Consider the following 121,896-nt stretch of genomic DNA (forward strand, 5'->3'; position numbering starts at 1 on the left):
CCCCATTTCCTTTGTCTAACACCTTTGGGTTTGTTGGACGACGGCGTTTTGGTCACTGACAAAATCGTTTTCTTTCTCTTAGAAGAGGGGTTTTGGCTTTTGACTTCGTTGTTGTTGTTGTTGCTACTGTCAAAAGAACTCTCAGCCTCTACAGTTCTCAGTTGAGGAGGCGTCAAAAGAGGACCAAGAGGGATATTAATCTCACGGACGAAACGACGTCGCGTGTCATTTCTCTCTGATTCATCCTCACTTGAAGATGAATCAGTGGCATAAGGGTCATTACAGATTACACGGACTTTCCTGGTCATTTTGGACGGTTTTCGAGACTCCGGCATCTTTGCAAAATTCGTAAAAAAAATTACCAAAACCCCCTCAAAATTACTGTACTAAACTAATTTGCCTAATTAGAAAAATGAAGGAACCAACCAAAAGAACAAAACTTGGGAGAAGATCTGGGATTCTGAGAAAGCAGTATCAAGTGAAATCCCCTCTCAAGAACAAGAAAAGATAAAAGAACCTCTGTTTTATATGAAACCCACCGAAACACTTCACTCCACAACAAGTCCTGCAAAAATCCCCCACAAAACCCAGACTCAGTTTCCAGGGTTTAACAAAAATCTAAAAATAAAAATACTAAAAATAAAATACAAAAAAAACCCGTGGAAAGAAAAATACCTTTTTGACCTCAAACGCATCGAAACAGACTGTGAACCCAGATTCAGACTCTGCTCGAAAAAGCAGAGAAGCATACAAGAGAGGACAGAAATCACTAACAAAACTGAATACGAAGAAGAAGAAATCCAGAGCTTCAACGGAGCCCCAATCAAAGCCAAATCAAACTCAGCCGACATAAATCCACTCACTCAACCTCTCTTCTCGGTCGCTCACACTCAATAAACCTCAGACACCAAACAAACAGTGCTTGTTTCTTCACTTCTTGCTCTGCTTCAAAGAACAAAAAGCGAAAAAGATGATGAGATACTTGTAGATATAAGAGATAACAGTAGCAACAAAGAACAAACCCAGCAGCCAAGAGATTACAAATCTATGGCTACGGTTTTATTGTCCCTGTTTCTTAGACCGTGACAAGAATCGGTTAATAGTTATTATCGGTTTTGAAACAGAGAGTAAAAGACCGATACTAGGAAGGGTGCTCATTCATATAAACAGCACAAATCCGTATGAGGAAAAAAAAAAACAAATGAAAAAAATTATAATTAATATTATTTATTGGGAATTACAAAAAAAAAAGCATATTTTTAAACAATTATCTACCTTCTGCTCTCACTCTTATTCTATTCTTCACGTCTCTATCTCTCTCCCTCTGCACACTCTGATTTTTTTCTCAGTTTCTCACTCTAGGTCAGGCCATTCACTTTTCTCCAAGCGGTCAAATAAGCTATTAAAGGCTAAAAATTTATATAATATTAGGTGAAGTTATTATTATGGGAAGTTTATTTATTTATTTATTTATTAGCTGTCATGGACAGAAGAGCAATGGTTCATGCATGACCTACTACATACATGTCATGCATGTCATTCTCTCTTTTTCATATTGTCAGCAATGTGATATCTCAAGGTCACTCCCCACCCAGTCGCGTGTTTCACACCCACCAATCCGATGCCCGCAACTACTAAACTATTGCGTGGAGATATCATTGCACGCGCGATCTGGGTGCGTGCAGCATGGTGTCTCAGATTGCAGCTTTTATTTGGCAATCGCCGCGCAGCGCAAACGTATTTTCAAGGAGTTTCTGTCAACGTAAACTGCAGATTTGTCGGGGAAATAAGATCCGAAGTTGAGCCAAATTACAGTACTGCCACTCCATGACTTTCTTCCTTCCTTCCCAATGTTTAACCCCTTTAAAGGGAAATTTTCTCTTTTTGACGTTAAATTTACTTATTGGTATTGCATTATTTTCAGTTGTGACAAAATCACTTTCCTTTTTCTCCATTCGTTTACTTTGTAAACAAATACAAATAATAATAATAATGGAAAATCACGTTTTGAAAATTTGAGAATTATGGAACATCATTGATTATTGGTGCCTAATTTTGTATCATTTTTGACTTTAAATATCAACTTTTTTGAAATTAGAAACAGAGATTTTTGTCTCATATAATTCGTAAACTTAAAAAATCAAAGTTGCCCGCATAAAAATATTGCCACTAGTTTCCTCCCAGAAATCAAACACTTAATAAACATTTATTTTTCAATTTTAAATAAACAATTGTATTTAAAATGTCATTTAATTTAAGACGCTCTAAAACATTTAAAGAAGCATTTTAAATGAAAGTGAAAGCACAGTAAAATTGAAAATGAAACGGTTTTGGTTTTCTTAACATCGGCGGCAAACGTGAGTTGTTACCATCAGACAGCTGTCGCTGATGCACACCAAATACCAAATGCGTTGAGTAGGTTAAAAAAATAAATTTCACCGTTGCGCGTGAACTAAAACTGTAATTCTTGTAGAATAAATACCCACGTTTTCAGGTGAATGTTGCAATAGAACCGTTAAAGTTTCATGCGTCAAAAGCGAACACGTGGCTACAGATAAAAGGGCCTTTTTTATTTTTATTTTTTCCTTGAAAAGGGGCATTTTCTCGTTCAACATGGGCCGGGCCACAATCCGCAAGTTAGCCCTTGATCCTGTCGATTTAACTTATATGTCAGTTAGTTGGAACTTCGAAGGATTTAACTTATAGGCCTAATCCTTTTTCTTTTTTTTTTTATTTATAATGATATAAATGTCAAACAATCATATTTAAGATGATTTTTTAAATATAAAAACAAACAAGATGTCATTTAAGATGATTTTTTAAATATAAAAACAAACAATATGTCATTTATATTAATATATTAAAATAATAAAAACAAGCACATCAGTCAGTCATTTATTTTTAGACCTATTCAGTTCTGATTTTAGAAAAATTCTGACTCATTCATATTTTTTTTAAAAAGTCATCTAACTCATTAAGTTATTAAGTTTTTTTTCACTTAATTTAAAAAACCTGAATGATATCATTAAAAGATATTCTCCAAAACATCTCTAATTAATTAATTAATTGTCATCTTTATCTGAATAAAATTTACTAATTAGCATTATCATCTATCTTTATAACCTATAATAATATAATGGCAGATTACTATTATTTTTATCTTTTTTATTTTCTTCAAATTAATATAATTTATTTTTCTGATTTTTTATAAATATTTTTTGTATAAAGACATCGTAAACTAAAGTAGAATTGATTAACACCTACTAATTTAGAATATTGAAAGTTGTATTTAATTCAACACGATTTATGTTATGATAATATATTATCTTATTTGTGTTCTTTAAAATGTTTATGATTTGTTTAACATTTATAATTTATAAGGACATAAATATAAATATACTAGTTTTCAGATTTTTTAAGTTTAAAAAAATAACTTAATACTTATTTTTAGCGATTCAGACATCAAGGAAAAAAAAATGTCATTCCATTGTAGACATTCAATTCTACTTCTGATTCAAATAGATTTATATCTATTATGATTTGAGACGAAAAAACAAATATTACTTTATTATATATCTTAGTTTGGTTTTAAGATGTCTTAATTGAATTAATTTTTCTCAATCGATTTCATTTTACAGTTTTATTATGATGATATTTGTAAACAACAAATAATATTTATTCATATCTCTATTTGAATCTTCCTTAATTTTCTTTTCCTTTTATTAATACTATAATTTATATGAGAATTAACGTAATACAAATCTTTGAGTAAATTCATTCAATAATTTGATAAATCCTTCAAGTGATTTAAAAAGTCTGTGATTTGAACTCCACTAACAAAAATAGAAATTTGATTGCCATTATATATCTTTTAAAACTTCATTATCACGTGTGTGGATCTATTATCTAATGTTGCGCGCGTGTGTGTGTGAGAGAGAGAGAGAGAGAGAGTGTGCCTTTTTTTTTTAATTTTTTGGAGATTTTATTTTATTTTCATGAGGATTTGTGTACTTAGGAAACGAACAAATAATTCAAAGTCATTTTGATTCGGATGAGTTTTATCTATAGTAAATTTTATCTATAAACCTCTTTAAATTTAAATTGAATTGATCATAGGAGATGAATAAAATTTAAATCTCTTTATATCAGATCCCCCAAAATGAGTTTTTGCTTAACGTATAGACTCACTTTTGATCCCTGAGGTGTTTTTTATGACAACAACTTTTAATAAAAATTAAAAAATTTTCTTATTAGGTCAGGACTCTATTAAAATAGTCCAAATGAAAAAGCCTACTGACCGACGGTCGGTGGTTCTCCGAGATCGTGTCTCATCTTTAAATTAAAAAAACAATTTTAAAATAATATTTCTTACTGATTTAAAAAAAGAAAAAAATTATCGGGAGCTAGATAGAGACCAGAGAGTATAGGAGGACACGTTCATTAAATTAGGATATTTAGTGGAGAGTCGTAGTAGTTCTGTAGTTTTAATGAGGAGCACGTATGGCACGTGACGATGTTTGCATCGGAAGAAGCGACTACAAAAATCCAACGGCCCATGCTCCACCGGCCGCCCATGAACAACTGAGGTCTTGTCCCTTCCCTCTCATTTCACTCGTTACTTTATTATCTCAACAGACCGTACCCCGATACTAAAGTCGGCTTTACCAACCTCCACTTTCATTCAATAGCATGATAATTTTTTTACCCTCCTCCATTTCTCATCACGAACTCACGTGACCTTCCTTCAAGTAAATGTTGCACCATCGTCATTATGTTGGATGACCATTTACATGCATGATGATGATACACATGCGTACACATGTTGACTAATAATAGGAGTGGAGGGAGGAGGGCATGTGCGTTACGCAAGTGAAGACGAGTGGGCCACAGTAGACCGCAGAGTGGGGGGATGGCTTCGGTTTCCCGCCATAGGTGCTGACGTGGAACCCACCGCCTGACCTTTCCCGCCAATGCACCCAACTCCTTGGTCTTACTCCGAAACGGAGCCCGACACGTGTCCCAAAAGTTGACAACTGTTCGCCAACTGTTGGGGTATTGATGATAATTTTGGGGCCCCGCTGATGATCTGTGTCAGTCGTTGCGCGGAAACCGCCAGCATTGTAGTAGCTTCCTTTTTCCTTTTCTTTCCTTTTCTTCCTTTCTTTCTTTCTTCTATTTTTAGAATTTTCCCAATTTTCTTTCTTCTATCTTTTAAGTCAGGGTTTATCTTTTAAGTAGGGGTGGCATTATTTAGTTTGACTTGGAGCTGCTCACAGGCGTACAGAATTTTTTTTTTTTGAAATATTAATATAGGGATATTATTATTTTCCTATAAAAAATATTATGACACATCATATCAGTACCACGATTTAGTAAAACCATTAGATTACCACCAAACGTTTAAAATATTAATATTTTCTCACAATTCTATTAAACTCAGTTAATATGTAACGAAAAATTCATAAAATGTCAATTTTACTCTTGGAGCGTAAAGGATGATTTTGCCCTTTAAGAAGGAAGAACATCAAATGATGATTTAATTATAAAATTCATAAAAAATTAATTACATGGTCTTTTAAAAGGTCAATTTTACAAAATTCATAAAGGGTAATTTTTACCATTTAAAAAGGAAGAACAACAAATGATGATTTAATTACAAAATTCATAAAAGATTAATTACATGGTCTTTTACGCTTCAGGGGTAAAATTAACCTTTTATGAATTTTCCGTTACATATTAACTGAGTTTTAACGGAATGATGTGAAAATGCTAACAGTTTAAATGTTTGGTGATAAACTGATGGTTTTACCAAACCGTGGTACTGACATGATGTGTCAGAATATCTTTGGTGAGAAAATGATAATATCCCATTAATATATTATAATCAAAACTCTTTTGACATTTACAACTAGATAGCAATCGAGTTTTTTTTTATAATAATTTTAGTATGACACAATCTGAACAACGACCCTCACTTAATATTAGAGGAAAATCTACTCTACTCCCAAAATAAGGAGCCAAATAAACTTCTATTAAAAGGGGTATTGGGCGCATGGTTGCCAATGGGTTAAACCAACTAGTTTATGATTGTATAAACTAAACATGAATCAAACACCATAATGGAATTGATTGAACCAAATTAATTCGATTTAGTTTTATAGTTTAGTTTAGTTTAGTTCAAATAATTTTACCATGTATATTTTACAAAAACTAACAACATAATAATACACTATTACTGCAACAATAATCTTGATTTTATTAATCCACAAATGATAAATATATATATATAATAAAGTCCAACAATAGTTAAGAAATCTACTACAAATTCTAATAGAAACTTTACTTCAAAGTTCTATTGCCATTGAGCACTATCCTAATCACCACATTTTGATCCTTCAACTCTCATAACCACAATTTCTTCGTTATCTTTTAAAGTGAGCAATTATCCAAATCCAACAATTAAACATAAAATAAAAGTGTATAACATTAATAATCAAATATATTAACTAACAAATAAAAGTATCAATTTCATTACCTAAATATTTTTTATATTAAATAACACGAACAAAAGTTAAACAAATTAAATTTTAAATTTCACAAAATATATCTTTTGAAAGTTGATTGGTAAACTCATTTTATTGAATTAATTAATTAAGGTTGGTTATCATATCCATGAAAAGAGCATTAATAAATCAAGTATTAGAAAGCAGAGTGTGAGTTTTTCGTACTACCACTATTATTTATTTAATTTTCACCCTTTTTTTTTTCCTCGCAGGTTTCATTTATTTTATTGTACTACTACTACTATTATTATTATAGCAATTCCTATTTTACATACATGTAAGATACATTCCACTCACATGAACAATATATATATGGATCTATATATTATTCATGTGAGAAAAATATATCTTACATGCATGTACGATAGAGGAATCTTATTATTATTATTATTTAGTTTTAGATACTTTGCATAAAGAAGATCCAGAAAATCGTTGAATCGCTGCATCTTGATTTCGTGCAGAAAGTGATTGGAAATAATTGGGACGTAAATGCAGTGTCGAGTAATTAAGGACTTTTGCTGTTGTTGGGTGCGTCTTGGAATCTGGGCAGTGATTGGTTATAATTGGGACGTAAATGCAGTTAGTGCAGTACGTCATACGATGATAAGGTTTGCTAACAGAGTTTTGGAGCAAAATTGAATTCGCGTCGGTACACTGCTTGACTGACTTGTTTATGCTTCATTCATTATTCAAAAACTAATTTGTACTTACTTCGTCCTTTGCTGCTGTCACTCAATCGAACTCTTAACAATTTGCTATTTCAACAGCCGTTCAGCAACAAACGGGCCCTGAAACTTGGACCAAGCCCAAAAGTTCGGCCTGCATGCTTAAATCCAAAATACAAGGTCCTTCAGATCAGAAGGCAGCGAGGAGCTTTTAGTAGTAGATATTTACCATGCGTATCTTCTTCAATTAATCTTATGTTTACAAAGATGGCACTTAATGTGTCATTTTTATTTTTTTTACATTTTTGTTATGAAATTATCTCGTTAATGACGGTTTAAAAAGCCTGTTATTATCAACTGCATAAGAAACATTAATTGGTGACATAGATTTGCGAAACAAATTTTATAAGCGGAGTTGTATTTTTCAATGATCGAGGATGTGCGCGTGTAAAAATCTTAATGAAGAGAACAATACCCTAAACTCTTTTGCACGATTGTTCTAAATTTACCCTTCATGTCTTTTCTTTTATTAAAGGCTTATCGATGTTGTACCCAGTAGTAGCAGCAGACCCATCAAATTAGTGAGAAAAGAAAAAAGAGAGAATAAAAAGTAGAACAAGATATATAGCATGAACGAACGGTAACACAAAGGAAACATAAAAACAGATCCCACAAATTGAGAAGCTTGAGAAGCTACATTTTATAAGTCTTGAAATCTCTGGAGAACAGCATTTTAAGCTACAATATGGTTGAAAGGCACTGGAATCTAAATCTCAAATTGGCCGTTAAACATGAGAAAGGATGAGCATCATTCGAACTCATCTCCTCTCCATCGACAAACCTAATAAGAAACATTAAAAATCATAATGACCAAAAGAAGGCTTAAAAAAGGAATCACAATAAATTTACCTGAAAACAAAAGATGCCTCAACCACTTATCCCCATTTTCCAGGACATGACAAAATTTTTGCCCACCGGAAAACTGAGACCCTTGATCCCTACCATCACACTCTTTTGCTCATCCTCCACCGAATTCAAGTGCTTCTGTTCTGATGCATTGAATTCTATTTTCGAGTTAGCATTTGTGGGGCTTCCATTAATCTCAAGTGTAGATGCCTTGCCACTTCCACCTAATCCCAGCACAGTTACACTATCAATGATCCAACCCTTACTTAAAGCAAACTTGCCCTCCTGAACTTCTGACCAAATCTTCACAGTTCCGTTACCAGTGGTAGCAAAAAAATCAACATATGTCGAGTACCCATTCCCAAGTTTCATCTCTGGAAGCTCATCCTCGTCAAGGTAAAGTTTTCCTTTGGCTTGTACCCCACTTGCTCCTGCAGGGAAGGTCACTACGAGGCTAAAAGGCGTCATTCTAGCTTCCTTGGAAATTAGTCCACCTTGCTGCATTGGAAGGATGGTATTCTGGTACAAGTGCACGTTAACCACATGTAAAGGTGCATCAAGCGTAACAAATTTCCCATCTTTCGATGAAATGGCTTGTGTCATATCAAACACATTGTACCAACTACCTGGAGGAAAGAGTGCTTTAACCTGTGACTTCCCCTGCTCAAGCACTGGAGAAACCATCAGGCTGCTCCCCAGCAAGAACTGGGTGCTCACATTGTAACACTCGACATAATTTGGGAATGAGAAGAAAAGTGGCCTGGCTATTGGAGCTCCACTTAAATGGGCTTCATAGTTCAACGTGTACAGGAAAGGAAGTAGTTTATACCTCATACCCAGAGCATTTCGGGCGGACTCTGCTACTGACTCCCACTGATAAAGCTCCTGTCTTGGGGAGTAGTAGTTTGCATGATCCCTTGAGAACGGATAGAATGCACCTACTTCTATCCATCGGTTACAAAGCTCTTCTGTTGGGGCAGGATAGAACCCACATATATCGGAACCAACCATTGGAACCCCAAATATGCCGAAGTTCAGCATGGTTGAAATAGAATACTTTAGATCTTCCCATGTTCCCTTATTATCACCCGTCCAGTGTGCAGCATAATGACCAGAACCAACAAAAGTAGAGCGTGATAATATGAATGGCCTCTTGCCTTCAAGCCCTAGAAGAGCCTTGTGAGTTGCAATGGATTGAGAGAATCCATAAATACTGTGAGCATCATATTCCAGAACACCATTGTAGTGATATGCACTAGTGGCTATGGTTTTGAACCCTATTGGCACCTGCAATCCTGAAGCATTTATCTTGTAAGGAGGATCGTCCCATCTTGTTTTGGTTATATTCTTGCAGTCCAAGCAACAGACCCAACCGGGTCCAGTCCCAGTTGGACATTGCTTGCCCTTAGGTATTTTGCAAAGTCCAGAACAGAAATTTGAAGCTTCATTCATGTCAATCCACAAGCCATCTACAGGGACAAGTTCATGAAAGCGGCGAATTTCATCACCCCACCATGAAACGGTTTTTGGATTGAGGAAGTCAGGAAAATTGACAGCCCCAGGCCAAACTTGAGCCAAGTAAGGTTCACCCTCATACTTGATGAAAACATCATTCGCTATGCCTCTTTGATACACACCATAGCTAGAATTTACTCCAATTCCAGGGTCAATAATGACAATGTATTTCATACCTATTTTATGTATTTTTTCAAGGAATGCCAAAAGCTTCGGACGAGGATAGTTGGTAGGATTGAGAGTGAAATCCTTGTGTCCGTCCATGTGATCATCATCATTCCAGATCACATCGAGTGGAATTTTAGCCTTCTTGTAGTTCTCAACAACATCTTCGACCACAGACAGGTTATGGTAACCCCATCTGCACTGGTGGAATCCTGTAACAACAAATTTGGAGGAATTAAAATTCATATTAAATATTTTGCCATTTCTCACTATAACCAATTTTAAGTAAATATTTATACAAAATTTCCTGTGCTAACTTATTTACTATCATATCAATCAAATTGAAATCTCCACTCCAGCATACACAGTTCTGAAGAAAAATGCTCACGTCAAGAAAAAAACAAGCAATTGAACAGAATAATGAGCTGCTAAATTTCAAAGCAATACAAAAATAATCCATACTCAAATTATCTGCCAGTATACGACTCAGTTTGGATTACTTGTCTACAATATTAGAAATAAAAATAGTCACATAATGCAAGGAGACAACATTGACACAGACTGCAGTTTACATACATTCCCACAACCCAAGGACAGTCTCACGTTCACCCAATTGGCCCTGGCCGATGCAAAGTTTTAGCCCATATAAACAAATGCCAACGTGACTTTCTGTCTATTATTAGAATCATGTGGGAGTAGGACCCAAACTAAGAAATTACAGCAAGACTGTCTTAAATTATGATTCAATTTCCAGTTCATGTGGGAAGATGATCTCTTACAATGACTTTTTGTTTATTTTTGGGGACCACTGGTTGCTTCAAATTTTTGGCTTTCCAAAAGCTGAAAACTTCTACTTGGAGATATTGAACTTAAACCAAAAAATCTTATCTTCTATGAGGACCTAAAGCACTGAAGGTCATCTTTGATCACTTGAGAAATAAAAAAGGTTATGTTCTATGAGGACCTAAATCACTGAAGGTCATCTTTGATCACTTGAGAAATAAAAAAGGTTATGTTCTATGAGGACCTAAAGCACTGGAGGTCATCTTTGATCACTTGAGAAATAAAAAAGGTTATCTTCTATGAGGACCTAAAGCACTGAAGGTCATCTTTGATCACTTGAGAAATAAAAAAGGTTATGTTCTACGAGGACCTAAAGCACTGAAGGTCATCTTTGATCACTTGAGAAATAAAAAAAGGTTATGTTCTACGAGGACCTAAAGCACTGAAGGTCATCTTTGATCACTTGAGAAATAAAAAAGGTTATGTTCTACGAGGACCTAAAGCACTGAAGGTCATCTTTAATCACTTGAGAAATAAAAAAGGTTTTTTAGACATAAAGGTTGTACCGAAAAAGGCCTAAAGAAAGGGAGAAATTTAATAAATATGGTTGTTCATGGACTCTAGAGATAACATTTCCCTTCTTTTGATATTGAAATTATTGCAGATCACACTGGTAGACGAGATCTTTAAAACATGACAACAAAGTAAAAAAGAACGGGGACCAACCTACCAATACAAACTAAAAAGGGAACAAATTATCACTATATCGGTACCCTACAGCTTCCCTCGAAACACAAAGGTGTCTTCACCATATGATCAAAATCACAAGCATCAATCAATAATCATTTTACCACATACATTAACAATCGGGTGGTCCTCATTGCTTATCATGATTCCACATAAAAAGGAATATTACATTACTGGAATTAAACTAGTGCCATCATCATATATAAAACACAGTGTGTGTTGTATGTAATTAAAAATTTACCCTTTGAATAAACATATTACCTTTTTGAAACGTTCAACGGTCAAACCCAATCACTCTCCTAAAAATTTCCTTTAATTGCCAAATCTAGATAAACATATATAATGACTACAAAACAAAGACCGATCGAAACATAAAGCAGTAACTTTTATTATAGCAGTGGGTGTTTTTCCCCTCAAAAGCCAATCTTTTTTGTTTCTGAATATCTAAAAGTCGAAGACCATTAATAATAGCAAAAAAGAAATTAAATTAAATACGTAGAAGTGAAAACAGTGAAGCAAAAAGAGAATGATATCTGTTCTTCATACCTAGAGACCAGTAAGGCATAGGAGCAGGCCTCCCAATAAATGCTGTATACTGATCAACAACAGCAAGCGGTGAAGGCCCAGCGAAGAAGTAAAAGTCGAAAACACCCCCAATAATTTTGTACGTCAAAGATGTTCCTGTATAGAAAACATCCATGCCATTGCTGCTAAGCAGCAGCACTCCATGGGCTGCACCCTCACCATTCACATTCCTAAGATCCATGTACACCGGGTGAGACCCGTAAAGATCAGTGTTAAGATTAATGGCTGAAACATCAGTCGTGTACAGAGTGTAAGGATCGTTTGGGTAAAGTTTGATTCCATGTGGCTGTGTGTTTTCACCTAGACCGTACAGTGAGGCATCTTTTGGTAATTTTGTGGAAATCTCGAGGTACTGGTCTTTAAAGACCATTGGACCAAACGGGTCGGACTCATCGGAGCTCGTATTGAAAAGGGTCTCCCCGTTTGATTTCCTTTTCACGGCGAAGCTAAACGGGTCAGCTGAGTAGCTAAAAATAAGGCCATTGCTTGAATAATCAGAGACTGCTATTGGGTTCTTTCGCGTTCTTCCAATGGTTTGTTTTAGCTTCGGTGGCTGCTCTCTCGGTAAAAGATTGTACGGTACTTCCCATCTTTGCTTCTGTGCATCTGTTATGTGAACTCTCAATCGATCTTCAGTTTCATGCCTGTAAAATCATTGAACAAATTTCATTAAAAAAAAAGATCTTTTTTTTTCAAGTTTTTTTTTCCAAAATCACCGTGAGCTATAAGCACAGTATGTAATAATCACTTACTTGACAAAGAGCTGCAAGAGAGGGATATCTGGGCCATAGATATTGTTTTTCTCTTTGACTTGGAGATGGCCCAGAATGCCTCCATCAACCTCCTCAATGGAGATCAGACGGTAGCCTTTGCCTATCTTGGTAGGTGGAGTGGAGGAAGAGTTTGCACTCAAGATACATAATAGCAAAGCCAGAAGAAAAGAAAAGAAGCACAAAGAGGATTTCATTTGCTTCGCTTGCTTACTGAAGCTACTGAGACTGTGTGCGCGGTGAAAGATTTAATATATATATACACACATTGACACAAGTGATGTGAGAAATGCGACGTTCATTAGAATTTAGATACATGTGAGGCGGATGAACCCCTTTCTCGGGCACGCACGTGATAATGATGGGCATGTGGGTCTGACCGTCTGAGACGGTCCCATTGCAATCACTGGCTATGATTGAGGTAACTTTTATTAAAATATCTTTAGGTATATACGTTATGCTCTGTTAGCCGTTAGATTAATGAGTACGTGGAAGTGGAGTACTGTAATAGGGTAGTATCGGTGCAGGGAATGATAAAATGGGATAAAGTATATTTTTGATTCCAGCACGATGTGACGAAGTCCATAACCATGATTACCGGGGGTTTCCTTTCCAATAAATTCACGATTTAGAAACAAAACTTTGTTATTCTAATCCGACGGCTATGGTTTTTCTGGAAGATATATTACCTCATTTGTAATATGAGCTTACGTGGCGCAAATTTCTATCCATATCTTTATTTGGGAAAATTATGTACCTCCCTAATTATACATGGTAATATCGAATTATCCATGGTTCTTCCTGAGTTATATAATTTAACTTATAATGAATCAAAATGTAGTTATCTATGACATTTCACTTGTTTTACGTACTATTATTTTCTTCTTTTCGATAATTATTTTTGGGTTGTTAGAAGTTACATTATATGTAATTTAGTAGCTGTCATCATTATCCATATAAATCATTGGTGAAAATCAAAAGATGTATGAGTTGTAATTTTTTTTTTTTCTCCTAATGTTAGCAGTTTACAAATGGCAAAATTAATGTTGGTAATAAATCTTTTCCGCCGAATCACCTTTATGATAAATATGAGAAATTTAAGTCATATAAATAAAGAGATGTATTTATTGATTTAATTAAAAAAGAAAAAAGAAAAAGAAGAGAGAGAAGGGAGAGATAACGATGATTGGATTGATGATAAAATAGAATTCTAAATTCTGTTAAGTCTGATTACTGATAAGAATATAATTAATGACTTAAATGAAATAAATAAATAAAATAAAATAACTGGGTTTTGTTATATTACAAGAGATATTTACTTGTTGTGTACAACTATGACCATGAACAAGATTGTGCAAGATCTGAGGAAGATATGGGATTGTATCGAACAAATGAACATCAGGGCAACGGTTTAATAATAATAATAATAACAACAACAATAATAATAATAAAGAAAAAGAACAAAACCGTAAAGATATATCCTTTTTATTTTTTTTCCAAGGCTATTTATCATTTTTCAATATACGTGTATGTGTGTGTATTTGTGTAATATAGATTGTAGAGGAATTCTAGGTCTGTGAATTGTTGAGTGTTGTGTTATTGAAGTATTGGTTAGATGATAGTCTCAAAGATTTGCTGTGATTTTTTTTCTTTTTAATACTAATATATAGGACTATAACTAATATTATATCAAATTACAACTAATGTTATATTAAATTATAACTAATATTTACAATCAGACTAAATTTATGGGACTTATATAGGGTAATTTATTAAAATACTACTCATATTTTAAAACATTCGCTAATATTTAAGAGTTGTTTATTTTACTCACATTTTATAATACTTCACTCACATTTCGTAAAGAAGAAAATTATCTCTAATCAATTATATAATAATTAAAGAAGAACTGAAATTAATTGTACAATATTTTTATACGGGCTCGAACACAAGTGCTCTCTCATTCAACCAAATGTTGATTGGTTTGTTATGATTTATTTTAATTACATTAATTTTATATTCTTTTTTTAAGGGTATTTTCACCTAATTTCTACATAGTAGTTTATTTTTTTATTAAAAAAAAATTGTGTTGCTCACATAATGCCAATGTGATAAGATACTCTCATTTTTATGTCACGTTGTTAGCCTTGCTTCAAGTGGGTCGACGAACGTAGAAAACTTGAAGGGATTCTTCACTTTTGAGTGTTTTATTCGCCAAAAAAAGGGAAAAAGGCTAAAGAGTGTGCTTTTTACAACATTAACTTTCCATTGAAAATAACTGACATCTTTCTATTATCTATTCAAAATAAAATTTAGTTTCAAAATAATCTATGGATTAGGTCGAAAAAAACAGTCTTGCCCACAAATTAATGGGAGAAAAATCTAACTTTTACCCATAATTTAGTGGAAGAAAAATCAAGTTCCATCCAATTGTATCCATCGAATTGAAAGAAGAAATGAGAGATTTAAATTTAAATTCATATTCTCAAATTAAAATTAAATTTTTTTTGGTTTAATTAATTTAAAACACCAAAATAATACATATTTAGCCTACCTTCTTATTTAATTATTTATTTATTTTATAAGTCGGTGCCTCGTGGGAGATCCTTCTTCCTTTGGTTAGTTAGTTAGTTATCTAACGCTGCAGAATCATCGGACATGCAGTTTTACGAAATAAAAAAATCGAGTCAAACTACCGTCGTGGTGGCCCCCAAAAAAAAATATATATGTTTATTATTTTTACGTAATGAAATAATTGAAAATTTGAAATAATAAATAAACAAACAAACAAATAAGCAGAAAAAGATTGGAAGAGACAGACAGACGGGTTGAGAAATTTTGCTGGATAAAACCAAAATCCAAAGGGTGATATTTCTTTTCATTCATAGGGTCTCCTGAAGCTGTTCATAAATTAAGAACAAGATTGTCAATTTCTTCCCGTTAAGCTTACGTTTTTATACAACAACAACATGTGAAAGTATTTTGTCTCTTACAATATCTTCCATTTAAGATAAACCAACAAAATAAATAAATAAATAAATAAATAAAACTTTGGATGCTTGCTTTGGGATCCCCCGCTCCCTGTTTTCGGCATCTCGCGTGTGATTTTCACACACGCAAATGGCAATTTAATAAATAAAATAAAAACAACCCTTAACAATCAATTAACTCCAATTTAATTATCAATTTCTGGTTTTAATTGTTTGCTTTTGTCGGTAGAAGTGCGGTTGCTAGTGCACGGTCCATATCAATGCACAATTACAATGTGCATTTCGATAAATTAATGTTCTTACTTATACTCTATGCATAAGAACAGTAAATTGAAGATTACGTGTACGAAACGGATGACAATAATAATGTATTGAAATAAATTTTTATATATTTTTTGGAAAATTTACAAAAATAACCCAAAAACTTTTGTTATTTTTACAAATAACCCTTCAAACTTTTTCCTATCAACATTAGCTAAAACTCCCCACTTGTGCCGAAAATACCCCTCTCATAACTCCTCCCTCTCCTTCCTCTCCTCCCCCCCCCCCCCTCTCTCTCTCTCTCTCTCTCTCTTTCTCTCACCGCCGAATTCCCTCCCAACGTGTTCACTCGTCAGACTGTCAAAAAAAATTATTATTCATTTCACCGCACCATTATTTTGAGATATTCTCCCAAGACTAATTTATGACTTTTTATCTTTCATTGTCAAAAAATTGTGGCTTAAAGATTTTGACCTAATTGATGAGTACGCTTTTAATTGTACACCCAAGTTCATAGGTACACTTTTAATTATATCCCCAAGTCATTGTATAAGGACAACCATTGTATGGTTTGGAAGACTTGGATGTATTTGTAAGTATGACAAAAAATTTACATAATCGTCAAAAGACTTTAGCTCATGAGAGAATGCATTGTAAAATGGCCTAATGAACCAATTAACTCAGAGAACCTAAGATATAAGGAGCTTTATAGCGGTCTGAGAGTTTACGTGCAAAGATTTGGCAACCGATAAAGACGACAAGTTGCAGTCACACAGTAGAGCAGTGAGTGTAGTCAGTGACACGCTATCAAGCAGTGGCATAATCAATGTCCACTGAAAATCTAAATACATATATTTATAATACTGCTGCTTAAAGGTTTATTATTGAGCATACTTCATTTGAAATATGGGTGAAGTTGTTGGTGTGGTGCATGGGTGAAGAAGTTGCCATAGGTTTAGAGGAGGACACTTGAAAGTTGTTCAGTGCATGATCTGCGATCAGGTGCGCCTGTCGCACATGCGACGCGCGCCTGTCGTACGTGATCGCAGCGACAGACCCTCGCGCGCGCGACAGGTGCGACAGGCAGCCTGTCGCACCAAGTTTCGTGCGACAGGTGCCTGTCGCACTAATGCAATTGCACTGAAACCCTTTCGCAAGTTGAGAAAATAACTCTTACCACACTCAGTGATGCAGATTGGTGTTAATCCGGATGGATTATGCTGTATTTAATCGGAGTTCACTTTTACCGTTCGCCGTCGGCGTTTGCCATCGCCGGTGATGATTCAAGAGTGGAAAACTACGTTTGGTTTGATAAAAGGGGAGAAGGAAATATGCTTTGATTTGTAAACAATGGTAATTTGGGGAGAAATGCTTGTGTTTGGCTAATGTTGATAGGAAAAAATTTGAAGGGCTATTTGTGAAAATAGCAAAAGTTTTTAATTTTGTAAATTTTCCATATTTTTTAACATATGATGAGGACCATCCATTTATATTTTGCAACAAGGATGACAAGGTCATTGAAGTTCTACGGGAAGTTTACACAATTAATCTTAAAACTTTTCAATTTTTCAATTTTAACCCTAATCATTTTCATATTATAACTAGCCGAATAAATTCTTTTTACCCTAAATTACCCTCCTCATTTCAAGACCAACTTCTTTGGTCTAATATTCTTGTTGGTATGTTAACTGGACACCGTACTCTTACTGCATATCGGCTCTAATGTCATTTGAAGTGTATATATGTTTTTCCTGTATAAATTTATCTGCGATAATATAACAAACAACTCAACTCTTTACTTGACAAGCACCACTAAACAACACCTCATTAGAACAAGTGTGTATACACTGTCAACTCTTTTCACTACCAAAGAAAAATTCTGCTCATTCAAATATCTTGTTGCTCGAATACACCATTTACATAATTTCAAATAACAATAGGCCTCAAAGTGTGTCGTTGTGGACCGTGCAATCTTTAAATCAAATTTATCCCTTAAGGCAACTTTGCACAACTCCAGTATTAACTCATTCTTCTCAGAGAACAACTTACCCACACAAATATCATTAGAATTACAACTTATAACTAAGTCTAGAGACCCCAAGTTTGAAGGTAAAACTAGAGCAAGACTTACGAGGGGGTCAATTGCTATCCTCCTCCTCGAATGGGCCATTGGAGAAATAGGTCGACTTTCTCTGTTATTAATAGGAATATCAAAATGATCGACGCCTTTATCATTAAGTGGACTATTGGAGTAAGTGTCACTCAAACTAGTTCCACACAAACACTATCAGCATTTGTGTTGTTGATGTCATCAACAGGTCATCATTATTGTAAAATCATTATTTTGGAACGGAGAGTAATGTTGCTCCAACGATGTCGTAAGTGGTAACACATTTTCTTTAATATCCGCTAAAGTAATATCGTTATCATCAATGGTTTCATTATTTTGGTGGAGTGGAGAGTAATGTTGCCGCAACGACGTTGTCTATGGTACCTCTTCTACAATATTAGGGATAGAGTCATTTGCTCTAAAGAAGTTTCAGTTTCTACAAATGACTCAATATCTTAGTCCTGAACTCGAGAAGATACGATAACAAATATAGTGATACATCCATAGTTGACCGCATTATAGGTCAACTACATATAGGCCATATGTAACACAACCTTGATCATTTCATTATTATATATGTTCATAGGTAGAGAACATGCACGATAGATTGTGTTACTAGGCTTCAAAGTTGTTTTCATCGTAATACTATATTCATTAGGATTTATCTGTAAAACTTTATACCTTTTTGCCAGAAATTAATCAAACATACTATCTTTCCGAACAAAAAAAAAATTGTATTATTGGTATTCACGTACTCCATACAACCATTTGCTAACATTTCTCACCAACCGTCGTAACACAATTGAAGCACAACTAAATCTATTAAGCTTGAAAATAATTAAAAAAGACAAAAGAAATAAGATTACACACTACAAAATATGATAAAATGAATATGTGCCACATTTATATGGATGTTGCACATACTATGATTATGCACGATAGTTCAATAAGTGCCTATCGCACTTTAAGTTAGGCAAATTTTTTGATCGACCATGTGATAGAACAGAGTACACGGTTTTAAATTTAATTCATCTCGTCGCAAGTTTCAAAACAATATATTACATACTCAAAATAGACAAATGTAGCATAAGTTATTATTTTTGAAAAATATCTGAAATTTAGTGAGACAGGCTGTGAGACAGGTGCCTGTCTCATATCACTAAATTAGCCTATCTCACTAAATCATGGTTTCTTTTTTACTTCAAATTTATGACGTTTTCAATGACTTTTTTTTTTTTTATTTCTCTACTCAAACTTTTTTTTAATTTCTCTACTCAAACTAAGTACTTTAACAAATTACATCATTTTATAAATGAAAAATAACAACATTTACAAAAAAAAAACCATATCAATTTCGAATCCAAATATACACTAACCTCAAGAAACTTCTCAATTGTCGATTGATGATTATATTTCCAGTTATATAATATTTGTTTGATGAGATTTGATGATTTGTTGAGAGTATTGAGAGTGTTGAGAGTGTGAGCGAATTTTCAAGAATGACATTTGTTTGTAAATTTTTTAAAGTGACGAGAACTATTTAGTCCAAAAAATTAGTATTTAGCTAATTATGATAAGAAAAAAATTTAGGGAACTAAAATTAAAAAATTGAAAACTTTTAAGGTTATTTATATAAATTTCTCAAGTTCTACGAATTATTGAACACCCAATGCAGTAATCTGAAGCGCAAACTCTATAACCACTCGGCTCAGCCCGAGTGGCCAGGGCTGCTGCCCTCCAACTTGGAGGGCAGCAGTTCGAACCCCCACAAAAGCATTGTGGGGGTAACTTTTTCCTTAATTAATTGAGTGAAGACAGTCTTCTCCCTTACCCATGAGTGAGGAGTAGACATCTCTCAAATATTTGTGAGGGTTAAAATTTGGGCAAAGCTCCATTAGCATTGATGTAAGTTGGTCCCAGTAATAGCCTAATTTGTAAATATCAGTTATAGTCTCATGTAATATGAGTTGTAATCTGAGCAATAGTCTCATGTAATAAAAAAAAGCGCAAACTCTATGAATTTGTCGGTGACCGTACAAAGCTATAATTGATCCGTATTGAGTATTAATTAATTAATTGAAATTAAACAAGTTGACCACAACTCAAACTTTAGAGTTTTTTTTTCTTTTTTTTTTCCTACCTTAGGCAAAACTTTAGAGTTAAAAGAACAGTAATTAATAATTCTTTTGTGGTAAAAATTCATAGCTAGCCTTAGCCTTTGGTGCTAGATTACCGCGCGTGTGCGCTCGCATATATATATATATATACACACACACACACACACAAACGACACATGCATGGAAAATATATTCTATTATTATTTTAATAAATAAAAGATGGAGTATTAAGAAATTACAGGTACTTAACATCCGAGCAGGAATCAAGGTTAATTAAAAAGTAAGATTATTTAAAGTGCACGTGGAGACAAAAATCATCTTTGGATTATCCGATGTCCATCGTATGAATCGATTCTCTTTCTTTTTTTTATAAACGCAGAAGCTTCATTTATTCAATCAAGAGTCAATTTTGTATTATATAGACAAAACATTAATTGTTATATATAAAGGCATGATAAAAATTATCTGATATGAACTCTCATGAGTTTTTAATAATTTTATATTATGTGTATTTAAGTGATAGTGTATGAGTATGATTTGATTTCTTCATTTTTTTATTTATTAACTACCAATCACCTATGTGTATTTTTACTCAAGAGAAAATCAGATCATGAGAGTATCTTAATTCATAAAGACATGCGTGGGTTGAATTCTACAGTGTTTATTGGCTTACAACAGTCTCACAAGTCACAGAACAAGGTTCATCAAACACATAAAAACTATGGAAGGAAGGAAAGGCACATACTTATTTGCTTCTATTTTATTTTTTTGAAAATCCATAATGCTTTTACAGTCTCGTTAGATAAAAAAAAAAGTAATGTTAGTTATCTCATTTTTTTTAAAAATAATGTATCATTAATTAAGTGATTTAAATTATTTTTTTTATAAAATAAATGAATTAATTATATTATTTACCGACTAACTAATGAATACTAAATCATTTACAATAATTTTTAAAAACAAAAAATTTAGGATATATAATACTATTCACAAACTACCCAATCCCTCGTGTTCTCATCTTATTCGTGAAATAATGCAATAACTGACTAATAAAATAGCTCAGCTCAGACGTCAATAGCTAGCCTTAAATAAAGTTGGCTACATATGTTTGGCCCAGAGAGAAATCCCCGTACACGACAGTAGGCCTAATTGTGGACGCCACCAATAAAAAAGATTGCCTGGACCTTACCTCCATCACAAAAAGTCACGCCGACAGCTACTCGGCACGCAAATGAAATTGGTCCCTTCTCAAGATTATGGTCCCGAATTTGCTTATCTGTGCTTTGGATATTTGCTACCATTTTAACAAAACTTGAAATTGTTTTACCTCTTCTTTTTACAGCGTTACAAAATATTATTGCACTTCTCAAACAGTACATTTTGTACAAATGTGTGGAGCGATAGGAATTATTATTAGATACAACGGATAAAGAATTTATACGTTATCATTATTATTATTATTATTATTTGAATGGGAACTGTGTGTTATTATTAAAGTTGTAGTTACTATGGTTGTCTCACAAAATTATTAAATGATTGGATTCAATAATAGCATTGCTTGCAAGGTTTCTCTGTGGTTGAAATGTCAAAAGTAATTTATTTTATAAATTTTGACGAAAAAAAATGTTTGCTAATTTTAGATACATACATAGGAATATAATATATATATATATATATATATAAACAACAACTAATATAAGACCAGATAATATCTTTTGAGTTTTGAGTCCAGTAAAAGAGCGAAGATTTAATTGGGACTGTCGAACAAATTCCATGATGGGTCCAACAAATATCTCAAACGTTTTTCGTTAAGCACTTTCATGGGAGTCTAGAGGATTTTGATGGGTGAAACAGTCCATTGGGAGACTCTCAAGGCCCAAAAATGCATGGGCCTAATTCTAGTTACCTTTTACTAGAGCAATGCTTTCCACACCTCGGGAATATGCTTATAACACCTTTCTTTTTTCAGTTTGCTGTCATAATTCTATTGTTACTGGCAATTACGTAAAAGACAAATATTAATGTAATTAAACAAAAATATCTCTGCAAATCATGACAAAATAAAAATAATTTTAAAACAATGAAGGAACAAATTACCTAGTAACTATTTTTATTATGAAAAATAGTTTTATTTACAAGATTAATTAATTTATTTCAAATAATGGTAGAATTTCATAAAAATTCTATTGTAATTACTCATAATTCAAGATAAAAGTTCATAAATAATTGATAACCATATGAATATATTTTTACATCGACTTTTAATAAAATTCAAAATCTTTTATATATATATATATCAAACTGAAAAAGAAAAAAAAAAGAGTTACAACTTAAAAAATTCACATTTTTTTTTCTTTTTCTAGCTTTTGCCGTCTACCACTTTTTTTTTAATTAAAAAAATATAACTTTACTATTATATGGCAGCACGAACATTGATTATTGACCATTCAAACGTTGCTCTTTATATTAATATCCGCCTTCGACTTTTGCAAAAGAAATTACGGCCGGCGGTCCAACATGACGATCGCTCCGTTCATACATCTCCAAATCCAAACTCGTTAATGTGACGTCATCGTGTAAACAGTTGTTAAATACCTAACAACTCACGCGGCTTCAAGTCATTAATCAATTACAACAGCATGTGAAGGACACGTCATCAATTTGCCCAACTTTGAAAAGACGATTTGGGCACCACGTTGTCACCGTACAGCGAATCAGAGATCGCCAAGACTGTGAGCGGTGATTGTGACTTTCGATGTTTACAGAAGCAAACAGAGCACGAGTGTAAAAGCCAATCGACTCCGCCCCAACAGATAATATATCAAACAGTGAGCAGATGTCGGACGGTCAAGGAACGGAGCCGGAGAAGAGAAAAGCGGGGCCAAGCGACGTCGCCGGAGGGTCTCAAAAGAGGCCGCGAGATGGTAGCAGAGAGGAGACGGCCGTGACGGAGGAGGAGGTCGAGGAGTTCTTTGCAATCCTCAGAAGAATACACGTGGCTGTTAATTACTTCAAGTCTAGTAACGGCGGAAACCGTCACTTAACGGAGGGACGGTCATTGGCTTTACAATTAGAAATCAACGACACCGTTAAAGCAGCCGAGGACGTCAAAGTAAATACGGGTTTCGATTTAAATGCTGATCCGGATACCGATCCCGATCCGGGACTGGTTTAGATGGGTTTGCCGCTTTGTTCGTTCCAATCTCGTAGTTTGTACTTTCTCGAGTTTGGGGTTAAATGATCAGCCGAATCTTTTTGTTTTCTGTTCTTATTTTTATTTTCTTTGAGTGTGTCATTCATGCAATTCGAAAACAGAAATTAGGTTGTAACGATACTGATTTTTTAATTTAAGACTTCAATTTCTAAGCTGCATTATTTCTATTCTTATGTTCTTTTTGTATCATCATCGGACAGGTGTAATTTTTATGACTATTTGTTGTTATTATTAAGAGATTGGGATCATTTTATTTTATATTTACATAATAAAATTAATAATATGTTTATTATTTTTATTAAAATTAGCATCTCAATATCGAATATAGCTTAATTCTATTTATTTAAAATTTCAATGCTTATTATCTTTTATTTGTAAGTTAGATTTGATCGATTTTAAATTAAAGATGTGGATTGTTTTACGATAGAATTATGGAGAAAAAAAATATTTAATAAATTTCTAATTGCAAATACGACCAATTGCAATTTAACATTCAATTTTCATTGAAAATTTAAATTCGCTTTCTACTATCGTAGTCCATGGTTCTGTGATTTACGATCCTCGGGATAGGAGTCAAAAAAGCTAAAATTTTCACAATATTATTTAAATTCATCATCGTTGACGGTCCAGAAGAAGAACAACGTGAATCATAATCGTTGGTTAGGGATGGCAAAATTCGGGTCTAGATCCGGGTTTGACCTCCCCAGTTTCGAATGCTAAAATTTTATATCAGATTCAGATTTAAATTCGATTTTTGTGACACCGGGTCTGTTATGGGTTAAATCTGGAATAATATGACTTTACGGATTGTGGGTTTTCACCCCAAATCACATACAAATAAAAAAATAAAAAAAAAATGTGAACAAATGATGATAATATGAACAGTGGTGGCTGATAATATGATGATGATGATGAACACATCATAGCTGCGAGCGCGATTCACAAAAGGTAGATGAATGGTAGTCAAAATCGAGATCGCGATGGACAATCGACGGCAAAACGAAGGCTGGTGATGATGATAAATGTGAACACAACAAAGCGAAGCGTTGGATGAGTGACAACGATGATTTGATGAAGAGAAGAACTGAAGAGAGACGAGAAGGATGATTTGATGAAGAGAAAAGAAAGAGGTGAAGAGAGGCGGTTGTGAAAGTGTAAAATGGATTTAGGGCATCAACATTTTTTACCCTTTTTATATTCCGCATATGCATGTTTATGTAAACCTGGAACCAAATCCGGAAACATCCGAGTCAATAAAATTATATTCGGATACCATATTTGTTTTAATCTGATACGGGTTAAACCCGATCCGAATTATCTAAGTTAGATCGGGTCCGAATTAAATTGCTATCCCTATCGTTGGTGACAAGAAGAAAAACGTGAATCTTGATTTGTACACGTGAATTGCAAAACCATTGTCTCTGTCACATTGTTTTTATCTATCATTTTTTCCCCTAGGAAATAAGGAGCCTTCTAGCAAGAGGGTCTTCTTGGACTCTAAGGAGTCTACTCAAATATCATTCAATATTATAAAATTAATATAGATTTTTTTAATAATTAACTTACACACCCTATTGAAGACTCAAGACTTGAGCCTCAAAAGATTGCTCCTTGCTACACTTGACTTTAGACGTTATAAAACCTACGTCACACAACATGTGCTTGAATTAAGCTAACTATGTTTGAATTGAACCTAATGTTATATTACAACACTGAGTTTTCAAACTTCTCAATCCTTTTTTAATTTATATTATGTATTTTTGTTATTTATAAATTAATCATGTTATTTGAATGGCTTTAATCTAATTAATGAGATTATAAATGCACCATACATAATGGGGAAAATGACTCGCAGAGCTGTAGGTTACAGGACTTTTGAAATTACAGGTCATCATTAATTTGTACCAATAAAGGAGTTGAAAGCGTTTAAACCATAAACGATGTCTGGTCCGTGGAATAAGATGGTGGCCGCTAAAAGATATTCAAATTGTAGATTACTATTGCTTAATATTCCCCCTTTTTTATCGACAGTGCATATATTTATATATTTTGTTGGCCACTAACCAGAATCTTGGGACTTTACATATCTTATCAATGCGGCAACCCATTATAAACTGCATAAACTACCGACACTATGAAAGTGAAGTGATTTAGGTGAAGATTGCACCTAAAACATTTGTAACTTTGCGAAGCCAGTAATACGAGGTAGTTTAGATGACAGTTACCATCATCCACTCGTCGAAAATTAATTTCTTTTTTCTTTCTTTTTTTTAATATAGTAAAAGAGAGCGTAAGAAATAAACTTGAAAATAAAATTAATTAATTAGCATATGGGTATAAATGATTTAAAATTTTATTATTATTAATATGCAATTATATATAGCCTCTACAGGAGTTACAATTTGATTAGGCTCGAGATTGACTCCGTAGCTGCAATTGATCTTGTAGATTTTAATCACTATTCACTAGACAAAACATAAATTTATTAATTAATTGTCACCTATTACACAGTCTCAAATGAAATTCCAACAATAAATTCAAGCAACACACCAACTACAAAATTTCCAAATAAAATTCTGAAAAGAGTAATATTCAAAAACAAAATCAATATTATCAGCTCAAAATTCTGCGTAATAAAGCAATCCGCCATTAATTAATGAAATTCCAGGCAAAATAAAAAAAAAAAAAAAGTAAAACTGAAAAAATCTACCTTCTTGCAAATTAGAGAGTGATCAAGCAAAGAGTAGTGGAAACCGCACTGTTGGAGTAAATAGAGAAATTGATACCGCCGTCACGAAGTAGCACCAAACAATGTCGAATAGCTTAATGGTGGAAATCGTCATCGGCTTGGAGGTGACGTGACAGCAAGGAAGGGGAAGATTCTGTGGAACTTGGGGTGGCAATGGGATGATAGTGTTTTGAGAGAGGCTGTGAATTTTAGATCTAGGGCTTTTTTTTAATAATAATAATAATAATAATAATAATAATAATAATAATAATTATTATTATTATTATTATTATTATTATGTTGAGTATTTTTTAATTTTTTAATTAAATTAAAATATATTTTAATTTAAAAAAATTCGAGTTTGGACTTTGATTCAAGAGTCTGATAAAATCCCTGAACCCAAATCTAAAACATACTTGAGGCATGTGTTTATCCCCAATATAGATCTATTTTTAATTTTAAAGTTTTTGGAAGACCCATACTCGACCTAAATTGACGTGTGTTTGAGACAGCTGCCCATGCCATATCATAGGGGAATAATCCCTAGAATATAAGGTGAAGAGCGCAGCGCAGCTGTCCCAAACACATCCTTAATCGGGGCCATGTGGGTATGGCCCGTACGGGAAATATTATCATTTCTAGATAAAATAATCATAAAAGTATATGATGTAGAAGTATTAAATAAAAAAGTTAGGATTCTTTTCTCAAATAATAATATAACTATATCTATTTTATAATTATTTTTATTATCATCTCCAAAAGTCTCTATAATTTTTATTTTTTAAATACTTATTTGCTTACCTATGTGGCAAATAGAATGGTGAAAAAATATGATATTATCAAAAAAAACTCTTCAAATAGAAATAAGTTAATATTATTTTAATTAAATAATTATTTTTTAAAGGAAAAGTCAATAATAATTAAAGCATTTCTCTCTCTTTTTTTAATGAAAAGTAATAAAATATAAATTGAAGAGTGAAAAATTAACTCTCTAAATTTAAAGAGAGAGAATTAATTCTTATTTGAATATTCTTAATTAAAGTATCTTTTAGAGTTTTAAATATTGATGTAGCTTTTTAAATAAGTAATAAAATCTTATTTGAGAAGTATTTTGGTGATGCTCGTAGGATAATTTATCATTTGGAATAAAATTGTGGTAGTTTATCAGCTGGAAAAAAATTGTGGTAGTTGGCCATTTTGACCAAAAGCAAACGTCCACCTTTTTCTATTTATATTCTACCACTTGCGATTTGGAATCTCGTGGCTGCTCCACGTTTCATACGTCATCGTACCGTTACATGCATTACGTAATGCTCTAGCATCACTGCCGTCGATTTCGCTGATGAAATCCAACGCAGACTCTCGCATTCGCATTTATTTAAGCATGGGTCAGAAACCCATTCACCTACGACAGATATATTATAACTACAAAGTAGAGGAGGGAGACATAATACGACGACGTTTTCTTTGTGGCGGAAGGGAAAATGGAGGGAGAGAAAAGGAGACGGGAGCATAACGGAGAGCTGGAAGGGAAGAGAACGAAGGGAGAAGACGTTAATGAAGTAGCAGGGCAGACGCAGACGGTGACGGAGGACGAGGTGGAGGAGTTTTATGCGATACTGAGGAGGATACACGTGGCGGTTAAGTACTTCGAGAAGGTTGACAACGAGGCACGGCATAAGTTGACGGATACAGGATGGCGGCCACGCTTCGAACCCGAAGATTTCGACGAACATGACGGCGTTAATGATGCTGGTGTTAACAACAACCGAGGCCAAAAGGAGGAAGGCGTAGAGGAGGGGGAGGAGGATTCTGGTTTGGATCTGAACTCTGATCCTACATCATTCACCTCCAAAAAATATCGTTGAGCACTTCATAGAGGAATAATATTATTGTTCATAATACATGTATCTGTATTTTAACCTTCTTCTCTTTTTTTTTTTCAAAAAATTAGGAGGTGAGAATATTTAAACCTAGTCAAATATTTATGATCACTTATTTAATAAACATTTAATGAATATTTAAAATTTTAAAACGTATTTAATCAACTCATTTTAATACCCAAAATATCCTTAATCTAAATTATCAATTTAAGCCCCTTCTTCATGGATCAAAATTCTCTCCTAATCTGATTCTGAGCAAATAATTCAATTGCTAATTAGTTGTTAATAAATAAAAAAATAAAAGAAGTTAAATCTTGCCCATACACTACCACTTAAAGATATATGACAAAATATTTTTAAAAACTCAATAAAACTCAAATCATGAAAGAGTTATATTTCCTTTCTTCATCTCCTCTTTCCTCAAGCTCTTATCTTTTATTGGTCATTATTTTATATCTAAATTCTCCTTTTTTGTTTTGCTGAAGTTTTTCCCCCCTTGAATTTGAAACATAATTTCAACAAATTATTACCAATTAATTCAAAATGTATAAAAGATCAAAGAAACCATAACTGATACATTTACTATTACACTTAATAATAACATCCAAGTACTTCAGAGTTTGTTCATTCCCATATGGACTTTTATTTTCATCTGTAGAACCCTTAATAGAGGATAGAGCAATTTATTGTTGAATAAAAAAAAAATTGCAGGAATAAACTATTACTTGAACTTAAGAGGAACTCTACCAACTGTAAACTTTAGGCCAGATTCAATTACTAAACAAATACGATGAATCTTCTTTCTAATAACAGAAGTATAAATGAGGAAGACAAGTTCAATAAATGGGTAAAAAAAATTGAAGAAAGATAAGTACTGTAAATTTGGGGGGGGGGGGGGGGGGGGGGGGAGCCAAATTTGGTTTGAAGATGGGAAATTATTTATTTAATTATTTGCTTGTCTATAGTAGTAATTCACGTATAGGAACATTTCAGTGATAAAAAATTTATTAGAACGTGGTATAATGAGTATTTTGATGGGTTTAATATACCCTCACCCAAATTAGAAACATGAAAAATATAAAATAAATCATAATTATATCGAAAGAAAGTGATATGATTTATTTTACTTTACCACCTAATATTTTCTAACATATCACGTTACTGTCAAAATACTTTTTTACATAATATTTTAGTTTTTATCATTTTACCACCAAACCGTTAAAGTTAACAGAATCTTTAACAGAAATTATAATAAAAGTTTATATTACCCCCAAACTATGTAAATGTAATTTAACTCCCTAAATTTTTTTTTAAAAATACACAATTAATTATAGACAACGAAATAATATTTTTATCAATTGATTATTTCATATAACAGAAATACTTATTTGATAAAATTATAAATATTATACATTGCAAAATTTTTAAAATACTAAATATACTAAAATTCTTGAGATACTCCTGTGATATTAGTAATTTAGTAATGAAAGTGGTAAAATAATAAAAATTAAGAAATTAAACAGTAAAAAAGGCAACTGTCATAAAAATTTTGGTATTAAATGTTGGTAAAATGATAATATCCTCAAAACCTAAAGAAATGACAACAAAAGAATAATAAATAATTTTTTTTTTAAAAGATTCTACACTAATTACACGAAAAGCAAATAATTTGGATTTGTGAGTTAATTTCTTTGTTTCTGTTAATTCTATACGCAAGTAAAAGAGATATGATCACATTCTTTCTTCCCGAAAATGAACGCATGATGATGATGGGGGGATTAATTGGGTGGAGTTCATTTTCAAGAAGAATGGGGCCATTGAATTAATTGTAAGGGATAAAAATGATAGTCCCTGCGTTTTCAGAAAATTCAATAATGACGAACCTGCTGGAAATTCAAGCAAAGGCCGATAAGACAGAATAAAAAAATTAGCACGTTGGACAGCAATGCAGCAAAGACGACTTTGTTTATTGTTTTGTTGTCGGAAGAGACGGACGTTGGGTTCAACGGGTTTGGTTCCAGTTAGTTCGACTCTTAATTTTCTTTGTTAATTAAACAATGGCATTTTGATTTTAACTTTTAAGCGTATACGTCCCGTTTAGATCATAATCATCAATCAGTAAAAGATTGACAGAAACTATAAAAGAAAAGAGACATCGTTGATTCGTTTCATAGACGGAGCTATAATAACAGATGACTATTGCCACGAACGCGATTCTCATGAAGTTAAAGTCTGGTCATATCAACCAATAAAGTGTTGGCTCCACTGGAAATGAAGTCCCCTTAAGTGGTTTGACTGGATTTGTTCCCCAATTCGAGTCGCAGGGAAGTCGTATTTGCTGGGAGAACATGTGCCTCTCGGTTCGAGCGGGGACTTCTAGTCTGAATTGTGGTACGGGCTTAAAGGTGTCTCCCACAGTTGGGGCCCTCTCCAGAATACCTCATGGTCAAAATAAAAAAAAAAAAAATCTGATCATATCAATGACGCTAGTAATTTTAACGTTGAAAATTTTCAATTTACCGCGTGAATTTCATAATTATCACAATTACTATTATACCATTTAAAGTTAATATACGAATATCACGTTAGTTAAGCATAAATTGGGACCCCTATATTATTCTGAGTCATATATTAAACAAAGACTCTACACACACACACACGCTCCTCCTATTTACATATTCTTTGTTTGCATTTTTGTCATATGCTATAAATGTATTTTACATAATTCGACCAATGACGTAAGTGGATGGACCTCCAAGCCTAAGGACATTCATCCAAGAACAAGTCTTGATTTAAATAGTATAAAACGCCCAAGTACTATTCCTTACTAAATTCAAATTGTATAAAATAGGAGATAAGTTTTTTTTTTTTAAACTTAATTATACTTTTAATTATTTCTCTTACATAAAGAAACCATTGCTCAAAGGTAAAACAAAAGAGGTAAGAGATATAATGGAGGAGGAGGTACAATATTCTCTAAGCATTTTTTTCTTACTCTCTCTTTTATTATTGTTTGTTATTGTGCCACTCACAATCTCTAATCTAAGCATCAGAGGGTCTTTACAAGTAGAGGTGGCAAAAATACCCGTCCGGTCCGGACCCGGACCGTACCCGGGTGTTGCGGGCCGGGTAATACCCGGCCCGGGTATGAAGCCGGGTCAGTCTTGGGCATCACTTGATAAACCCGGAACCCGGATTTTATTAAAAAAAATTATAAAATATATATTATTTTAAATATTTTATATTTATTTGACTTATTTATTATACATATATAAAGTTTTAAACACTTAAAGTTTATATTTTCATGTCAAATTTTATTGAAATAAATTTAAAACTTACAAAATTATCAAAAAATAAAAAATATATACACATAAAATATTAAAAAATATAAAATCCGGGTACCCGGATTAAAACCCGGCCCGGACCCGGACCCGGACCGATTGCATCCGGGCAGGATCCGGTCATGGCAATACCCGGACCGGCCCGGGGTTTTGCCATCTCTATTTACAAGTAACACCACCAGAAAATCCTGATTGGGTTATTGTCTTACTACAGAGCTTTATAGCTCTTCAATGGTAGCAAACTCAAGGACATTAAACTCTCTCACAGCTTATTCCCCAAGTATCGACAATTTTATTCAACTCTTATTATATGGGCAATTACTGTCGTTGATATATTATGTACTTGTTCTTCTTTTAAGATATAAAGTCGACTTATGGTGCCTTTAAAAAAAAAAAGAAAAAAAAAAGCATATGATGAATGTGATGTGTAAAGTTAATATAGGAAGATTTATCCAGAATTACGGGCCACTGAATTGTGAAGCCCATTTGAATAAATTAAGCCCAGACGAACCGCTGCTTGCAAGTTCTAAACCCAGAATAACTGACCCAAAAGACTAGTGCCCAAAGTCGAAAAGGGAACAATTCCTAGCGAACTTTTTTTTTTTTCTTTTTAAAGCTATTTTTGGCAAATAATTCAGAGCAAAGCTTTACGGAAAGGCCTATCTAAAATGACCATCAAGGCTTTATGAAAAGATAAAGAAGATGGTCGAAATTGATCTGCCAACAACCATAAACGTTATTGGATGGCTGCATCTTTTATGCGCTTTGGCTTTTATATTTCACTTCGAAAAGAAAAAAGGAATTTTGTTAGCCAAAGAAGTTTAAATCGTGGTATGATTTTCGTACAGCCTTTAGTGAAAATGGTTTCTGTGGCTTCATCTTTTAATCCTAATTTAGCTTACCTTTCTTTTGGAAACATGATCTGAATATGAATAATAATAAGTTTCTTTTACAATTTTGTTTAAAAAATAATAAAATTTAAAACAACTAAAAATAACGAGGCCTTAATTACACATTAAAATTTTAAAATATCTATGAGTTCACTTTTTTTTTTTAAAGATCGATTTTTTGAAAATAAATATATTTTTAATGTATTAAATCTGCAATAAATAGTTACTTAAAAAAATGCGTCTAACCTTTTTTTTTTTTTGTTAATGTTTATTGATTTTGATGCATATAACACTCCAGAGGCGTATTGGATTTAATTTTTAGTAACACAAGAATTAATCTATTAATTTAATGCATGCTTGTAGTTTTAGGTTTCAGGATACGTCATGATTAAAGCAAAAACAGATACACAAAGTAATTCGATGTATGTATTTAATTCAAAGTATTTGTTAAATATCATTTTCCCAAAAGTTATTTTGTGCTTCAATGAAACAGATATGATGAAAATAATAATAATAATTTTCAAAGTATCTGCATCTCGCCCCACTTGTCATGACAGACGTCCACTTCGAACTTTTTAAACATTATTTAACTGATCATTTTTTTTATTTAAAAAAAAAAATGGTTATTTTATTCCTCTCGTAATTTAAACTAACAAAATTTTAGTTGATCAAAACAACACACCTCACACAAACTTCTTTTCGATGGAAAGCTACAAATTTCGGGTCCGGAAGTTTTGAGTCGTAGAAGATGGGATTGTTAATTTTGTTGCAGTTGGAATTCATTATGTGCGCGATATCTTTATCAAATGAATTTATAATTATAACTATTATTCTATTATAATCATAAAAAAATGTTATAATCAAATCATTTTGGCCCCCCCTGTTTTTTCGTTTCCAAACAAACATCAACTTGAGAAATCCGAGCAATTAAAAAGACGAAGAAGAAGAAGAAAAAAAAAAACTCAATTAGTAGTCAGACCCAGCTGTAAAAATCATCTATCTTCACGTACATCTCCACATCTTTTGTTTTCTTCAGTAATTAGGTAAAACTAAGAATACTGCCGCTAGAGGGAGGCTCAAAATCCCTCTCAAATTTTAATTTTTTTTTAACCGTGATCATAATTTTAATCGTGACCTTTGTACAATAATTTTGTTTTTAAGCATCGAAACTGAACCCCCCCAATAGAAATGTCAAAATCATTTTTTTTAATAATATTATGCACGCGCTCGCACACACGTCGTATAAAGAAAAAAAGAAAATTTATAATTTTGATTCACCTCTAACTCATTTAATAGCGTGGTACTTTTTAAAAGAATGATATATGCATGTCGAGCGTGTGTCTGTTCACTTGGTTCTTTCCTCCGTAATTACGCACAAGTAAAAGTTAATAATTCACCCAACTATTTCAGAATCGATAGTCTGTAAATTGGTTTAAACAATTTTTTTTTTATTATATGCTTAATTGCATAATTTTCTACACAGGTCGATATAACCGACAAATTAATAAAGTGTTATCACATACTAGTCACAAAAAAGAATCAAGTTTATTATTATTATTATTATTATTTAAGTAAGATTTGTCGTGAAGGTCGTGTTAATTTGACAATAATCACAGTATTTCCAAAAGGAAAAGGCCAAAACGAAGCATTATGAGCGAGAAAATAAGCATGCCGACAGAAATGAATAGAAGGCAGGCACATCTAATTTGAATTTTCATGTAAAATAGTTACTTAGTACTGCTAAGCTAATTAAACCTAACAAGACACTGCACGAGCCGTCTAACTTTTTGGCATGTGATCTAGATTGCAGCATGTGGACGCTCATGAGTCATGCCATACGCCTCATCTTCTTCTTTTTCTTTCTTCTCTCTCTCTCTCTCCAAAATAGAGAAGAAGATAGTCTCATAGTGGATGCTGTACGTCTGTCTTTCATAATATTATTATTATTGTTATTATCCATCGATTGCGTTAGGCCATCTGCTTTTGTAGGTTTCATATTTATTTTCCAATCGGCTTGATTGCGACTTCGACCCACCTTTACACGTTTCTATGAATATTTCAAAAATAAAATGTAATGGCAAAGTAAGAGGATTCTATGATTAATTGCATAGCATGCCCCAGTCCCCACCGGCGGTGCTCGCAAATTTTTTCATCACTATAACGCCGGGCTTCCATTTTAAAAAATAAAATATTGTATGCGTATTTTAATATTAGTCTTCAATTAATAATATGTATTGAATATTTTAATCTAGTCCCAGTTAAAATAATTTTATAAGGCCCGAGGGCATAATTAAATAATTTTCAAATAAATTTATTTCACTGAACATTTGATCAATTCGAATTTTAAAAGAGATAGAAGGAAAAATTGGCTGCCCGTCCTTCTACTTTTCTAAGGAAAAAAAAAAAAAAAGAGTTTATATCTTGACCCCTACTTGTGATCTAAACAATTTAATAGTTAAATTAATATGGATATTAGTAAATAATATAAAAAATGGTATAAATTAAATTAAATTATAACAGTACTCTATCTGTAAAATACACTTGACACGCACACGTAATATTTGTAGTAATATTTGTTGCGGCACTTGCACAACATATGTATTTACATGTCATTTGCGGTGAGTATTTTGGAGGGAAAAAAATTTATGTTTATAATATAAAAATTTATTCACTAATAGCGGCTGGATCAAAATCTTTATTCACTAATCACGAAATATGGGTAAAATTACGGTAAACAAGAATTTAGAGGCTGAAATGCTAATATATAAATATTAATAATGCGAACTAGGGACCAAAACGAAAATAAGTATAGTTTTTAGTCAAATTTAGTACAGAATTAATTTTTTTTTCCCTTATCACTTAAAAAGAAGATTTTAGGGTGCTAGAAGATGGAATTCATCATTTCAATTTTGAGGGCCTATTTGTAGTAGTTGCAACCCTCATCCAAACCAAACTCATTAAAAGGTCAAGAGATTGAATTCACATCCAACCTTCTCAGATGGTGTTCCAAAAAAAATATAAAAATAATATAGTTTTCAAGTCTCAACCATGTTTTCTAGAGAGTTGAATTGGAAATTAAAATATGAAAGTAAATGTTGATATTTTTCACATAGGTACAATATCGGACCATACTATGATATCTTCGAGGTACTATATTTCACAATCTAGATATCTTTAGATAATTAGATTTTGTTAAATTTTAATTGACTTTTGAACCATTTAATGATTTTGAGATAACGGAGCCATAATTAGATCCATAATTTCAAGTAAACTTTTGTATTATTTTTTATGCAATTAAAGGATTACCACTATATGTTTTTTTTTTTAAATGGACGAAAGGTTTGACCTATATGGGAACCAATTAACACGTTAAAAATATGGTGGGGCTAGAAAAGTATTTGAATTTTAAATAATTTGCTTTGCGTCAGTTTAAGTATTGTTGTAATTTTTAAAATAATTAAAATTAGTTGTGTTGTATAAATAATTAGTTATGGAGAGAATCACTTAAGTGTTTGGTAAAATTTATTTTTAAATTTGCTATTAGTTTTAAAAGCTCTCGTATGTATTTGGTCGAATTTATTCACACATTTATAAACATATATATATATATATAATATTTTTTTATAGTGTGTATTAATAATTGATAACTAAAATTACTTTTTTTATTTTATTAATTATATTTTTTATTTTGCTATCTCAATATAATTGGTAATAATAATAATCTCTCTAAACTTTAATAATTTTGTTTCTTAATTGGATAAGAATGATTTTAAAACTTTATAATATATATGATTATATGCATATGGAATTGTATTAATTATAAAACTGTTTCTCAAAATTAAATTTTGAAAAACTACTCTTGAATAGCTTTTCAAAATCTCTTGTAAAATGAGGTGATTTTTTTTTAAAAAAATTTACTAAACATTAAAACTAACTTTTAACTATTCAAAATTACTTTTGAGTATACTCAAAAGTAATCCCAAACAAGCATTTACGTCATGTTTAGTATTAAGATGTTATAGCTTTTAGGTTGAAATAAAAAAAATGTAACTATTAAATAAAAATTAATAGTGTGCAGTAAATATGACTTTTAAATAATAACATTAATAAAAATAAAAAATATATTATAGATCTTTGTTTTACAAGTGGTGGATCAATTAACCTAATTTTTAAATAACAAATAATTAATATTTATTAAATACTTTAACATCGTAACTTTCGAGTTGTAATTGCTCAATTTCGATAATAAACGGGACCGCAGTAGTCTTAAAATTAGTCATTAAATTAAGATGAATGGAGGTTGCCTTAGAGTAGAACCGACAGGTTAGGAATTGCTTTCAGTGAAATTTCTAGATGGAAAATTCAGTGAAACAAAATGGGGCAGGCAGCCGGTCATGGTCCACCACTCAAACCCTATCTTGGGCCAAAACCAGATGTGATTGCCGTTTTCTGTTTTCTTCAAAGCCAAGGAAATAGGCATAGAAATTAAATAAAAAAGCTAGATTGGACCATTGGGTTTGGTTTGGACTAGACTAGCCGTTTGGGAATCACATTTGTAGGGAACTTCAACGTCAATGAGTCATCATCGTGTGGAGAATAATTTCTAATGCAAGTGAGGACAACCCAAAAAACATTGTCTCCCTAAAACAAGGAATTGGAAAATTTGAAAGCAAATTTAGTTTCAAGTTTCCTGACGTGGACTTACCCATTGCCTCTTGCCTCTTTTATTGTGTGTTCAACGTGTTAACGAAGTAAAGTTAGCCACCAATAATGGACCGATGTGCCCACTCCTCAAGTCTAGAAATTAAAAGTTGTCACATTTTTATATACACATCTTCTCTCTTTTTAGAATGATTTGATGCCCCTATACTAATTTCAAATCGTGTTAGCCAGATTTATGTCAATAAAATATATAGTTGATAAGACTTCATCGTCCGCCAACTGTATATAGTGGAGTTTGTGAGAAACCCACGACGACAATTTCAACCTTATGTGTCATTCTCACCAGTGAAAAACCACCACAACAAAAAAAAAAAAAAAAAAAAAACCATTTGGAAAATTTTAACAAATTTGAAGAAAATAACATTTCAAGATAAAGTATTCAAATTACAATATTTTTTTTTTTTGGGTATTATCGTTGGGCTAGCAAATTTAAATCACCATTTTTATGAAGTTATCCGACATTTGACAATTTTGTGAATGACACAATACAGGTGGTGGATATTGGATCACTTTCAGATTGATTATTAGTTTATCATCTTATACTTTGAATGCGTCCAGATGAAGTTCGGTGCAGCCGAAAGATATACGCCCACTTGGATGTAATTAGTTCTTGTACTATTTTCGAACGCATTAGAAATGGTTTATGATCTATCTCGACCTATTAAATTTGGATTTAATCCAACTCAAATTTTAATATTATAATACTAATTTCAGATGGATTAAAAGTCCATAACCACTTGTCTTGATGACTCATTATTGAAATTAGCAATTTTTAGAAGGAAGATTTTAAAAACATACTAGAAAGAGTGAAATAGTCTACTCTACAACACATGAAAATATTCGAATCCTTAACTTCGTGAATAATAAGATCAAAAGGTATTTATAACTAAATTAACGAGTGGATGGAGGATATTTGATTGCTTAAAATAGCTTATGCCACCTTCAATATGATTTTTTAAATGTCAAAATTTTATTTATTTATTTTCTAAAGGCTTTATCTAGTATTGAGGTGTTGTAACTTTTAAATTACAACTGTTGTGAAAAAAAAATTATACTATAAAATAAAAATTAATAGTATGTAATAAAAAAACCTTGACAAAATTAATGAAGGTGTAATATATTTTTTTATCATATAAATATAAAATTAGTATTTACGAAACACTTAAATTTTACATATATGCTAGCGGATGAGCTTTATTACGAAAGCATATAACATGAAGTTTTTGAGTGCTTTGAAATTGTTGTGGCGTGATTTGTTTTTTTCGTCACAACTACTGTGGAATCAAAATTATAATTGTCCAACAATATAAACGTGAGTAAATTTACTATGTTACTACTTTTAACTAAACACTTGGGGAAAGTCCAAAAGATTGAAACACAAACAAGGCCTTGTTGATTAACTTTTGTAGAAGGAGGCATTGAATATATCATACTCTAGACTCTAGGCAAAGGTCTAGCAACCCGGCTGCTACATTCTTTTCAAGGCTCTCTAGTTCTGACTTTCTGCTACGACATTTAATAGCTGGCTGTTGATCTTTTTTGATTGAATTTTGATTTTTGTCACGCCAAACTTTCGGTACATCCAATAAAATGCCGCACTTAAATGTTGTCTTTGTCATTTTTTAGCAAGTGGAATGCCTGATGTAAAAGGTTTACGGCGTTACAGGCTTACAGCTGCTAACAAGAATCACTTCTTTTCAGGTAAATAAAGAGAAAAACGATGTCGCATATCACATGAAGTGTCGACACATCAGCCTGATCTTTTTGTCTACTTGTGGATAGATTCTCCTTCATCCGCATTGCCGGTTCTCCCTTTTCCTATTGTCTGCGACTCCGCTTCGAGAGAAGGATTTGTGCGCGGGGCTACCCACCATTTCTTGAGATGATGAGATAATTCATAAGATATGTGGTAAAATTAATTAAATTTAGCATTAATATATATATATATGATAAATTCTCTTAAAGAATCCGTTATTTTGTCGCATAATCGAACATTTTACGGCTCTATTTAATATAAACGTATTGTAATTTTTACAATTATTATTGTTGTAGAAAAAAATTGTAATAATGAAGAGGTGTAATTTAAAAGCTATCATTATTATAAAAAAAAATTAACAATATACAGTGAATATAATTTTTTAAATAATAATTTTAATAAAATTAATTTAAAATAATAAATTTAAACTTTTAAATTATATTAAGTACTTAATATATTAGTGTTATAATTTAAAAAAATATAATTATCTAACTTCAATTTCATGCAAAGTTTTTTGTTCCCTTCTACAGGAGTCGTGGCGGGTCAACCGCTGCCGCGCTCTCCGTCATCCGAGATTACGATTAAAAAACACATAAAATGTTGTTAAAAAAAAGGGTGACAAATAAATTAGGATTTTTTAAAACAATTAATTAATAATTGAGATAAAAACAGAAATGACTGACGAATTCCGCAATTGAGTGAATAACGTCATAGCGTGCTTCTTGACTTGGGCAAAAGTTGTGGTCCCCATAATACTGATGATGTTATTGGATAAATCTCCACCGTTGAATCGGTCCCCAAGTTACCCCTCCCGTTTCCACCGTCCAATTTGTCATCTCTCTTAATCGTTCTCCTCGTGATTCGGACTCAGGCGTCTTACCGAAGTGCGTCCGATTCACGGATCCGCAACACCAAAGAAGTTCAACATGTTACCAACCACACACTCCATGCTCAGATCAGGATATCTTTGTTCATCCGTCGGATATTCATAATTTGATATCACTTCATTATTAACGTTAGGTACGGTGAGGGTGAGACACATGTGATTATTTTCCTAACAGTATGATCAGCAGTGCAGCAGAGACCTCGTGAAAAGTAAAAAAGGAAGAGCGACACGGATGTGATGACACACACCAAACAATCAGCTGTATCATGTGATTGCTTTTAACATGGGCACTTAAACACGTGGGCCCACTTTGGAAAACGTATCAGTCTTTCTAGATACCAATACCAAACTGGGGAAAGGGAAATCAGTAAATACCCAAAATCGGCACGACATAATTGATTGAAATACAAAGGCGCCAAGCCACGTGGAGACGTTCAAAGAAGGGCAAGTTGACATGTTTGATTTTCGAGGAGCGGCTAAGAGCTGACGCGGCGCCCAATTTGTAGACCGTTTAATTGGCAACGATGGGTAACGTTGGATAACTTGGACGGGGCGGGTCCTGACACATTATAATACTCATATGACCCATGAATGTGTAAATTAATTGCTAAGGGTTATTTTAGTTTTTTATTTTAGTCGTTGGTTATCCAATGAGTCGGCTCGGCTGCGTTTGGCTCTTTTAAGCTGATATAAGCCAGCTTTCTTTATAACGCCCTTTATGGCCTCATCGGCAAGCACCGGTGCTATCAAGATTTTAATTTGAAAAAAGAAAAACAAAACACATAAATTGAAGGAGATTGTAATATTATATCACTGAAATCGATGAGGCCAATAGCAGGACTATAATTGAGAAATTATAAACATAGTATGCTAGAAAAAAAAATATGTGATACTAATTCTACCCATGCCAACGAGATATATATAAATTTATCGAGTATAAGAGGTTTTATATATTCTCTGAATTATGTTATAATATTCTAAAGTTATATAAGGCCTATTAAAGATTATAAATTCATACAATTATAGTATACACTATAATAGAAGATCATAAAAAAAATTTAAAAATTTGAGATTATTCATATTCATTCTTTTTTTTTTTAAAAAAAAAGAAACTATTTCTTTATATTCATTCTTACAGGGTCACTTGTAATTAATCAAATATTAATTAATTTTGCTAATTGACTATTTTTTTTTAAGAACATCTACTTTGTAAAAATTTAAAAACAGCAGTTAAATTTAAAGGAAATCACCTAAATTTTTCTAGAAAGTTCAAAAATTTTGTTGCATGATTTTTAAGAAAAAAAGAAATAAAATATACGAACTTGATACGTTTTGGGCTTAGATACATAAGATAAATTGTAATCGTACAGCACAACAAAACTTTTAACTAGACTTTGACAATTATTTTTGTTACAATAACATGCTGAGTTATGTTTTATATTGATTAGTGAAGGAGAATTATTTAAATTTATAAGTAAAATAATAAAAAAAATCTATTAAATAAGATAGCATTTTTAGTTGGATACTTGAAAACTCCATATTAATCACTTCCACCATAACAATGGATTGTAAATAATTTTTTAAAGAATTTTTTTATTAAAAAAAAAATTAGATAAAGAAATCACACAAATAATTAAAAGATATCCCACAGGGAATGATGGCTCGTGTGAGATTGTCGACGGCTCGTGTGGAAATGGAGGAAATGGTGGGTGCATAGGGTGGGGCCAAGTGGAGGGTATCGATGGGAAACCCGAGGGAAAGAGGACCCAAGATGTGGAAGATGGGCGATGAGAGGTTTTGAAGATACGGCTGTCGTCCACTTTGGCTGATTAGATATTTTTATCAAAAGCGCAAATGGGGCTCGATGCCACAAGTGCCACAATCAAACAATTGAATGGGTGGTTGCAGTGGAGAAGGGCAATTGGCAAGTGGGATGGGGGGATCCATCATCCTTGTGTTTTTATTTTAATGTATGGTTTTGGTGCGTGCCGTACCTTGTTGCCCTTTACCAGTCACATGCTAGTAGTGCTCGTACCGTTCATGTCACCAGCGACGATCCATCCATATGTTATGAAATAACATCAAAAGCTTTTAATTTTTAGACACAATTTTGAGGGAGCTCCATTTTACGTAACGAAAAAGTGTTTTGAGTGATTCGAAATTGAAAACTTAATTAAATAATAAGGGGACCCACGATTACACTTTAATCAAACATGGCTTTGAATTTTTATTCCGAACAATTCAATAAGAAAGTAGCCATGGCACCTGGGCTTTTTAAAATGTTTTTTTTTTTCAATAATTCAAACAAGTTAAGGGATTCTTACAGGCCAATTAAGTTACATTAATGGAGTTTGTTTAAGTACTTGAAAGTCTTATTCGAACAATTCAATAAAAAGGTTGCTTTGGCTACTATCCCATTTTGACAATCAATTTTTTTTCCCCCTTACTTTATTTTAAAGGAATGGGGGAGACATAGAACAAGGGAATGGCGTTACTCACCCCGTCTTTTGCTTTGTCAAGCATATTGCCATATTCTTGATTCTTCACCATTATCTCATGAAATTAAAAAAATAATAATAAAGAATTATCTATACAATAAGAACATAAAAAGAATATTTTAAAGTATTCAAAGTTTGATTGTCATTTATATTTTCCAAGGAACTACTCTTGGATGGTGATGTGTTGATTCTGTTGAACGCAATCCATTCATAATAAGGCGAGTTGTACTTTATACATAGAAATTCTGCAATCGGGCTTTTTTTCTTTTTTTAATTTTAATATAATTTTTGGGAAAAAGAAAAGAAAAGAAAAGAAAGAAAGAAAAGCTAATAACGTGTAACATGATTCTAGTTCATATTGACACGACCAATATTATTTTATTCCATGTAGTGCACATCATCATCATCGTAACCCAATGGAGGTTCCAAGAAAATGCGCCATCAATTACCTACAACTTTCATTAAGAAAAGTCCTCCTCCCCCACCCCGTCAAATCTAAAGCTTAATCAAAATCTAATTTCCAACCTAATCTAATCATTTTAAAAGTCTACAAGGCACCCCGTCAACTTGACCAAAGTATCCTTCCACTCACCCCTCCTTTTGAAGTTATCAACCGCTAAAATAAGAATTTAATATTTTTGTTTTTCACGTTTTAACTCAAAGTAAAAAAGTTCCGAATATTTTCTAAATATATATTATCAACAATAATGGTAAGCTTACTGAGTTTGTATACAAATTTTGTATTGTAAGTGTCGAGTAATATGGCTATAATAACCATTATATGTCACAAATGATAGATGATTTTTTACTTTCCATCCAATCATTAATATGATGGGTATGTGCCATCAATTTATGAACGTCATTTTATTTTAAATAAAAATTATGTATTTTAATTTTATGTGACTATTTTTTACATTAATTTTAATTTTTTTAAAAAATAAAATAATATAAATGTCATAATTAAAAATGAATAAAATAAATAATTGCAGTTAACCATTTCAGAAGTTTAAACGCTTCTAAAGTCTAAAGCAATATCGAAAAAAATTCTTTGACAACGAAAATTACCATAGTCAAATCCAAGATTTTGATTTGGAAGTTGCCCAAATGTATATAACAAAATTACTATAAAAATAAAATAAATTCTATTAAAAATTATAATAATGAAAATACAAAAAATGATATATTACACCATCTAATGCAATCATAATAAAAAAAAATCATGCCTGAAAATTAATATATAGAATTAATAAATTAATAATGCACAAATCTTAATACTAAAGTAACAGACATAATTTATAAATTAACACATAATAGATTATGCCTAAAAATATTGGAAAAAAGGACATTTATACTCCTAGACTTTGGAGAAATAATCACAAAAATCTCTAAGTTTTCAAAAAAAGCACACCGAGACCTCTTTTTTACCATAATACCCTTTGAATATAATAATTAGAAAATTGACTTTAAAATTTTTTAATTAATACAAATTTAATATAAATAATATAATTTATCTAGTAAACTAATATTATTACATTAATTTTAACATAAAATAATATTAAATTTTTAAACAATTATGTTTATTTCAACAATATATTTGTATTCATTATAAAGATTTTAAATAAATCTTTGGCTAAACATATTTTACAATTAACAAAATATCTTCCTATTAATATATTAACTTTTTTTACATAATATTGAAAATAATTTTAAGAATTTATTTATTTTAATATTATGTTCTATTTATTATTAAAAATTACTTTAATATAATAAAATAGGTCTAATATATGGTAAAATATTAAAATATCTTTTAAATATTAAAATTATTACCTTTATTTTGATGCTACATTTATATTTGTTATAAAATTTTGGGGTGAATTTTTTATTTATAAAGTCAAAGGGTATTATAATAAAAAGTAGATTTTGGTGCCCCTTATTGAAAATTCAGAGGTCTTTGTGACCGTTTCTTGAAACTTGGGCTGTAGGCGTCCTTTCTCAAAAATTTAATTTAAAGTTCATGATGGAAGATTCATTATTAAATAATAAGAATTTATGGAAATAAGTACAAATAATATAAACTAACTGAAAAAATAAAAAAAAGATGAGCAAAGCAAAAATTGAATCTTGGTGAGGAAAGAAAACTTTAGATTGTTAGCCCTTGTAGGAGAGAATCGGAAGAACTTAAGAAGGAAGTTGAATGGTTCATTTAGTTATAACTAGTTATGTTAGATGAAATAAACTTGAAAAAAAGAAAAAGAAAAAGAAATAGAAGATGAAGACACCAATTTTGAGTTTTATAGACTTGAGATTGTAGCTCTTTAATGTAAGAGAAAAAATTTGGGTAATAAAGACCGTAGAGTAGAAGGTGTATTAAAATATTTGGTGCTGTTAAGTGACCGCTGCTGAAACTTACAACTTCTTCAAAATAATGTAAAAAATTATAATAGGTGATAGAACCTGTATGATTTTTGAAATAACTGTAAGTTATAATATTTATAACATAGTAAAACTTAATATATTTTAAAATTAAGATTAGTAATTGTTGGTTATTAATATTTTTTAACTTTTATTTTTTAATTAATATTTTAAAATTTTCACACTATTAAAAAATTTCCAAAATTTAGGGGTTGAACGTTCGGCCATGCGAGTACTCTCACCCCTCATCGGATATTTCTTATAATGTTAAATGTTACTTTTTTGGGGAGGAAAAACTAGTTTTTTTTAAAAAAATTAAATCTCAATAGTTTACTGCAAGAACAATTTGGAAATGGCTTTAAAAATTATGAGGATGAATAAAATTATAGTTGAAAAACGCCTACTAAAACATGCTTTCTATCATACTTTCAAAAGCCTAAACCACACGCCGTCGTCGACTACTTTACCCACGGAACACACACGTACGAACCAACTCTCGAAGATTCGAATTCTATTCAAATCCAGCCGAGCCAAGCCAACGACAATTGCCAAATCTTTGAACAAAGATATTAAACCAAAGGCCGTGATTGACTAGGCAAGTGGGGCCCAACCGACCGGACTTGAAAACGGATTTCAACACCAATTTATAAATTCAATAAAAATGGTAACCCGACATCAAATCTAAAAAAAAAAGTCTTTTATTTGGAAACAACAAATAATGGCAAGTCCTCCGTGATGGCCTGTGTGTTTGTTTGATCCCACGCGCCTTGAGTCACATCATTGCATACACTTCTCTCTCTCTCGTTCTCTCGCCTCCTCGGTCTCCTTATATAAACTTGTGTTCCCCTCTTGCCACTCCTCGTCAGAACAACCGCACAATCTTTATTCTCTTTTCTCTCGCAACAAAGCAAGCCCTAACCCTAGTTCTTTTTTATTAATATCATTGTTAATTTTATTCTAATGGAAGAGTTGAGTAGCCATAACAAGAAGAGAGTCAGGGATGACCCGGCCGAGCCGGAGTTGGAGTTGCCGGAGGTGAAGAGGTTGAAGGATGATTTGTTGTCTGGATTTCTGGACGACTCCGATCCCGATGCGGCGGTTCTCGATCTTGACTCGGTAATGAAGAGCTTCGAGGTGGAGATAACACCCACTTCTTCGCCTCCGGTTGAGGTGGTGGATCTGACGTCGACGGATTCCGGCGAGGCCCAGCCGGACCTTGGATACCTTCTAGAAGCATCCGATGACGAGCTTGGTCTGCCACCTTCCACTACTGTTTCGAGTGAGGAGGTTAAAAGTGATGAGGTGACTGAGTTGGTCCGAGTCTCATCTGGATCGTCTGGAATCGGCGATTTGTGGGGGTTTGAGGATAACGTTAACATCTCGAGTTATGACTCGTTCGAGTTGGGAGTCGGTGGCGTGAATAATTTAGTAAACGATTACGTGGCGTTTGATGATGGGTTGTTCGAATATTCCAACGTGTACTTCGACCCGGCCGAGATTTCTGACTTCTCGTGGAGATACGAGACCTAGCCTGTAGAATGAAAATTTAAAATTTTAAAAGGAAAAAAGAAGTTTCCGGTTCTAGAAAATACGGATACGACTTCGATGAATGTAAATTTGTTTTTTAATTTTTTTATTAAAAAGGAAATGAAAGAAATATGTAGGACTAGAAATTATATGAAAGAATGGCGTAACTTTTTGGAGATGGTTCGAATATTTTTCAGGAATCTGGTTTTATGGAAGTTACAAGGAAACAAGAAATTTGATTACGAATTTCTTCCATTTGCGGATTCGTACTCTTTTTAACAAGCAAAAGGGGTGTTCCTAAATCTATCTACCAATTAAAAATAAATGTTAATGACAATTCTTTAGTTGGGCCAATTTTAGTTGAGGTGATCCGTGATCTCCTTTTTTCTTTTCTTCCCGCCCTTGTTATCCAATCAAGAGTTTGTGCCATCGTCCGGTGAATTATTTAATATTTTGTGAAAAATTATTAACTGAAATTGTGAACTACATGAATAGTGGATCTTATTTAAGTAATGGCTAAACCAGGTGGTGCATTACATGGTATATAGGCATGTGTTGAATAGCTAAACCTAGTGATATGTTTAAACGTATCTATCAAATGAGGAGACTACATCTGAGGTATTATAATTGATTAATATATGTATGACCTGTAATTTAAATTTAATATAATTATTATTTACATGGTGTTTTTTTTTTTAAAAAATAAATAAATGTACATATGTTATATTATTATTTATTTTTAATTTACATGTGACATAATATATTTGATGTATTTTAAAATTTTTCTTATTGAATTAAATTTGTCGGTGCATTTTGTTGGGGTACTTTTTATGGTGTGAATTGATTTTAGGTGTACGAGATTGTAGTTGTTGATTTAATAGGCTGATTTTATTTTACAGATGCAATAGGCTGCTGAAAGAAGTAGCTTGATGTTGAGTTAATTATATTGTTAAGATTGTTGTGAGTTTAAAAAATATTCTATATGTGTTTAGTAAATTTTATTATAAATCTGTTATATTATATAATAATTAAAATAGATATAAGTTAAAATTTCCTTTTATTTTTTTGAAGTATATTTAATAATATTTAAACGTATTTTTTTCTTTTTAAAACACATAAAATTAAATAAAGTGAAAAAAATTATTAATACATAATCCAAATAAAAAAAATAAAATGTAATACATTCACATTAAACTTGTTGTAATAAACACTATAAAATAAAATAAGCAACTTATTGAATTTCAACTTCAATATCAAACGGGACTTTAGAGTGTTTGCTTATTATTGTATCACTATCCAATTGCGACCAAGTAAAATGAAATATGTATTTCTTTGGTTTTGTTTTATTTTTATATTTTTCAAGAAGAAAAAGAACGTTATTGATTTCAATCATACTCATAAAACTGCCACAATCATAAACGTATTTTTAACGCGGATGATTGCGTACAACTGCCAATATGAACATGCCAAAAAAGCAATTATCCAATCCTGAGGAGAAAATTGAGACAGAATTTGAAGGGGTGTCTTTCGAGGAAGTTGCCTGGAAATTGCAAGGATGCTTTCAAAAATCAAAATTGTGAAAAAACCTGTCGTGAAAGTTGTTTCCCTTGTAAACGAAGGATACAAAAGTCCAGATCCCTTTTACTTTTGCAACCCCAACCCCCCCCCCTCAAAAGTCGTTTTCCCCACTGCCTGGTAATTTCTTGGGGGATTGGTTCTGCCTAAGTACTTTTCTTTATTGCCTCCACTTTTGATTTACACGTTATAATTATAATTTACTTACCAAGTCGTTAACGTAAGTAGTTGACTTCCACGTCAATTTGTAGGTCAAGTCTTAGTCAATCCCTCCGTTGGGCTCTGCTTTTTTGGGCCTGGGTGGTGAAGGCCCACAAATGGCTTTTGCAAATGAGTTGCCCTTTAAAATATTCTTATCAAACCGCACGTATTTACATTTACAATTTTATCCTCAATGAGAATAATAATCTTTGAAAATTTTGCTTCATGGTTTAAAGCTTTAAAGTTTCAATAGATGTTGGATGCTGAATTTACGCCTATGCTGGCTGACTTGGGACTGTGTAGCTTCGTAAATGCCAGAATTGTCTACTGCTGAAAACAATATTCTTTGACATGCAATCGTGCCAAATTAAATTAATCCCCTTTTGGAGACTATGGAATTCTTTCTTTTCACCACTCTACATTTTAAGACTATGAAATATGAAAGTAAGGCAAAATTTGAAGATCAGTTTATGAAAGAAACTCAAATGGGTTTGAGTTGTGGGAAGATAGATCGGAAAAATCAAACACAGATGTGGAAATGCAAGTTTGTTTTCAGGAAGTCTTCTTCTTCTTCTTCTTCTTCTTCTTCTTCTTCTTCTTCTCCTCCTTTAAACACTAGAAGTCTTCTTAAACAGATGTTCAATCTCAAATCAATATTAAAACTGACTAAATACTAAATATTTGTCATTAAATTAAAAATACTAAATAGTTGAATAAATCTTAACTCAGAAAAAGCAAATGGGTAGTTTCAATTAAGGAACTTCAAAGGTTTTTCAATGCCACAGCAGGGACGCAAATAACTCTATTTTATGGATGACAATCTAACCCCTTTTTTTTTTTAAAAAAAAAAATAACTTTGGATGACAAATTAATGTAAAATTAGAATGTTACTGGAAGACCTCTGTGAAGGGAGAAAAGAGTCGTTTTATTGTTTCTACTTTGTATTGTGTGAGTGTGCGTGTGTCTGTGTATAGCGTTGTTTTTAAAAATTAAAATGAGTGTAGCTAATAGTCCTCTGATTAATCAGTGGAGTTTGTAAGGATTTTTCTTGGGTGGCACAAGTACTTCTCAGGAGCCCAACGAATTTATCTGGCCTCTTCGGGCCATTTTTGGGCTCGGCTGCATTGGGCCTGCGTTTTCATTGTCAGAAACATCCATAGGGAAGACAATCCCGTTGCTGTTCATTTGGTAGAGATTGGAGGTTTCAGCTTTCAACACCCCTCTAAAATCCTTATAATTGAACGTTATTTCTTAAAATATCTCCATTTTAATCTACAAAATACAAATACATTTATTACAATTTACAATTAACTATCTTCCTTAAAATCTTTTATCCTAAAAAATGTATATTTTCAAAATATTTATTTATAAATTACTTATAAATCCTAAAATATTAAATTATTTTTTTGTCATATAATTTTTAATTCATAACTTTAAGCTCCTATTATTTTCTCAAGAAAAAAAACTCTACTCTACAATCATAATTTATATTTATGTTTTAGTTTTAATAAAACATAAAACATAAATTATCTTCCGTAAAATCTTTGTGGAGGGAGAAAAGAGTCATTTTATGGTTTGTATTGATGTTGTTGTTTTTTTTTTTTTTAGTCCACTGATTGTAGAGTGGAGTTTTATAAGGATTTTTCTGAGGTGGCAGAAGCACTTCTCATGAGCCCAAGGTATTTATTCGGCCTTTTCAGGACATTTTTGGGCTCCATTTCAGTGGGCCTACGTTTTCATTGTCAGAAACATCTGTTGGGAAGACAATTCCGTTGCTGTTCATTTGGTTAGGATTGGAGCTATTAGCACCCCTCTAAAATCCTTATAATTGAATGTTATTTCTTAAAATATCTCCATTTTAATTTACAAAATACAAATACATATATTACAATTAACCATCTTCCCATAAAACTAAAAAATTGTATATTTTTAAAGTTTTTAATTATAAATTACTTACAAATCCTAAAATATTAAATTATTTTTTTCTTGTCATATAGTTTTTAATTCATAAATTTAAGCTCCTATCATTTTCTCAAAATATTTTTTATTAAAATAAAAATAAAAATATAAATTATGAAATATGGTGGTCTAAAATATTTGATTGAATTCCCATTTTAAAAATAAGAAACGAATTTTATTTTATTTGGTTATTTAGGTAATTTTAGTTACAAAGGTGGTTTTAAAGGTGTCAAAAATCCACTCTCTGATTAAAATTTGTAATTATCTTATAACTCATTTGTTTGGCCCGGATGTGGCTATATGAGTATATTTTGCAGCCTTTAGGTTTATTTGTATTCATTTTTCCTTTAAATATGTTGTTCCTTCGGACAAAAGAAACCATCCCCATTCAAATCACCCAAAACAAAAAATATTAGTATGTGTATATAATTGAAACCATAAATACATAATATACAATTTTCAATAAACACTCTGTGATCATATTAAAGTCAATAATGAGTTATGAGTTAAAAGATAAATTATCTCTAGTACAATATAATTTATCATATTGTGTATTGAAATTTATATATACAAAATCCTTGATTGATTTTTGGTGGAAAAAAAAAAAGAACCATCCTGTCACGCATATTTATGGGGGACCCATAAATTTTATCTAGGCGAGGCTTAGTGCAATACAATGAAAAAAAATGTTGAACCAAAAATGATAAGTGCCAAATTGTTAAACTTCATTTAATTAATAATTTTCAACATTTACGATTGTCGTCAACTTAATCAACAATTTGAAATTTGAACAATAAATCCGTCCTTGTTATTTTCAATCAATGACTTAAACTGGTATAACTATTTGAGGCAAACATAAAAGGTTACCACAAATAGTAAAAAATTTAGTTGATCAAATAACTCCAACTCAACTGGACCTATTTAAATCGTATAAGAAAACTTTAATATTTTATTCGCTTTTAATTAAAATGCGAGAAAGAGACCATACAGATTTATTTTTGAAAGAGTGCTGAACTCGATAGACTCAATAAGAAGTTAAAAATCAATGTTTTTTTGCTTGATATTTTTTAAAATTTAAAATTATGAGATGGACAACATGTCAAGCAATTAAATCTTAACTTGGACACCACTTTCAAATCCAAAACATATATAATAAACTAAGAATTAGACCAAACATACAACATATTTAAAAAGAAATTTTGAAAGTTTAAAAGGGATTCTATATTTTTAAATAGACCAAATATAAAATTTTCAATACATTTTAAAGTTTAGAAAGGGTTGAAGTCCCTCTTAAACCCCATGGTAGGTCCGCCCGTGGCATCTTTTACTATAATAATATAATAATAATGTGTTAAAAATTAAAATTCTTGAACTCAACCTAATAAAAAAATAAATGGATGAAAATCGGAAACTTAATCACAATTCAATCGTGGCCCTTGTTTATGTAAATTTACTTGTAATACCTCTCTCCAAAAGTATGGTAACTGTTACTGTACCCACCGCCAGCTCCCCTTCCCGACCGTCGCGTCCAACACCAAAAGACCCTCGTTTGGTTATGTGGACCCTTCAATTGTTTTCTCGATGATATACAAAACCAGGTCCAATTCATAGCTCGAATGATTAGGGGCGCTTCGCAAGAAATTTCTGCCACCTTAACATGTATGTGTGATTAAATTTTCTTCCAATTCATAGCCCGATATTTTAAAAGGTCTTCCAATTCATAGCCCGATATTTTAAAAGGAATTTGAACAGGCAAACTCTATCTTACGTGCATGTAAGATACATGCCTCTCACATGAATAGTGTATATGTGGGACCCACACACTATTTATGTGAGAGACATGTATCTTACATGCATGTAAGATAGAGGATCCCATTTGAACAAGGCTCTAATAAGTTGAAAGTAAAACAACTTGGAAGAATTTGGAAGGCCAAACAACCACCCACTCTTTAACAAACTCCTTTCTCCCGAGTAGAAACCACGCTTCGAGTGAACAGACAACCACATAACTTAATCCAAACCACGCCACGTAGACAAACGTAGCTATCTCTTAATCCACCTGGCAAATCGTTAGCCGCAAGATCAGCTTCGAGCCACGTGGCGTCATCAGATCCCGTTCCTTTGGAAACCGTAAAGGCAGAAACTGACTTGCGCTATGCTACATATTTAAATATATTTTATTGTCAGTAGATATTCATGAAGGGAAGTTCTTCTATATGCTTCTTAACTTGTGCTTCGGTTTTCTCTCTCCGACTGTATCAATTATAGATAGACATTGAAAAGACCTTGCGGATCGGAAAACCAAATAAAATAGTTGAATTCGAGAGACCCAACGGAACGTAGAAAAAGAAGAAGATGATGAAGATTTTCGTTAAAACTCTCAAAGGAACTTCTTTCGACGTCGAAGTGAAACCTGAAGACACGGTTTGTTTTTGTTTTTCCCCCCCTTTTTTTGTTTATTTTTAATTTCATATTATGTTCAGTTCTGTTGCAATCGATATTCTCTGTTCCCGAAATTGAGTGATATTTAGGGTTCATCTATTTGGAATCACGAATTTTAAGTGTTGATTCGTAATTGTTCAAATTTGGTTTCATTTTTTGTTTTAATTTTGTAAATTTGTTTATATATATGGTTCAAATAATTTTTTTCTTCAATATTGCGGCAAATTTGAGTTAGTGAATTGATTGTGGTGGATGGATAGGTAGTTGTGTAGTGTATATTAGGACGGTGATTGATTTCATTCTAATTGTGTTGTGTAGAAGAGTCTAGTTTGGTGTCGGTACAGCCTTAGGAAATGTGTTTTATTCGCTGCCATTCAACCTTTGAACCCACGTGGTAAGAATATGTTTTTGTGAACACTGTACTGATGAGAGTGCAATGACATTATGAGAATAAATGATTGGATGAACGGATGGTCAATCACATTGACACCTTAACTTGATTTTAGAAACCAAAGGGGTAAAGCATCAAGTTGCACAAGCAAACTTTAAAAGATCTCAACAAGTATATCAATGCAGTGAATCTTGAAGACATTGTGTTATAGCTTGTTCGAATATTTTGGGGTTTTCTCGTGGTCATTTGGACTGGGGACTGTTAGATTGGAGTAAGTTTGTATTTGAATGTGGTGAATTCAGGTAGGAAGTTGTTTTGCTTATGGATTCGCCCATAAAAAATCGGTTTGGAGTGTTGCCTTTGAAAGTTTTCATGTAAAATGTTTGTTGTGGGGAGGATGTGGAGGCTGTACACAGTGAAGGATTTTTGACATGATTGTGCCTAAATGTGAATTCTATGGAGAGCTAAATCCAAGCAAAGTCTTGATGCAACAAGAGAAGAAGGCATTTGACAATGAAAGTAGGATGCCGCTGTTGTTTTCAGAACATTCTGGTGTACAACTGACCCAACAGCCAGCAGAATTTCATGTCTATTTCATTTAACTAGATAGAGTAAAATTAACTGTAGAAGAATGTTTATTCAGAAGGTTAATGGGATTTGGATTTCAAGTCAATTTTATTAGACAGTGGGAGTAGGATTTCTCCCTCTTGTTTTAATATTTATTTTATTTTATTTTTTCCAATTAACTAATACCTTAGCACTCTTCAGTATCTAACACTAACCGGAGATTGGATGTTTTCTGTATTACTTCTATCTTTAAAGACAACTATAAGAACTTATGATCTTTCTTTTTAGGTCTTTGATGTGAAAATGAAGATAGAAACTGTTCAAGGATCGGATGTTTATCCTGCTGCACAACAGATGCTGATTTATCAGGGGAAAGTCCTCAAAGATGATACTACACTGGAAGAGAACAAAGTAGCTGAAAATAGTTTTGTTGTTATTATGTTAACAAAGGTGACGTTTTTCTTTTTGTCTGTATTTTTGCAGAACTGCTTTTGTTTGAATTCAATGATTTTTACATGTACTTTTCTGTGAAAACATTATTCAACTTGATTTTTTAGGCTTTTCTGCTGATCGTAGTATCCCGCAATGCTGTTTTAAATTTGCCATGAATTCTTTTATAGACAAAATTTTACTGTGACGTGAGCATCACATTTTTCATTTGGATTTTAGATTGGCAAGTAAAAAGAAATAAGAGTATAGCATTTATGATTTACCAGCCTGTTTGAAGTGAAAGTTGACTTGATGCCTATTTGAAGAACAATTAAGGATTTATTCAGCATGAGCTAGGATTGTGATATTTATGATTTTCTACTGCTTGAATAATACAAAGTTGATTTATTGCCATACCTTAGACAATACCTCAATGCATATCTGAAAAACTGTTGGGAATTTGGAGCTTTGTAATGAATGAAAAATCTGTTCCATGCTCATGGGTTTAATTTGAAGAACTGAGGGGCATATTCAAGCAGAAAACTATTGGCTTGATTGAAGTTCCTTGGAACGTGAATTTTGCATGATGTTTATTTAGTGTCAGTTGACATGAGAAAAAGATTCTCAATACTCTCGGAGTTACTGACAATTAAGTTTTTCTCTTGAAATTTTATAGTGAGAAATTAGTAATTGTAATTTCATGACGAGAAATTAGGAATTTTAATTTCATTACTCCATCATTTCTTTGCATGCACCTCTCCTTTCCACTATTCATTTCCTTTTTCTGGTGAATTTCCTCCTGAATATTGACAATGCTATGTGACACTTCTCTTTGGTCATCTCATTTTGTTTTTTCTTCTCCCCTTTGTAATGTTGCTAGAATAAGAGACCAACTGGTGAAGGTTCAACTACGTCAACTGCGCCTACAAAGGTAAGAATAGATTTGGTTTTAATTCCCTGGCATTTGAAATAAACATTTTACTAGCTATTTTATTCATGGAATGCCTGTTGCAAAGAATTTTACTTTCAATGTTCTGAAAGAACATGTTGCTATGAGAAGCACACATAGCAAAGTAAGAAATGTGTCTGTGCACATATTTGAGCGATGTTCTTTTAGCCCTCTTACTAGTAGGGCAGTGGAGGAAATCAAAGTTTTCACAGTACTGATGCATCTGTACCTCTGAATAATTAGCCAAATTATTGAAGAGTTTTGTATTGTGTATATATGAAAAACATTTGTGTCTTTTTGCTCCCAATTGGATTTTAATTGTGGTTTGGTGGATTATTTATTTATTTGAATATGGTGCTTAATTAATAATGGTAGTGAACTATTTGTAAGGTTTTCTAAGCTTATATCCTCTGAGCGTCTGCTTAGATCCATGTTAGGCATTGTTTTACGTTTAAGTTCTTTTTATGAAAGACCTATCTTTACTAATGCTCTTATCCGTGTTACGATGTGGAATCCTTGGTGCACTGGCCTATGGTTTCTTTGGGATATTTATTTCTTAATTACGATCATCTAGTGCATTTTTCTCATTTAAAGAAAAATTGGTTTCAATTTTCTCTCTTTCTGGATTGATTCATATGACGAATGCCTCCACTTTAAGCTCCCTAGTCAAGTTTACTTTTATATTATGATAAACAAGTGCATTTTTCTTGTATAGAGAGAAATCATTTTCAATTCCTTTTTTTCTCTCTCTCCGGATTGATCATATGCTGAATGCCTCTATTGTAGGCTCCCCAGTCAAGTGCCCCAACCCCTGCAGTGACCCCAGCAACAGCTCCTCAGACTGCCGTGCCAATCTCTACAGAGTGAGTCGATGATTTTCATGTGTTCGCCTGCACACACTTAAAGATTCTATGAGTGGTATAGAATGCATTTTGGTTAAATGTATTTTTATAGTTACATAATTTTATGCTTTTCACAGGCCTACACCTGCTCCTACTCCTGCTCCTGCTTCTGCTTCTGTGTCATCAGTTTCTGCTACGTGAGTATTTTCACCCTTACATTGTAGCTTGATGTTTCTCTCTGTAACGTCGATGTAATCATTTCAAATCCTTGAGGTCTTGGTGTGTATGAATATATGTAGGCATAGGTTATATCCTTTCTTTTTCTGGATCATTGTTTTCTCTTTATAGTCACTCTTCGGTGGGACAGGTCAGAGTCTGGTGTGTATGGGCATGCTGCATCTAATCTGGTTGCTGGGAACAACTTGGAGGGAGCAATCCAGCAGATTCTTGATATGGGTGGAGGGACTTGGGATAGAGATACTGTTGTTCGTGCTCTTCGAGCTGCTTATAATAATCCTGAGAGGGCTGTTGAATATTTATATTCTGTGAGTATTGCTATATTTCATCATTCTTTCACACATTTGTAACTCATTTAGGATGGAGCTTTTGAAGTGAAGTCTTTTGAGTGCATTATGTCATCAGATTGTTCTCTCATAATTTGCTCTTAATGTGTGAGTGTGTCTAAGAAAAAAAGAAAAAAGAAAAAAAAATCGTTATGCTACATCTTTCCTGACTGAATAAAGACATGCAGCAAACTAGTGGTTGATGTCTTTTTTCGACTCTTTAACTAGGGTGGTTTGGATGACTTCTTGTATTGATAACAGTTTCGGAGAATGGGTGAGCTCTTCCTAGAGGAAAGGATCAGTATTTTTGTCCAATTTTGTGATTCTTGCCTATGATTGAAATTGCCATTTTTAACTACTGCCATTTTTGCTAGTTCTAGGTTAATGATGTATTTATTAGATGCTTAATCATCTACTGTGTTTTCTTAGCTATTTTATAGCTTTAATGTTTTTAGGCAGTTGATAAGAAGTGTATTCTAGGAAAGGCTCAGTATAGTCAGATAAGAAGTGTTTTCTTGCGTCTGTTTAAGTGAAAGAATATTTATTTCTCCTTTTTTATTGGCAAGTGTTAGTAATTCTTCTTTAGTTCCTGGCTTCGTATGAATGTTAATTTTTATAAGGGAAATTATCCACCAACCATCTGTTTTTTCGGGTTTTTTCAAAAATACACAATTCTTTTTTTTTTGGGCTTAATTCCACCTGAAGTTACATTATTTTGCACCTATCCACTTCCGTCTTCAAATTGTGAAGAGAACTAACGGAATATTATATAAATGACTTTTTTACCCTCAAATGTAAATAAATTATCCGCTGACCACTTTTTTTTTCACATTTTTTATAAAATACACAATTTTTAATTTGTTTTTTTGGCTGAACTCCACTTGAAGTTATATTGTATTGCACATGTTCACTTCTGTGTTGTCGTGAAATGACAATTTTACCCTTATGATGTCAGCAAAGTTCTAATAGTGTTATAATGGGAGTGGACCAATGAAAAAAATGTTAACTTCAGATAAAGCACTGCAAAAAAAAAAAATTGTGTATTTTTGAAAAAGGTAGAAAAAACAGGTGGTCGGTGGATAATTAATTTTTTTATAAATTCATTCTTGGGTTTATTCTTATACCATTCCCATCCAAGGAGGCACTGCCTATTGTCGATTTAGTTTCATACGATTCCATTTGATCTCAGTATATACACAGTTGTTTTTTATTTTTCCCCCCCCTCCAAATTTTCTATTTAAACTATCAGGGTATACCTGAGCAAGCTGAAGTTCAACCTGTGGCCCGCGCCCCTGGTAATGGACAAGCTGCTAACTCTCCAACTCAGATGCCACAGCCAACCCAACCGGCACCCGTTACTTCTAGTGGGCCAAATGCAAATCCTTTGGACCTCTTTCCTCAGGTATTTTCAATGTGATTATTTTTTAGCTATTATTTTTGAGTTTTTTTTGGTTGAGTTACTCAAGTTATATTGAAACAGGGCCTTCCTGACGTGGGTTCAGGTGCAGCTGGCGCTGGCAGTCTTGACTTTTTACGTAATAGTCCACAGGTCTCTCTCTCTCTCTCTAACCCCGTGTGTGTTCCCACTTCTGTGCAAGCATACTTGCATCTTTCTGTGTATGTGCAAATGACTGATTCATATTTAAGTAAACTTGTCTGAACTGTTGTTTTTTCTAATTCCATTGCAGTTTCAAGTTTTGCGAGCTATGGTGCAGGCAAATCCTCAATTATTGCAGGTTCATTCTCCTCCATCTGATATATGTTCCTTCAACGGAACATTCTTTTAACGATCATCATTTTGCAGCCCATGCTTCAAGAGTTGGGGAAACAAAATCCTCAGCTAGTGAGGCTTATTCAGGAACATCAGGCTGACTTCCTTCGGCTTATCAATGAACCTGTTCAAGGTGGTGAGGGGTAAGACTTTTCATATTGCATTTTTTTTTTTGGTTGGTTGGGGGTTTGGGTTGGGGGGGGGGTGGATTTGGTGAGAATTACCCTCTCACCAAAGGCAGCATTGCAAGGTAAGATGTGACACCTTAAAAATATCCACCACATTCTTCTGAACTGTGTGCCTTTTTGCACTGAATAGCCTGCCCTTTCAATTACCACTCCTGAACTTGTCTGTGTTAATTTTGATACTATTAATTGATTTGTTATAGGAATTTGGGGGACCAGCTTGCTGGGTTAATGCCACAGTCAATACAAGTCACGCCCGAAGAACGTGAAGCCATAGAACGTGTAAGTTCACTAATAAGTGCGTTGACTTTGGTTGTGTGTGCATTGTTACTTTTTGTTGTGGTAGTGGATATTTAGTTATGGTTGCGTGAGGATATTCTGATGTAGCAGGTTTCTGGATTTACTTATTTATTTTGATTTTTGTGGGGTGACGAATGGCTACAGTTCAGTCTTTGAAGATTGATTGTTATGATAAGACTGTTTTCCCCTATCTATTAAATGCCAAGATATGCTTAGCGGACATGAAATCCTGTTATCTATATTGGTTATTGTGATGACAGTTCTTTGGCTTGTGATGCAGCTTGAGGCAATGGGCTTTGATCGAGCAATTGTATTGGAGGTGTTCTTTGCCTGCAACAAGAATGAGGAACTTGCTGCCAACTACCTTTTAGACCATATGCATGAGTTTGAGGATTGATTGAAAGGGGAATAGAAAAGATTCAAGATGAAAATGATGGTTACTACCTTTGGACGGCATTTATTAAAAAATACCTCTAATTAGTTTCTTTCCCTTCTCATTTCTCCTCGACTTCATTTGTTAAACAAAGTTCAGATATTCATGCTTTGGTATGTGTGGAGAGTGAACAAGTAATGCAAGATGTAACATTCTTCAACTTCTCATTTAGGAACCTAATGTTCATGGCAATTAGTTTTCGTTTTACATCATTACATGTACAATTATCTCGTAAGGATCTTTGACAAGCTTATCAACTTCGGCTGCCTGAGCAAATAACGCAGTACATAGGAGAGCGTTTAAACCTTAAAAAATAATTTGACACGAGTAATTTTTTTATGTTGTCTTTTTAGGCTAATGTGGAATCTGACTTAAAATTTTGACTTAAACTTCTTATATAAATTTTAAATCATTGATTTTATATAACTTAGTTGTGGATATTAAAAGTTTTTTTTTTTTGATGACATGAGACTATTGTTCAAATTACAATTTATATTACATGAGAGTATAACTGATATGTACAATCATATATATATATATATATACCGAGATTTGTTGATATTAATGTTGATATAGCATCGCTAAGATTTTTTAACCCTCTCAAATATTCGAGGGACGTCAACTCCCAGCTTGGGAGAAATACTGTCTTGTGAATCAAACTCTAGGACTCCAAGGAAGGACATTTAAATTAAATCCTTACAATACGTATGTGGAGGTTCGAACCATTTCCCTCACAAATGTGAGGGAGTGGCTCTAGCCACTTGAGCTGAACCCAAGTGGTTTGTGGATATTAAAAGTTAAAGTAACATTTAATGGTTTTTTTTTGTTGTTATTCTAAATTAATGAACATCATCATTTGATTCTTCATACGATCCTAGGAATTTTTTATTTCACAGACATTCTTTTGGGTGGGTGGGTCAATCTTGGTGGCTGACAGTCGGTTGGAATCCTAAACTTGTCATCTGTGTTCGAGTTCGACAAAACCATGATCATATTTCACAAACAGTTACAGGCACGACACGATAACTTTGATATCTTTTCAGTTGAATACGCTGTGGTGATAACTAGCCGCAGATCAAGAATCTTACAAAATCAAAACAAATAATTGATTCTGGTATTGCGTCCTTGAGTAATCTCTCACGTCATCATTTCCCAAATCCATAACTTTTAGAGTGTTTTGGAATCAGTGTGAAGCTTCACGACTCGACTCGTCCTTTGACGGAAAAATGTGAAAGCCTGATTCATCATAGCTACCCACCTGCACCAATCGATGTGCGTTTGATGAATTCGCCGAATGCCTGTTTCTCGCAATATTATAGTTTCAATAACAAAACCATGCCCGGACTCATTCATCATGAAAACAAAACTTGTGCCAAATATTGCTTTTGCTCCCCCTCCATTTCCAAAAGATTGCACTTTTTTACGCTTTTTTTAAAATGCACATGGACTGTCGTCCTAATGCTCTCTGTTATACTCATTTTGCTTCTACCATTACGTGTTCTAGAGAAAAAAGAGAATCATTCTTTCTGTTTTGTACTTTTAGAAAATATGTTCGAAACTCCTAGAAATTACATTTCATTCTCCAAATTTTAATGCTTGAGACTCCGATGGGTCCGAACTTCTTTCCAGAATTTACAATGCTATAATGAATTAAGATTTCTGGTGTGTTTATTATGAATTCGGTGAAAGTATTGATTTGACCCTACTCGCTACTTATATTCAACAATTGAGTGTTCCAGTCGAGCTTTAGTGCAAAGACCACAAATACATACATACATACATACATACATACATACATATATGTTTGTATGCATATTTATATGAATATACAATACTGAAAAAGCACAAAATTTAGTGCAAAGACCACAAATATACACTACTATTTGTGGACATATCATTGTTGATCTTGTTGATATGAAATTAGTGGAGCATGCTTCTTAATACCAAATATTTAATATTTTTCCTCTGCATCATTTTTTCTTGTGTAAAAAGATCCTTTAAAACTCAAATAAGTTCAAATTATGAAATGATTCATTGCCCTTTTTAATATCCTACAATCCGAAATGAATAATGATACACACACAGAGAGTGAAAAAAACACAAAAAATTTAGTACAAAAATTTAGGCATATATCATTGTTGATGTTGTCGACATAAAATTAGTGGTGCATGCTTTCCAATACCAAATATTTTATAACATATGTAAAACATGAATTGTATATCAAAAAGCCAGCTTGGCGGCCTGTTAAATTAAATATAAAAAAAATCGTATTAATTATTTAAATCAAGACACATAACATGCATAGCCCTAATTACATACATAACAAGTTGGTGGATCTCCATCTCCCACTTTAAAACTCTTTTTTTTTTTTTTTTTGGGATAAATGAATTATTTGTAAAGGATTTTTCACCTTGAACGAATCAAACTTTAGTTGGGCAAAATGTCTGGCTAGATTGCCACAGTATCAACATCAAATCAGAGAAGTTCCGCACTCAAACAACTGAAACGCCAATCCTCAAAAGATGGAAAGCTGAAGGACTACGTGCCATTTAAAGGGGACAGCTCGTTATAATCTCACCGCCCACGTTCTCAAAGGTTCACGCACTCAATAATTATAGGGGTCCCCTTGCTTTAAGTGCTAACAATAGTAAGTAGTCCAATTGAAAGCATCCAAATAATATTATAAAAACAATTTTGCCACGTACTAAATGGGTCTCCTCTGATTCCATTCAATTGAAAAAATAAAATAAAATAAAATTCACATGTTTATTACGTAAATCACTTTTATATGTTAAACAAATAATAGAAGATAGAATCTCTTTTACAGGTTCGGTCTAATGTCGTTATCTCGTTACGGCAAAGGACCACTTGGTGCTTTTAGTCTCCTAAATGACCCCACGGAGCCCACTCAGCCCACCCCACCCCACCCCACTTGCTCTTTACTTTAACTTCATCTTTGTATCAAATTAAAATACGAGACGGGCAGTAGTACTGCTGCTGTTGTTGGCGTTGCCGGAAGACTAGGAAAGCGTGGAACACGTGGATGGTTCATCAACCGTTCATTACCCACCGACGTACCAGTCAAATTTAGAACTACTTTCAGTGGAAGATGATAACGATACTTATGAAGTTCTGATCAATGATCAATCAGACCGAAGTTCGTGATCTGTAAAAGGGAATGGACATCTTTTTGATGATCAGATTTTATCAATTTTTTTTTTTAATTTTCACCGCCAATTTGTTTGTGCTGTCATGATTTCTCACGTCAAAGTCAAACAAAGTTGTGGGCGGTACAGCTTGCTAGCTGCAGACATATTCTTCGATCATTGGTTAATTTAATTTATTGTCGATTAAATCCTCTCTTATGGGCCATGGTTATCTTGAGCCTTGTTCAATGATAAGCTAATCATGCTTGTGGCTCCGGAAACAAATTTATAATAATAAGGTCTTTATGAATAAGTAACCCGTAATAATATGCTTAAGTTGATCTAACCCCAATAATTAATTATTGAAGCATTACGCGCATTCTAATGAGCCCCACCACGATAATATGGAGCCGAAATTTATGCTCAATCTGGAACTTTATATTTGTCATTTGTGACATCAAACATAAAAATAAAATTAAGAAAATGACTATTGCCCCCCTTAATGTTTCAATAAATTAATATTTTCCATCACGTTTCAAAACTCCCATGTCATAAAAAAAAAATGTTAACGTACCTTTTTTTTTTTTTAATGTCTTTTATTATAACAGTTAGAGCAATGTTAGATATATCCCAACGTCTAAATCCTAATTTGAGTCCTAAATAATATAGTATTCATCCATTAGATGGTGTTAAAGTAATTTTACAAGGGCTAAATACTCGTTTAGTCCCTATATTTTAAAAAGTATCTCAAAATACCGTTACAGTCAAATATATTACATTTTTACTATTATTTTCTTTGTTTTTACAACAATATCCTTATAATAATACACTTGATATTAATTAATTTATCTTTAAAAAAGTTAATTTTAGCATATCAACAAACAAATATTAGTATGAAAGAATTGGTTTTTCTTTTGGGTACTCGTTTAGCAATCTTGCTGATAATTATTTACAAATAAATTAATATCATCCAACTTAATGCAGTGTTTAATATCCTTGCAATAATCTTGCTAATAATTATTTTATAAAAAAATTAATTTACCAAATAATCATAAAAGCAAATAATAATATAAAAATTTCAATAAATTTTATGTTACTTTTAAAGCTAATTTGATAAATTTATCTTTTTTTTCCTCTTCATTAACATCCCGGAGAATATTATTGTAAGGGCATTATTAAAAAAAAAAAATACATTAGGAGTGTAACATATTTAATAACAATGGTGTTTTAAAGTATTTTTTTTTAATGCAAGGGCTAAACGGATACTTAATACATAGGAACTAAACAATTATTTATCCTGTTACAAGTTATGAAATCCATCATCTAGTAAATGAGTAACACATAGTATTAATGACTAAGTATATTATTAACGATTAAGTTTGAACTCAAATATTAAAATTGGTAATATTATTGTTTCCAAATATCCATAATGTGAGAAAACTCACTGTTGGTAATAATTAGTTTTGATGAACAATTGGGGGGTCTTAATCAGTTTCTTCATAAAATTTGTAACAGTACTTATTATTACAATTCAAATTCAAAACCTCCACATTAATTACAAGTGTAGATTATTACAAAATAAACAATGTTCTACACATCTTGACACGACATCGTCTAAGTTCGAAAAGTGCCTCATATATTTTATTGCTATTCCAGTTGTTATCAAATATGAGACGCTTTTAGACAAGATACCGTTGCATTACAATCAAAGGACCTAACTAAGATTGATTGTTGGGATATTTATTTCATTAATACTATTTGTACCGTGAGAATCTGAATGAATATACAGGCTCTTGCAGATCATTTGTGCAATATTTGGTCAATTGGGTTTGCTTTTTTGCTTCGATGAAATTGAAGATTGTGAATATCTTCCCGCTCGGATCAGTTCAAAAGTATTATAGTTCCTTTTCAACTGGAACACAATAATTGAATTTGGTATTCGTGTAACGAAGGCTCATTGGAGAATTCCATTTTACTCAACTAAAAGTCTAAAACCTACAATGAAAAAATTAAAAAGAAGTGTGGACAAATTGACAATATATTCCTTCTTAATATGAATTCTACGTCTATTAAAAAATATACATAAATTCCACGTACCGCATTTATGTTGATGCTATAAAAAAAATTATATATGGTCCATATGGATAATGATATATACGAATAAAGAGATTTCACTTTAATAATTAATGTTCCAGATTTGTGTCTTCCATACTTCATAGTCTTTACAGCCATCCAATAAGAGCAAGGGTTTACAGTCAGTCACGTGGAAGGGGGGGGGGGAGGGAAATTAAAGGGGCATATCGTATTGTTTTTCATTTTTCAAATTAAAGAAAAAATTGATCTTCGAAGTGTGCAGAATATGGTACCTCTTCTCTACGGAATTCAAATTTTGTGGTGATATAAGAAGAACATTTTGAAACAGATAAAAAAAAAATAGACACTCTCTCTAGTTCTCTCTCTTTGTTTAACTTTGTGGTTACTTTTCATATATGTTTTGGATTAATAAAATAATACAACTTCGTAGTGTTACATACAATAATATCAACAGCATCGTCCACAAAAATATTAATAAGCACCACGTACATACAAACTAGTGGTGCAAACTTATTATTTATATACACAAGTTATAAGATGATAATTGATTCAATTGAAAAAAAAATTATTAAGGTAATGCAAGAGATTCAAAGTTTGGAATAACACTAAACTAGCTCGCATCAATGTTAAGAAGGGTTTAGGCTTACATTTATATAATATATAAAAGGGTAAATACTTATTTAGTCTCTCTATTTTGTATTAAGTGCTGATTTAGTCTTTATATTTAAAAAAAAAATACCTCAAGGCATCCTTATTGGTAATTGTAATACAATCGTGTTTTTAATTTTTCTTTACCTTTACAATAATATCATTACAACAATATTCTCGGAGATATTAATAAAAAAAATGTGAATTTAATACATTAGCCTCAAAAGTAAACTGAAAATTATTATTATCATGTTACTTTTGGTATTAATTTTGTACAAAAAATTACTACTAAGGTTGTTGCAAGTGTATTAAACATTGCTTAAAATTGACTTGTATTAATTTAGTTATAGATAATAACTAGCAAGATTGTTGCAAGGGTATGAAAAATCATCAATGGTTTCAAAACTAAAATTTTATTTCTTAACTTGCTAATAAGTAATTATTGGTTAATTTGCTAATTAATTTTTATAAATTAAAAAACTAATGTAAAAAGTATTGTTGTAAGGGTATTATATAAAAGCAAAGAAATAGTAAGAGTGAGATTGTAAAATATTTAATAGAAGTAGTATCTTGAGATATTTTTTAAAATATAAGAATTAAATGGACACTGAAGTTAAAATATATTGACTAAAAGTACCTTTACCCTATATAGAATATAATGTTATGCAATAAATTTTATTATTTTCACTCATCCAACTATATATTCACAATTATTTGCATTCTATCATATTAAATATATGATATTTATCAATGGGTTGAGTTTAACTTAAATTTTTTACGCTTGAGTCACCGATCAAATACAATCTAGTGATCTCTCAAATATGTATAAGACTTACATATGAGCCAACACCTAGAGTTTAAATTCTGTCGTCGGCATTTGTAAGCACTCGCACTCCCCAATAGTATGTGCAATTTTGTAGTGATTAATTAATGCTGATGCATGCTTTACTTTATTTTAAGGAAAGGCTTTTAAATCAGTTTTGGTTATGCCTTCCTCAAGTCATCACTCATCAATCCGGTCCAGTTCACACCACTAGCATTCACCAACAATTCAAACTGGACAAATGGGGATAACAACAAAACTTGCCTGCAGGACCTGTCACGTATGTCCCCTTCCATTTTAAATGCCTATCAAGTCTTTTATATATAACCGCATGCGCATGCACAGTTCTTAAATATTTGTGGCTGTAGTGAAATTTATTAGATAAATTTGCAGGCGTTATTTTACTGTGATAAAAACTTTCATATTGTCCTATAAATAGCCTCTAGGGCTCGCCATTTTTAGCAATCTATCCACACACAGAAAATGATAGAAAATATGGAGGAAAAAGGAAGCAACAGCCATGTCAAAAGACAAAAGGGTGGCATGATCACCATGCCCTTCATTTTTTGTAAGCTTTTAAAATATGTGTGGTTTATACAAAGCTTCTTGTTCTTCTTGATTCAAATTTCTTTTTATTCATTACTTACATTTACGAGGGTTTTATGACTTTTGTTTGCGTAGCAAATGAGGTCTGCGAGAAGTTAGCTGTGGTGGGGTTTAACACTAATATGATTAGCTACTTAACAACACAACTGCACATGCCATTAACCAAAGCTGCCAACACTCTCACCAACTTTGGAGGAACCGGCAGCTTGACTCCGTTGATCGGAGCCTTCGTCGCCGATGCTTACGCCGGTCGCTTTTGGACTATAACTATAGCTTCCATCATTTATCAAATTGTAATTAATAAACTACTCTCTCTCTCTCTCTCTCTCTCTCTCTCTTCCCCATCAAAAGAAAAAAATTTCGTCAATTATATTTCCAAGTTAATTAATGTAAAATATATGCACATGTTTCTCTAAAAAATAATTGTTTCTCTAACATATATGTACATGTTTCTGAAAATGAGTTTATGATTTTTTCTATTTTTTGTAACGTTCTACTTTATTAATGTAATCAGGGAATGATTTGCTTGACAATCTCAGCAATTCTACCAAAACTAAGGCCACCGCCATGTGAAGGTGAACAAGTTTGCCAAGAAGCTAATAAAGGACAGGTAGCAATCTTATATGTCTCCCTTCTCCTCGCTGCTATCGGGTCGGGTGGAATCCGACCCTGTGTGGTGGCATTTGGCGCGGACCAATTTGACGAGACGGACCCCAAACAAGCAACAAAGACATGGAAATATTTTAATTGGTATTATTTTGTCATGGGGGCAGCAATACTAGTGGCTGTGACAGTTCTTGTTTATATTCAAGATAATATTGGATGGGGATGGGGCCTCGGTATTCCAACTTTTGCCATGTTTCTTTCAATCATTGCGTTCTTGATCGGGTACCCACTTTACCGGAACTTGGATCCGGCTGGGAGTCCGTTTACCCGGTTGTTACAAGTGTGTGTGGCAGCGTTTCGGAAAAGAAAGCTGACGATGGTCACTGATCCAAAATTATTATATGAGAATGAAGAGCTCGATGCCGCCATTTCTTTGGGTGGAAAGCTTCTTCACACTAAGCATATGAAGTAAGTCTCCCTATTTCCATATCTCTATGATAAACACAAACACAAGTTGCATCGAGCTATAATATATATTTAACAGAAATTTTTAATGGGACTAAATTTATTGGACATCAATTAATGGATTTAGTCAATAATTGATAATGATGGATGATAGAATCGTGTCATGATGTGTTTAAAAGGTTATTGAGTGCTTCTAGAGTAATGCATTTCTTTTATATTTTTTTTTTCATATGCTTCAACTAAAATATATACTTATCCTATGTACACGTGGTAAATTATAAATTAATGAGTCATGTTCCAAGAACACCAAAGACTTTCTTGGAATTATATATCTAATGATACATGAATTAATTAAAAAAAAGCCTAACAAATATGGTTTTTGTTGTTATACTAGTATAATTATGACTCTCAAGAAATTATTTTCATTGAATGTAGAATAGGTGTGAATCTTTCTAATTTGAGTATTAATATATATTTATAGTTAGAGATACATAATTTATATAGTAAGAATTATTAGTGTAGTATAAAAATTAATAAAGTAAATTAAACTAAGATGTAAATTTAAAGAAGTAATAATTTTATAAGCATATAAAACTATGTATGCACGCATTAATTACTCATTTTATTTTGATTTTTAATATTGTTATTAAGTTTATGAAACATTTTGGAAGGGATATATACCACCGATTTAATCGTCACAACATTATCACCATCAGCTTTATCGTGCCGTATCATTAGTCGGAAGCAAACGAATGGTCACTCGATCAATTTGTATAAAGTGGGAATGGACCGCAATCATAGATATTGTCAATTAATCGTCATAAGCACTACATATTTGATCTCAGGCTACCTAGCTATTATAGTAAACAACAAAAGCTAGTACGTGTGCATCGCTTTGTGTCGCTTGACTTGTCACAATCACCCCATTTGTGATCCTTGAGCGCAGTGATGACACGTTTCTAAGTTGCCATCTTCTTTTTGTTCACATTGCTGTTGAGATGTATGTTACAATTATTGTACAAAATTTGTTCACATTTCTAAATCACAGTGCAAAATTTGTTCACATTTGCCTTCAATTAATCGTCATAATAAAATTTAAAGAACTCCAATGAAATAATCAATTTGTATATAAATAAATTTCATGGGTGCACTGCAGATTTCTTGACAAGGCAGCGATTGTGACTGAAGGCGACGACCTCAAGTCACCAAATCTATGGAGACTGAACACTGTGCACCGCGTGGAGGAGCTCAAATCTGTGATCAGAATGGGACCCATTTGGGCATCAGGCATCCTCCTAATCACAGCCTATGCACAGCAAAGCACATTCTCCTTACAACAGGCCAAATCAATGGACAGGCATGTCACTAAGTCCTTCCAAATCCCAGCTGGCTCAATGTCTGTCTTCACAATCGTCTCCATGCTCTCCACAATCGCTTTATACGACCGCTTATTGATCCCCTTCACCCGCAAATTCACCGGCCTCGACCGCGGCATCACGTTCCTGCACCGCATGGGAATAGGCTTCGTCATATCAGTGTTCGCCACTCTCGTTGCTGGCTTGGTTGAAGTGAAGAGAAAACAAGCAGCTGCGGCTCATGGCCTCGTGGACAAGCCTCATACGATTATCCCCATTTCAGTGTTTTGGCTTGTGCCACAGTACAGTCTCCACGGGATAGCTGAAGCATTTATGTCAATTGGTCACCTGGAGTTTTTCTATGATCAGGCGCCGGAGAGCATGAGAAGCACGGCTACCGCATTGTTTTGGACTGCAATTTCAGTTGGAAATTATTTCAGCACATTTTTGGTTACGTTGGTGCACAAGTTCAGTGCTGGACCTAATGGATCAAATTGGCTGCCGGATAATAATTTGAACAAGGGAAAGTTGGAGTATTTCTACTGGTTGATCACGTTGTTGCAAGTGGCTAATCTTATTTACTATATATTTTGCGCTAAGATGTATACTTTTAAGCCCATTCAGGTTCATAATAAAGGCAGTGACTCGTCAGAAGAAGAAGGAGTAGAGCTTGGGAACAAAGTTTAGTTGCAGTTTCAAGGCACTGTTGGAAGCGAAACAATTTAGTCCTAGCCTCTTTTTTTTTTTTTCCCCTTCTCTCTTCTCTCCAAGGTACCGTCTGTATCATAGGGAAATTATATATAGGTGCTTATTCTGAATAATATGCATGCAAAATAATGATAGAGAGGAAGAATTCCATTAGAGCACATCAGCTTCAATTTTATACATTAAAACTAAAATCTTGCTATTGTTCTCTACTCCCTGCAGTTCTAAATGGGTATTTTTGAGGTAATATTGATGCGCATAAATTGTTAACTAAGAAATTGAGTCCATATTTATTGTTATGATGAAAATATAAAATAGTTCTTGGTACAAAATTATTTTGTACAAACTAATGTGACATAAACATATTAGTTGGGTGTAATAAAAATTACTTTATGTTGGAGTGATAATAGTACTACAAACTCATGTACAAACTAATGTGGCATAATTATATTAATTGGATGAAAATATAATATAATATAAATTAATTATATTTTTCGAGAATTATTATATCCGGCCAATATATTTATATCACATTAGTTTATATAAAATAATTTTATATCCATTTCACTTTCACTTTAAGATATTACTAATTGCATGTATTCGGGCAAAAGAGTTGCGAAAGTTCCATCAAATTAATATTTCATTTACTTTATATATGGCCCTTTTCCCTATATGTAATTTTCAGTGGCAAGTCTATACCCGTGCAAAATCATCATGAAAGCAACTTTAGGGAGGGGGGGGGGGGTGCAATTTTTGATACTTGCTTTAAGTTAATTATCAAAATATTTTTTGGCATAAGTTAGAACCAAATTAATGCTTCCGTAGATATCATCCCTCAAAATTACATATTTTATAGCTTTAAAAATGAGCGCTGCATATGCTTCATTCTCTGCTTTATTCATTTTGCTTCTAGCATTACGAGTTTGAGTTTTATGTTGAGTTGTGTCACATGTTAGTAAAAACGAGTTATTTGAACTTATAAGTAGGAAAATTCGTCAATATCATGTTCCACTTTTGATATTCACACAACATTAAGCATTGAATGGTGCATTTTGAGCACAATATAAAATGTCACTGTTGAATGCAAGACAGACAATACACGCACATTCTCCCTCTGACTCCCACCAAATACAATTTTGGATGCAAGTTTGGATACTTGCTTTAAGTTAAGGAAAATTATCAGCCATATACCCTTAAATGACACGAGTATCAAACGTGCTACAACATTTTTCAAGTGTATCACTTGTATACCCTAAGTTGACAAAACACTTCTGCCGTCCATCGATCCGTTAACTACCGTTTGCGAGCGCTGACATTATAAGGGTAGTTTAGTCTTTTTTTTAAAAAACGACATGTCATCCTATTTACCTAGTAAAAAACGACATGCCATGTGATATATTTTTATAAAAATGACATGTCCTCCATTTATCGGATAATTGTTAATAATTGCTAAAAAAAAACTACTTTACAACTGAATCTACTCCTCCAAATTTAACCTAAATTATTAAAGATCTACTCCTCCAAGCTCCAACTTGAATTTTTTATGGTATAATATATATAATTATAAATAATATGTTGTTAATAATGTTTTATGGAATAAGATAGATGTTTTTTATGGATAATTGTTAATAATATGTACCATTAATAATTCATATTTTTTAATAAAAAAATGTATTGTTAATAACAAAATAAAAAAAATTGTGTATTGAAAATTTACATTAATTTTCAAGGTAAATTTATTTTTTTACCTCATTTTGAATTTAAAGGGTAAAATAGTCATTTTGCTCAAATTATGTTAAGTTCTTAACTGTAGTAAACGGAAAGGTGGACGCCAGAACTCTTTTGTCAACTTAGGATATACGAGTGATATAAGTGAAAAGTGTTGTAATACGTTTGATACCGGCGACATTTAAGGGTATACCGGTGATAATTTCCCTTAAGTTAATTATCAAATATTTTTTGGGATAAGTTAGAACCAAATTAATGCTTCCGTAGCTATCATCCCTCAAAATTACATATTTTATAGCTTTAAAAATGAGCGCTACATATGCTTCGTTCTCTGCTTTATTCATTTTGCTTCTAGCATTACGAGTTTGAGTTTTATGTTGAGTTGTGTCATATGTTAGTAAAAACGAGTTATTTGGACTTATAAGTAGGAAAATTCCTCAATATCCTGTTCCACTTTTGATATTCACAAAACATTAAGCATTGAATGGTGCATTTTGAGCATAATATAAAATGTCACTGTTGAATGCAAGACAGACAACACACGCACATTCTCCCTCTGACTCCCACCAAATACAATTTTGGATGCAAGTTTGGATACTTGCTTTAAGTAAATTATCAAATATTTTTTGGCATAAGTCAGAACCAAATTAATGCTTCCATAGCTATCATCCCTCAAAATTACATATTTTATAGCTTTAAAAATGAGCGTTGCATATGCTTCATTCTCTGCTTTATTCATTTTGCTTCTAGCATTACGAGTTTGAGTTTTATGTTGAGTTGTGTCCATATGTTAGTAAAAACGAGTTATTTGGACTTATAAGTAGGAAAATTCCTCAATATCCTGTTCCACTTTTGATATTCACACAACATTAAGCATTGAATGGTGCATTTTGAGCACAATATAAAATGTCACTGCTGAATGCAAGGCAGACAACACACGCACATTCTCCCTCTGACTCCCACCAAATACACACCTCACTCAAGCCACAAATCTTACTAGCAAACTCTCCCACACCACAACAGTGCCTTTAATCGTCGACTCTCCCTCACAGTGTTTCATTCTCTCGGCTACGTGGGAAAATTCACTTGCAACTTTACTCTCTCGGCTTCACTCGTCGTTGGCTGCCGTAATCAATCTGTGGAGGTAATTTGCTTCATTTATTCGAAATTCGATTGTGCTGGTTATGAATTTGTGATGATATAGCTTGTATTGTGCTAATTTCTATTAACAGTATATGTTAAAACTTGTAGTTGAAAATTGTAAAATGTTGTTTTGTGGGACCTTTATATATATACACTTCATGAATTGTTGATATTACGATAATTATGCAAGAAAATATGAGTTGCGACAGACATATAAGTGTAGAGGATTCGAACTTAGCTTCTTTTACTGTGAGTTTGTTTTGTTTTGTGAGTTAGATTCAACTAGTATTGTGTTAATTTTTGCTGAGAGTATTGGCAAGTGTGGTAGTTTAGTCTTTTGTAATTAGAAGTGGGACCTAGAAGAATGATCGCAAAATCTGGTTTAACATTTACCGTAATAAACAAATATCAGAAAATTTATAAATATCATAAAAGAGTGGAACTGTTAGCACCCCTACATTATTCTTATAAAACCCTACTTTAAATAAAATTATAATGAAGGACATTTGAAAATTAAACACATATATATTTTTTTCCCAGCAAATTACTTAATTCATAATCAGTTCTTTTTAATAAAAAAAAATTCTATGTGTTACTTCCTATCTAACTAAAATAAAATTGTACAAATTTAGAATAATCTATTATTCTTTTTTGATTTCTTATTGTTTAAATATTTTTATACTTAAGATTGCTTTGAACTTATAATTTGAAATATGTGTTATTTCAGCCAATGATTAACACTAAAAAACTTATCACCCCATATAACTTTTTGACTTGTGTGTAGGATAATAATAAAATTGAAAATAATTAAAAAAATAGCACAATAAATACTTAGAGTTTTAACAATAAAACAAATCAAATGAAAATTGAGAACTTAGAAAAGTGTATCTAAAAAAATGGGCATTTTCAAAAATAAAATGAATATAACTAAAAAGGGGAGTTTTGTGAGTAGATTAGAGGGATGCCAATAGTCCAACTCATCAGAAAATTCATTAATGCCAACAAATGACTGAAATATTTTATCTCTTTGCCGTCATTAATCAATCCAAATGCAAATAATTTATGTTTATTTTCTTACATTAATAGGATAAAGCAGTAAGGTGAATCGTTGGACAGTCACTGGAGACTCGTCGGAGTTTCACTGGAGACACGCTTTACCATCAAAACTAGTACTAATAGAATCCTCATGTACTCTATGGAGTTAGAAATACTAATATACGTTGTTATCTACCTCGAGTCTTTTTTAAATGCTTGGGAAAATTTTAACTCTCATATTTCCAACTATATAGTGTATTTTCTACAAAATTTAATATTTCCAATGAGTAAATGATTCATTTCTGATCATTATTATGTATTTAACGTGATGAAAAATGATGGTCAACGGCAGTCAACATGATGGTTATCCATGACCTAATGTTGTAATTTAAAAACAATTCTCTATTTAACAATGTAATTGCCAGATTAAATTAATTCATACTTTAATTATTATTTTTATTTACTAACAATATTAACATTAAAGATAGTGGGTATATTTGTCCAAATAAAAAATATGTAATTTCTTTTCATTTTAAATTTAATGTGAAACCAAATAATAGTAGTTAATTTTTGCACTCTTCTCCTCTCATCATCTTTCCACTCTTCTCTTTTTTTTCTCCTCTCCTTCCCTCCACTTTCTTAAAACCAAACACCAACTAAGGACAAAAGGCTGCATTATACTCTCACCGCCCATATTCTCAGAAGATGCCCTTACTAATAACAAGTCCAAATGAAAACAACCAATATTCAAAGATCTTCTGATGATAATGTGTAGTGACATTATTGAAATTACTAGATTCAAATAAAACACAAAACTCATAGTAATAAATTGACGTTTTACATTATAATTAATATTAGATTATAAATTTGTCTTTTGTATTATTGATGTAAGGTGATGTGTGTCACGAGCAGTGTACCTTTTAGAGACCATAACTTAGGTTACAAGTGTCTGTTTTTGGAGTATAATATACCGTTTTGAAGCCTACGACGAGGAGAATAAAACCCAAAAACGCTAAGTCGTTTTGCCCCAGGTTCAAGCCAGATATTCCGCTTATTTTCTGGACATTTTCTAGTTTTAATATTTTTCCTCATTCTTCTAGGATTTTTATCTTTTTTTTTTCTAGAATCGGATTTGAGTACCGTTTGTTTTTATTTTCTTATTTTGATTAGGAGAATTTAATTATTATGTTATATTTCAGATTTGCCTATTTTGGTAAATTCGTGATATTTAAGCTTGTTATAAAAAGGCCACAAAACTATAGTTTTATTCATTCAAACTTTCATTAAGATTTTTCATTATTCAAAAACCTAATTTCTTCTATCAAGCAAACTTAATAACGTTTCCATTTCAGCAATTATGCCATTAATCTCTCATCCAATAACACTAATAATTCCATCCTAAAATTGCATCATAAATGATGTGTCATTGATCATTCATTGAGATTTGAGATAATGTAATTAATGAAATTTATAAAAAACCATCAACCACTTAATGAATAACACGTTACAAGTTATATCATTTGAAATGAAATGAAATTCATGATAAAATTTTAGAATGTCTTATCATTACTTTAATTTCCAATTAAAACAATAAATACATTTTTTATTTTTTTATTGAGAGGCTTAAGAGAATAATTCACGCTAAAAATTCTCACAATTTATTTTCATTCATGCACTCGTTCCCAAGGTGTGGCAATTTAAACTTGCCTATGCCTTACTTTTTAAAAGGGGGAACAAAATCATATGCTCCGATCAAAAAAAGACAAATAAGTAAATCTCTCTGAGGTCGGCCTCATGTCATAATCTCAACTACAAAGGACCACTTGGTCACATCAGTCTTCTAAACAGGCCCACATTCCCACCCAGCCCACCCGCCTCTTTCCTTATGTGTCAGACTAGGACTGGAATAGAGAAACAGCGATGCTGCGGTCCAAGGGTCGCAACGAAAACGAAAAATGATTGAGCGACACGTGGATGATTCATCGACCGTTGAACACGTAAAACTTTGTGATCGATTCTGAATAGGCTAAATTGGTTATTCATCCCAACTTTGCTTCTGCTTGCATCATTTCTCACGTCAAAGACTATAAAGTTTGTGGGCATTACAGCTTTAAGACTGAGCCGCATGCAACTCCTTGTTCTGTCCATGATATGCTTATTGAACTTTCTAAAATTCTCTCTTTCGGTCGCTGTTATCTTCTTGTTCAATGATAGTGCTGGCTAGGCCACATTTTCGCAATACAAGTCTGTCAAGACTCTAAAATCACATCATGCTTGCAGTACGGGAGCAACTTTATTTTATCTGTCGGCTTCTAAAATTCAAGGGCATAATCAATTCATTTGAAAACGTATCTACTGGCATGCTTAAATTGATCTGTCGACCTATTATTGTTGAAGCATCAACTATGTAAATTATTGGATCAGATTGTTCCAGAAGAAGATCGAGCCGAAATGAATCGATGACCCTACAAATTCATGGGTGGAACCTAACCAACCTCAAAATAGACTTGTCGGATAAGAGATGGTAACAATTCATCACAACAACTGTTCTCAACGGCAGCCAGCTAGGTAACATCGCGAATTTGCCCTCCCCAAGTCGCCCCATCCCTAACAATGGTCACAAACTTGCACCTATATATATATATATATATGTATATGCCAATCTCATATTAGACATGGTGACTGCTCTTATTAATACTAATAGTCACAAATTCGGTAGAACTCATCATCTAAAATCTGTCTTGTAAGAGAAAGGTGCCTATGAACACACACACATATGTATACACCCCTTTGGAACAAAACTCAAGGGTAACATTGTAACTAATGTGTGTGTGAGCTATAAAATAATAACAAATGACCATGTCATGTGAGAACTTGTAATGGTAACATATTCGGAATTTGTGACATCAAACGTGTGATATAAGCATTTGTATCAAAACTCAAGGGCTTTGTAAAATTATTCAGACTCTTCTATATTTACAAATTTTATAATTCATGCAAACAAGACAAGATCAGTGCTTTGCCATCTTAAAACCTAGGGGGGAAAAGTGCCTTCAAAAATCATAGCCACTCCCTTGATTTATAACATATTTGAAGGTAAATTTTACGTATTAAGACGAAATATGACCGTTGGTATTGGATATATTGATTTCATAAACACTGTAATGTCGTTATATTATGTATAAAAACTGAAATACTGGCTTTTCCAGAGTTCTCGTGACTTGGTGCGTAATTGGTTTTATTTGCCTTTTTGCCTTAATGGAATTGAAGATTATGCTTGTCTTCCAACTTGAAGCAATCCAAGAACATATTGTTGTTCCGCTCTGGAAATGGATGAAGTATTGATGTGTAGCAAAAGATATCGAATAACTATAGTGAAATCAACAATGATAAAATAAAGGGAAAAAGAATGGTGGGCATTTGCAACTCCCAAATTTATAATGTAAAGATGGCAGTTCTCGTCTGTTATCATAAACCTAATAATGCTCCAGTCTGTATCTTCATATTCTTCATAGCTTAATCTTAATTAAGAGCATAAATACAGTCCAATTAGTTTCGTATTTAAAGTAAGAGAAGGGATTTAATTTTAATTAACATTAATACGAGTGTCTCCCACTATATCTCCTATCAATCCCATTCTCCACATCAAAAACTCATACATTTTTTGTTATAATTAATTCATATTACTTTTAAGGTTTATACATAGGCAGAAACTTGTCTAGGCAAGATTGCCCGAATTCTACCCGGACTGGCAAAATTTCAAAACAACCAAAATGCAATGTTTATAAATAAAGCAGACTGGGAAAAACAGAAAATATCAAAACTTGAGTGGTGCTTGAGTGCGGACGTCTGGGTGATTTTAAAATATGACAGAAATAAAAGATCAAAAAATTATTTTTAATATATTTATTTTATCTTTTAGTATATTGGATTACGTGTTGTTTATTCTTTAGCTCTTTTAAGATGGTTTTAAAATATAAATGTCCGCACGTGGGCCTGACTCATCAAAACTTACATGCGAAACCTACCATACACGTATATTTACAATCTCACATGCAATTCTCATACTGGCCATGTATTTTGCTGCGGTGAAAATTAGAAAAATCACTCAGAGGCATTATTAATTTACCGTGTTAAAAACATTCGCATCTGCCTATAAATAGGCTCTTGGCCACACCATCGCTAGCTAACCACATAGAAAGACAATGGTACAGAAGATGGAGGAGAAAGGCGGCAGCCATGTCAATAGGAAAAAGGGTGGCATCATCACCATGCCCTTCATATTTGGTAATTGATTAACTTCAAAATGCTCTGTGATCTATAGATTTAATTACTAACTTGTTCTTCTTCTTCAGCGTCATTTTTATATATTATTATTTTGTTGATTAATTATGATGGTTTTATGATTTTGGTGTAGCAAATGAGGTGTGTGAGAAGTTGGCCGTGGTGGGGTTTCATGCTAACATGATCAGCTACTTAACAACACAGTTGCATATGCCATTAACCAAAGCTGCCAACACTCTCACCAACTTCGGAGGAACCGGCAGCTTGACTCCGTTGATCGGAGCTTTCGTCGCCGATACTTACGCCGGACGCTTTTGGACTATAACAGTTGCTTCCATCATTTATCAAATAGTACGTAATATTAACAAGCTCTCACTCACTCTGATTAAAAAGATTAAAAATAATAATAATAATTTGTCTAAGAAATTCTTCTTTTTATTGTAATCAGGGAATGTTCTCCTTAACGTTGTCAGCAATTCTGCCACAACTAAGGCCACCACCATGCCAAGGTGACCAAGTTTGCAAAGAAGCTGATACAGGACAGTTGGCAATCTTATATGCATCTCTTCTGCTGGCGGCCCTTGGGTCGGGTGGAATCCGACCCTGCGTGGTGGCATTCGGGGCTGACCAGTTTGATGAAACAGACCCCAAACAAGCAACAAAGACGTGGAAGTATTTTAACTGGTATTATTTTGTTATGGGAGCAGCAGTACTAGTGGCCGTGACGGTTCTTGTTTATATTCAAGATAATGTTGGATGGAACTGGGGTCTCGGTATCCCAACAGTTGCAATGTTTCTATCAATCATTGCATTCGTATTCGGGTACCCGCTTTACCGGAACTTGGATCCGGCTGGGAGTCCGTTTGTCCGATTGATGCAAGTGTGTGTGGCTGCCTTCAGGAAGAGAAATCTGGATATGGTCTCGGATCCAAATGTGTTGTACCAGAATGAAGAGCTTGATGCGTCCATTTGTTTGGACGGAAAGCTTCTTCATACTAAGCATATGAAGTAAGTTTCGGTCTCTCTCTATTTTCTAAAAACACACACAGACACAAGTTGCAAGTTGCAAGTTGCAACAGTACAATATTTTTCAGAAAAAAATAAGTGGCGAGTCATTGGGCAATGGACTTGCACTTGAGTCAGACCGCACTGTTAGTGATTAATGATGAATGAGATGCATCATTAATGAAATTCTAGAAAAATACGATAAATTATTTTAAAAAACCATTTTTTAATCACTTATTACATCAACTGAGAGATGAATCATTCAGTACATATGAATATTGATAATAAAACTCATTCATATGAAAAAAAAAATAATAATACACATTTTATGATTGACCTCACTAATTGTATACTCTATATAAACAGCTATAGTACATAACTATAGAATAAGCATAAATATATGTTAGTTTCTATTTAGCAGATGATTTTGTTTTTATTTTGGGTTAACTTTCTAAGGTATCGAATTTTCTATACAATTTTTTGGCCAACACTTTCAATTGGTTGAGATTAAATTTTACTGTCCTTGATTAAATAATTTGTGTAAGAAATGTGGTGCCATAGAACTCTGTCCTTTTTTTTTTCCCTTTTTGTGCATGAAGTTTATGATATAGGATAGAACACATAGAGAGCACAGATTTAAACTGTCACCACATTATCATCATCTGTTTTATAGTGGGTATAATTAGTTGGAAGCAAACAAATGACTTGTTCAATTAGCACTTCTAGTCCTAGTAAAGTGAATGGACAACCAACGATCCATGCACCAATAGACTGATATCACTATAGTTTCTTCTTTCGTTATTACTAAACAACAAAAAGCTTGTGCGCCCCCTTTTGTCTTTTATCACATGCAATACATCTTCTTTTCACTACCCATGACCCTTCAGTGGAACACGTTTTAATTCTTAATTCTCATTCATTTTCTTGCTGCTTCCGGTCAAGTGTTATTCACTCAAATTTGCTCCACAACGACCATCACCATGGCCCATATGATATCTTATCATTTCACATTTATTATCAGTTAAATGTTGATATTGTATCCTATTAAAAATACAACATATCACTTGTATAAAATGAACAGATTGTTATCAATATAAATGTAAATAATAGAAAATGAAGCTTTTATTTTTCATGTGGAAGACTAATGAAGAACATATATATGATAAAATAAATTGCTTGTTAATATTATCGAGTTTCTTTGATTTAATCTTAAATGATAGTCCAGTTGATTTGACTTCTTATAGCAGAAGAACGAGATCAAAAATTCAATTCCAAGAAAATATGGTTAATTTGTGGTGGTATTGTGGTGCGTGGTAACTAATAAAAAAGGTTTCTTCTATCTTTAAATGTGACTACTTGTAAATTTTCAGATTCCTGGACAAGGCTGCTATTGTGACTGAAGAGGACGACATCAAGTCACCAAATCTATGGAGACTAAACACAGTGCACCGCGTGGAGGAATTGAAATCTGTGATCAGAATGGGACCAATTTGGGCATCCGGAATCCTTCTAATCACAGCCTATGCACAACAAGGCACTTTCTCCTTGCAACAAGCCAAATCAATGGACAGGCATCTCACTAAATCCTTCCAAATCCCAGCTGGCTCAATGTCGGTCTTCACTATGGTCTCCATGCTCTCCACAATCGCTCTATACGACCGCATAATAATCCCCGTGGCCCGAAAGTTCACGGGCCTCGACCGCGGCATCACATTCTTGCACCGCATGGGAATAGGCTTTGTGATATCAGTATTAGCCACTCTAGTAGCAGGCTTCGTTGAAATGAAGAGAAAACAAGCAGCGCTGGCTCATGGTCTTGTGGACAAGCCTCATATAATTATCCCCATCTCAGTGCTTTGGCTAGTGCCGCAGTACAGTCTTCACGGGATAGCCGAAGCATTCATGTCAGTTGGTCACTTGGAGTTTCTCTATGATCAGGCGCCGGAGAGCATGAGAAGCACAGCCACTGCGTTATTTTGGACTGCGAATTCGATTGGGAATTATGTGAGCACACTTTTGGTTACACTGGTGCACAAGTTCAGTGCAGGACCTAATGGATCAAATTGGCTGCCGGATAATAATTTGAACAAGGGAAAGCTGGAGTATTTCTACTGGTTGATCACGTTGTTGCAAGTTGTTAATGTTATTTACTATTTCTTTTGCGCCAAGATATATACTTTCAAGCCAATTCAGATGCATAAAAAAGGCGGTGACTCATCATCATCAGAAGGAGTAGAGCTCGATAACAAGGTTTAGTTGGATTCCACAGAATAATTTAGTCCTAGCTAGCTAGCCTTTAATTTATGTTTCTTATGCACACTGGCGTCTGTCTTGTAGAGATATTTTGGAGAATGTATGTACTCTCTATAATCTAAAAAATGGCTTATTTGGAAGTAGTTTCTCTGTTACTCTGTAAGCATAATAATAACAACAGTAATAACCACCGTCCAATTCTCAGCTTACAATTGCAAATTAAGCAATCAGAGCATCTTCGTATTGGAAATTTTTTTTTTTTTCACTACAAGCAGCAAGGAAAACTCTAATGATAGAAAGAGTTCGAATATGATAAAATGATATTAAAAAAGAGGGTCAAATGACAATTAGGAATTGATGGTCAAAATTCAATATGACGAGCACTTTGGCCATTTGAATAGAGGACCTGTTTCTGAATTTCGTACAAAATAGAAAAGCTATGCCGCTATCATAAGAAAAGCTATAAATAATTAGGGATCCCGAATTAGGCCACACCCAAATATGGGCCAAAATCCAAAAATTGAAGTTCGTTTCGTTATGTTAACCCAAAACAGCCCCAGCGTAGAAAGCAAAATGAACAACGAAAGCGGCGCGAAAGTAGTTAGGTAAATCTTCAAGAACCAGCCGTTTGACTTTTCTCCTTTCCTTGGAGTGTTTCTTGGGCGGTCCGCTTCCCCAGCGTCGCGAACGTTTCACACACCACGTATCAGTCAACTCAATTCAAAACAGAGAGAAGTAACCAAGAAACAAAGAAATCCCAGATAGTAAAAAAACAAAAAACAAAAAACAAAAAAAAATTGAAACTTGGAAAATTCCAATTCTTTTTCTTCTTGGAATTTTCTCAAGAAAAGTTCAAAAGATCATTGAAATACCAAATATTCATGCATGGTACTTTAGACACACGTAACACTATAAATATGGACAAGGTGGAGTGCAGGTTTAAAGACGCTAGAGCAATGGCGGACTTTTCAACCGCAAGAAAGACCGCAACAATGGCATCTTTGTCCCTGATCGTGGGGTCTTTTGAAGAACTTGCGAAGTTGCTGAATTCTAGGAACGGCAGGGGCTGCAAAACTGATCTTCGGTTGGATGTTTTCTGCGAAGCTTGTTCGTTGGTTTCTGTTTTGTTTAACTGTCTTGGCCTCGCTTTTAAATTCGCCCGGATGGAGTACGTCACCAAGGTTCTCACATTTCTTTCTTCTTCTTCTTTTCTATTTTCTTCTTTTAATTTAAAATCATAACAATTATAAGAAATAAGTATTGATCAGGGAGTCCGTTACTCCTTGATTATAATTTAGCCACATGATAATATATGAGCTTCAAATGATTTATTGAGAAACGCAAAAGCCTCACTGCTTTGGCTAAATAGCCTCAATATCCCTTGGTTGAATCATAAAGAATTTTTTGTATTTTCATTGTTTCTCTTTTCAATTTTCTGGTTCTTCTTATTTAATGGCGTTTTGGCTTTATGTCCGTACTGTATGATTTTTTAATCTTCTGGACCATTTACTTAATGGTATCTAGTGTTTAAAATTTTCAATTCATTCTGTTTTGTTCGGTAGTATAAGGCCAATTTTTGAAGCCATCTGCAGAAGGGTTTATGTTTACATTAGAGCCTTCGGTAACTGCAGCTTTTCTTTTGGCCTCTATACCCCCTAGGTCAATCATTTATTTGCAGATCGTATGTGATACTTTATTTAAATGTGAATTTATTGCTATTTGCCCCCTTATATTCATATTAAGTACCATTGGCATGTCACTCATATCAAACTGAAGTTTCCTTTTGAGATTAGTACATTCACGAATGATCTATATATTTGTTGGAGGGAGCTCTGTTCTGTAATTTCTTGTAAGCTTAATGTAACACTATTTTCTAATTCTATGATACATTCAGGTACAAAATCTTGTGGAAGCATCAAAGGCATATGACAATTTACACGATATACTTGATATGGATATTGCAAACGACACTGTGAAAGCACCGGGAAGTCATTCACGTAACCTTCGACGAGTTAGGCAGGGTCTTGACCTCGTCAGAGCTTTGTTTGAGCAATTCTTGTCGACCAAGTATGCTATGCCCCTTCCTTGTTACTTTACATATGTACTGCATTCTAGAAAAATTAACAGATATGTTTGTTGTTCTTTGAGACATTTATCACAATGACATTAGAGGTTAGATGTACCTCCAAGTTCATTGCCTAAGATTAGTGATCCTTACGTAAACAAAATCAGATGCTTTTTCAGAATTTGGACAATGCATGTGCTACTTTCTCATCTCTCGCTCTGTCACTCTCCAGACCTTCAGCTTTCCCTCCTGTAATCCTTCTCTTGTAGGGTTTCGGTGAGTTGTGAGACTGGCATTAATCAGGAGTGGGTAATGTCTAAAACATCGGAAGCGGCCTTTTGCCTCTGTTTTCTAGGTGATGAGAGAAAAAATACAGACATTTAAACTGTGGGCTCTATTAATACTGTAGGATATATGACTCAGAAGAAGTTATTTTAATGGCATTCCTAGACAAAGTGGATATCATCTAAGACATTGTTATGCAACTTGATTGAAGTTGAAAGTAATTAGCATGCACTGTTAGATACATCTCAACAGAGTGGCTGAAAGATCATTGTGTTATATTATGACCTTAATGGAAGCAAATAATATTAGTTCACGTTACACTGTAATGTGACAGGTAGAAGCACTTGCATCAGCAATGTTTGTGTTTTCTGGTTTTTAATATCTCGAACTTGTCTGTTTTAGTGATTACTCCTTGAAGGAAGCAGCATCAACGGCTTATGCGCAAGTGTGTGCACCCTACCACTCATGGACTGTCAGGGCTGCAGTTTCTGCTGGAATGTACACCCTTCCAACTAGGGAGCAACTATTGCTGAGGCTTAATGAAACTGGTTAGTCTAACCAACTTGTTACTTAAATAAAGGCTACATAACTTGGAATTTCAGTCGATCTATTTTCTAGTGGATTATCATGTTATACTCTGCAATATGAGATTTAGGTAGTCTGCTGCCTGGATAGTCTAAAGTTCTCAGATGTTTGCTCTTATGAAGATGTAACTGCCTAAAATGTCTTACCAGACTAATAAACCTGTTATCTGTTAGAAAGAGTCAGATAGGCTTGTTTATGGATAAAAAGCTCATTAGAACTACAACAAATATAGAATTTTAGGGATTACGGATGTACTAAGCTGTTATCGGAATGTTTATACTTCTGAATATTCGCACATTTTGTCTAATTCGGAAAAACTGAAGAGCAAATGCTTGCTTAGTTAATATGTTTTTAAAAAAAAATTGTTTTATAGATACTACCAAGATTTAATAGAACTTATCATCCCATGTAATTTCTTTTATTTTCTTTTACAATAATTGGAATTCAATTGCACTACCCTGAAAACCTCAATCATGTTTCTCAATGTTTTCTGCAGATCAATCAGCAGGGAATAAAATGAGAAGATATATTAATGCTTCAGTTCCAGTAATTGAGTACATTGATGAGCTTTTCATTTCTAGAAATATAAAATTGAACTGGTGAATTCCTTCGTATCTCGTGCAAAAATATCAGATATTGCACCGGTGTACCGTTCAAGGTCGATCAATTCATCTTGCGGAGAGTTGTTGCTGTTAAAAATCTTTGCGGCTCTGCCGAAACATTTTTCATCGTGCAGCAACAGTCCTATTACTTCTTTGCTTTAAATTGTTTACATACGTTTGGCCTTGTTGGTTGCCAAGCATTTGGAAGTCGACAGCAGGAGCTGTAACTCATGCCATGGTATTTATGAAGAAAATGGAAAATTCAGGTGACTTGTACATAAAGCAATCGTTTTTAAACAACGATACTCAATCGTTTCTTTATGTTCATTCATCCATAACCCTCTCTACTGGCAATGGCAGCGACAATGAAGTTGATTGAGTTGAGATCCATTTTATATTCTAACTTCTTATACATAGCATGACTATTTAAACACTGTATCAGATAGGATCATGAGAAAATTATCTATTGGCCACCTGCCTCTGTTGGGAGAACTCATAGTCCTAAAGCTGCTCCTTTGCAGAACTCATAAGACACCACTGATTCGATACTGTTGCTAATAATAAATATGGTCCCCTCAATAGGGATAAATTAGATAAATACATTATTCAACTCTTTATAGCAGACACATTAGGCCTTATTGTATCACAAAAAATGGACACCCTGGAAAATCTGCAAAAACTTGTATGAGAATAATTGAGTAAATTAAGTCCTACGTTTTTCCTGCTGTTTTAAAGTTCGATGCTGCATTTGAAAAAAGACAACAATTTGATTTTGACACCACCATGAATTTCAATATGATGAAACACTCTTTTACTGGGTTCTGTCAAAAACTGTTCAAATTATTCATTTCTTTTAAAATCAACTCATATCTCTTAGATGCTATAGGAAACCTTGAAAAATCAAAATAAAATGAATTACAACATAAGCATATTTTCCCTCGGATTAGTCCAAAACCAGGTTACTTGTCAAAGTACTTTGTTAAATAGACACCATTATCTCATTACTCGCTGAGGAATATAAAGGCTCTGATAAACTGAATTCACCACAGAAAAGCCACACACACCTACAATGTCAAGCTTTCTGGATTCTCAACAATCTTTGAAAATGTTTGTAGGAATGTAGCCAAGTCAGCACCATAAATAATTCGGTGATCAGCGGTTACATTCACCTGTAAAAAGAATCACATGGCAACTCAATTAAATTCAGTAGAAACCTTTAACCACCACGAAAACATTGTTGTATCCACTACCTGGGTAAGGGGATCGTTTGTTTTTAGTGTATAAAAATACTAGAAACAGTTAAAGAGCAAGAACATACGAACAATTAAACCACCGTATCTCCATTTCAACCTTGAATCCACTTATTCTTTAATTTTCAATTTGCAATATTATTGTTCATAATCAAGACTGGAGAATGCTAAAATAAAGGATCAAAAGGCCAAATGCTGCAGAGTACCACTCTGGGAGATACTGGCCATGTTAATCCCACCGCTAATATGCCAGGTGGCATAGCTGCAGGGAACCACCTAACTTAGGGTACGTTGGGGATTGAGGTTTTGTGGCTTTTTAACCCATAACAGCTGAGAATCGGAATTAATAGCTACCAAGTATAAGTAGTCAATAAATATGAGCTATCCAGTAAAAGTGAGAACTTACCAAAAACGTTAGCAGCTTCAAAATTACGCACAAACACAGCAATTACAATCATATCCTTACTGTACAAGACTTCCTCCATTTAGCAATAATTCCACCCAGACCCAGTTGATATCTCCATCACTGGTTGTACGTTGCCTAATCTATACTTATTTCTTAGCAACAACAAGCACTCTGAACTTGAAATTTGCAAGCAAACAGGGAGAGGGGGGGAGAGAGAGAGGGATAAAAAAAAGAGAGAGAGAGAGAGAAGGGGACAGGGAGCAACAGTGTCTATAAGCTACTTTAAGAAAGGACAACTGCTAAGAATCAGGAAGTTCAACAGTACCTATTATTCACCATTTTAACTAATAAGTTACTCAGAGAACTTCTACTTGAATGTCACTATTAGAAACAAGACTGCTGCTATGTCGAAAATTCAAAAATTATTTGAAGGCTTTGAACAGTTCTGTCTAGCTTTACATCTCATCCTAATTTCCTTGAAATCAAAAAATCATTTGAAAAATGATGCTTTTCCTTAACACAAAAAACAAATATGTGTATCAGAGGAAAGAAATAATACAGTATATAGAGCTAGTGATAGCCTGATAGGATTAATAAATAGATGGGTTAACTTGGTCTATTTTTCAAGGGCAGATTTCAGGATAAAAAATCTGCAACCTACCAGATCTTATAACGTAGAAGAAAGTAAACTGGTAAAGTTGGGAAATATTGCAAAGAAACTTATGAACACGAGGGGAAAAAATCATTGCACTAGACTATACCTCAACCCCTGCTTGAGCTGGAAGCCAGATTCCAGAACTTCTTTTAGCTTCAAACAGGCTATGACAAAGTCAGCACCTAGGTCTCCACCCTAACTCTTAACAAAACAAAAGCTATAATATGGACAAGAAGGAGCTAAATTCTGTTCGTTCGGCCTAACGGCGTGGCTTGAGGGTCTAGATATGGAGAAGAGCAGAAGGTCATGGGGGGACCGCCACTTATGATATTTTCGGATTTTTTATGCAGACCATTTTGGAGAGAGTATGACTTTTGTTGCTTGGTATGTTATCCTAAGCAAGAACTCACCCAGAAAAGCTTATAATTGCTCATGTCATGAAAATCAAGACTTCCAATCACTCTTTCACTATGAGAGTTTCCATTTAGTTTGAGGTCACCAAACAATAGTACAAACAGCTCACGGTGTATTCCACGGAGTTCAAACACTCAACCCACCTTAGGAGTTACCAATCATATATATGATGAACATACAATATTTTAAATTTGTAAGCTACATTTGGATCCAAATAGCTTAACTTATCATATTTCTTAAGAAATGGAAATCAAACTCACCAGCATTTTACTTTTCACACCGAAGAAACCATCTGCATCAGCAACTACAGTCGGCTTTGATGCTCCAACAGCCATGATAGCCCCCTGAACATTAGTACGTTAAACTTTTTAGCAAATATCTAGATAAATCTCGAGGTGCAGAAAAATCACACTAGTGATTAGAGATCCACAAGCTTAGTCCTTATTACTCACCTGGCCTGGAGGAAGAATAGCATCAAATCTGTCCACTCCAAACATACCCAGGTTGGATAGAGTGAAAGTACCTGTAAGGGGGAAAAAATTGTGCAGTTAGTACAACCACGATTCAAAGAAACTACAAATGCACAATAGGACAAATATTAAAGGGAAAATGAACTAGCAAATACCTGAATTGTACTCATGGGGCTGAAGTTGCTTCGATCGAGCTTTCTCCACAAGCTCTTTCCATTTTTGAGATAACAAATACAGATCCAACTGTGCCAACCAAATACACATTACAAACTTAAACTAACTAAAAAATGGTTAGAAGCTATGAACACCAAGGCAAAATCAATCAATGACAAGTAAGTAACCTTATCTGCATCCTGAAGAACAGGTGTTATCAAGCCACCATTGATAGCCACGGCCACCGCAATGTTGATGTTAGCATTGTTAGTAAAACTCTTGCCATCTTTACAGCTGGCATTAACAACTGGATGCTGAACAAGCGCCATTGCTGCAGCTTTTGCTAACAGCGCAGTCATTGTCACACCCTTTGGCTTCACCTAAAAAATTTCAAAATCTCATAACATCAGCACACATATTCTCCCAACCCAATAAACTAATTAATTAATTAATTTTAAAAAAAAACAATGTACCTTCTCATAAAGCGCATCAAGAGCATCAGTTATAATTGGATATCCAACACGGAAAGTGGGAACCGAAAGACTCTCGATCATATTCTTTGAAACGGCAGCCTGCATTGTCGTAAAAGGCACCACAGTAGAACCGGGAAGTAGAGGAGCTGCTGGTGCTGCCGCCGGCGCAGGTTTTGGCAAAGCAGCCGGAGCCGCAGAGGGTGCCACACTCTTGGAAGGAGCAATTCCAGCCGCCTTCTCCACATCTTCAGGAGTAATTCTACCAAACGGCCCCGTTCCAACCACCGAATTAATGTCCACTTTGTGCTGCTTCAATAACTTCTTGGCGTAAGGCGTCGCCACAGTCTTCCTGGGCCCACTGGGAGCAGACTCCGCCACTTTCTTCGGCTCGGGTGGGGAAACAGCTGGAACGGGAGTGGATGTAACAGGATGAGAAGCAGGAGCTGCAGCCCCTGCGGACGCAGCTTTGGCCTTGGCTTGAGCAACTTCCGCCTCAGTCTCAGCAAGAATCCCGATAGCGGCACCAACGGGAGCGGACTCGCCTTCGGGGACGACAATTGCGGCGAGAATGCCGTCATAAAAGGTCTCGACATCCATGTCAGCCTTATCGGACTCCACAACGACGACGCTTTCTCCCTTGGAAAGAACGTCGCCTTCTGACTTGATCCACGAGACGATCTTGCCCTCGGTCATAGTCGAACTGAGGGCGGGCATGAAGATCTCGCGGATTTTGGATTGGACGATGAAGATTCGACGGCGAGAGCGGGAAGAAGAAGATCCGGACGGTGAGAATGAAGTGATAGATTTCCATTTGAGGGGAGTGGAAATGGAAGAAGAGAAGGAAATGGTGGGGGTGTTTGAAAGGGGAGTTTTTGAGAGGAATGGGGAAAGAGTAGCCATTTCTTTTTTCTTTTTTGTGGAAAGAAGGAATTTGGTGATTGAATGGTGATTATGTGAATGTGAATGTGGGAGGGAAAATGAAGATGAAATAGAGTTGAAAGGCAGAGGGGCGGAGATGACGAGGAACAGTTGGTTGGTTGGACTGTTGAAGGATTCGAGCTACCGTACCGTGTTAACATCGCCCAGTTTTAAGTACCCGGCTTGCAGTCGTCAAGTTCGTTGCTTCATTTTCTTCTTATTTCGACTTTGGTCCATGTAGTTTTTAAATTTTAATATTTGCCCCAATTTTCAGTTTGCTGCTTCGCTTTCACCTTTCAGATTATTTTTCAGTTTTCACGAATCTCGCGTCGTCCTCTCGAGTTGGGGATTGCAATTGGGTCAGGCTCGGGCTTGGCTAGGCCTTAGGTCCGACCCAACTACTGTTAAGTCAAATTAAATAATTGAAAGATAATGAGAGGTGCATTTAGAATTCATGGTAAACTTTTTGGAAACAATTGAATGTCCGAGTCCAAACTTTCTTGCGTAGATTCAGGTCCGGGCCAAGGCTAGACCCAAAGATACTTTCAGGCGTGTAGTACTTTTGTGGGAAGCTCCTAACACCCAAACCCCGCTTGTCAAATTGATAAACTCTTACTTTGATTAAAATTACAAAAAAGGATAAAAGGTGAAAATAGAGTTTAATTAAATTTTAAGCATAAAATTTTCATAAAAATATCATGATTATATTTACTTTATTACTTTATTGCTTAAAATTATTTTGATTTAAAAAAATTAATTATATCATTTCAAGATGGGAAGATTCATGATTTGTAAGTAGGGTAATTTTTAAAAACCTCCCCTGAGGTTTGGACTTGTTGCAAGTAGATGGCGAGAATTTATTTATTTGTAAAAAACCCCCTACAGTCAGTTAACTTTAACATTGACCGTTAGTTGACTGTGCAAAGATAATATTACCCTTAACAACAGTTTGTAGATGAAAATAACTAAAAAAAAATTAAAATTGTTGGCGCGAAAAGCACAAACCCTATTTTTTGACAATTTTATCCTTGTCAATTCCAAAGATTTACACTATCATAGGTAAAGATTATAACTATTTCATTTTCAAGTTTTTTATTTTATCTTTTTTATAGGAACTTTAAGAAAATATCAATAATTTAAAGAGGGTAAAATAGCCAACAATTTTTTTTTTGTTATTTCCGTCTACAAATTGTTGTTAAGGGTAATATTGTCTTTGCATAGTTAACTAACGGTCAATGTTAAAGTTAACTGACGGTAGGGGGTTTTTTACAAATAAATAAATTCTCGCAATCTATTTGCAACAAGTCAAAACCTTAGGGGAGGTTTTTAAAAATTACCCTTTGTAAGTGTAAAAATATATTAACTTAATTAAATTCATATTTGTCTTTTTATGTAATTTCATCTGACAACATCACTGTGATTCCCAGTGTGGGCTTTTATAAGGATTTTAAATGGGTGTAAAAAGCACTGCTCTTTGCCTTATTTAGATTGTGTTATTTTTTTATTTATTTGAAATCTAAGAAAACATGAATTCTACTGAAATCTAAATATATTTTAATACAAATATCTAGATTACATTTTGTTTTTCTTTTTTCAACATTTGAATAAAAAAAAAATCTAAAAGCTAGTATTTGACATTAATATCATTTTAGGTGGTGCATATATTTATTCTTCACAATTTAGAAATTTATCAAATTGATTAGTTTGATAGCATTCAAAAGATAATAGTATCATTGTTTCTTAATTTAAATTTGTAATAAAATATGTAATTATAGCATCAACTTTCATTATAAAGCCAACATTTTTTTCAAGATTTGATTCATCGAAATGGACATAATTTGATTTGTTCAATATTCTGTTCTAGTTAATGTTACCATGTGAATACTAATTTAAAACAACAACAAAAATGACTTCAATGGTAATACAAAAATATTAACCTTTTAAGTAGTATAAGAAATACATAAATTGTTAAGGGCATTTTGGAGATTTGAAATTAAAAATTCTCATTTCGATTTCGTGAAGAAAAAAAATAGATTTTTTCTATTTAGATAAAATTATTCGACAATAAGTGATAAGTTATCAAATTAAATTGAAACTTCAAACTAAAAAATAAACAATGCCTTATACCCAGTTATCAAATAGTTTTAAATTATTTGATACAAATCTTGGGTTGGTATAAGTTACAATATTATTTAACTTAGCCACGTGTTGTAATTATTAAAAGATACTCTTTTGTAGTTTTGTTTTGTTGCATTAAAGGACTTGATAAAATAAAATTCCTCCCAAACAAACAATAAGAAATAATATGTAGGAATTTGATTTAGTAAGTACAGTCTACTTTTTATGGTAGGCAACCGCATGCATGGCGAGCTCTTATTGAGCAATCTATGCTATGGGTCCCACGACCTCCCAATGAGCACTCGCCGCATGCACAGTCGCACTTCATAACGTGCATAACTGCACGCACTAGATAAGGTCTCATAATTCATATATACTATATACATGGTATAAGTTATGTGATCTATTTTGATATTGAATCAATTCCTTGTGAATAAGCGGCCAAATACGATGAATTGAAAAATTACAAATCGACCTATATCATTGCATACACTGCTTCTTTGGTTCCTCTATAACGCTCCAGTGGAGTTCATTATAGAAGGAACAAGTCTTGAACAAGAAGGTTTGTTTTTTTTTTTTTTTTAATTAAGATTTGTTTTCAACGATTCAAAATTGGAGAAGCCCTTCATACGGTCCGGCCAATACCATGGATCTTCAAATGCATAAACAAATAATTATTTAACATAGACCCTGGATTCAAACAAGCTCAAGCATAAATTGGGAGCATGGATTTCACCTTCAATAGATTGGATAGTAATAAATATTTTCTTCCACAAATTTATGGGTTAATTAGGTAGATATAATTCTTTCAAATCTGTATAAATTTGTGTTTTATCATAATAGAATTGATCTAATTTAAATTGAATAGATGTCTAATTATTAATATATCGGTAGATTATGAGAAATCAGTATTTTTAAAAAGGTAATGCATTTCAGAAAAGATAAATAAATTTTTTAAAAGGGGTTATTGCCGTTGGTGACTTGATGCCATGGCCTTCCCGTTGGGCGATCCTCAACAAACAAGGCCTACATTGTCAACTTGTCTGCTTGCCACGTTTTAAGTGTGCAACGTCAATTTAACTGCACGCAAAATGATCGCAAATTTCTATTAATAAATAGATTGACAAACTTGGGCCTCGGCTAGGACGGTTTGAAAAAGATGCACGTACATGCATTCACGTATTGTTTAAAAATAAGAGTTTGACTATTGACACCCATCTATAATTCTTTTCAAATTCCTCTTTTATTATAATTATATTTTAAGATAAATATTTTAATATATTTCATATTTATTTTATCTCACTTTAAATTTTTATATTTTCTCTCTTTAAACAAAAAATTATTGTATTTTCTCTGCTATTACACTCACACATGTAATTTTTTTTTCTCAAATTCTCTATAATTTTTGCTTCAATCAATAAGACAATCTATTGATAATAAATAAAACATATTTTGATAAAATTATCTGACTTTTTTAGGCCCGTACTAAAACTTTTCACATCATAATCTTAGAGATAATTTATTTAATTCATTGATTTTTATCAAGAAGTTTATTACCGATAAAAATTATTTGTGAGGAGCGAGAAAAAAATAAAAAATTTACAAATTTACAAATTAAATGTGTTTATTTAAAAATAAAGGTAATTTTGGCAATAAATTTAGTATAACTGAAAAGGGGGTTTTAAAAGAATTTTGGAGGAGTGCCCATAGTCCAACTCTAAAATTAAATACCAAGTGAAACTTACCCCCTTACAAAATATTAGGTACAGAAGATAATAATAATTACATTACCATTTTTTTTATTACATGAGATTATTACTCAGATACAATATATTATATAATAATATAATTAGTATTTATAATCATATAATACCACTACTCAGATTTTAATTATTTTTAATATTTAAGGGACTTCAACTTCATTTTTAATGAGACAATTTACATCAATTTTTTTATAAAATTATTCAGATTTTAACTTTCACTCAAAAAAAAAATATAAATTAAACCCTCACATTACTTATGTAGGGTTTGAATCACTTTCTTCGTAATTGTGAGGAGTGTGAGTGGCTAGCCACTTGGCAAAGACGCAGCGGTTAATTACATGTCCATTTCATTATTACGTAATGCTTGGAAAAAAAAAAAAGAGTTGAAGTGAGGTGTATGGAAAGAATATATGAGGTCGTCCACTTCCTAGCCAAACCTCACACCGCAGTGACAACAAAGAAAGAAAAAAATCTGACGAGTTGATGTATGGTTAAAGCAAGGGGAAGTGGGTGGTCACGTGAATACCGGGTAAATGCAGACAATTCAGTCGTACCGGCGAAAGCCGGTTTCAACCGGTTTAGATTCGTCAACGCTTAAAAAGGATTTTAAAATTCCAGAAAAATAGGTCCCGTCTTGAACTCTCCCGCCCTTCGATAATGCCCAAATTTGGGGCCGGCTTAGCTGTCATTTGGAGCCATTTCCAACGGGTTACGTCGTCTCTTTTGCCTTTATTCGTGACGCCATCATTTCAATAATTTAATACAATTATTTATTCTCTTAAATCTTAATATCTTTGGGAGGCAGAGTTACGCTGCTCCGACGGTGTGGGTATCCTGATGATGCTGCAAGTGAGATGGCACCGTGTGGGGCCCTTTTGTTTGCTATTCAGTTATTCCCCGCGTGGGAAAAGCATCTGTCGTTTCACTCTTTATTTGGTCTTCCTCTGGCCACCACCGTGGACTGCTTTACGAAGGAGGGAAAATTTTAAAGTTATATCGTAGATGGGACTTGTCTCCAATCATGACCTCGAAATAAATAATCATTCATTTTTTTATTGAAATTATGTACGAAAAGAAAAAAAAAAGTCTTCTGTCTATCCACTTGCGTCGGCTATAAGTAATTCTCAAACAGAACCCTTGCTAATTTGTTTGCATGATAACACGAGGAAGCAAAAGTAAATTTGGTTAAACAGATGTTCAAATGTTCACCAATCATTCGATTTTCGCAATATATTTGAAAATTAATGAATTAGAAGATGTCAAAAGAATGAGGTTGCATTAACACACGTGACAATTGATTTTAGTTGTTCTTTGACAGCTGATATTGAGAATTAAAAGAAAGTACCTACAATTAGTAGCAAATTCCAAAAAATAATTTATATGGGACTAAATTATATAATCAACTCTTTTTTAAAAAAATAAAGTGTTTGTTTTTATAATTTTTAAAGTTAAAGTTTAAAATTTATGGGTTTATGAGTTTATGAAACTATTTTTATAAAATTTAACAAGGTTATTTTAAAACATTTAACGGGTGCTAATTACTAACTTAAATAATTTTTTATAATTTTTTTAAAATTATTTTCTCCAGCAGTCGACTGATCATGAGATGGATACTCTTATGTATGCAGTTAGATTAATGTTGAGTTTGCAAATTTAAAACATGAAACTAATGTACAACTATTACATAAATTATGATTTAATTTTTTAAACCCCGTATTCGTATTTAAAATGTTATACCAACTTGCCAACTGCTATAGCAATTGTAGATAAATATTGGAAATTTGGAAACTCAAGTTTATATAATGAAATATTTTAAATTTTGAATAAAGTTTTTTTTTTAATTACTCATTTACGTTTTCCAGCGGAACATCTTCCGACTATACAATTATACCAATAATTGTGAATAAAGCACAACCAATAGAATATTAAAATTAAAATCCAAGCCCTAATCCCATCTAATTATGGTTTGTTATGCTTAATTGATTTGATTGAATTAGATAATTTATATTGAAATTCAATGCCATTTGGCTAGATTTCGACATCATTTGAAATATTCAATCGAGCTAATAGAAAATAATATACTTTATCTTTTATTAATCTCGATGGACATGAAAACAGAAATGAACCATTCTCAGGGGTCCGGTTACAGTGCAACAGCTACGCGCTCGGTACTTCGGTTGGAGGATTTAAAAAGGGGGATTGGACTGTTTTTTTATTTTATTTTATTCTAATCTCATGTTTGGTATTCTACTTGTTTGAAAAAATGAAAGGAAAAAAAAAAGAAAAAAAAAAGAAAGAAATAAGGAAAGAAGGGATGATTTCATGTCAAATAAAATAATGAAATTGAGATTGATTTTATTTTTTTCCTATTTTTCAATCCCTTCTCTCATTTCCATCCCTCTCATTTCCTTCTATTCTATTCATTATAACCAAGCATGCAATTAAGAATATTAGGAATAGCATACTTTGAACGCACAAAATAGTCTCAATTTTGTATAGGAAGTTATCCAGGAATGCCATTGGATTAGTTAGGTTAGGATTATATTATTAACTCAATTAAACATAATAATTTAAAAATATTAAAATTATATTAGTAGGGGTAAATGTAATAAAAATATTGATTTTTATAATGCAAATAATAAAATATAATAGATATCATTATTAAATTCACATTAAATCATATATCTATTTTAAGTTATATAATTATTAAATATTTTTTATATTCTCAAATTTACATTTTAAATTAATTAATATTCAAAATATAAAATTTGAAAAAATAATAGATTATTAAATAGCAATAATAAAAATACTAGAATGATTATTTAGTAAATAAAAGATTGCCTAGATTATGATTTATATTTAATTAATACCAGTGAGAATCATTGAGGTTGATTTTTTTTTAAAAAAAAGAAAGTACACATTTCATTACTCATAAAGAGAATAATTGTAATACTTCGACTGGAAATTCATCCAACCATACAAAAGAATCTAACTTCCTTAAAGGCTAATTTTGCCAAAGAATCATTGAGGTTGATTGGTATAACTAATAATACAAAAATTTTAGTTTATAACAACAACAACTACTACTACCGCTACTCGTGAACCATAATATTATAATATAAATTAGGAAAGTTATTTCTACACTATTTTTTTTTTGTCATATGTATATCTAACCACCACAAAATTTCGATATGTACTTTTCACTACCTTTAATTTTAAGTTTATTTCAATCAACCACTTAGACACTAGAAAATGATCATTTTATCACTAAATGAATTAAAATATCATTTTATTCTACAAAATTTTTAAAATAAAAAATATAATTATAAAAATATCCTTGAGTTAACATAAGACAGTATTAAACATAATTATACCATGGATTTTGTTAATTTACAGCAGCTGCAACTTAACAGCACCCTTATACCGTATGTTGATGCTGAAATATGCTCGCCCTTTGCCCGACTAGATCTTCCCACCAACATTTATATGGTTAGTAGAGAAGATGTCACTCTCTTTTTGTTTCAACGATTGCTCAAGTCGCTGGGGTTGAAATCACCCTTCCTTCTCCTATTAAGCCTGCGTTCACAAAAATGGATCAGAGACGCCGGTGGTTTTACCGGCGTAAACCCTCCGATGCCTAAGTCAACACAAGGTGTTTACGGGACAAATGTGCAATTTAGATTCTGTAATTGCTTATAATTTGCTTCAAAGTTTATATAGAAAGTAATATGGTTTCAATTTGGCAGAGTTTTTCCTCTTCTTCCAATTTTTTTGTCCCTTTCTTCATCGGTTTCTCCCTTTCTTATAGCCGTTGTCCCACGTCTCCGTTTACTCTTCATGCTCCCCCTTTATCGGGTAATGGCAGCCCCTCATGAGACTCCAACCACTGCATTGTGGGTAAACGTGGGATACCATGTCTCTCTCAACGGTTTAGGGCATAGCGTAACTTTCGCGATTTCGTGAGATCGTGTGCCCGCTCTTCGGGTGATGGGTATCTAGTTGGTATATTACTCTGGTCGGTGCTCGTCTCTGGTTGGTGCTCGTCTCTGGTTGGCTCATGTTTGTATAAGGCTCTTTAACAGAGCTCCACTCGTACTTTTCAGCTGAGGCGACTCGTCTCGGGGTGGGAGATGATGGCATGGCTGAACTGATGCTTTTAATTACTTAACACCGTATTCTATCTCTTCCCATCCCATCCAATTTTATTTTATCATATCCCATCATGTTCTATCTTGCATACCAAAGACACCCTTAAATTTGATCGAAAAAATAGTTGAATGTACTCACTTGCTTATGAACAATACGGTTCCTATTTTTTGTTGGAAATTTAAAAATGTCAAAGATTACAAAATTTTGAGCAGTGTCTTGACTTCCAATAATTGCAAAATAAAAATTGACGCCGTCCGAGTTTTTGTCGTGCCTCCAAAACAACTTAACAAGCATGAGCCCTACGAGATCTGAATTGAATTTTATGTTTTGGAATGATTAACAACTTTTCTTCTTTTGAAATGAAGTTAGATTTGCTGTAAATAATAATGATAAAAGTCTGACAGCTACTTCAATACGTTGGGTAAATATAGTTGACTGATTAAGTACTAAAACTTAAGTTCTCCAATCCTTGTGCTAAATAATTACTGAATTAGTATGGCTTGCTCATAATATTTAAAATGGTTACTCTCAATTTGATGGTTAGTTTTGGTCAATACCGATAAGCAGAGGCGGAGCCAGCATCGGACCAGGTGGGGCACATGCCCCAGCTGGCTTTCAAAATTTTTTTTGATGGTTTTCTTAAAAAAATATATTTTATTTATTATTTATCAAAATGCCCCACATAAATTTTAAAACTCTGAAAGTGCCCACATAATTTTAAAAATATTTCACGTTGCCCCTAACTTAAATGTCTAATTCTAAATAATTTGATTAACTATTATAATATCATAAAAATCAATAAAGACAAATGAGAGAACCTTTATCAAATGAAATTCATTAAAAAATTAATTAAAATAAGTAAAATCTTAGCTTTCCGCTTTCTCTCGTCTCTTCCATAGTTCCATGAAATAAAGTGTGGTGGGTGGACTCCATAGCAGATTAGGCGATTTGCAGTGCTCCCTGATCGTCACCATGCGCGTGATGTTTTTTAATTCTAATTTTTTATTTCATTATTTTTTTCTATTTTAAAATTGCTAATTTTATTATATAGCTTAAATTTGAAGTTCATGCAAACATTTGATTTTGTGTTTACTTTATACTTGATGAAAAATATTCTTGGTTTTGCAAGTGATTTGTCACAAGCATTACAAAGGAAAGATCAAGATTTTGTGAATTCCATGAAATTAGTTAGTATTTACAAACTAGGTCTACAAAGGATGAGGGAACATGGATGAAATTCTTTGCTTAGTCAAGTTTCTTCATTTTGTGAGAAGCATTTTATTATTGTTCCTGTCATGGAAAATATGTTTCTAACCCCTGGAAGATCAAGGCATAGAGCACAAGGGATCACAAATATGCATCATTATCGCATTGACCTATTTTGTACTATTTTGGATATGCAACTTCAAGAGTTAAACAGTCGTTTTAATGAGGTAAACACTAAATTACTTATGTGCTTGGCTTGTTTATGTCCAAAAGATTTATTTGCAGCTTTCAATAAAGAAACGTTATTGCACCTTGCTCAATTTTATCTAAAAGATTTTTCTCCAATTGATCTCATGGCACTAGATACTTAACTTGATGTTTACATAATGGATATGCAGTCTAGTGTTGAGTTTTCAGGATTAAACATGATTTGTGATCTTGCACAAAAAATGGTTGAGACTAATAAGCACAAGGTGTTTTCATTGGTCTATTTATTAGTCACATTAGCATTAGTTTTACCAGTTGCCACTACCACTGTTGAAAGAGTTTTTCCAGCTATGAATTATGTGAAGAATCGACTACGAAGTTGAATGGAAGATGAATGGTTGAATGATAATCTGGTTGTGTACATTGAAAAAGATGTATTTGATTGTATTGATAATGAAATTATTTTACAGCATTTTCAACGCATGAAATCTCGTTGGGGAATTCTTGATTAGAACAATTGTAATAAGTAAATTTATTATTAATTTATATTATAGTTGCAATTCTATGTATTGTTATCTAAATTTTCAAAATTTATTATCAATTTATATTATATTGCGATTTTATGTGTTGTAATATAAATTTTCAAAATTATACTACATTTTTAGTGTGCCCCAGATCAATTTAATTCCTGGCTACGTCCCTGCCGATAAGAGCAAAAAAATTCATTGTGGATGGAATGGAAGTTCAATAATATTCAATTTTTATTCGTCGTGATTGAAACTTCATCGCCATATATGCAATATATTTTTTCTTTTTTGAGAAACCATATACGCAATTTTAGAGATGCAAAAAAGGATAAATTTGTCCCGCCGTGGTGAAGTTTCTTGCTGTCTGACTATTTGACTTTGAACAGTCATTATCTCATAAAATCAGGCAGAATATCGAGATAGGGAGACCGTGGAGGAAGAAAGAAGAAAAAGAAATAAATGTAAATACAAAGGAAAGTAAGGGGTGCAGTCAAAAAAGGTCAAAAAGAGGTACCATGTACCGAAAGTGCATAATTTCGTCCCTATTTTCATACACACAGTTTACATTTATCGCATTGTATTAGCTTAAATCTGTTACTAGTTTTAAATATTTCAACTGGTTGATACTTGAATTCATTTCTGCTAATTGAATACACAATCAATCTATCATTGATTGAATTGGATTTCGCAAATTCATTTGAGTCTCTAACAGAATGACTACATTCATTAACTTTTAATAGTTTTTTTAAAAATTTTCTACAATAATAAAAAAATCATTTATATGAGAAGTTTTATCATACTAATCATTAACATTTAATCATACACATAATTATTTGCATTACCCTAGAAGGTATAGCCTATATTCACGATAAATTCACGTCCTTTCCTCATAATATTTTATTTTATTTTTTATACATTGCAGGTCCAAAGCATGAATACGATACATAAATATTTTTGTTTGGTAAATATATACTTTAAAATTTGAAAAATTTGAAGTGTTTTCAGCGTAAAAAAATAAAAGAAAAAATTCCTAAACAATGCAGAAACATTTATTTTATTTTATTTTCACCTTGGGCGACGACTGATAACTCATAACTGATTGGCTAATCAAATTCTTAATTAATTGTTCTTAAATCATTTAAAAAAAAAACAAATTGTTCTTAAATGTTGATTATATATTTTTAGCCAACCGACAGCTGGCAAAGAGGCTGAGCAGGTCTGTCTCCTCTTTCCTCACCGGCAATTGCGGGCACCACTTCCCTTCTCTTTTCCCGCTCCTCAACTTGTTCTTTGTCCCTTTTATCAAATGCCGCCAAAAGTAAATTCCAAATTCTTGCAAGGGCATTTTCGTAACCCCAAATATCCACCCATAGTAATCCTCGCAATTTCCTAATTATTTCCATCGTGCCACCCTTGTGGACTGAATCTTGACCGTCCATCTCATCACCAAATCTCGAAACCCTAGCATTATATATATGTTACATCCCAGCTTTAAAATTCTCCGTTTGAATTTCTCGTAACGCTCTCTAAACAGCTTTTAAAATTTTTCTGTCTCCTTTTTTTTAATCTAATTTTTTTAAATAAATTATTTTTTTCTCGTTCCGGTTCGAAATCATCATGGAGGGAGTGGCCATAGGAGCGCAGGCGTCGAGCAGCACGGCGTCGTGTTACGTCAGCTGGGAGGAGGTGAACGCGTCCAGCGACAGGGGAAGAAGAGAGGTTCATTATTATTTGAAGAGGGGAGATGGTTGCGGTTCAGATCTGGCCGTGATAGGGAAAGAGAAGAGCTCCAGGCACATGTCGTATCGCTACGTTATTTCGAATACATCCTTTACGACGTCGCTTTACAAGCTCAGATCAAGACGCGAGGTCGTTGATTGGCTTAATTCAATTGTTTCAGGTTGATAACTTCCTCCTCTTTATAATTTTTCTGGGATTAATTCTGTTGTCGTTAAAAAGAGAGAGAGAGAAGTCTGGGAATACGTTTGTTCCTGTCTGCCTTTCTTCTTCGGGGTTTAGGTTTTCGGAGAACAAAAGTTTTATTTTATTAGATCCGGGTGGTCACATCTGGGGTGTCTTTTGATTTTTGTTGCTTTCAAATTATATATATTTTTTCCCATCTCATAACTTGCTTCATATCTCTAAATATTTTTTTTATCGTATGACTGTTTCAAATTATATTAATTTCAGTCTTATAAACTGCTGTTTCTCTCCAATCGCAATTTTTTCCCCTGAGATTTTGACGAATCTGGGAAATTTTGCTACTTTTTTTTCTGGTTCATTGTTTGTGAATTGTTCGAAATAGATATTGAAAAACCATTTATTTGGGTGTTATATTTGGAAAGGCGAATCTGTTTTATATTCTTTTAATTTTCAGTACGAAGTTTTGTGTGCTTTTGAAATTCACATTCGTTCCTACCTCTTGGTTATCCTCCGGTTTTTGCCGATCTTCTTGTGATTTCCCTCCTGTGAGGTGTTTCTGAATTTTTTTTTTGGGTTTTCTATAAAATTGATATTTCAAGTGAAATATTTAGATTTAGATTCACGTTGTTATCAGATATTTTTATTTCCTCAAAATTAAGTGTCTTTATTTTGTTCTTTTTTTCATTTATTTTTATATGCATAATTCTTTTTGGTGTTTTTATGTTTAGGTATATTTGTTGGGTGGTGTGTTTTATGTGTAGTGGTTCTTAGTTGTTACCCCATTTCCTCTCCCTGGTAACTGACTATGATCTGGACTGCAGGATTACCAGTACAATTTAAAGAGCTGGTTGAGATCGTGAAGTCCTATGCCTTCAAATTATCTAGGTTAAGATCTTTCACAAACAACAAAAAAAGGAAAAAAAAAAAGAATCCCTATTGTTGAGATATAAGTTAATCTATTAAATATGTATTGCTGAGATGTTTCCTATAGTGTTTTGGCATGTTTTGATTGTGTGAAACACTTTATGGTTGGGTTAATTATCATTGATTTTTACTTGTTATAAGCATTAAGGTGATGCTAACTGATTATGAGAAAAAAAATTTTTAGGTTCACCTGTTCTGAAATCATCTCAATTCGCCGGTCGCTTTTTGGGTGGTAAAGAGGTCCGTCTGTTAGATGGGGAATCCTTTAAGGTATGAATGATATTAAAAACTTTTTATATTTTTTAAACCTTCTAAGATTCTCTCCTGGCTGGTTTCTTGGTTTAATTTGATTTTAACTAGCTTCTACATCTTCTTTCTTCTCAGGATGTCCAATCCGGGACACTGGGCCAATATACCAAAGAATTTTTATGGTTAGGTTCTTCATGGATGTCTAGAAAAAAGCGGAAGCACTATCAGTCTTTCTGCCGGAATGGTGTTAAAGTATCTGTGAGTGTTCCCTGCAATTTTGAACAAATGTTTCTGAGCCTGTGTTTCCTACTCCTTGGATATTATTTTCATTGCATTCTTCGTCGAAACGATACAACTTGTATCGTGCTTTTCATTCTCTCGTTGACATCTTGCAGGTTCATGACTTTGTTTACGTGTTAGCCGAGGAAAATAAAAGGCTCATTGCTTACTTGGAAGACATGTACGAGGATTCTAGAGGCAATAAAATGGTTGTGGTACGATGGTTTCACAAAATTGATGAGGTTGGTATATTTTTGCCTCACAATTTTAATGACAGAGAGATTTTCTTTTCTCTTTGTCTTCAAGATCTCAGCATCGAGTGCATAGATGGATTGGCTACCGTCCTCAGTCCCCAACACTTCGAGAAGTTTATGAATGAGGTGACGTATCCTCAGCTGCAACCATTTATATGCGACAAGCAGTTTGAAAATGATGATGTGAAGCCATTTGATATAACTCTGGTTAAAGGTTACTGGAGACAAGAAATAATTAGACATTTGTTCACTTTTACTTCTCCAAAGAATTGTTCAAGTTCTCAGCAACCTTTTGATGGCCAAAGAGCAGAAAAGATTGTGAATGATGTAGTTGAGACCAGGCCTAAGAAGAGGCTACGTCAATCAAAAGATGCTGATGTGTGTGATTACACCAACAGGAAAGAACCTATGGATGCAGCATGTATGGATCTGAAGACTTCAACTAAGAGTTCTGTTGATGGAGTGGGCACTCTAGCTGGAGTTGGTGCTGCTGCCCTTTTGTCCAAGAAAGAAGCTGATCCAAGTTCTCAATACTTGAAAGTTGGTTCTCATGTTGAAGTGCTCTCTCAGGACAGTGGCATGCGAGGATGTTGGTATAGAGCTTCGGTAATCAAGAAACACAAAGATAAAGTGAAGGTCCGATATAATGATGTACAGGATGCTGCAGATGAAGTTAACCTCTTAGAGGTATGCCACATGATAATATTGATTTCTGAAGGATGATCAGAGGCTACACATTTCCCACTATTTGATAACTAATTTTTGTTGGTTATACGTTGCAGGAGTGGGTTTTGGCATCCCGGGTTGCAGCTCCTGATCAATTAGGACTTAGGGTTTCTGGCAGGAGAATAGTTCGACCATCGCCAGAATCGCATAAAGGCAGAGTATCATGGGCCATTGATGTTGGGACAATTGTTGACGCTTGGTGGCATGATGGCTGGTGGGAAGGAATTGTGATTCAGAAGGATTCTGAAGATAAACTACATGTCTATTTCCCAGGTTAGGAAAATGCTTGTTGCGTTCTTCAAAATTTACGCTTATCTGCTATCATGGTCTCATTTTTTTTTTTTAAATGATGCATTTGTTCTTAATCTTTGCATTTCTCATATTTTTGCAGGAGAAAAGCAAAAATCAATCTTCAGCCGTGGTGACTTGAGACATTCTCAAGAATGGTTTGGAAATGGGTGGATGTTTATAAAGGAAAGATCTGATGTTGTGAGTTCTATATTATGTTGCTCGGGAACAAAGCAAGATGAGGAGAAATCATGTGATGGCAACTCAGTGCAAGCTACTCTCTGCGTTGGTGGACAGCAATTTAATATTGAAACTGAGCATGGTGAATCTCTTTCAGATTCTGGAGATGACAAGATCAAAAACTCGAATCCAGTTCTAGATCTTGCAAAGGATGATTTGCTTGCCCAGTTGAAGTGGAAGTCATCAAGGAAGAGAAGACGTGGTGGTGGGAGCTCTGTCCATAGGCTGCATTGTAGTGATCCTGAGGGTAAACACACCCGGGCAGTGGTGGGATCAGGTTTTTGTGAAAGATTTTTGTTTCCGGCATCTATAAAAGTTGATGATAACTGCAAGTACATGAGAGGCTCTTTATTCAAATCTTCAGTTGTGTCTCCTCTTACAAGCTTGGTTATGTCTAGGTGATCAGACGGTCTTATTGCAGATAAGAGGTTCAGGTCCATGCTAGCAAGTAGATGTTAGTTTCTTAGCTTTGGTCTGATCAGAAGTATGTATAGTATGTGGTGCATCTTCTGGATGCATCTTTCTGTTGGGGCATAGTAATTCACTATCACACGATGCCTGTCAGTTCTGAATATGTTTTATGAGAAGTCCCAGCATCCGAGTTCTCTCAGCCTGTGTTTTTATGTAACCATGGCCTGTATTTGTCAGGTGGCAATTTTGGATGCAGTAGAATAACCTCTTAGGTTTCTAACCTTCTCTGCTAATTTTGTACCAGTTGCTTCATGTAACCTGTATATCATTTTTCTGATGGTAAAGTTTTAACTCGCCTGTAAATTGGCTTTAACTCAACATGTGTTCTATCCCTGCAATTGAAATGGGATTGGTTAATGTGTAGATTTTTAATGTTATTGTGTCGGTTTTTAATGCTTGAATGTGTTTGGTGGAGGATTGTATAGTACTTTGGATAAACCTTGAAGACCGACTTTCTGCAGCGAGACTTGTCTATTGAAAATTTGAAATTAACGTACGCCGAACTTCGTATGGGACAGCTTAGGCTATCAACAGAGATAGTGATATGTATACAAAAAACAGTGAGTGTGATATATGTACACAAAAAGTAGTATAAAAGATAATATATAATCATTAGAAAATGAAAAACAATTCACTATGAGATAAGAATTTTTCAAACTTTTTGAATGTCTTGAACCAAATTTTCCACTACTTTTGGTACATAGCCCTAAATTTTCTACTACTTTTGGTACATAGCCTACGCCACTTGTTTCGACGACTTTGTTTTCTGGACCTCCTGTTCGTGTACGTTGCATCCGGCAATGCAGAAGCAGTTGCGAACCTTCTTGTGAATTTAAGTTTCAATTGCTTGCTTGTAGGAATTGAACCTCAAGTTCAGTTTGCAAAAAAAATTATCACTCATCTTTATTACACAAATTTGTTTTATTTTCGTATTTATCTTATCGTCAAATACAATCGCGAATGTTATTGGTAAAGTAAAAAAATTGTGATGAAAAGACGGTGCCTGTTAACCGTTAATATCATTAAGCATAAGATAGAACAATACGTCTTGTCAACATCAGAAAAGAAAAAGGAAAAAGGAACAAACCAGGTAAATATCTGGCCCTCAAGCTTTGAGCCTCATAGTTGGTGTCTTTAGTGAACGTTGAGGCTCTTGGGCAGCTAGCGCCAAGATGAAGCTCTCCAGGCTCCAACGGTTATAAAGGGGCGGCTATGTCTTATTCAGAAGAAAAACACAGCTCTATCTTGGTTAATTAATTTGCAGTTGTACCTAATCTCATCAAATGAATTGACTGATTAATTGAAACTCAAAAGTTGTACAGCAATAAGAGTTTAGTCGTATAAGCAATCTCTAAATAATAATTTCACAGTAGAAATTTTTTAAAACAATAAGTGGGTATGTGGGGCTCCCTCTGCGAAAGAAGCATCTTTGTCAACCAGGCACAAAAGTCCTTTTATACTTTACTGTGTGTTAATCTTCCTGCTTCATCATTTTCATTCCCTTATTTCATCTCCAACAATTGAAGCATCTTAAAAGTCAAAAAGATGGCCTTCCTCTTTCAGTACAGAGGGATCAGCTAATAAACAGTTCAGTATCCTTTTCTAATCGTTCTCTTTCACTTACTCATCCTCCTGCAAGATGGGATTTAACCCCGTTACCATATTTGCTTAAATAAATTGCTTTCGCAGTGTGTTTGGAAAATCACGTAGCAACGTAATGGCTGCTGTTTCTGATGATGATGATGGGGTTAAAAACAAGGAGCTTCCAGGAATTGAATTCAAGAAATCAAGAAGAACTAAGTCGCTTACTGGAACTAGCCTTGCTTCCATTGAATCATTATCCATGCCTCTTGTTTGTATTCTCTCTTATTCTATGAAGTTGGTTTTGAATTTTTTCCCACCCCCCGGTGGATTTTGGCTTAGTTTGTGCTTCTTGCCAATGCCAGGTCCAGGAAGTTGTTCTATCAGCGGATATTCGGTGCTCTGAATGTCAGAAAAGAGTTGCTGATATGATGTCCAAACTGAACGGTGAGATTTCAGTATAGGGCTTTCTGCTTTCTTATCTTATCTCGTCAAGTTGTTTCACAATTGCTTTGGGCTGTTTCTCTGAACACTTAGCTAGAGGAATCTTCGAACCAGTGTTGCCACATGCAGTTCTTTTACCAGCTAAAAAGTAGGTCTCCATTTTCCACACAGTGTATTCGGAGGTGGTCCAGGGTTTGTACCTCATATGGGCATCACTAAAACTTTTGTATAGCCTTTTGCTCTTTTCCTAGAGTAGAATCTTTTTATGCCAAAAATTATAAAAAGAAAACTGTCTTTACTCAATATTTATGCAAAATGATCCGAAATTCAGAGTTTCAGACAGAACATGTGACAAAAATAGAGCCACAGAATTTAAAGCAAAACAAAAGACTGTGCAACAAGCCAGTTATCTTGCTATTTTTCTTTGCAAGCTGTAATTATAATGTTAAGTTGCTTAATGGTGTTTACTTGTTCAGTGGCACTGCATGTCTCCAATGGATAAGCTGGACTGCTGTAGTAGTTCTTCAGCTACAGCAACATCTTTGAAAATTGGAACTTTCTTTTAGATTTTCTTCGGCTAGGATCAGATTAATGTTTCATTTGAATTATGAATCCAATGTTTTGTAATCCATTGGATTAGCATGGATTCTAAAAATTTGCATATTGGGCAGAGACAGAGTCTGTGTTGGTCAATGTGTCGGAGAAGAAGGTAACACTCACAAGTAGATATCCTGTTGTTGTTGAAGTATCTAAAAGGCAAATTACAGCAGTACGCAGGAATCCTCTACAAAAAATTGCCATTATCAAGCGAATTTTTGGCTCTTCCAGCAGGTGATTACAGGTAAAAAAAGATCCAGCTGCTGGAATAGATAGCTTTTAATAAGAATGTTCTATGCTGTATTTACAATGTATTCTATGCGGAATTTACAATGTACATACTTATTGTTTCACAGGGAAATATAAATCCAAGATGTAGCTTGTATTTGAGTGTTATTACATTACAATGAAATAAGATTTTGAAGACATACTTAGTACCAACTTTGATGCGCTTGTTTCATTTTCTTTTCTGTTTTTTGTTTCATTTTGCTCTCAATATATCTTGAGGGAGTCAATTTAGGGTAACTTATGCTTAAATTTTGTGAAACATAAGACTTTGTAAGCAAGAAAGAGTTGCTTGATAATGTTGCATGAGGTGATACAAAGCATTTGCCTGAAGTGATGTTTACCCCTTAGTTTGTTACATAAAGTAAAGAAACCTTGGACATGAAGTGAAGAATAATAAGGCAAGCACGGAACCTAAAAGTGTTCTTTCTCAGTTTAAGGAGAATCAGATCCCAGTTTTGAAGGGAAAGGATTTCCAAAAGACAATCCGGAAGTTGAAATATTAGTTGGTCCATTTTGATTCACATTCTCCAATTCCGGCCTTTACTTTCCATTCACTTTTTAAAGCCATCAAATCTTGACACAGATTCCTGCAAATTGCCAAAGTTCATGCAGGAAAGACAGGTGCTTATTTCTAACAATACCGCCTTTCTTTTATCATCAAATGACAAATCAATATTAACAGGGCCTCATTTTCTTTCTTATATCTCTAAAACTGTAGATTCTTTGCATGGTGATGAGAATTAACCTAGACTGCAATGGCTGCTGCAGAAAACTGAGGAGAATACTTCTCAACATGAAAGGTGAGATGGGGTATTTGAGATTTTCGTCGATTAAGAATTTGAAGTTTCAGTGATTAATGTTGACAGTCTCTCTTTTGTTTCATACATTTGATGAAGAGATAGAGGCACATTTGATTGAGAAGCAGCAATGCAGGGTTAGTGTATGCGGGAGATTTAGACCGTCAGATGTAGCCATAAAGATAAGAAAGAAGATGAATCGTAGAGTTGAAATACTGGAAATTCAAGAGCATAATGAAAGCAATGAACCAGCTGATCAGAAACCTACGAATGAACAAGCTGATCAGAAACCTACGAATGTGATTTGTGGTTGTTGATTGCCATGTTTGTGCTATTTTTTACTCTTACCAAGCCTGTCAAGAGCATTCTTTTTTTTTTTTTTTTTAAAGCATTGGTGGCAGCCCCTGATTTTTGCAAGATTAATACAAACGATTGTTTTCATTTAAGGGAAGAAGAGAAAAGGACTAACAAGCGAGGAAAAAGATTGTGATCATAGTGACAATGGAGACAGCGGAAGTAGAAGGAGACATTTGTCAGGCTGTCACGTGAATTTATGTTAACATGTGCAGACTACAGAAAGAGGAGTTCAGCTCAGATGTTCTAAGCTCGTCGAATAGTGGATAAATAAACAGATGTACGGTTCATCAAATTTTAATTATTATTATTATTTTACAGTAATGGGTGTGATTTTAATTCAGCTTGATTAATATAAACAAAGACAACTAAATCTTTATTAGAACCAGATTTGTTAGGGAAATTTATATAACTAGTCTAAAAACTTTTGGATTTTTTTTTTTAAAACTAGTTATTCTATCTCTTTCTACTATAATTAGGGGATTATTATTTTTTGGATAAATTTACTCTCACAACTCTTAACAAATTACCAAACCAATATCAACAAATTATCAAGCCTCACCATTCTTAACAAATCTCCAAAACTCACCACTCTCAATAAAGCACTAAATTCATGCAACATATTTGGTTGCATATAATTTTAAAAAAAAAATCATCAATGGTGAGTAAGAAGTCAACGTTAGTGTTTATTTTTATACAACGTGGATTTTTTAATATATTAAGTTGATGTTATGTTTGAAGTTTGCAAGTGTTGTTTTTTTCTGATTCATAAAATAATGAAGGTTAATAAAATACTTAGTTTGAGTTGATAAATAATAAAAAAGAACCATTTAAAATAAAGAAAATTTCAGTTAAAAAACGAAATTAGAGATGAAATCCAAAAAATGTGCGACAAGTGCTTATCACATATTTTCATTGGATCATGTTTTGAAGTTTCTAATAATTTTCTTTTATTTTTCTTAATTCTTAAGAATTAATGGCAGTCAACTATACTTCAAATACGTTTTAATGGACCGTGGGAAAGTTGGTGTATGAGCTAAACAATTGGTAAGAATAAAGCTTTATTGTTTGAAAAGACTCCATCTTTGATTAGCTTCTTATAATTCCAAACCATAATATATTTTGAAGTCTTATTTTGTAATATACTCCTTACTTATCCATTAGATGTGTGATTCATTTAAAAAAAATAAAAAAATAAAAATCATTTTTAGGCAACTACAACGGTTCTGTCAATTGGGCGACAAGCATCTGCCTTCCAATTTGGCAAAATCATTGTAATTTCCCCATACATTAACTTTTTAATTTTTTTTTTTTAAGTTGTGTAACAAGCATGATCGTCCACAGACGACAGGCGCCCATCACCCATCTCCATGGTGGGAGCTTGCTACCAATTCCCGATTCCATCTTCCATTGCCACTGCTCCTATTCTACTTCCTTATTCCATTAACACCATTCCATCAAGTAAAGCAAAATTTGAAGCAACTGTTGGGAAATCAAAACAACATGTACCAAACTTAACCAAAAACAAAACACATTCTAAGAGGCATTTTAATAAATATTTCATGTACTATATTTAACAAACCCAAATCTTATCAAACATTTGTCAATTTTCATGCTCAATGCAATCCTAATGCTCCTTTTGTTATCAAAATACACTCAAATAACCAATTAAATAAGATTCAATCTAAAAAAAGAAGAAGAAGAAGCTTGCTTTAATGTCCAAACCAACAATCGTCAAGCTTGAGTGAGAAAACCGGATAATCGAAAACTTCAAAACAACGCCAAGTGATGTCGGAAATGTATCTGCCGTCGACATATTACTAAGTACCTCGAAAATATTCTGATGCTATCACGACCAAACCACCAAATTTGAGAGAAAAAATGATTTGCAGATAACAAGGATTAAAGTTAGATAGAAAAGGCCAGAGGGGTTAATTTTGAAAATCACAAAAAGTTTGTGTTTAGTTTGTAAATTTCCCGGATTCTGAACCGGATTAATGATGCGATATTGTCTACCACGTTAAAAACAAGCAAGTCTTGATTCAAGGAAACGATAGTCAGGGTAATTGTATTCTCATTAGAGCCCAAAGTCACGTTACTTCTAACGTAAGTGCAACATAAAAATTGAATTATTATCGCACGTGTGTATAAAAAATGATGTACCTACTCGATGTGACACGTGCCGCCGGCCCCAATTGGGAAACCTAACGAAATACGACGAAAAGCCCATTAACCCAAACACGGAAGCCTCCCGCATTCACTTTTGTGTTCTGGATTTGCAAATTCACTTGCCTTGTTTTGTCTCTGGCTCTCGATTCTCATTGTTAGCCAGTCGCTCACCTAAATAATTGAGGAAGAAAAAACCCTAACCCTAGGTTTCGACAAATTCAACCCAATGGCTAGCGACGCGCAACAGCAAGATTCTCATCGTAAGCATCGTCGATCCGCATCGGATGACGAAGCCGAGAAGTCTTCGAAACGACACAAACACCGTCACCATCATCACCGTCATCGTCACCACCGAAGCAAGAAGCACGAAAACGAAACCAAAAACGGCGGTGAAGATATTGCTCCTCCTGTTTTGGATAATAATAGTGTTCGGATTGATGATGATGTGGAGGAAGGAGAAATTCTTGACGAGGACAATCTTGAAACCAAGAAATTTGAGTCTGGTGAAATCCAGGCCGTTGGTCTTCGTGATGGAGTCAATTCTCGAAATCCGGTGTGTTCTGGTTGCCCTTAAGCTAGTTAATCTTTATTGTTCAAATTTGACATTGTTGGTTTACTTTCTGTTTGGCTACAGAGAACTGTGTGAATAGAAAAGTCTCGGAAATTCAAATCTTGATTTTTTTTTCTGTTTTACGGAAACGTTTTCCTTGCTTGGGTTTGAATTATTGACAATCATAAATTTAAATTTTTTTGTCTTTCTTTTTTCAAATTTCTGTTATATCTTTGAACAATTCTCGGTAGCCAAACAGAGGAGAATTTCTTTCTTTGTTTTATGGAATTGAATGATGAGTTTTTGGTTTGTGAGAGCTTGTTTAGAGTACCTGAGTGAGTGTCTCATGCATATAAAAGAATCTGCTTGAGTCAATTGCAAAAGAAGTTTCCCCTAGGCGTTTCAATGGAGAGACTGATGGCTTACTGTTTATTTGTAAGAGCTGTCTACAAGTTTTTATTTATATTTTTATTATTCAGTACATGTGTTTTTATATTTATTTGTGTTATAGTTTTAGACATTGATGTATTTCAAATCCTTTTTCAATCTGCTTGACATTTTTTTGTAGGGTGTTGGTGAAGATGCTATGAAAGACAACATTGGGAAACAGATTGGTGATGATGTAGTTAGTAGTTCTATCTGTGATAAGGTTTATAATGAGCAGCATGGCAATGGTGAATTACCTCGTGAAAATGGTAGAGAGAACTATAAGCAGTGGAGGGAATCTAAGTCCCCTTCAAGAAGAAGTGCAAAGCGTAATAGTTATCATGATTTTGATCCAATGGAGGATGATCAAAGCTATTTACATGATAGGAGAAAGTCAGTGTCCTCTGAAAGCTCTGGGGATAAATATAGCCCAGCTTTGCGCTCACCGTCACGGGATAGATCTTATGATGAATATCATACTAGAAGGGGTAGATCAAGGTCACATGATGTTGTTAAGGAAAGATCTCGTTCCCAAAGTGTGATGGAAGAGGAAGCCCCTTTAAAAAGAAGCAATTATCATGAAAGGGATGCTAACGACTCTGAAGATGAGAGACTGGTTCGACGCGGTAGGAATGAACGACACGGTAGTAGGGATTTGGTGAGGGATGATGAAAGGGAGCACAGAACTAGTTATACTACCAGATATGTTGGTCGAGAAGATAGGCATCATAGTCGGGAGATAGAAAGGGAGCGGAGAAGGGAGTGGGAACGGGAGAAAAGCAAGCATCTGGAGGTGGACAGGGAACGAAGAAGAGACAAAAATCGAGAACAGAGTAGGGACAGGGACATACACCGTGGGAGGGAGGAACGAGATAGGAGCAGATATGAGGAGGTTGATAGGGGGAGGAGAAGAGAGAAGGAAAGAGATAGGAGCAGGGATAGAGCCAGGGTCAATGATAGGGACATGGATAGACAAAGGGATAGGGAAAAGGACAGAGTTAGAGATAATAATTTGGAGAGGGAAAGGGAGAGACGACGAGATAGAAGTAGAGATAAAGGTAGGGATATTGAGAGCGACAGGGAGAAGGGTGCAAGTCCCAAAGACAGTTATAGCAATCGAGATAGGTATAAACATTCTAGGCACTTGAAGCACGATGATGATAAAGGAAGTTATGGTGATAGAACAAGGAAGGATGATCTAGCTAAGATTCATAGTTCCAACAGTTATTCTATGGAAGGATCTGGGGACAAAATAACAAAAGATGAGGATGAGCAAGATGATTTTGAAGAGAGGGTTGCATTGAAGCTTGAGGAACAGGAAGAAGAAGATCTCGATAGAATTATGGAGGAAAGTAGAAAGAGAAGGCAGGCCATTCTTGAAAAATATAAAAACCAGCATTTACAGCAGCAAAAAGACTCTAATTTAGTTGATGTGGAAACTGATGAAAAACCTTCAGAGCATTCAAGTCAATCCACCGATGTTAACAATAAATTACAGAATGATTCCAATGGTAGAATTGATGGTGTGAATGTCCATCTTGCTGACCAATCATTTTCAGTGAAGAAGTCACCTCCACAAAATGGAGTCACTGCTTTGGACAAGACTTCTGTTCGTGGGGGCCTCGGAGATGGTTCTCCAAAGGTCTGTCCGTTCTCTCCGATTTACTATTTTGTATATTAAAAATAACAAATGTCTGTTTATTGACCCTTGTATCCTGTTCTAACTTGATATTTCTTTGTTGATTGTGCAGAGTGAGACATCAAACCACATTCCCTGTGATGATATATTTGGAGAGACTCCTGTTGGGGTTCGTAAAACGGTAAGTTTGGTGGTTTTTTGTGGTATATTCTATTTACTTGTTCTCTTTTTCTTGATTGTTGATTGCATGCATTGCAATGCAGCTTTCATATTATCCAATTTGATAGAATATGTTCCTTCATAATTTTTTTTTTTACTTTCTATAATTTCTGGCTATTTATGTAAGATATTCACTTTTGTTATGTTTGTGTCATTTAATGGTTTGACCTTTTGGTTTTTCCTTTTTTCTTTTGCTATCTCCTTAAATGCATTCTTCTGACACTTTAAAGATGCTGATAGATATTCTTTGGGCAGCCCAACTGAACTTATCTTTTGGTCCTGCTGCCGAGAGCCCAAAATATAACTTTGATACTTGTTTGGTGTTTCTTAAATACTTTGCTTGGGATAATTTTTCTTTTTAGTTTGTAACTTTCTATTTTAGTCGAAGGTGATTGTACTCAATTGTCTGTAGCTTTAGCTAATGCATTCAATTAGTATTTGATAGGCAACTGACTTTGGAAACAACACTTTGTTCGTCATTTTCGTCATACATAATGAATTCCGGTTTGTAGTACTCCGGTGATATCTTATTGTTTATTCACTTCTTGAATTTTTGTTGGAGTTCATCAAGTATGTGCTTTTGGAAACTGAGACGATGATTATGAATATCAACCAATTATCTCCTCTATCACTCTGCTGAATTTTAATGTTTTGTTCTTTGAAGGGCAAAGCAGAAGGCTTAAAAATCATAAGGAGTGGTCTTCACGACAACTGGGATGATGCAGAGGGGTACTATAGTAAGTTGTGTCTTCTCTCTTTTTCTTTTAAAAATTATTGCTCTGTGATAATTGATGTGATTTTTTTTTACCTTGAATGCCATACTTATGTAGCAATTACCTCTTCAAAACTCTAAAGAAATTCACTGTGGGGTTTTTCTTTCATAACTCCTTAGAATGGGAATCGTAAAAAGTGGGGAGAATCTTTTTTCCCTTTCCATTATCCAGTATGGAGGAAGATCGAAGATGGCTTGTATTTTCTCTATTGAAAGGAAGCCCACTTCCCAGTTCTATGGTTACAATGTAATAGCATTAACCTTCTCAACAATAGCTATTTGGTAGGACGAAACTAACTTTTTTACATTCTTTTACAGTGGGTAATTCCTTGTTCTAAATTGTTTTGCCTTTGTCATTGTGTACTATGTCACATGACAAACTGCTGCTGAGAAGCTTGTCTGATATTTCACTCATTGTGCCGTACGATGTAGGGAAAAAAAATCGATATCTTCTGACTTGCCCTTGCTAAACAACGCTTACTTGTTTTTGTATTTTAAACAAAATTTTCTACTTACTTTCTGATAAATTGATCAATTTCTCATTACTTGCAGTAGCTGATTTTCATAATCGGTTGATGAAAATTTGCTAAATACAGTTCATCTATGATGATTTCCTTGTAGCCTTCTTCAGTTAGAAAGTAATAGATAAAATTAAACACGTAGAGATGTTGGAAGTGTTTGTGGTCTGAAGTTTGATGCATCAGTATTTTGTGTTCCATTTTCTCTCAACTTAGCCAATTTTTCTTCCCTCATTTACTTTATCCTATACAGGTTATCGATTCGGTGAAATACTTGATGGACGGTATGAAGTCACTGCTGCCCATGGGAAAGGTGTTTTTTCAACGGTAGTTCGTGCAAAGGATCTTAAGGCTGGCAATGGCGAACCAGAAGAAGTGGCAATAAAAATCATACGTAATAATGAAACAATGTGAGTACTCATTTTATCAAATGCCTATGAGCTAGTTGTTTTGGCCTCTTTTCTTTTAATAGATTTGTCTAGATCTGGCTTTGACATGTTAATTACGTATATTTGACAGGAACAAGGCTGGTCAGACTGAGGTTCAGATTTTAAAGAAGTTAGCAGGTGCAGATCCAGAGAATAAACGCCATTGTATTCGCTTTGCTTCAAGTTTTAAGTACAGGAATCATCTTTGTTTAGTTTTTGAATCTCTTCACATGAATCTGCGTGAGGTTTTAAAGAAGTTTGGTCGCAATATTGGTCTTAAACTTACTGCAGTCAGAGCATACGCAAAGCAGCTTTTTATTGCCTTAAAGCATCTCAAAAACTGCGGCGTTCTTCATTGTGATATAAAGCCTGATAATATGCTGGTAGGATTAAGATACTTTATGATTGGTTGCTATTTCAATTAATTTTACATCTTTATTTTTAAGAAATAAAATTTGATTTTGTTGCTTCAGGTAAACGAGGCAAAGAATGTTCTGAAGCTTTGTGATTTCGGCAATGCCATGTTTGCTGGAAAAAATGAAATTACACCTTACCTTGTGAGCCGTTTTTATCGTGCCCCTGAAATAAGTAAGTTTTTCCTCGTGCGTCTACTTCGGCTATTTGAATGACTGTTATTGTTTTTTCCATTTTTAAAATTTAGCCTGTTGGGTATTTTGTACTTGACAAGTGTGTAGTTGATGGCTTCTTCTGTTTAGAACATTAAAATTAGTTTGTAATGTGTTTCCTATCTTTAATTTCTTTTGACAGTTCTTGGCTTGCCTTATGATCATCCACTGGATATTTGGTCTGTTGGTTGCTGTTTGTATGAGCTTTATACTGGAAAGGTTCTTTTCCCAGGTGCTACAAACAATGACATGCTACGTCTTCACATGGAGTTGAAGGGCCCCTTCCCGAAGAAGATGCTACGTAAGGTAAAGGTTCCTTTATTCAGTGTACGTCCATTTAATTTACAACTTGATTTCTGTGGCGTATGATTTAAGAATATGAATGTTGAATTTTGATCCTATGCTTTGGATTTATGGAAGAATTGGATATGCTTGCTTTAGTCCTGCATTGGGTCTTCTGTACTTGTTTTAATCTGCTACTGAGATGTTACACTATTGTCTTCTGCTGATAATATTTTTATACTGGCTTTCTTTTCCAGGGGGCATTTACCGATCAGCACTTTGATCAGGATCTGAATTTTCATGCTACAGAAGAGGATCCTGTTACTAAAAAGGTACACTTATGGTCTCCTATATTTGCTTCAATGCTTACTATGAATGGTAATTTGTCTAGTTCTGGTCTGCTCTAATGTTTCCTAAGCATTTAATTCTGTGCTTGTAGGCTATAAAGAAGATAATTTTCAATATTAAGCCGAAAGATATTGGATCTATTGTTACAGCCTCTCCTGGTGAGGATCCTAAGATGTTAGCCAATTTCAAAGATCTTCTAGACAAGATTTTTGTGTTGGATCCAGAGAAGAGGATGACAGTGGCACAAGCATTGACGCATCCCTTCATCTCGGGCAAGTGAACAATGTTGCTGATTTTATGACTCCAGAAATCTGTTGCGCTAGATATTTGTAAATTATGGCCTAATTCATATTTAGATATCTAATCATTGGGCATTATCTGTCTTTATTTTTCTACGCTGGCCTATGAGCTCTGAACACACTGTGGGCATGGTTGAAGCAAAAGAGGGAATCATCAGGAGTACTCCTTTCTGGCAGTTCTTTCAGTGGAATGTACTTGTTCCTATTGTAAGACAACTAGCCAAAGGCGTTTTTTTGCACTGTAATTGTTGTTAATTGTGGCTGGTGTCAAAGTTTATTATATCTAATTGTTTATGCTTCGTCATCATTAGATTTGTACTTCTGATATTCTTATGCATTTTAAATTAATGCACGTGGAAAGAAACATATCCTGCTATAGAGTTCATAAAAGAAGATTTGTCCATAGAGATTTTGCTGAAGATGGCAAGGAGGGTTTCCTTTTTCTGAACTGCGACTAACCTCCATTTCTCTTGCAATACCCACATTCCATTCTATTGGCTAATCTCTGTTTATCGTTTTCCTTAATCTCTTACTGCTATTATTTATGAATCATTGGGCCGCAGAGTGTCTAATTCTATCTTTCATTCAGGATATCTGCCACTGCTTATGAGGCAATCCTCCAGTGCTTATGTGCTTTAATGGCACCCAGTAGAAGGTACCTTGGTTTGTTTATTGGGAGCTTATCGTGCACTATTGAAAGTCCTTGTCTTGATACTGTTATTTTAGCAATTCTAGAATTAGTTGTTGGGATTAGAAGGGAAATTTGTACATCTAGAACTTCTGCCAATTATTTGTCTTATCATTTATACTTTTCTATTAGTTATGTGAAGATGAAAATTCTGTTCTTGAGTCAGTGATGGTATTACGATCTAAATGATTTTGTGATTCTGAATGTTATTGTGTGTGTTACGTGTCAGTTTTTTGTTTTTGGAAATCTATTATATTGTTTCCTTAATTCTTTCCTGGTGAAGTTGCTAATCAGGATTAATTGGTTGCTTGCATGTGTATTTTTTTACCCCTTCTTCTTCTTATTAAAAAAAAGAAAAAAAATTAAATCCACGTCCTAATGAATTTTGCATTACATCTGATCCATGATCTGATCATTCTGGAGGAAGTTGCACCGGAGGTGTTTGGATTGAGCGTTGAAGTTAAATTGTGCTTCGGTAAGTATCTCAATTTGAATCTTCTGCTGCTTATTTAATTGAATAGGTTCTACGCAATGTGCAATGTGTACTCTTTAGAATGTCAATGTTCTGATTGTACTTTTTCCCATCTTCTAGGTGCAGCCATCACATTTCTGAAGCTCTTGTAAGTATTTATAATCTTACTCTCATCCCAACTTTATCCATTTTGATTTAGCTTATGGTCGTTGATGCTAGGTATCATATATTTATAGTATTTTTTCACATGTAATATCATTGGCAACTTTTGAGGTGCATATAGGCAGAGTGCATCTTGTATGCTTTAATCTCTTTTTTCTTTTTTTCCTTGTTTGTGAGTTGTGTTCCTACTGCTTAAAGCGTGAAACTGTTGTATGCCTATGAGATGATTTGTAAGTCTTTAAGTTATGGCTTGTTGGTTCTTAATTTATATTTACTATAGATAAAATGGCAGAAAGAGGATAGACAATATAAGTATGTAACGAGTCAAATCGTTAATTTTTGACAAGATGATACTTGAGTGAAGTCATTTTATGTTCTGGACTGTTCTATTAAATGTCAGTGGGAGTTTGATATGATGGGTTTCAAAGAGATTGTCTGGAAATTGTATGTGTTCTCACCTTTTGACTCTCTTTTCTGGAGGAGCTTGGGTGGTTAACCTCCAGCATGAATCTATGGGGTTGAATTTACTAAACACAGAATGTGCCATGTGGCTTTTTATTTTTTTTGTGCGCGTCTTATTCAAGATTTCTTTTTTATTAAGTACTGCTGTAACATTATTATGGGAATATGATGCAGGGTTATCCTGTTAGTTGATAATGCTATAGTTTTTTTGCCTAGTAAATTTTCGTGTTTGGATATTTGAAGAACGTGTTGTATTATTCTTGTATATCTGGTTTTCTTATCTATGGCTGTATCCTTAATAACATTAGCACTATTATGTAAAATTTACATGAGAAAAAAAGAAATCTTGAATAAGACTAGCTGTAATTGCCTGTGGAGAACAAGTACATATAATTTGGTATTCATGGATTTATGGGACATTTGGAGTGAGGCAGTGGTAAAACCGCTAGTTTAGGAACCTCTGTTCCAGGAGGGCTAGAACATCCTTCTCTCTGGGCAAGAATAATAGCATTTGCTAATATATGCTGCTCCCGCCAACAGCCTATACTGACATATAGATAAGACATAACCTGCAAAGGGATACACTATTGTTAATCCATTTCAGTGGACCTTTTATCGCAGCTTAGTGGATGCTAGGGAATTTCTTGCTTATATTTGTTAAGTAGGATGGCATAAATGATCTGATTCACTATGCCTAGGGTGGTAAGAGGTAGTTCTGTTGCTCAGTATTTCTGTGCTCTTCAAACAAACCTAGGATTCTAAATTTCTGGAGGGCCTTCTCAAGATTGCAATACTCTCTAGGGGTAGAACTGTTTACACATAGATGCTGTTTGGTTTAGGCCTAATATTTACAGCTAAAAGCAGAATAGAGGGAAACAAATGTTCTTTCTTACACGGGAAAAGTATTGCTTGAAGGCAGCAGGCAATACTTTCAAGATGTAACTCTCTTTCTCTCTCTTTCTCTTCCCCCTTCTTTTCAATACTCTTTGGAGGCTAATAGCTATGTGTCCAAACCTTGAAAGAGAGGTTGTAAAGAGCCTCCTCTTGAATTATTAGAGGTATCTTGGAATGTTACTTTTGGAATATAAAATAGGGAAAAGAAAATGTCGTAAACATGATTTAAGTTTTTGAAGCATTGCTGTTCTTTGAATGAAAAAATGACAAATTTTAAGTCATGTGACATTTCAGCATATGTGAATCAACCACGAGAGCTAAAAACAATGAACTTTTTTAGCTTTGTTTACTTTCCCAAAGGCTAAATAACATTCTCCATTTGAAGAAACTGCTGCTGATTTGGGAATAGCCAACCTGACTGTATTTTTTGTAAAAATGCTAATGAAAAATAAATATTTAAGGCATTCTTCTCCAATGACATTTTCAAGACATTTTGGTTGCATTTTGCATGATAAATATTTAAGGCGTCTATGGTACTTTTGGCCCCCTCCATAAAAAAGGGGAAGGGGTCTGGGTTTTGGCATTCTTCTCCAATGAGGGGAGAAAAATTCAGTTCTTTAGTTGGTTGTATGTGTAATGGATTGATGCATCATCACTGCAAAATGGCTTTTTTGGATGATTCATCTTGTGTTTTTTCATTATGTTGACAGTCTTTAATATATTTAGAGTGTAAATAAAAGTTATTTTGTTCTCTCTCTGCATGTATTAAGTGCTATTTTATATCGTTATGCTTGTCTGTTGATTTGTCGGTTCTTCAGTGCTTAGATCATTTTACTCTGTTTTCAGAAACTAACATTTTTTCACCCTTGCATCTGATTTGGATATACTGGTAAACAACAATGACAAGTTTTGATGTTGCTTGCTGTTCATGTATTTGCTATTGCATGTCAATCTTTTACAATTTGCGGTCAAGTTACGTTTTTTCACTTTGATGATATGTTAGTTAAGTTAGTCTGCATTTAAAAGTTTCTGTTTCCCATCAAAAAGAAGTTAACCTGCCATATAGGTTGATGTGGCTTGGGTTTCTTGATCAATCTTTTAGTGTGGGGGGTTGCATGTATATAAGCATATGGTCAAATTGATTTCTGGATCTGATGGAAGTCACGAACCTCAGTTTGGAGGACTTTCATTTTCTTTAAATGCACTTCTAATTCAGGTCCTCTAAGTATTGAACTTCTGTTATAATTTCTCCTATTTTTCATGTTAAATATTAATTCCTTTTTTTCCCCCCTGAAAACGAGTCATTATTTTTTAAAAATTTTTCTTCTTTTAATTTTTCTTTTATATAAGGGTTAGTTTTAATGTATCATCATAAGCCCACACGCGGTGTTATCATAATATATACCTATTTGCGATTTTGCATTACTGCATGACGTCCCTTGGATTGTCATGCAAGATTTATCATAGTAATATTCACTAGTTAATTAATGATGTTGAAGATTTGGTCACAAATTTGTTTAGTTTGTTTTAAGTGAGTTTTGACAATGTGAAGAGTTGGTCACGCTAACATCATCATTAGCATCGTTATTGTGGCTGTGCAAACCTTGTGAGACAATTGATTTGGAGGGAAAGGACATCCCTGAATAAATGGTTTTACAAATAAGTCTCTGTTCATTGAACTTATAATTTTGTACAAGAGCTGACAACTAAATTCTGTACATAGTCTCTGTTTGTTGTTGTGTTATTGAGGTGTTGTGATTTTTAAGCTGCAGTGGTTGTGAGAAAAGGAAAAAATGATATTTGAGGGATTTTATCATTCAAGTGTGGGATAAAATTAACGTAGTTTTTGAATCACAGTTGTAAATTTCCATCAAATGCTTTCAGTGCATATGTTTGATTGGAAGAAATGGGAGAAGGGAGAGAAAATAAGGGAAAAAAGTGGTTAATATCAATTCATTGTTCAGTTTGATATTGAATCATCTCCTTGTTTAATTTCTAGCTAAATTCTGTACTTAGGCTTTGTGAGAAAAGGAAAAAAAAGATATTGTAGAGATTTTATCATTCTAGTGTGAGATAAAATTAATGGAGTTTTTGAATCATAGTTGTAAATTTCTATCAAATACTTTTAGTGCATGTTTGATTAGAAGAAATGGGAGGAGAGGGTGAGGAAATAAGGGAAAAGGATGGTTAATTTCAATTCATTTAGTTTGATATGGAATCATCTCCTGGTTTTATTTCTTTTCTCCTTTCCTTCTTTCATTTCATCAAACCAAACATGTCATCATGGTTGAGCTTAACTACACAAATATCTTACGTGGTCTTGGTTATCTGGTTGAGCTGGATATAATTCGAATTTCGGCAAGTCAAAAGACCTGAAAAGATTGTAAAAGATGGAGATTTGAAGGGAGTAATGTTGGTCTATTTTACGTTTGTTCTAAATGCTATTGCATTTGAACAAATTTGAACCAGTGTTGAGTTGTGGTCAGCTGCTCATAATTTTCTGCCACGTGTATGTGTATGTGTATGTATAGTAATATACGTTTAAATTTAATTAAATTATTTTTTATTTAAAAATTAAAAATTATATTTTTGAAATGGCTAGTAAAAAATTCAATTCAGCACCAAAGTCAAATCCCATATGAATCCTTTGTTGTACGAGAAATGAGCGTTGCAAGAATTTCTTGAAAAGAAAGATTTCAATATTTGAATACAAGTTAAAGGCAGGTGAATTTGTAGATCAACTT

At 33.5% G+C, this 121,896-nt stretch overlaps 14 protein-coding genes and 1 long non-coding RNA gene across 41 annotated transcripts in view; 12 read left to right on the forward strand and 3 right to left on the reverse strand.

Moving 5' to 3' along the window:
- LOC102611695 (ethylene-responsive transcription factor ERF119) overlaps nucleotides 1–1,428 on the reverse strand; it is a 2,457-nt gene extending 1,029 nt beyond the window's left edge. Inside the window, exons 1-3 of one of the 2 annotated variants that reach the window (XM_052439972.1) lie at nucleotides 1,276–1,428; nucleotides 676–945; nucleotides 1–565 (exon numbers count right to left, since the gene is read on the reverse strand). The exon at nucleotides 1–565 is cut by the window's left edge and continues 1,029 nt beyond it. In XM_052439972.1, the coding sequence (XP_052295932.1) occupies nucleotides 1–335 (335 nt within the window). In that variant the 5' untranslated portion in view covers nucleotides 336–565; nucleotides 676–945; nucleotides 1,276–1,428. Of the gene's footprint in view, nucleotides 566–675; nucleotides 1,195–1,275 lie in introns of those variants that run through there. The other variant, XM_006484399.4, reaches the window with a different exon arrangement.
- Nucleotides 1,429–7,904: 6,476 nt separating this feature from the next.
- Nucleotides 7,905–12,991, reverse strand: LOC102611225 (alpha-xylosidase 1). 2 transcript variants are annotated; one of them, XM_006484398.4, is made up of 4 exons: nucleotides 12,682–12,991; nucleotides 11,891–12,573; nucleotides 8,138–10,026; nucleotides 7,905–8,069 (listed from the first exon to the last, which is right to left on the reverse strand). In XM_006484398.4, exons 1-3 carry the CDS (start codon nucleotides 12,894–12,896, stop codon nucleotides 8,156–8,158), a joined length of 2,769 nt encoding a protein of 922 aa, XP_006484461.1. In that variant the 5' UTR covers nucleotides 12,897–12,991; the 3' UTR covers nucleotides 7,905–8,069; nucleotides 8,138–8,155. The 2 variants fall into 2 exon arrangements, with proteins under 2 accessions (XP_006484461.1, XP_006484460.1); XM_006484397.4 differs by having other exon boundaries at nucleotides 7,905–10,026.
- Nucleotides 10,587–11,223, forward strand: LOC127901801 (uncharacterized). Of its 2 annotated transcripts, none has more exons than XR_008054133.1 (3): nucleotides 10,587–10,729; nucleotides 10,793–11,013; nucleotides 11,077–11,223. It is a non-coding gene; the product is annotated as an uncharacterized LOC127901801 (long non-coding RNA). The 2 variants fall into 2 exon arrangements; XR_008054134.1 differs by having other exon boundaries at nucleotides 10,691–10,729; nucleotides 10,856–11,013.
- A 10,022-nt stretch (nucleotides 12,992–23,013) lies between the features above and the next one.
- LOC107177711 (protein NIM1-INTERACTING 2) lies at nucleotides 23,014–23,352 on the forward strand. Its single transcript, XM_015532025.1, has one exon. It carries the CDS (start codon nucleotides 23,014–23,016, stop codon nucleotides 23,350–23,352), a length of 339 nt encoding a protein of 112 aa, XP_015387511.1.
- A 4,160-nt stretch (nucleotides 23,353–27,512) lies between these two features.
- On the forward strand, nucleotides 27,513–28,041 carry LOC102610919 (protein NIM1-INTERACTING 2-like). The gene has a single exon (XM_006484396.4). It carries the CDS (start codon nucleotides 27,604–27,606, stop codon nucleotides 27,985–27,987), a length of 384 nt encoding a protein of 127 aa, XP_006484459.1. The 5' UTR covers nucleotides 27,513–27,603; the 3' UTR covers nucleotides 27,988–28,041.
- A 17,242-nt stretch (nucleotides 28,042–45,283) lies between these two features.
- Nucleotides 45,284–46,210, forward strand: LOC102610607 (hypothetical protein). Its single transcript, XM_006484395.4, has one exon. It carries the CDS (start codon nucleotides 45,468–45,470, stop codon nucleotides 46,035–46,037), a length of 570 nt encoding a protein of 189 aa, XP_006484458.1. The 5' UTR covers nucleotides 45,284–45,467; the 3' UTR covers nucleotides 46,038–46,210.
- A 5,743-nt stretch (nucleotides 46,211–51,953) lies between these two features.
- On the forward strand, nucleotides 51,954–58,848 carry LOC102610300 (ubiquitin receptor RAD23d-like). The gene is made up of 12 exons (XM_006484394.4): nucleotides 51,954–52,193; nucleotides 53,458–53,619; nucleotides 54,479–54,529; nucleotides 55,334–55,410; nucleotides 55,527–55,586; nucleotides 55,757–55,934; nucleotides 57,202–57,354; nucleotides 57,433–57,501; nucleotides 57,641–57,688; nucleotides 57,757–57,866; nucleotides 58,112–58,190; nucleotides 58,489–58,848. The coding sequence occupies exons 1-12, from the start codon at nucleotides 52,125–52,127 to the stop codon at nucleotides 58,603–58,605; spliced, it is 1,173 nt and encodes a 390-aa protein (XP_006484457.1). The 5' UTR covers nucleotides 51,954–52,124; the 3' UTR covers nucleotides 58,606–58,848.
- A 6,913-nt stretch (nucleotides 58,849–65,761) lies between these two features.
- LOC102609991 (protein NRT1/ PTR FAMILY 3.1-like) lies at nucleotides 65,762–69,250 on the forward strand. The gene is made up of 4 exons (XM_052440137.1): nucleotides 65,762–65,920; nucleotides 66,034–66,251; nucleotides 66,473–67,032; nucleotides 68,186–69,250. The coding sequence occupies exons 1-4, from the start codon at nucleotides 65,836–65,838 to the stop codon at nucleotides 69,069–69,071; spliced, it is 1,749 nt and encodes a 582-aa protein (XP_052296097.1). The 5' UTR covers nucleotides 65,762–65,835; the 3' UTR covers nucleotides 69,072–69,250.
- A 7,907-nt stretch (nucleotides 69,251–77,157) lies between these two features.
- Nucleotides 77,158–80,680, forward strand: LOC102609680 (protein NRT1/ PTR FAMILY 3.1-like). Its single transcript, XM_006484392.4, has 4 exons — nucleotides 77,158–77,282; nucleotides 77,413–77,630; nucleotides 77,728–78,287; nucleotides 79,655–80,680. The coding sequence occupies exons 1-4, from the start codon at nucleotides 77,201–77,203 to the stop codon at nucleotides 80,538–80,540; spliced, it is 1,746 nt and encodes a 581-aa protein (XP_006484455.1). The 5' UTR covers nucleotides 77,158–77,200; the 3' UTR covers nucleotides 80,541–80,680.
- Nucleotides 80,681–81,274: 594 nt separating this feature from the next.
- Nucleotides 81,275–84,453, forward strand: LOC102609413 (ACD11 homolog protein). The gene is made up of 4 exons (XM_006484391.4): nucleotides 81,275–81,718; nucleotides 82,432–82,604; nucleotides 83,290–83,435; nucleotides 83,969–84,453. Exons 1-4 carry the CDS (start codon nucleotides 81,419–81,421, stop codon nucleotides 84,073–84,075), a joined length of 726 nt encoding a protein of 241 aa, XP_006484454.1. The 5' UTR covers nucleotides 81,275–81,418; the 3' UTR covers nucleotides 84,076–84,453.
- A 417-nt stretch (nucleotides 84,454–84,870) lies between these two features.
- On the reverse strand, nucleotides 84,871–88,984 carry LOC102609118 (dihydrolipoyllysine-residue acetyltransferase component 4 of pyruvate dehydrogenase complex, chloroplastic). The gene is made up of 6 exons (XM_006484390.4): nucleotides 87,896–88,984; nucleotides 87,611–87,802; nucleotides 87,425–87,512; nucleotides 87,252–87,322; nucleotides 87,060–87,143; nucleotides 84,871–85,243 (listed from the first exon to the last, which is right to left on the reverse strand). Exons 1-6 carry the CDS (start codon nucleotides 88,793–88,795, stop codon nucleotides 85,139–85,141), a joined length of 1,440 nt encoding a protein of 479 aa, XP_006484453.1. The 5' UTR covers nucleotides 88,796–88,984; the 3' UTR covers nucleotides 84,871–85,138.
- An 11,291-nt stretch (nucleotides 88,985–100,275) lies between these two features.
- LOC102608827 (uncharacterized) lies at nucleotides 100,276–104,530 on the forward strand. Of its 2 annotated transcripts, XM_015532060.3 has the most exons (7): nucleotides 100,534–100,683; nucleotides 101,528–101,591; nucleotides 101,815–101,900; nucleotides 102,015–102,137; nucleotides 102,275–103,099; nucleotides 103,195–103,411; nucleotides 103,530–104,530. In XM_015532060.3, the coding sequence occupies exons 2-7, from the start codon at nucleotides 101,573–101,575 to the stop codon at nucleotides 104,066–104,068; spliced, it is 1,809 nt and encodes a 602-aa protein (XP_015387546.1). In that variant the 5' UTR covers nucleotides 100,534–100,683; nucleotides 101,528–101,572; the 3' UTR covers nucleotides 104,069–104,530. The 2 variants fall into 2 exon arrangements, with proteins under 2 accessions (XP_015387545.1, XP_015387546.1); XM_015532059.3 differs by lacking the exon at nucleotides 101,528–101,591 and having other exon boundaries at nucleotides 100,276–100,683.
- Nucleotides 104,531–105,466: 936 nt separating this feature from the next.
- Nucleotides 105,467–107,626, forward strand: LOC102630781 (hypothetical protein). Of its 7 annotated transcripts, none has more exons than XM_006484382.4 (4): nucleotides 105,492–105,724; nucleotides 105,827–105,989; nucleotides 106,084–106,165; nucleotides 106,834–107,219. In XM_006484382.4, the coding sequence occupies exons 2-4, from the start codon at nucleotides 105,855–105,857 to the stop codon at nucleotides 106,995–106,997; spliced, it is 381 nt and encodes a 126-aa protein (XP_006484445.1). In that variant the 5' UTR covers nucleotides 105,492–105,724; nucleotides 105,827–105,854; the 3' UTR covers nucleotides 106,998–107,219. The 7 variants fall into 7 exon arrangements, with proteins under 7 accessions (XP_006484446.1, XP_006484445.1, XP_006484443.1 ...); XM_006484380.4 differs by adding an exon at nucleotides 107,479–107,626 and having other exon boundaries at nucleotides 105,494–105,989; nucleotides 106,834–107,003; XM_006484381.4 differs by having other exon boundaries at nucleotides 105,496–105,989; nucleotides 106,834–107,003; nucleotides 107,116–107,219.
- On the forward strand, nucleotides 107,520–109,415 carry LOC102606972 (heavy metal-associated isoprenylated plant protein 6). Of its 3 annotated transcripts, XR_001508699.3 has the most exons (5): nucleotides 107,520–107,668; nucleotides 107,766–107,847; nucleotides 107,944–108,153; nucleotides 108,292–108,478; nucleotides 109,170–109,415. XR_001508699.3 is itself a non-coding variant. In XM_015532054.3 (4 exons), the coding sequence occupies exons 1-4, from the start codon at nucleotides 107,654–107,656 to the stop codon at nucleotides 108,402–108,404; spliced, it is 420 nt and encodes a 139-aa protein (XP_015387540.1). In that variant the 5' UTR covers nucleotides 107,520–107,653; the 3' UTR covers nucleotides 108,405–108,583. The 3 variants fall into 3 exon arrangements, 2 of the variants coding, with proteins under 2 accessions (XP_015387540.1, XP_015387542.1); XM_015532054.3 differs by lacking the exon at nucleotides 109,170–109,415 and having other exon boundaries at nucleotides 108,292–108,583; XM_015532056.3 differs by lacking the exon at nucleotides 109,170–109,415 and having other exon boundaries at nucleotides 108,300–108,583.
- Nucleotides 109,416–110,444: 1,029 nt separating this feature from the next.
- On the forward strand, nucleotides 110,445–121,485 carry LOC102607665 (uncharacterized). 15 transcript variants are annotated; one of them, XR_001508697.3, is made up of 14 exons: nucleotides 110,445–110,920; nucleotides 111,486–112,985; nucleotides 113,095–113,163; nucleotides 113,866–113,938; nucleotides 114,745–114,901; nucleotides 115,011–115,057; nucleotides 115,211–115,302; nucleotides 115,393–115,507; nucleotides 115,688–115,851; nucleotides 116,085–116,159; nucleotides 116,267–116,681; nucleotides 117,064–117,129; nucleotides 117,586–117,637; nucleotides 117,755–121,485. XR_001508697.3 is itself a non-coding variant. In XM_006484387.4 (10 exons), the coding sequence occupies exons 1-10, from the start codon at nucleotides 110,594–110,596 to the stop codon at nucleotides 116,453–116,455; spliced, it is 2,961 nt and encodes a 986-aa protein (XP_006484450.1). In that variant the 5' UTR covers nucleotides 110,446–110,593; the 3' UTR covers nucleotides 116,456–116,895. The 15 variants fall into 15 exon arrangements, 1 of the variants encoding a protein (XP_006484450.1); XR_008054232.1 differs by having other exon boundaries at nucleotides 110,446–110,920; nucleotides 115,011–115,302; nucleotides 117,755–117,782; nucleotides 118,277–121,485; XR_008054233.1 differs by having other exon boundaries at nucleotides 110,446–110,920; nucleotides 115,011–115,302; nucleotides 117,755–117,782; nucleotides 121,010–121,485.
- Nucleotides 121,486–121,896: the final 411 nt, after the last annotated feature.

Source organism: Citrus sinensis, chromosome 4 (genome assembly GCF_022201045.2).
Source record: "Citrus sinensis cultivar Valencia sweet orange chromosome 4, DVS_A1.0, whole genome shotgun sequence".
NCBI lineage: Eukaryota > Viridiplantae > Streptophyta > Magnoliopsida > Sapindales > Rutaceae > Citrus > Citrus sinensis.

Excerpts from the sequence above, each read along its gene's own strand:
- LOC102611225 (XM_006484398.4), bottom strand. The coding sequence starts at position 12,896 with ATGAAATCCTCTTTGTGCTTCTTTTCTTTTCTTCTGGCTTTGCTATTA. Across the intron at positions 12,574-12,681 it reads CTCTTGCAGCTCTTTGTCAA|GCATGAAACTGAAGATCGAT; the intron begins GTAAGTGATTAT and ends ATGATTTTACAG. Across the intron at positions 10,027-11,890 it reads TATGCCTTACTGGTCTCTAG|GATTCCACCAGTGCAGATGG; the intron begins GTATGAAGAACA and ends TTGTTGTTACAG.
- LOC107177711 (XM_015532025.1), top strand. The coding sequence starts at position 23,014 with ATGTCGGACGGTCAAGGAACGGAGCCGGAGAAGAGAAAAGCGGGGCCA.
- LOC102610919 (XM_006484396.4), top strand. The coding sequence starts at position 27,604 with ATGGAGGGAGAGAAAAGGAGACGGGAGCATAACGGAGAGCTGGAAGGG.
- LOC102610607 (XM_006484395.4), top strand. The coding sequence starts at position 45,468 with ATGGAAGAGTTGAGTAGCCATAACAAGAAGAGAGTCAGGGATGACCCG.
- LOC102610300 (XM_006484394.4), top strand. The coding sequence starts at position 52,125 with ATGATGAAGATTTTCGTTAAAACTCTCAAAGGAACTTCTTTCGACGTC. Across the intron at positions 53,620-54,478 it reads TTGTTATTATGTTAACAAAG|AATAAGAGACCAACTGGTGA; the intron begins GTGACGTTTTTC and ends TAATGTTGCTAG. Across the intron at positions 57,689-57,756 it reads CAAATCCTCAATTATTGCAG|CCCATGCTTCAAGAGTTGGG; the intron begins GTTCATTCTCCT and ends ATCATTTTGCAG.
- LOC102609991 (XM_052440137.1), top strand. The coding sequence starts at position 65,836 with ATGATAGAAAATATGGAGGAAAAAGGAAGCAACAGCCATGTCAAAAGA. Across the intron at positions 65,921-66,033 it reads CACCATGCCCTTCATTTTTT|CAAATGAGGTCTGCGAGAAG; the intron begins GTAAGCTTTTAA and ends TTGTTTGCGTAG. Across the intron at positions 66,252-66,472 it reads CTTCCATCATTTATCAAATT|GGAATGATTTGCTTGACAAT; the intron begins GTAATTAATAAA and ends TAATGTAATCAG.
- LOC102609680 (XM_006484392.4), top strand. The coding sequence starts at position 77,201 with ATGGTACAGAAGATGGAGGAGAAAGGCGGCAGCCATGTCAATAGGAAA. Across the intron at positions 77,631-77,727 it reads CTTCCATCATTTATCAAATA|GGAATGTTCTCCTTAACGTT; the intron begins GTACGTAATATT and ends TATTGTAATCAG. Across the intron at positions 78,288-79,654 it reads CTTCATACTAAGCATATGAA|ATTCCTGGACAAGGCTGCTA; the intron begins GTAAGTTTCGGT and ends GTAAATTTTCAG.
- LOC102609413 (XM_006484391.4), top strand. The coding sequence starts at position 81,419 with ATGCATGGTACTTTAGACACACGTAACACTATAAATATGGACAAGGTG. Across the intron at positions 81,719-82,431 it reads GGATGGAGTACGTCACCAAG|GTACAAAATCTTGTGGAAGC; the intron begins GTTCTCACATTT and ends TGATACATTCAG. Across the intron at positions 82,605-83,289 it reads GAGCAATTCTTGTCGACCAA|TGATTACTCCTTGAAGGAAG; the intron begins GTATGCTATGCC and ends TGTCTGTTTTAG.
- LOC102609118 (XM_006484390.4), bottom strand. The coding sequence starts at position 88,795 with ATGGCTACTCTTTCCCCATTCCTCTCAAAAACTCCCCTTTCAAACACC. Across the intron at positions 87,513-87,610 it reads TTCTTCAGGATGCAGATAAG|TTGGATCTGTATTTGTTATC; the intron begins GTTACTTACTTG and ends TGGTTGGCACAG. Across the intron at positions 87,144-87,251 it reads CTATTCTTCCTCCAGGCCAG|GGGGCTATCATGGCTGTTGG; the intron begins GTGAGTAATAAG and ends ACTAATGTTCAG.
- LOC102608827 (XM_015532059.3), top strand. The coding sequence starts at position 100,401 with ATGGAGGGAGTGGCCATAGGAGCGCAGGCGTCGAGCAGCACGGCGTCG. Across the intron at positions 100,684-101,814 it reads GCTTAATTCAATTGTTTCAG|GTTCACCTGTTCTGAAATCA; the intron begins GTTGATAACTTC and ends AAAAATTTTTAG. Across the intron at positions 101,901-102,014 it reads TAGATGGGGAATCCTTTAAG|GATGTCCAATCCGGGACACT; the intron begins GTATGAATGATA and ends CTTTCTTCTCAG.
- LOC102630781 (XM_006484382.4), top strand. The coding sequence starts at position 105,855 with ATGGCTGCTGTTTCTGATGATGATGATGGGGTTAAAAACAAGGAGCTT. Across the intron at positions 105,990-106,083 it reads AATCATTATCCATGCCTCTT|GTCCAGGAAGTTGTTCTATC; the intron begins GTTTGTATTCTC and ends TGCCAATGCCAG. Across the intron at positions 106,166-106,833 it reads TATGATGTCCAAACTGAACG|AGACAGAGTCTGTGTTGGTC; the intron begins GTGAGATTTCAG and ends CATATTGGGCAG.
- LOC102606972 (XM_015532054.3), top strand. Across the intron at positions 107,848-107,943 it reads AATACTTCTCAACATGAAAG|AGATAGAGGCACATTTGATT; the intron begins GTGAGATGGGGT and ends CATTTGATGAAG. Across the intron at positions 108,154-108,291 it reads ACCTACGAATGTGATTTGTG|GGAAGAAGAGAAAAGGACTA; the intron begins GTTGTTGATTGC and ends TTTTCATTTAAG.
- LOC102607665 (XM_006484387.4), top strand. The coding sequence starts at position 110,594 with ATGGCTAGCGACGCGCAACAGCAAGATTCTCATCGTAAGCATCGTCGA. Across the intron at positions 115,852-116,084 it reads CGAAGAAGATGCTACGTAAG|GGGGCATTTACCGATCAGCA; the intron begins GTAAAGGTTCCT and ends TTTCTTTTCCAG. Across the intron at positions 116,160-116,266 it reads AGGATCCTGTTACTAAAAAG|GCTATAAAGAAGATAATTTT; the intron begins GTACACTTATGG and ends CTGTGCTTGTAG.